Source organism: Schistocerca americana, chromosome 7, assembly GCF_021461395.2.
Source record: "Schistocerca americana isolate TAMUIC-IGC-003095 chromosome 7, iqSchAmer2.1, whole genome shotgun sequence".
Lineage (NCBI taxonomy): Eukaryota > Metazoa > Arthropoda > Insecta > Orthoptera > Acrididae > Schistocerca > Schistocerca americana.
In genome coordinates this window covers 587947841-588092019 of record NC_060125.1, presented here as the reverse complement: position 1 = coordinate 588092019, position 144179 = coordinate 587947841, and the positions used below count along the sequence as shown (strand labels likewise).

Genomic DNA, 144179 nt, shown 5'->3' with positions numbered 1-144179 from the left:
CTTTAGAAGTTAAGTCCCATAGTGCTCAGAGCCATTTGAACCAATTTGAAAATTAAGCAGGAACTAACAATTTGAGAGTTCTTAGCTGTACTATGAACCCTTCAATACGCCGAGTAGCAAGTGCGATATAAGACTGTTATCCCTCCTGAGTCCACATCAGCGCTACGACATTAAGATTGCGCTCGGACGATCCAGGCATCCAGTAGCGTATGACAGAATGAATCTCATAAAGAGAGCAGCACTAGGAATCGGGAAGTTACCGTGTGCTAGGTAAAGTTACACCGTGATTTTGCTGCCTATGAAACGGTAGACGAGGAAGCCAAAGCAGCCGTTTATGACGGAGAGAAAGGCAGCTACAGACCCTTTAAACGTTGTATCAGATCAATAATCAAACAGAAATTGAACCCAGAACGGCAAGAGACCTCCAAATACAAAAGGAAAGATTGTGTCGAAATGTACCGTGTGCTGATTACTAACAACTCTCACGACAAACATCGGTGCTCCAGGAGTCTTAAGGAACATGTCATATTCCTCACATTCAACCACGGCTGTTACACGAAGCATATAAAGCGTATTTATGTGGCTGCACCGCCATCGTGCGACTGGGGCGAAAAAGAGGAAACCAACCCCATCTTTTTTGTAAGCACGAACAAATAAAAGAACGCTACAAACCACCTCCTCACGTTTGGTCATCCTAGGTTACTGCTTGCCGACTTGTGACCGGTACTGTTATACTAGAATACTTGAGAATAAATCGCCCTTTATATGCATTTTTGCTACAAAAACAAGTCAACTTTCAATATGGTTCTGCTGTAATTTTGTGTTTACGTTGATGTACAGTCCTTCAATTCACCGAGCGAGGTGGCGCGCAGTGGTTAGCACACTGGACTCGCATTCGGGAGGACGACGGTTCAATCCCGCGTCCGGCCATCCTGATTTAGGTTTTCCGTGATTTCCTTAAATCTCTCCAGGCAAATGCCAGGATGGTTTCTCTGAAAGGGCACGGCTGACTTCCTTCCCCGTCCTTCCCTGATCCGACGAGACCGATGACCTCGCAGTTTGGTCTCTTCCCACAAACAACCCCCCATTCCCCTTCAATTCATTTTTGTGCTTTATTCGACATTGTGTTGAACCTTATTTGCGTGATGATGGATGTATGATCCTATATTGTAACACTCTAGGGGGACATTGATATTAGTGATTCTGCCCTTTGATGGGGTTCCGTGTTTGACCATGATCGTGTATACTGCTAGCAAGAAATCGGACTGCATTTCGTCTCCTGAAACGTTACGTACTGAAAAGATGCAAAGTTATTCGAATGGAAGTCGAACCAACGGTATGTTGCGTAACCATTCGACTGCCAAGGTAACGAGTTATCGTACTCCCTACCGATGCCAGGTGTGTTAGAAAGCTGATTCGTCTATACTCCGTTCACTTTCGCTTAGCTTATAGAATTCGCCACTACATATGCTCCTCTGCTTTGATGCTCACCATGTCATGTATGTCGATATTTATCGAGTTTTGAGTGTCATTGGAGTGAATTATCGACAGTCGATAACTCTGCTACTGTTCGTTTGTTGACACTGTGCCTTGTAATACTTATTTACATTTCGTTATTTCGTCCGACGTAGTCGTTTTCTATGCAGTGATATTATTCAATAATGTTTTTTGTGATATTTTCCTTTAAGTTAAGTTCTCAGTTTGGTTATTTAATTGGCTTTCGCTTTTTTTTTTTAAATAGTATGCCTCACAGTGACGTTCGTGAGCTGTTTGGAGAATAGTGGCGAGCCGGCCGGTGTGGCCGAGCGGTTCTATGCGCTACAGTCTCGAACCGCGAGACCACTACGGTCGCAGGTTCGAATCCTGCCCCTGGTATGGATGTGTGTGAGGTCCTTAGGTTAGTTAGGTTTAAGCAGTTCTAAGTTCTAGGGGACTTATGACCTCAGAAGTTAAGTCCCATAGTTGGTTCAAATGGCTCTGAGCACTATGGGACTTAACATCTGAGGTCATAAGTCCCCTAGAACTTAGAACTACTTAAACCTAATTAGCCTAAGGACCTCACACACATCCATACGCGGGGCAGGATTCGAACCTGCGACCGTAGTGGTATCGCGGTTCCAGACTGATGCACCTAGAACCGCTCGGTCACACAGGCCGGCTTAAGTCCCATAGTGCTCAGAGACATTTGAACCAAGAATAGTGGTGATACAGAGTATCTAGTGAAAGTGGCAGCAGAGCAGAAAGTGACAGTGTTGCTCTGGCTTGACTAATGACTGAAAGAATGGAAAATACGCAGCACGGTGAAATGATTGAATGTGGTACACTATTTTGCTAAAAGATGGGAGTACCAATATATGAGGTATCACATGTTCAGTTAAGACCTCCCCCCCAATTAAAGAAGGACCAATAGCAAGAACGATAAGGTTATCATTTCTTGTTCTGTTCCGTCGTTAAGTGCGCAGCTTGCACTTTGACCAGTCTTTGATGTGAAACATGAGACTATACCACATTTTTTATAAAACCAATGAATTCCTTTATTATGTTAGGCTGCTTTTTTTTCTGTCCCTAGAACGCTGAGAAGAGAAATTCGGCTGCACAGGAAGTGCTCGGCGACCTCCTTACAATACCGAAACGTTTTCGCTGACACACCTGCCCGTTTGTTGGCAGCAAAACGTGTGGTCTGAGAGGGCCTTCAGCGCTTTCATCCCGCGGCTTCTGGAAAACGAGGTTAGCCGCTCGAGGCGAGCACGCCTCCACAAGCGCTGCTGTTCACGTTGGACGGACTACACGGAGCCGTTGAATGGAGCCAATACGGAGAGAGAAAATAGGTTCGTGTGCCGTGGTCCTTTCACTCGCGTCAGCAACGAGATTGTAACATTAGTAGCAGAAGTTGCTTCCAGAATGAATCTTTCACTCTACAGCGCAGTCTGCTCTGTTTTGAAACTTTCTACTTGATAAAAACTGTGCGCCTGCTGGAGGAGATTTTGTCCATTACATCTCGTTTTTCATTTGAAGACAGACATAGTACACTTTAACACAAAGAAAACGATGCACCACACAGGAATTATTCGGATTGGATGGAGATCGGGACATGTGAGGTACGTGTACAGACAAACAAATGATTACAGTTTCAGAAAAACTGGATGATTTGTTCAGGAGAAAGAGCTTCACAAATTGAGCAAGTCAATAACGCGTTGGCTCATCTCTAGCACAAGCAAGCAGTTATTCGGCTTGGGATTCATTGACACAGTTTTTGGATGTCCTCCTGAAGGATATTATGCCAAGTTCTGTCCAGTTGGCGTCTTAGATTGTCAAAATCCGGGGATGGTTGGAGAGCCCTGCCCATAATGCTACACAATTGGAAAGAGATCAGGCGACCTTGCTCACCAAGGTAGGGTTTGGCAAGTACAAAGACAAGCAGTAGAAAGTCTCGTTGTAACCTCCCAACAGAAAAAAATGTGTATAATTATACTTATAACATTCACATTTAGTGTAATCTCCCAACAGTTTATTATTCCGTAACCTCGCAATAATAATGTGACTAACCTCCCAATAAAAATTGTGACTCATATTTAACCTTTCAATAATTAACTGAGTGTGACTCCAAACTGGTAAATTTGAACGTCAGCAGTGCTGCGTCATGGCTCTGAAAGATCATTCTGAATAAATTGAAAATTCTTACCTTAATTAAGTCGCCGGCTAACGCGTATATATCTGCTGCTATAAGAAATTTTTCTGGCACAGCCCAGTGCAATTCTGGCCGCTAGATTTGTCATGCATAAAAAGAAACAACTGATTTTTCTGTACGATAATCGGGATGACCATGGATTGGAGAATATAGTAAATTCCTTAAATTCAGATGAATGATTGTCAAAAGTTAATTTTATAAGAAAGATTATTATTAAAAGATTTTTTAAAACATTTACATGGGACTTGATATAACAATGGTACAAATTTAGTTGTAACAAATTAGATATGCACGCGGCTGTTTTTACCTTATACTACACTCCTGGAAATGGGAAATAGAACACATTGACACCGGTGTGTCAGACCCACCATACTTGCTCCGGACACTGCGAGAGGGCTCTACAAGCAATGATCACACGCACGGCACAGCGGACACACCAGGAACCGCGGTGTTGGCCGTCGAATGGCGCTAGCTGCGCAGCATTTGTGCACCGCCGCCGTCAGTGTCAGCCAGTTTGCCGTGGCATACGGAGCTCCATCGCAGTCTTTAACACTGGTAGCATGCCGCGACAGCGTGGACGTGAACCGTATGTGCAGCTGACGGACTTTGAGCGAGGGCGTATAGTGGGCATGCGGGAGGCCGGGTGGACGTACCGCCGAATTGCTCAACACGTGGGGCGTGAGGTCTCCACAGCACATCGATGTTGTCGCCAGTGGTCGGTGGAAGGTGCACGTGCCCATCGACCTGGGACCGGACCGCAGCGACGCACGGATGCACGCCAAGACCGTAGGATCCTACGCAGTGCCGTAGGGGACCGCACCGCCACTTCCCAGCAAATTAGGGACACTGTTGCTCCTGGGGTATCGGCGAGGACCATTCGCAACCGTCTCCATGAAGCTGGGCTACAGTCCCGCACACCGTTAGGCCGTCTTCCGCTCACGCCCCAACATCGTGCAGCCCGCCTCCAGTGGTGTCGCGACAGGCGTGAATGGAGGGACGAATGGAGACGTGTCGTCTTCAACGATGAGAGTCGCTTCTGCCTTGGTGCCAATGATGGTCGTATGCGTGTTTGGCGCCGTGCAGGTGAGCGCCACAATCAGGATTGCATACGACCGAGGCACACAGGGCCAACACCCGGCATCATGGTGTGGGGAGCGACCTCCTACACTGGCCGTACACCACTGGTGATCGTCGAGGGGACACTGAATAGTGCACGGTACATCCAAACCGTCATCGAACCCATCGTTCTACCATTCCTAGACCGGCAAGGGAACTTGCTGTTCCAACAGGACAATGCACGTCCGCATGTATCCTGTGCCACCCAACGTGCTCTAGAAGGTGTAAGTCAACTACCCTGGCCAGCAAGATCTCCGAATCTGTCCCCCATTGAGCATGTTTGGGACTGGATGAAGCGTCGTCTCACACGGTCTGCACGTCCAGCACGAACGCTGGTCCAACTGAGGCGCCAGGTGGAAATGGCATGGCAAGCCGTTCCACAGGACTACATCCAGCATCTCTACGATCGTCTCCATGGGAGAATAGCAGCCTGCATTGCTGCGAAAGGTGGATATACACTGTACTAGTGCCGACATTGTGCATGCTCTGTTGCCTGTGTCTATGTGCCTGTGGTTCTGTCAGTGTGATCATGTGATGTATCTGACCCCAGGAATGTGTCAATAAAGTTTCCCCTTCCTGGGACAATGAATTCACGGTGTTCTTATTTCAATTTCCAGGAGTGTACATCGCTCATGCACGACCGGCCCAACCGCCCGACTGCGAGCTACCACCACTACTGCTGCCGACACAACTCCTACTGCAGCCGACCCTGCTCTCTGGTCTGCGATTCTATTATAGCTTACATATCGCAGGCAGCGCGTGAGCAACCCACCGAAATTACATCTGCTCGAGTGCGCTAGCAATAAATTCCGTAGTCATCGTCATGTGCGCGCGGCCGTTATCTTGCTGAAACGTGAGCCAGGGATGGCTCGCCATGAAGGGCCACCAAACGGGGCGTAGAATATCGTCGAGGTACCGCTGTGCTGTAAGGGTGCCACGCATGACAATAGAAGCGGTCCCAGTATGGTACCCGGGATCATCACTCCCTGTTGCTAGCTCGTATAGTGGGCGACAGTCGTGTTGGTATCCCACCAGTGTCTGCGACGCCTCCGGACACGTCTTCGGTCCATATTGACACTGAATGGAGAAGAATTGTCTTGAGTGGTGAGTCCCGCTTCAAAATGAGCCACAATGACCAGCAAAGACGTGTCTCCAGACGCACCAGACAGTGGTTGGATACCAACACGACTGTCGGCCCCCGTACAACTTGACACCCAGGAGTGTCACATCTTTCCACATCAGCACCCCTTCGGTTGTCATCGGCGACACCCTTCCAACACGGTGGTATATCGACGGTAATCTATACCCCGTTTTGCTGCCGTTCAAAACAAGCCATTTAGGCTTGTCCGTGCGCGCACGTCGAGAGTCTCCAATGCTTATCTTCGTGCTTGCCAAACCCAATGTCAGCTAGCGATGGACTCCGGATCTCTTCCCAAATGAACACCTCGGGATTTTGGCGACGTAACGTGCCAGTTCGACAGAATTTGGTACGATATTCCTCAAGAAGACTTCCAGCAACACTATCAATCAGTACCGAGCCGAATAACTGCTTGCATAAGGGTCGTAGGTGGAACAAATCGTTATTGACTTGCTCGATTTGTGAAGTTCTTTCTCATGAATAAATCATAAAATTTTTCTGGAGTTGTGATCGTTTGTTTGCTTGCACAGATACATCACGTTGGCGATTTCTTTGCCAATGGGCGCTCGTTCTTTTTTTATCTTTTTGTCTTAGTGGGTATTTTCAAGGCTTCAGATTCAGATGGAACGAAGGCGCTTTGTGGAGGAAAATTGCTGCTGTGTTTGGTGATATTTCCCCGCTAAACCGAATAGAGCATCGAAATACAGCATCGACCGTATCACAGGCTCAATTTAGAGTTTGTAATTCTGTTGCAAACATACACATTATCTTCAATATATGTTGCGTTATATACGACTAGACTGTTTCAGCTTAGATTTTTACTCTAATTTATCTCGTTTTCTGCACAAGCTGTTTTAAAACACACCACACAAACTTATTTGGGGGAAAATAACGGGACAGTATGTGGGACAAATAACTTGAGGTTACAATCAAATTGTAATTTATTTGACGACATTTACTATATGGCCGTACGGAAAAATACTATAAGTTCATTCTGGATTATAAGTACCTCATTTTGTAATATACGCGTTGTCTGTAAAGTCTGTGGTCAAAGAGAGAGGGAGTGGTCAGAGAGGGATTTGTGAAACACGTGAATGGGGGAGGAGGCTAGAGTCCACTCCATATTGTAAAGGTTGTCCAAAATCTCGGTTTGTAAGTGGAGAAGAGAAGGTCACTTTGTCTGAAGTCACATTTAGTGAAGTATTTATGTTTGAAGAAGTTGTATCGAGGAAGTTATCGTTTACACTTCGAAGCTACTGTGTAATAACACCAGGGTAATCGTCAAACTAAGAGAACGCAAAACCGGACTGCACACTCATAAAAGGTGAGGTTCTTTATGATCGACAGGAACCATTTATGTAAGTGCTTCCAATATTCACTGTGCTCGACAGACACGATTGTATAAGAGTCTATAAGAATCAAGGTGCACGACAGAAATCATTCATGAAAGGGCATGTATTATAAACTCGATGGTTGTTTCTTTAAATTCTATTAAAATTTTAACAAATTTCTCTCGTCAGTGCACTACGTCAGCAGGTATATATCTAACTGAGAGACATATGTTGTATACAGCCACATAGGATGACCGAATAAAATTAACAAGGACATGAGAAAGCACTTGAAAGTGGCCCATCACGGAAAAAACTGCGTGAAAGAAATAACCGTGTTCACATTATGGCCAAGGTGTAGAACGAATTTGGTTTTTAGTGACTATGTGGATGTGACAGCCGATATGAAAGAAGTTATGTTGGATTATCCAGCGAAATATTTCTGGAGTGAACGTGTGGTCGAATTTGTCATAATTACATCAGAGTGACGAAGAACCGAAAATTGTGAATTCACATTGGAATGACAGTTATTACCAAATACTGACTTAATATAACTCCCACTATCTGTCTGTTGTTACGAAAGGCGTGACTTGATTTGCGATCCTAGAGCAGATGCATGTCTTTAAGATTACAGTAGAAGTACTGTTAACATATTCTAAACGGTTTCTCCCAGTTGAATTTTCGTTGCAAGTCAATATAATAGCCACTTCTCATCTATATTGTTGTCACACGCCACGGGACCGCCACACCTTCACCTGCCCATGTTAGGCAAAACCTTTCCGCCTGACTCATGTAGCACCATCACCGTCAGAGGGTGGCACGGGACCACAAGCCCCACCGCCACACCCCACCACCGCCCCACCAACACAGCTAGACCGCGATAGACCGGTGATGCTGTATTGTAACATATCACCCCGGACCCTTTGTTGCGTTTTAGAAGTGTGATTCTGTATGTTCAGATAATTTATGAGCTGCTCCATAGTATGCTCCAGCGCCACATGCAACTGATGTGTATAATAAAGAATCGTAGTTACCCGCTGTGAATAAGTAATTTAACATCACGTAATGATGTACGATTTGTTGTAAATAGAGATGTTGTTGTTGTTGTGGTCTTCAGTCCTGATACTGGTTTGATGCAGCTCTCCATGCTACTCTACCCTGTGCAAGCTTCTTCATCTCCCAGTACCTACTGCAACCTACATCCTTCTGAATCTGCTTAGTGTATTTATCTCTTGGTCTCCCTGTACGATTTTTACCCTCCACGCTGCACTCCAGTACTAAATTGGTGATCCCTTGATGCCTCAGAACATGTCCTACCAACCGATCCCTTCTTCTGGTCAAGTTGTGTCACAAACTTCTCTTCTCCCCAATCCTATTCAATACTTCCTCATTAGTTATGTGATCTACCCATCTAATCTTCAGCATTCTTCTGTATCACCACATTTCGAAAGCTTCTATTCTCTTCTTGACCAAACTATTTATCGTCCATGTTTCACTTCCATACATGGCTACACTCCACACAAATACTTTCAGAAATGACTTCCTGACACTTAAATCAATACTGGATGTTAACAAATTTCTCTTCTTCAGAAACGCTTTCCTTGCCATTGCCAGCCTACATTTTATATCCTCTCTACTTCGACCATCATCAGTTATTTTGCTCCCCAAATAGCAAAACTCCTTTACTACTGTAAGTGCCTCATTTCCTAATCTAATTCCCTCAGCATCACCCGACTTAATTAGACTACATTCCATTATCCTTGTTTTGCTTTTGTTGATGTTCATCTTATATCCTCCTTTCAAGACACTGTCCATTCCATTCAACTGCTCTTCCAAGTCCTTTGCTGTCTCTGACAGAATTACAATGTCATCGGCGAACCTCAAAGTTTTTATTTCTTCTCCATGAATTTTAGTACCTACCCCGAATTTTTCTTTTGTTTCCTTTACTGCTTGCTCAATATACAGATTGAACAACATCGGGGAGAGGCTACAACCCGGTCTTACTCCCTTCCCAACCACTGCTTCCCTTTCATGTCCCTCGACTCTTATAACTGCCATCTGGTTTCTGAGATGGGCAAACTGAAACACGTAACTGTTTCGAATCTAATGAAACAGTACGATGTAATGTTTCGATATACTGTTTCGAAACAGTGAAACAGTTTGAGTTTTATAATCTAATAAATCTACACATTTTATCATCTTGAATGTCTACTGTATAAGTATGTCCACATAAACATAAATCAGGTGCGAGAGCGCTAATCATATCGTAGAAAGTATGAAACTATCACTTAGGCGTCTTGGCAGTTTCGTATTTCCTTCAGCAAATGCGCTGCTTTCGTGTCGTGTGACTTTCATACTTTTCAATTGGCTGAGGGCAGCCATAGCTGAAGACAGAAGAACCACCACGAACGGAACTGGAGGTGGGAGCAAACTGCAGAAACAACGGATATGCTACTGGGATTCCCACATTCCACTAGTATGGCTAATATACCCATCCTACTAATTTCCATGCACACAAAGGGAATCATTGTGGATAATAGACACAGTGACTATAGACTCACAAATAACACCAAATAATTCGAATAAATAACAAAATATAACAGAAAAAATTTTTGTGTTTCAAGGTGTTTTGAACCGTTACTATAAATTTACGATGCTTCCCGTTCACCATTACACTATCAGTGATTTGTCAAACAGATTGCTTGCAATTATACCTACATCAAATTTATGTACATGTCTAATAACTGTCACTCAACGCCTTTTTTTATTTAAAATGTTGTAGTCTTACTTGCGTTTCTTAATATGATTTCTGTACATGAACAGAGAAGCGTATGTTATAAAAAAAGTGTAATTTAACTGAATGATTTTCACATATTTATTATTTTGAATGTGAATAGTATGCGTTGTTTTATTGTTTGGTTAGTGTTTATAAAGCAGATGTTACGCCATTTCGGAATAGGACAGTCAGCTCGAAACGAAGCTTTATTTTCGGATATCTTAAGCTTCATGCTATTGCTTGTCAAAAGATTTCGACACTCTTGAAAGTGTTTCATGAAGTGGTATGTTGTGTTTCAGTACCTGTGCCGAGCCCGAATCTCGTCCGACACAGAGCGGAGTGAAACATCACTGTTTCGATACAATTAGTCCGTTCCAGGCACAGGTGGACTGAAACAGTCTTATTTTGAAACAACGATACAGTTTCTGTGTCTGGCTCGAGATCCGAGACTGGGGCGGAATGAAACACCACTGTTTCGAAACAGTGAACCATAGCCGTTCCGAAACACTGAAACAGTTCCAGGTATCGATACACTGTATCGAAACATAGAAACAGTGGCCAAGTCTAGTTGTAAAGGACAGCATAGACTTCCATTGAGTTTTTTATAATTAATATATTTCAGTTCGTATTGCCGCACGGCCTGATGTAGTTGGCTAAAGAATAATATATGTATCGGTGATGAAACTTAACGCAATGAGAAAGACCCTCTCCGGGGCCGGTGACAGCTAACGAGTCTTTGTTTTATGAAATTCGCGGAGGTTGGTAAAGTGGAAAATCCATAATGCTACAATTCTGAGTATATATGTCGCGCATAAAACCGGTTCTTGATAGGGCAGCTTAGTTTGTACGACGTTTTGTTCTCATCGGTAATAGAGATAACATATCTAGTATAGCGTGGTCAATTAAAATACTCCAGAAGTGTCAGTTAGCTTCGGTCGCCATCGAATTGTGTCAGACGCATTTCTATCAGCTGTTGGGGCATGAACTTGTGAGATTCGACCTGTCTGTATCTCACCCATGCGGTTGCCAGTGGGTCAACAGCGATCTATAAACCTGCATGTTCATTAAGTACTAATGACACCACTTTGAAGTGCACTGTCGAGGGTACTTCATATTGTACAATTGCTGTTCCCTGTGTGTAACCGAGGAAGGTGAAGCAGTGGTTAGCACATAAAATTGCATTCGGGAGGAAGACGGTTCAGACCCTCGTCCGGCCATCCTAATTTAGGTTTTTCCGTCATTTTTCTAAATCGCTTCAGGCAAATGCCAGGATGGCTTCTTTGAAAGGGCACGGCCGATTTCCTTCCCCATCCTTCCATAATGCGAGTTTGTGCTCCGTCTCTAATGACCCCGTCGTCAAAGGGACGTTAAACACTAATTTCCTCCTTCTCCTCCCTACGTGTATGCAGAGCGGCGGGAAAGACTGCATAAAATCCCCTGCAAGTTAATGTAAATTTTTGTTCGTGGTCCCTACGGAAACAGTACGCAGAAGACTGTAGCAGTAGTTAACAATTTTTGAGTAGGCTTTCGCGGGTAGTTGGCGCTACCCTTCAAGCGCCTGCCATTTCAGTTTTTTAGTATTTCCGTAATTAAGACTCTCCCGTCTCTTAAAGGAACCTGTGACAATGCGAGCCTCCTTTCTTTCTACATATTCAGTAGCCCTTGCTAGCCCTATTTGGTAATTATTGAGCAATATTCTTGGATGGGTCACTCGAGTGTTTCGTGAGTAGCCTCCTTCCTAGACTGACTGCAATTTTCCCAGTATGGTAGCAGTGAATCGAAGTCTGCCACCTGTTTTACCTACGACGGAGCGTGCGTGATAATTCGTCCCGTTTGACCGATACAGAATTTCGCGTAGTCGTGGCACGAAATTTTGTTTATGCCTTGACTGAGAAAAGTCCAAATTTTAGTTTTTCTAGATCAAATTTTCGTTTTGACGTTGTTATTTGTTCATAAAGCTAGTTTTATTTTTGTTTTGTTCAAGATTTGATTTATTTCATTCGATATCTCTACCAAGAATATCGTCGCTACATGGGTTTTTGTTTGTTTACTTTTGTATTCTTTTATTTAACGAGCATATAAAAGTAATTAGAGAAAACAAATGGCCCTGAGCACTATGGGGCTTAACATCTGAGGTCATCAGACCCCTAGACTTAGAACTACTTAAACCAAATTAACCTAAGAACCTCACACACATCCCTGCCCGAGGCAGGATTCGAACCTGCGACCATAGCAGCGGCACGGTTCCGGATTGAAGCGCCTAGAACCGCTCGGACACAGCGGCCAGCTAGAGAAAACAAAACTAAACAAAAAGGAACATACGACCGGTAAAATACTTGGAAAAAATGGAATAAAGTAAACCAAACCTTAAACAAAACAACCATAAAACTAACTTTCCGATCAGACAACGAGTTAAAACTGAAAATATGATCTGAAAAAACCAAAATCCTGATTTTTCATAACCCGAGTTATAACACTAGTGAAACACAACTAACATATCTAACTAGCAAATATTACACTGTAAACACATACATAGCATCAATCCAGCTATCAAAAGTGTTACACGAAAATGTTCTACACAAAAAAACTTATATGATTATAACGATCTAGCAATAAACAGAAAGTCGACATTTTACTCACTAATGCAATATGCGCATCTATTCCAACTAGATGTAAATATGTATGCAAACTGACCTTTATGTACTACTTTTACAAACGTAAGTAGACTCACCATATGTAACACCTACAGGTTTACTTGAGAATGGCGCTAGAGTCGAAAAAACATATAGTAAATATGAAGCATTACTAACGAAACTATTTGAAACTTACCTGGAATTATTCATTACAAAATGTCAAATTATGATGTATTCTATGCTGTGGGCCCGGCCGGAAAGAGGATACTCAAGTAATCTGTTTTATGTAGTCTGTAATTTCTTTTTCGTTTCTCCTTGTGTGGATGTTTCTGACACAAATGAAAAATATTTATTGTTCCATACCTCAATCGGTAGAAACGGAATACTTACAGGACCGCCTAATTGCCCGACTATTTCTCCCTGTGCTTGTGCGACTGTTCTCTCGGGAATAGGTGGAGGTTTTAAGTACAAATTTATGTTACATACTGAGGTCTACGGTCACTTGGCGGTGTGAAAAATTTAAGCTTCTAAATCCAGGCAAACAAAATATGCGGTCACTTATGTCACATATTTCGAACCTCGCAAACTCACTCATCAAAATCTATTGCGTGCTTCCTGTTGACCTACAATCACGAAATTCGACAACACGCATGTTTTCACAGTAAAAACACAAGAAAAATTTCGAAAATTGTTAGCCTGTAATTATATCGCATAAAACAATATTTTTTTTGCCATATGTTATCCGCTTGCCTTTCTGTTCGTTAAGAGCCCTTTTCTTCAGGAACAGTTAGAGGTATAAGGAGAAACTGGTGTCAAATACTAAGGTTGTAACCTCCCCACCGTAATTTTTAAAGAAAATAAGACAAAACTTAATACAAATGGGAGCCGAGTGTAACCTCCCTACAAAAATTTGAAAGAAAGAAACATGACAATATTTAATTACGAATGCTAATGGACATTGCGCTAATTGTAACCTCGCCCACAATGAAATGTACTGACAATGGCAACAAAAATGTGAAATACGCAATCTGACTCAAATATAAATTCCTCATGAAAAATTAAAGTCCATTCAGTGATAAGAAAATTTAATTAAACCGAAATATCGGTCTTTGGCCCTGTGTAAAACAATCAGAATTAAAGTCTTACCTCAGAATAAATGGATGTCACATATCTGCTCTTGTTGTTGCGCACCGCTTGGAGGAACTGCATTGCAAATAATAATATTCTCCCTTTTTTTTTTGTGATTTTAGTGGAATTTTTCTTCGAAAGAAGTGGAATGAAATGGGAAGTGCAACGAAATCTTTAGTTCAATAAAAAATTAAATTTTTGAGAAAATGCTTTTGAAATAAAAATTATTATTGGGGAGACTTGTTGGAGAATAATTACAATAAATAAAATTTTTCATTATCTAATGATTATATTAATTAACAGTATACCTTATTCCTCATCTTGACCAGTGTTGCCGACCGCCTACATCACACAACCGCACTGGGCTGCTACTACTGACCGACCGCTCTGCATGACGACTACAGACTGAGTACTGCTCTCAACTAGACAGAGCTACAGACTCGCAACGACTGAACTGACAGACTCGCAACGACTGACTGTATTGCACTGGCCTACAGCTACTAACAGACTGAGCAACGACTACTGACTGACTGAGAACCGCTCGCAACACTCGCGCGGTTAAGCGCATACTCTCTGGTCACAGATGCTACAATGCCTCGCCATCGCTGCTGCGTTACATACGTGTTTCATAACCCTCCACTGGGGGGGCAAAAATTTGGCAGCGATGGTGAGTCATTTGGACTTGCCAATCGCGGCAAAATTTTTCTTTAAGTAACAAAATCCTACAACTTACAGAATATTTAAATGTTGTGCACACGCACTAAGTACAAAATATTATCAGACAAAGACAAAATGTGAATACTAAACATAGTAGCAAATCAGAAAAAAGTATATACAAATTTTTTGACAGATAAAGTGCACAGGCACTGAAAAAATTCTTTAGCATATTCAGAACAAATAAACAGACTGGCAAAAAATATTATGTTGACAAATGTACATGCACAAAAAAATGTCTTTAGCATTTTCACAACAAATAAACATAATGGCAAAAAAAAAAAATCATGTCCAAAGTGCACATGCACTGAAAAATGTCTTTAGTATTTTCACAACAAATAAACATAATGGCAAACATCATGTCGACCAGTGACATAAGGGTACTCACACTGGAGTTTAGCGAATCGAAAAATGTATAACCTATGAACATAAATGATGTTACCAAAAAATTTTTTCTTTATGTGACAAGAATCAGGATAGGGAAGGGAAGGATTGCATCACGGTTGTAGCACTTTAGATTGCACACAGCTGCTCTGAAAGTCCATATCTTTCCACAGAAGTACAACACCAAGTGACACAACTTGAAGTTCTTTTCCCATCAGAATTTATCAGTGTAGCAAAGACACTGAACTGTCGTAGTAATGTTCCATGTTTTCATTTCGGCAGTACATTAGGTACACCAAACAGTGGGACCATAATAACGTCTTCATTGCTCACGGTGGTGGACAGCATGTCGTGTCAACACCACACTCTTACAAGGCACACCAACGTAGAATTAGTGCAAAACCAAAGATAGTGCTCCATGATCACTAGGATAAACAGGACAAATGGACATTGCAGTAATTCAGGGTAGTTAGCTTATGAGGAGAAGGACATTATGTCACATAATATTGACAATTACAGACTTAATTAGTAGTTTGTGGCATTCATAGCCCAGTTATTGAACATTTCTGTACCAAGTATGTAGTATTACAGAAAAATGTTCATTAATTGTTTTACATGGAATCAGTAGCCTTCTTTTCCTGGTTACACAGCATTATTAAATAATCGCATTCTTTTCAGTTACAGAGTGTAATCAAGAATCATTAACCTTCTCCTAATTACAGTTAATTAATCATTTGTCGTTAATTAATCATTTGTCTAATTACAGTTAATTAATAATTTGTCTAATTACAGTTAATTAATCATTTGTCGTTAATTAATCATTTGTCTAATTACAGTTAATTAATTGATCATTTGTCATTTCAATATAGTAAGAATTATTAGCCTTAATTAATTACAAAGCATTATTAAACAGTACCATAGTTAATTAATTATGTGTCATTCCAATCTATTAAGAATCATTAGTCTTTTCCTAATTACAAAGCATTATGAAACAGTCACATTCATTTCCAACAACAAAGTATGGCATCGTTAATTAATCATTTGAAATTCCAATATATTAAGAATTATTAGCCTTCTCCTAATTACAAAGCATTATTAAACAGTCACATTCATTTCAAATTACAAAGTATCAACATTGGAAACAAGAGCTAATCAATGGCATAATTAATAACAATTCGTGGAGTGACATTAATTATTGGCACTCAGTGGCCAGCAAGTATTGAATAAAATCATCATTCAGTATTATTCAGATTATTACGAAGTCATTATTAAAAATCAGTTAATTACAGTCATAGCATTAATAATCATGAGCATTATAAGTAGTATCATTACAACAAAAAGTGGCAGTTATTAGCTAGTGACAAAGCATTATTTTGAATATAGTCTCATTAAGAGGTCATTACTCAAGTGACATGCTATTCAGAGTTGATCAGTATTATTCAGAATTATCATAAACTAGTGACATTATGTGGGACTGGTAATACATTTTTTTGGTAGCAATGCATTGCGTTGGGATCGATAATTAATTGCTGAGGCATAATACTTTTTGCTTTTGACCTATTGCTGCAAATGAGGATAGGTAACGTCATTCGTCATGAGTCAGCTGTAGCAAGATTATGTAACAAGGCAGTACATGTGATCACATTTATAAATGATAAACACAAATGGGTAAAAAATATAAAAATGCAAGTACTAGAACAGGTATAATAAGTAACAGGTTTAGTAAGTGTCATGAAAAACTTCTCCTGGAAAAAATACAAAAACGGATTATTGACCTGAAAGAAGAAACGCACACTATGCTGAAAAGTAGTGAACTTCGAATTAACAGGTAGTGAAATGTGTATAAAATATGTTCCATAGCTGTCCTTTCCAAAACTTTCCGTCATCCTACTATGCAATATAACACCTGCTGTCAAAGCAAACTGCAACAAATACCTAAATAACTACATAGCATAAATACATAACTTCAACATTATCCTCATCTGTAAAGAAAAACTTCATTATCCATATCATCATAACTTCACCATTATCATCACCTGTAAAGAAAAACTTCATTATTCATAACATCATATCCTTCATCATTATTCATCAGTATTCATTATCATCTGCAAAAAATCACTTCATTACTCATTATACAATTATTCCTTATCTCTAGCATATTTCATCACTAAAACTAAGATGTGTAGTTCAGTCTGACAGCCTGCATCAATCACCTTGTATTCTGAAAGAAAAAATTAGTTAAGACTGCTATTCTGTGATGAGTATAGTATAGTCTTGTTAATGCTTGTTAATCCTGATCCCTTTACTCTTCCTCATAAAGTTATTGCATCTCCTTTCGTTTATTCCGTAGGTGAAATTCCCATTTATGTTAAATTTATTTCTTAGAATCATCATTCCTTTCTGAAATTGATGAACAAGGATTAATGTCCTGCATTTAAATCATATACCCTCTAGATAATGACTGGTTAATGGTGACGCAATTAAGCATACAGCATAACATGACAGAAAACGTAATATGTTAAAGACGTTGACAGTGTTCAGATGCAAAAATATACACAGAATAATACAATGCAGCAGCAAAAAAAAATGTGAAACAGTCACGATGTTGAGATGTCATAAGGCAAAAAAAATGTCAAAGTCGACTGGTGTGTGTTATATCTTAACTATTTCATAGTCCATACAAACAAAACTGGAGTACAGTCACATACACCAAAAAAATGGAAAATGTGCACGGTCTGATGTGTAACGACAAGAAAAGCGACCTGCTAACCTTACCTTGCCGGGCACTTGCCAAGAAAAAATACGATAATCATCAGTAATTAGTCACGTGAAATAATTGCATTAGTAAATGGCATCATAGTGTGTTGAATCATACAGTGGTTTCACTCAATAAACGGTTTAATGTTTGATATATGGTGATTGCCTTTCGATTTTCTGGTTCTCAAAGTTTCGACGTGTACAACATTGGGGTGAGGGATGCTGCGAATCCGATATGGACCTGCGTATAGAAGTTCAAATTTACTGCACTTACCTTTTAATTTGCTGGATAAATAGTGTGTACGTACTAGTATCTTCTGTCCAACGTGAAAGACGCGGCGTGTACAAACCTGTTTTTGCTGTCTTCTCCGGCGCTCTGCGGCACGTTTGATGTTCTTCAGCGCAATGTCAATTATTTCGTGGTGTCGTAGGCGACGACTTTTGGGAAATTCTATTAATTCTTTAATTTTGTTCGGTGGTTCAACGTTTTTCAGTATAACAGTCGGAGATAGCATAGTGGATTCATTTGGAATGGAATTAATTACATCTTGGAATGAGAGTATGTGTGTATCCCAATCAATATGTCTTTTGTGGCAGTATATTCGGCACAGTTTACCAATTTCTTTCATTAATCTTTCACAGGGGTTCGAAGAAGCGTGGTACTTGGATATATAAATCGGAGAAATGTTTCTGGCTCGTAACATGCGTGTCCATACGCTACTACGAAATTGTGATCCATTATCAGAAATTACTTTCATTACATGCCCTACATGAGATAGAAAATGTTTTACAAATGCTTTCGAAACAGTTTTAGCAGTAGCTTTGCGTAACGGAGTGAAAGTAACAAATGTTGAAGTGAGTTCAACAGCGACAAAGATGTAGCAAAAACATGGTAGTGAGGTCGGACATGTTCTTTTGTGTTCCGATTCTACTTTGTTACTATCCGTAATAGTTTGCACGTGTCACAATTAATCATTTGCTGAAAAACATTTGTTTGTGTTTTGTGAGTGTCGTAAATTGGTAGTGACAGCAGAAGACAACACAGCTGACGGACAGAAGCATTAGCTCGCGCAGCTGACCAAAGCATGTGAAAGAAAAAAAGAATACTATGTCTCGTAATGACGACGAAATGAAATTTTCAAATGCAACTTGTTGAATGTACATGACGCTGAAATTTGCTTTGCAGAAGTTGGTTGCGATGTCTTGCTGATTGTTGCCGAGAGAACGCGACAGTGCGTCTGCTATAACATTTTGTGTGCCGGGAATGTGAACAATCGTAAAATTAAATTCCTGTAAATACAGTTTCCATCTACTTAATCTATCGTGAGTGAATTTGGCTGAAAGTAAAAATTGTATCGCTCTGTGATCTGTGTAAACTGTGGTATGTCTGCCATAAAGAAAGTGCCTAAATCTCATAAAAGCCCATACAACACATAATGTTTCAAGTTCTGTAACGGAGTAATTTCGTTCAGCAGGTGACAAAATGCGACTTGCAAATGCGATGTTTTTAATTATTGTAGAACCATCTTCTTCAATTTCCTGGAAAATATGTACGCCTAAAGCAGTGTTGGAACTGTCAGTGGCAATGGAAAAATTTCTAGTAAGATCTGGGTGCGATAATAGTGGTGCATTCAACAAAGCATGTTTCAGGTTCATGAATTCAGAGTGTGCTTGCTTATCCCAAGACCAAATAGTGTTTTTACCCGTTAATTGGCATAGTCTAGGCGTGTCTAAAGCAGAATGGTGAATAAATTTACGAAAAAAGTTAATTAAGCCCAAAAAACTGCGTAATTGTTTCTTCGTCGTAGGAACACTAATGTCACGTAGAGCCTGAAGTTTTTCTGGATCAGGTGTAATGCCTTCTGCTGAAATCACGTGTCCGAGAAATTTTATAGAAGTTTTGCCAAAGTGCGATTTACTAAGATTAACTGTAAGTCCTTGTGCATAAAAGGTTTGTAACAGTTGTTCAAGAATCAGATTGTGTTCAGACCAGTTAGTTTTTGCAATAAGAATGCCGTCTACGTACGTCGTGAGTCTGTCTTTAATGCAAACGTGTGTCGGATGGCGTCAAAATTAATAACATTTTCGTGAAGAAGATTCTGCGTGTCAAAATTATTGCTTACGTTACTGGAATATGAAACCTGTACTGTGTCTGGTCAAATTCTGTCTTACGTGCTATTATTTACGGGAGGATGTTGTGGCATATCCACTATATGAACTGTTCTGTTATTTCTTACTGACGTGTTACGCTATAGATGACACCTATTGTCTGTTTCATTCATCATAATATGTTGTTGCTGATGTTGTTGCTGCTCATAAGATCGACTGTTATTAAATGTACGCTGAAAATTGTGCTCGTTATTTTTACGTCTGTCATGATAGTAATTTCTATACGGCGCATTGCGATACGAGTTGAAATAGTGTGTTGTCTGTACGTAGTTATTTCTTTGCTGCCATGCGTTACTATTTGTTGGAGCTGGGACTATACGTGCACGCGGCGAAACATTGAAGTTTGGTTGACCTTGTAGACTGCATTGTTGGTTAGGTATGCTAAGCGGCTGACTTTCATGCTGTTGCGGTGAAAAACGTCTATTGTTACTAAAAAAATGCGTTTGCTGTTAAATTTACACATACTGATGATTACGATTTTATCTGTTATTAAAATTACGCTGATTCTGGAGTGCCTAATGAAAATTGTCACATTCGGTAAAAATTTGTCTTATCGGGTTTTCATTACATATTCTTAATACTAGGTAGAGCAATAGTTAAAGAGCAGTTTTGATAGATATAAAGGATAGTAGAAGAGAAGGCAGCAGTGCAGAAAACTAAAGATGAAACAGCACTACTACAGCTCGGGGCCCTATGCTCGCTACGGCACATATTCATTAAAGCGTAATGAATCCCCTGAGGTCAATTACGCACTGCAAATAATCTTTAGCTTTTGTGTTATAGGCAATGGCGGTACAAATTCAGAAATAAATTGCTGTCTGCATGCTAATTCCAGTTTCTGCATAATACGTAATGCTGATGAAAATACAATAGCAAATTGTCGCCTCAGGTTCAAAGCTAGCTTCTGCATTACAGGTAATAGCGGTGCATGTACAAAGATAAATTGTCGTATACTGTGTAAATCGTTTATCTGTGTTCTGTCATTATTAAATTCTTTACATTTTCTTACAAATACAAATTGCTTATTATCAACCTTCTCGTCACTGAATTTGATAACATGCTCAGGCTTGTGTGTGAATCCGCTCGTCTGTGTCATTTCGTACTTTAAGTTGTGTAGCTTTTCAGATTTTAATTCGCGTGGCTTTTCGGATTTTAAGTCGCGTAGTTGCTGTAAATTGCTCACATTATACACGCTGCGTGAGTCTGACACATGCTCGCAACGTGGCGGTTTCTGTTGCGGTATGTTATTAATTGAAATGTTTTTCATCTCTGTTACTGTAACACTTTCGACATTTTGGTTGTTCTGTCGTTCACTTTTATAATTGACTTCCGTATTCGCAGTGTGTGAAACTTCCACTGACTCTAAATTAACTTCGTCGCAAATCTGTACTGCGTTTTTAGGGCATTGTTCAGTGATTGCATTAATTTCTTGTACCTGTGTTTCGTTTGCTGAACATTGTTCGGTGACTCCAATAATCTCGTCTTTATGTGATTCTGTTGTGCCTACACGTGTGCTACTTAATTCTTGTGCAACAGTGCCAACTTCTTTATTACTGTTTTTAGCACAAGCCTCAGTATCCTCACGTAAATGTACTTTATTGTCCCGACATTGCACGGTAACAGCTGTAATCTGCTCACTAACTTGTTTGTTCTGTTCTTTAAGATCGTCTTGTTTTTCGTTTGTGAGTTCGAAACTTTTATCAATTGTTTCGCTAAGTTGTTTGTAATGGTTGTCGAAACTTTCACTCTGTTGTCCGGTCCGTTCAATAAGTTTGTCAAATCTTTCATTAAGCTGTTTGAAATTTTCCCGCAAAAATGCCATATATTGATCCCAATTAACATTACCTACTCCATGATCTGTGCTGTTTGACTGTATACCTGCAATTGTCGCGTTAAATGAATCCGTCGAATTTTCAGTACACTGACCATTTTCATTCGAAAAATTTGTCTGTACGTTATTTGAATTTTCTAAATCGGGTGTGTTAAGCTCGGCAGCGCTCATTGCAATAGAGCGTCTCGCGTCATCAATTGTCGTCAAATTAACAGACGAGACAATTGAGTTCGTTTGTTCATTATCAGGGTAAAAGTCATCATTAATGGTTGGAATGCATTGATTGTTAGTGAACGCAGGATTGTCATCATCACACTGCGTGTCATAATTACTATCGGTCACGCTGTTTGAGTCGGTAATTTCATTCAAAATACCTCGCGATACACTATTCACAGTCTTTCGCGGCATTTTTACAATAGTCACAATTTTTCAGAAAAATAAATAAGCACAATGCAAAAGCAACACACAAATACAACAAAGCAACAAATTGCCGTTGACCTGTAGAGAGAAAGTCACAAGATTAATAAAAGCGTTGCGCCAAATCCTAATTATATCTAAGCAAATAAGAGCAGATATCTGACTGTCGTTCAAAAGACTCTCAACGAAATTCGATCCTGGACTGGGTGTCGCCAAGTGTAACCTCCCCACCGTAATTTTTAAAGAAAATAAGACAAAACTTAATACAAATGGGAGCCGAGTGTAACCTCCCTACAAAAATTTGAAAGAAAGAAACATGACAATATTTAATTACGAATGCTAATGGACATTGCGCTAATTGTAACCTCGCCCACAATGAAATGTACTGACAATGGCAACAAAAATGTGAAATACGCAATCTGACTCAAATATAAATTCCTCATGAAAAATTAAAGTCCATTCAGTGATAAGAAAATTTAATTAAACCGAAATATCGGTCTTTGGCCCTGTGTAAAACAATCAGAATTAAAGTCTTACCTCAGAATAAATGGATGTCACATATCTGCTCTTGTTGTTGCGCACCGCTTGGAGGAACTGCATTGCAAATAATAATATTCTCCCTTTTTTTTGTGATTTTAGTGGAATTTTTCTTCGAAAGAAGTGGAATGAAATGGGAAGTGCAACGAAATCTTTAGTTCAATAAAAAATTAAATTTTTGAGAAAATGCTTTTGAAATAAAAATTATTATTGGGGAGACTTGTTGGAGAATAATTACAATAAATAAAATTTTTCATTATCTAATGATTATATTAATTAACAGTATACCTTATTCCTCATCTTGACCAGTGTTGCCGACCGCCTACATCACACAACCGCACTGGGCTGCTACTACTGACCGACCGCTCTGCATGACGACTACAGACTGAGTACTGCTCTCAACTAGACAGAGCTACAGACTCGCAACGACTGAACTGACAGACTCGCAACGACTGACTGTACTGCACTGGCCTACAGCTACTAACAGACTGAGCAACGACTACTGACTGACTGAGAACCGCTCGCAACACTCGCGCGGTTAAGCGCATACTCTCTGGTCACAGATGCTACAATGCCTCGCCATCGCTGCTGCGTTACATACGTGTTTCAAGGTCTATGGTCCTTTGTCAGCGTAAAAAATTTGAGCTTCTAAGTCAACGCAGACAGAAGATACGGCCGTCTGTGAAGACCCCGTTTTATCATGACCAGCTACAGGTATTAAGCTGAGATATATGTCAAACACAAGATGTGTTCTACCAGATGGTCCCAAATTTTAGTCAAGTTGTGCGATAAATTTCTATTCTGCGCAATTCGATTCAGTAAACACTAGCGACCCGATGTAATCTTCAGGTCTTATGTTGGCTCACGTATGAAAAGCTACTCTGTTCTTGTCTGAACTGTTTATCGTTCATAGTTCACTTCCTTACAAGGATACAGTCCAAATAAATGCCTGAAGAAAAGACTCCTGTTTCACTTCCTTACAAGGATACAGTCCAGATAAATATCTTCAGAAAAGACTTCCTCACACTTAGTTTATATTTGTCGTTTAATGATTTCTCTTTTTCAGAAACACGTTAATTGCTGTTGCCAGCCCACATTTTATGACCCTCTACTTCTGCATTCATCAGTTATTTCGCTGCCCAAACAGCAAAATTCATCTACTTCTTTTGGTTTCTCTTCATCTAATTCCCTCTGAATCTATTGCTTTTATTCGACTATATTCCATTTTACTTTTATTAATATTTGTCTCACAGCCTCCTAAGAAAATAGCCATTCCATTGAATTGATCCCCCAAAACGTTTGTAGGCTGTAACAGAGTTACAGAGATTTTATTTTCTTTTCTCTGCCGTTTAAGTCCGTTCTTGGGGGCCTTTAATTCCTGCACCCTGTACAGCTTACGTAGCATTAAGGATAATCTACAACCCTGTCGCACCCTTCTCAACTACCAATTCTCTTTCGAGTTGTCCGATTCTTATTACGGCATTCTGCTTTCTGTACAATTAGCAGATATTCCTTCGCTCCCTACCGTCTGTCCCCGCTGCATTGATAACGTTAATCAGTGTGTGTCCGGTGAACTTTGTGTACCTGACCTATTATCATGAGGAGTAGGAAAAGCTGGGATAACTGGCGTTTGCAGATGTACTAGATGAAAGTCAGAAGATTCTGGTAATGAAATCATATACTTAGATATTAACCAACAAATGCGAGGTAGTTCTGTCACAAGTCTTCCTTAAGGTGTCATTCACAAATAATAACCCCTTGACGAGCAATTGGTGTTTTATAAGAGAAGTCATAAGTTACAAATAACTCCATAAATAGTTACACCAACAGTCCCTACAGAGAGCGTGGGAAGTTAATCAGACTGAGACACGATAATGAAAGAGGCCAGCCATTGGTAACGAGTATTATCACAGAAAACAGGGGTCACACCCCATACCTTAACGCGCTAGGACATGTCGATTAGCAGTGCCAAAATCTCGCTATGCAGATGTCGCGAAAGCACAGACACAACCACAGTATTTACAGCACGGTTGATAGCGCAGTTCATGAACAGATCGCGGATGGCTAAACACAATGTTACTCCGAAAGTGCTGGAAGACAACATTCGCAAAAAAAAAGAAAGAAAAAAGACGCACGATGATTATCGCGATGTAGACTCGTTGTGAAACGGCAACAGATTTTTCTTTTTATATCTTTCATTCCATGTGTGACGGAGATGGCGGACTGTAGGAGAACACAGACCTTTTCAGCAGTACTTGTAATTTATTCCGTGGTGGTAAAACTTGTTTAGGAGAATTTGATTGCTATTTAATCTCTATTTGTTTTGTTGCAGATGGATGGATGATGTTCTTAACTTCTTCATTCCGAATAATGGCATTCGCCTTAGGACTGAAGAAAAAGCCTCCCGGTCGAAAAAACCTAAACTGAGATTAGATGTTCTGGCATTTGTTTCTTCTTGTTATCATTGTAATACCGAAAATTTAGTGAATGCGAAATTTCATCTCATTCTCTAGGCATTGTCAGAAATACGATTGCTTAGTCAGTTACTTTGCTGGATCTCACTACTAAACCATCACAAAGTCCTTGTGGGTAGTTTTGGTCTAGGGATGATTTGATTGGTTTCTTGATTATCTAGAGGCATCAGGTGAAGTTGGTCTGATACGGCCTCTAGAATGATGTAGGGACGGAAAGAGAGTACTTTGATTTTGGAAGGTTGACCGTTGTAGGATCATGTTGTAGAAGAAATTTCGTAATTGGGATGGTCCGTGGATAAATATTGATATTGAGTCTATGTGAAACCTATACATATCAATGTTAAGTAGTAATGTAAATGAATACGTCATTGTAAATGTAATGAAACGAATGTAATATGAAATAAGTAAGCAGTAATTAAAACAGTGTTAATAAACAACTGTGTCATATCATGCATATTACGCAACATATACAAAATTATAAAACTACATTGCTCAAACAAACTAGTTTTGTTATACAAATACATTTTTACATGATTGATAATTAGGTTAGTTATGGCTTGTTATTTCTTTCTACAGCCACGTATATAACTTAATCATACGACATCGCTGAAGGATATTGCCCCAAAGCTACGCAAAATTTTGTTTACTAACTAACTTAGTAGTAGCAGTTACCATGTAACCCGACAGACACTAATTCACACAGGACGCTAACAAACAGCACCAACATGCATTAGATTAGATCCACGTGGACTGAAGAAATAGAGTTTTCCCGACGACTGATATTCAAGCGGGTAGCACTAAAATATGTTAAATTAAAAGGAAGGTCAGCGTTGGTCGTAATATTGTTGGTTTATTGATAGCAAAATGGATTTTAAATCACATAGTGATCATCTTCAGTGCTGTTTTGTACAAATTAAACTCTTAGGCACTGGCATCAAGTTATTATCAGAAGCCAAAACTGAGAAAAGATCACAATCACAGTTTTGGTTACCGATAATAACTTGATACCAGCGCTTAAGAGTTTAATTTGTACACAACAGCGCCGTAGTATGTAAGCTTAGGGACTGATGACCTTAGCAGTTAAATCCCATAAGATTTCACACACTTCTTTTTTTTTTTTTTTTGTACACCACAGCACTAAAGATGATCACTATGTGATTTAAAATCGATTTTGCTATCAATAAACCTTCAATATTATGGCCAACACTGACCTTCTGTTTATTTAACATATATGGTCGTTGTGTACACAGCACTTCATGGAGTCGCCAATCACTAAAATGTGTTGCGCGGCACGGGGATGTTGGACTTGAAGTTCGATGACAAGTCCTCTTCGCTGGGTGGTCAATGTGAAGGGACATATATATCTACTCTTTCCTATCGTCTTTTTATTGTCTTCTTAATATACTCACAAGCTACAAATTATAATTTCCTACTTCCTAATCCATGTATTTCTTTAAAAAAAATAAGTGCAATTGCTGTAAGTAAATAAAACATAATTCGAAAGAGCAGACAAAAGAACTTCACGCAGCTGACCCTACACGTGGTGCTGCATGGGAAACAGCGTCCACGATCTCAACTGCGAAGCATAATTTTGCCGCGCAGTGGTGGCCATTGCTGCCGAGTAACAGGTCTTATGAAACGTCCCCTTAAAAAAATTACTGACACACAATATTTTTTAGCGCAACGCAATCTGACTTTCAATAATCCCTACAAAAGAATGGCCCTGACTAACATTAACCTATACCTTTCACAAATCACTTACCTCACAAAAATCTTCGTTACTCGAACTACTGCAATACAGCGAGCGCCACTACTGCCAGCTAAATAAAAGATTCAAACTACGGAAGGCACTAACTACTGATAGGCATAGTTAGCAAATGAATGATTTTAATAGAAAACAAACAATGTATTTACCTTAATAGTCATAATATATATAGCAGTTCATGACATCCAGTCTTACAGTCCGTGTGGAGCACTGCGGCCTGCAGAGGTCCTAGTAGTCGTAATAGACCTTGGAGATTAAAGAAGTCAGTCGAGAAATAGCCTATTACTTTGGAATCTGGCACCTTTTCTTTTGATTAGTTCCAGTATATTTTTAGTGTTGAGGGCTTTGTGTACAGAATTTGTAGGTAGGGAAGTCATTACATAGATTTCTAGCAATATGCGGCATCTTCCGCTCAACAGATGTAAATCTCTTTGATTGGCTTGTTGACATGTTCTATATTTGATATCCATATTCAAGAATGGGACGGACAAAGATATTATACGTAAGAAAAGCCAGTGGATGACCAGATCGACGTGTTCTGTATTTCAAGAGTCGCACTATGTTGAGCCTGCTTTACGCTTCTTTAATTTTTTCGCACTTGTTTTTCTGCCACTTTAGATGTTCGCCTCGGGAGGTTCAAAGATATTTTACATTAGATTTTGAAGTAATTTCCTGTCCCCAGATTCGAGTATTGACAGTCTGACGGAGATTGGTGAGGTCTCTATGTCTAGCTAGAACTGGCTGCCTTTGCCTGAGTGCGGTAGAATCCTCCTTTTGCCAAGCCAGGTTTATTGTCTGCTGAGATAGCTTGTAGCCGGTACATAGATTGTACTGCAGTTGGGTTCATGATATCAGTAAGTGGCACCATCAGCGTATAAAGCTACGTCTTCATTCCACCATTCGGTATGGGGTTGTAAGCAGTGTACACTGATCAGCCGGAACATTATGACCACCAAGACACGCGCATAATGCGTGTAGTATGAGTGAGCGTGCCGTCCGAGTGTAGACTGGGGAAGCCGCGTGATCTATGTAAGTTTGACCGAGGCCAGACTGTGATGGCCCAGAGCACGAGCATTTCGGAAACTGCACGACTTGCTGAGGTCAGTGTCTTCAACACGTGACGAACTCAAGGTGAAACCACGTCCAGACGTCGTGGGGTAGGGCTGACACTTCTCATTACAGATGTTGGGTGTCCTAGGCTGGGCAGACTGGTAAAATGGCACAGGCGGCGAACTATGGCAGAAATAACATCAGACTTTAATGCTGTACAAGTGTGTCTAAACACACAGTACACCAAGCACTCCTAAAAATGAATCTCCACAGCTGACGACCCATGCATGTGATAGTGTTAACACTACGAATTCGGATACTACTACTGAAATCGCGCATGTGACTATTGGCACTGGACGTTGGCGCCGTGGCAAAGCGCTGTATGGTCTGATGAATCGTGATGCCTTCTTCATCATGCCGATGGGAGGGCTCGAATTCGTCGTCTTCCAAGGGAACCGCTCCTGTACGACGGAGACGAGCTGGCGATGGCTCCATTAAACTCTGGGTGACATTCACGTGGGCTCGTGCAAGGACCATGACGGCGAAGGAACATCGTACACTGGCGGAAGACTACGTGACGATCATATTTCGCGACGGCAATGCAATTTTCGTCAAGATAATGCTCTATGTCACAAGGCCAGGAGTGTGACAGAGTGGTTCGATGACCATAGTGGCGAGTTCCAATTGATGTTCTAGTCCCCAACTCTACAGATCTGAACCCAATCGAACACATCTGGTATATGATCGAGCGTGTCGTCAGAGCTCATCGTCCCCGTACCCGAAATTTACTGGAATTAGGTGACTTGTGTGTGCAGATGTACTGACAACTCCCAAAAATGGTTCAAATGACTTTAAACACCATGGGACTTAACATCTGAAGTCGTAAGTCCCCTAGACTTAGAGATACGTAAACCTAACCTAAGGACATCACACACATTCACGCCCGAGGCAGGATTCGAACCTGCGACCGTAGCAGCCGCGTGGTTCCGGACTCAAGCATCTAGAACCGCTCGACCACAACTCCCTCCAGCGATCTCTTGCTTCCATGGGACGACGCGTCGCCGCTGTTACCCGTGGGAAAGGTAGACATCGGCTATTATGCAAGTGGTCATATGTTCTGTCAGATCAGTCAGTGTATATTGCCTATAGCAGTGCGGAGATGACAACTCCTTGACAACCCTCTGATGTAGGTGTGATCTCCAACTCGTACTGACACCTTTACTACCGGTGTGATTAGCTATTAAGTACTATTTCAGGTGGGAAATGCTACTTACACATTTTTTAAAAGTCCAGCGTGCCGTATCTTGTCCAAGGCACGTTCTATATTCAAAAAGAGGTCAGCAGTCGCATGTCATAACTTGCAGGCTTCTGCTGCTTTGCTAGTCAGCCATAGTTGTGGGTCAGCGGTGCTATGATTTCTTCTGAAAACAGCTTGCTCGTGTAGTATAATGTTCTCGTCTTCTGCAAACTGCTGTAATCTGTTGCTAATGGAAGTTTTGAAGGTTTAATCAGTTATTGGGAGTAAGGTTGTGGGACTATAAGAGTAAAGACTGTTTTTCAGTTTTCCAGCTCTCAGAATCATTCTAATATTTGCATGTTTCCATTTTGATGGGACAGGTTTATGAATCAAGACTGCATTAAATGGAGGTTTTAGTATATGAGCAAGTTCCTGTGGTGGAAGTAGTTGTAGATGAAATCGTCCAATACAATCCTTCCTAGGATCTGTGGTTTTGCCACTTAGTATAGCAGAAGCCATCTCATACTAGTTAATTTCTTTAAGCAGCGGATGATCGGCTGGTTTGTGTTTCTCTGTAGTAGTACAGGAAGTTCCCGAGTAATCATTTCCTTGTGGCTATCGTCAAATTTGGGATCCTGTGAGTGATCGTAGATTTTGCAAGTACATTGCCAAACATTTCGACCTTCTCTCTTGATCATCACTGTGTAGAGCCGGTTCATAGGTGACGTCTTGGCCCAACATTCTCTGGAATGTTCTCTTAAAGGGAAGGAGGTTTCCTTGGTCAAGTCATTGTGACTCTGTTCCCATCTGTTTGTTCTGAATTGTTGGGATTCAGATATAACTTGGTTATTGAGACGGTTCGCTCTCTTTTAGGCTGTTCATTAGGTTATTGTTTGATTTGTCTGTGTAATTTTCTATTTTCTTTCACTAAATTGAAGATGTGTGTAGGAAGCCTCTCATTGTGTTTCCAAGTATTCTTAGGAGCACTGTACCGCTTGAACAAGTAGCTGATTATTGTTATAAAGGACCTCTAACGTATCAAAGGCTGTTGTGTTGGGCGTTGTCTTTAAGAACTCTGTTCAGGCTTTTAGAATGGATGAAAGCTTTTCTTTTGGTATTGTCATTTATGACATGAGTAACAGCTGCTATTCTTATGATGAAGGGTAGATGATCGTTGAAAATACTATCACCCTATTTCCACTTACCTGCCGTTTCCAGCGATTTGCGGGGTGCAGATAATATGATCAACGATGGTACTTCCAGTGCGGCTGATGAAAGTAGGCCAGTCGTTTTCCAGATGGACCGGGTGATCATTTAAATTTTCGAAGTGAAGACCGCCTTTTTTGATAGTTTTATCGCTGTAAACAGTGGATATGGCATTTACGTCACCTATGATGATAGCTGGGCTAAGTGAGGAAATGTATTCGAAGAGATCTACTGGAAAATCCTCACTGAGAGGTATGTATATAGCTGCGAGTAAGACAGGTTTCTTCTGTTTACCGATGGTTTTTAGGACAATAGCTTGGTGGGTGTTCAGGTTTTCTAACAGACCGAATCGGATAGCTGCCAGTTGTTTGATGAGAAAAATGGCGACACTTTAATGTAAACATTTTCTTCTTCTTTGGGTAGTCAAGTGTGTGACAAGATGGAGGAGATTTTTGTCCTTTCCGAAGCATCCGATTTCATCAATGCAAATCATCGTAACTTTAGTTCGAACACTACGAGGGTGGTTTTGAAAGTCCTCGGCGTCACCACAAGAGGTCAGCGATAGCGCAACAAATTGTTCACGTCATATTCATTGGACAGCTGCCTGTAAACACTTGCTACGTGAGTGCTCTTTAAAGAGAGCTGTGGCAGTGGCGTGGTTCTGTTGTTGTTCCCGCGTAGTGATTTGCGAAGATGGAAAAAATCGAGATTCAAGCAGTGATTAAGTACTTCATTGAGAACGGTGTGAATGAAAAGGACACTTATGACGATTTCCAGAATACACTGGGGAACTCTGCTCCCTTATATTCAGCTTTTGCCAAGTGGAGAAGCGAATTTAAATTTGGTCGGGAGAGCTTAGATAATGATCCGCGCAGTAGTCGGCCAAGATGTTTCACTACTCCAGAAATCATTGCAAAAGTGCACAAAATGGTCACGGCAGATCACCGATTAAAGGTGCGTGAAATTACTCACGCTTGCCAGATGTCATCTGAAAGGGTATATCACATTTTAACTGAAGAATTAGAAATGAAAAAATTATCTACAGGATGGGTTCCGTGACTCTTGACGCGTGCCCGCACACATGTGCCGTCGCCATGGCAAAATTACACGACCCATGGTATGAATTGTGGCCAAACCCGCCTTATTCACCTGATATGGCTCCGTCAGACTTCCATCTCTTCCCAAAACAATTTTTCTTGGTGGACGAAGATTCACATCAAACGACGAATTGATAGCCAGATTCTATTTTGCAGGCCGGGAGGAAACTCATTTTCGAGATGGGATCAAGGCACTGGAATATCGCTGGACCAGGTGCATTAATCTACAAAGAGACAACATTGAAAAATAAAAAATGTTTCAGTGATGTAAGTACTTTTTTGTATTCCGTTCCGAGAACTTCTCAAACCACCCTCGTATATTTCCAAGGAGTTCCTTTTAGCACAGAGACCTTTTGCGTTGACGAACGAAGCATGTAGCAATAGTTCCTCGGTTGGGCGTGAATATAAAGGAACTATCCATAAAGGAATTGGTAAAGTTTGTAGGTTGTAACAACAGGCTAAACTTAAGCTGATAGATATGGCGGCTTTCTGATACAGAAGTGAATGTTGTTCCAGGCACGCGTTTTTCAATATCTCGCCTTAGGAACTTTCTGCAGGGGAGCAGTCGGTTCATCGATACACATGACTTTTTCCATTCTGTCGGCCGAAAACGGTTGTTTTGGCCCTTCTGAGCAGTTTGGGTTGATAGTGAGGTGAGTACAATCGCAACTGCTGCGTTAAGGTGCTTCACATTAGAGTAAAGTTTGCAACTGAAGGTCAGGTGAGGTGCGTTACATCTCCCACTTTTGGGATGGTTCCAACAGTTGTGCGAGGTGTGCTGAAGGCTACTGCATTTTCCCCATTGCGTAGGTGGCGGGGGTTGTGGGTGAACATAATTTGAGTAATTTATAGAGTTACATCTGAATGTTCAGCTGAAGATCAAACCTTGCATGTAAGTTTGTGTATTTCCATTTACATGAAATAGTATAAGAAAATGATTAGCTTGAATACTGACAATATAGCGTCACAGAACGGTTGGATTTTCCAGTTGTATGTTATTAAGACTGTTTTAAAAGCTCCTTTTCACGAAAGAATAGTTTTGTAAGTTGTTTGGTCAATATCGCTTTAGTCCCTGATTGGACTGGGTGTAAGAAAAGAATGACTACTATTTCGAAAGCTTTTTAAATTGTTATTTAAACAAATTCTTGTTATTCTATAACTTTTTAATTAATCAATGACGATTCTTACTGCTGTATAAATGTGGCTTGCCTTACGTAAAATCAAACTGTAAATTGTACTACTGCAGCGCCATCTGGCGAGCTTACGATGTAGCATTAGTATTTTTACTGGACATAGTAGTTTGTGTTCATCCGCAGTATGCGCTGGCAGTCGGCGCATTAATCTTATGTTTTGCGTATACAGTTATTTTAATTATAACATGCCGACATCCAGTGTGTTCCAAGATCCTTACAAGTACATATGACACGATACATAATGCAGAGGGCGGAGACTAAGTGAATTATAGAGCTGACGGCCGCACGGGTTAGCCGCACAGTCTAGGGCGTCTTCTTGTCCCGGTTAGCGCCACCCCCCCCCCCCCCCCCCCTTCGGAGGTTCGAGTCCTCCTTCGGGTATGGGTGTGTGTGTTGTCGTTAGTGTAATTTAGTTTAAGTTAGATTAAGTAGTGTGTGAGCTCGGGGACCAACAACCTCAGCAATTTGGTCGTGGTCGCATAGTACTTACCACAAATTTCCAAAGATGGTGGTATGTTACTTTTCCATAGTCATGCCGACTATATTTGGTTGCATCTTTTGTAAGATTATTATCCTGTCAATTTGGATCTGTCCTTGCAGATCCGAAGATGGTAACATAGTCTTACCGAAACCGGTCATCTAAATACTTTACTAGAGATGGTTGGTTGGTTGGTTTAAAGATTAAAGGGACCAAACTGCAAAGGTCATCGGTCCCATTTACTAGAGATGTTACCTATTTGGAGTCTTCCCGAAGTTCATTGTACTACAGATCGCCCCCATTCTGGCAATGTTAGGAACATATAATAACTTGTTTTAGTGCCTTATAAAGATTTTGGCAGTTTCATTGAGCTCAAGATTTTTCGTAATGACATTTCTTTGTTGGATATTGAGATCAAATTTTACTGGTTTCTCGCTGAATTCAGTGGATGCGGTGGAATTCCGTCTAGAGTCGCCTCTGGAGCCTACAACTTGAAACCCTTGATAATCATCACTGTCAGATGATTCTGTCTCCAGCGGTTGTTCGTTAGGTTGACAATGAATATCTGAGGGTGGGTTGGAGTGAGATTGTTGATATACGGCCATTGTTGAGATTCATCCTGTGTCATAGTAGCGGGCTTTTTGGCTTTCGCCTGGTTTCTTGTTTGGCGTTTTGGCCGTTGACGCTGTATAATGGTGATCTACGAGCCTTGAATCTTGTTTTCGATTCTTTGTCCTGGCCCCAAACTCTGTGCCTTGGCCTCGGCAGGTGCGGGCTGATTGTCTGCATACAGGGCTTTGGCCTGCAGTATTTCCTTTCTATCAGTACTTAAGTCTGGCTGTCCAGACTACTGACTCTAGTTCGCCCTAGTAAAAAGAGCCCAACACTTTCGCTTGTCTTAGGAATCGCCAACAGCGTAGATGCGTACCGTAACGACAGCAACCGAAGGAGCAGAAGGGAGTCTCTCCGTGCTATTTTTAACCTCGGACGCCTCACAGAAGTGTGTGCCCGCGGTTAGCAAATAGTGTCCGGTAGGCGACATAATAAGAGTTGGAGGCGGGACCTTTTCCTCAGCCTCGACATGACGGGGCGGCACTGTCCCTTGGAGGCCCAAATTGGCTCACTCATTCGGGCATGAATTCTCAGAACGGGGGATCGTAGCGGTATATCTCGGCCACCGCATGGCTTCAGCTTAAATTTGAAATGACGGACAGAGAAAATCGTTCGAGTTCGCCCTATTGAGCGTGTTCTATACTACGTAAATAGGGAATGTCATCTCCCCAACGACTTCGCAGCCCTGCGAGATATGGTTAAAAAACTGTTCGAAAGAAGAGGTGAAGAATTTGATCTCGATGAAATTTACGTACAATCAGTTTTGGCAAATGGGCGCATTGCTTTCGATTGGCCGGAGAGCTTGCCAGACGATCACATGCACACGTACTTTCCATACTGACAACAGTATCTATTGGAAAGCTACACACTCTCAGTAGCAGACTCGTGATGGAGGAGCGTGGCAGCTAGTCAGCAGCGGGAATGGCCAGAGAGCGGCGATAATAATAACGAACAGATCTTTGCGTTAACAGTACTCTAGCAGCTGTCAAACAGTCACTGCCATGTATGGAAATATAATCTCCCGCGGGAATACTACCTCTCGCCAATATGTACATTCAGTATGGACATGACATTGAGCAGCATCTGAATCATATTACTCGTGTAATCATGGTGTTGCGGGGCCGAAAAGTGATAGTGACTGCTGGCATAAATGCAGAATCCCCCGTATGGTTCAGTGGCACAAGAGACGCAAACGGGGTAATGCAGAAGAATCAACTGTGGCCTTGCAACTTGTGGTGGCCAACAAGCCCGGTAGCCCTCCCACCTATATAGTCGGAGGGGGACAAGGCACAAACATCGATGTGACACTTACCACACTTAATGCCGTAAGCATTGTGAAAAACTGAAAAGTAGAAGACAATGCCACCACAAATGATCACAATCTGATCACATTTACGACAGGCGACAGAGAATGCCACTGGAACATCTGGTGGGAGGTGCTCATGAATTACATCAGACTGGGAACACGTAACAGGGAAATGCGACGTTCCTGCGTTAACATAAGGTGACCAATATCAAGATATAAATGTGGATAGTTACGCTGAAGAGCTGGTGAGTGCGATTACCAGAGCAGTGAAAGCACCCGTACCAAGCAGGAGGGGTCCATAGCGGCCTCTCCGTCACCATGGTCTGCCGAACTGGAGCATGTGCGCCAGTCTATCAGAAGAGTAAGGAGGCACTACCAGCGCAGTGTCGTCTGGTGGGAATGGCAACGATGGTTGCAACAGTAGAGGGAATTAAAGGAAACATTCCAGAAGGAACTTCGGGCAGATAGGGTTCGAAGATGGGAAAGGTATGTTACAAATCAACTAACTACTGACCCATGGAGAGTGCCCTACAAGTTGGTGAGAGAGATAATCCGCTCTCCATTGGTGATATCCACAGTCAGGCATGGGGCCAGGCATGGGGACACGATGACGGAATCCTGGCAGGAAACTGCTGAGGTCGTCCTTTGGTCCCTGTTTACTGACGACAGTGTCCATGGGAAAACCGAGGGCCAGGGCCAAATGAGAACTGATGATCTTGTAAGATATACAAATGACAGGGCAGTAAACCCTTTCTCTGAAGAGGTGGCTGCCCTAATAAAACCGTTAAAGAGAGGAAAAGCCCCTGGGCTAGACGACAGTGTTGCGGAGGTAGTGCAGCTCCTACCCCTCAGTTGGTAACACCGCTTCCCCAAGTATATAACGGGTCCAGAATGAGATTTTCACTCTGCAGCGGAATGTGCGCTGATATGAAACTTCCTGGCAGATTAAAACTGTGTGCCCGACCGAGACTCGAACTCGGGACCTTTGCCTTTCGCGGGCAAGTGCTCTACCATCTGAGCTACCGAAGCACGACTCACGCCCGGTCCTCACAGCTTTACTTCTGCCAGTATCTCGTCTCCTATTTTCCAAACTTTACAGAAGCTCTCCTGCGAAACCTTGCAGAACTAGCACTCCTGAAAGAAAGGATATGGCTTAGCCAGAGGCTGGGGGACGTTTCCAGAGTGAGATTTTCACTCTGCAGCGGAGTGTGCGCTGATATGAAACTTCCTGGCAGATTAAAACTGTGTGCCCGACCGAGATTCGAACTCGAGACCTTTGCCTTTCGCGGGCAAGTGCTCTACCATCTGAGCTACCGAAGCACGACTCAAGCCCGGTCCTCACAGCTTTACTTCTGCCGCATTACTACTGGCAGAAGTAAAGCTGTGAGGACCGGGTGTCGGTTTGCGAGAAGGGCTATGCCTTCGTGCGACTGTGGTATACCGCAGGGTACTCCCAACCACGTGGTTTACGAGTGCCCCCTTTACAATGATGTAGCAGCTGCGCTAAGACAGCAACAACCGAACCACGACACCTTTACCCTACTACAACAAGAGAATACATTCCTTGTACTAAACAACCCGGCTAACGAGGCATCACGAAAAGTTATTTTGGAATATCTGAGGGACAACCGTGAGTAACGACGAATAACAAAATGTATCCCAGTACCCCAATCCCATACTACCTGGGCGTCGATAAGTCGACTGCCGTTACAGTTCAAATGCGCCACGTCCAGGACTAGGGGGAGTTAAGTACAAGGACACCAAATTAGCTCGGTGGGCAAGGCCGTGAAAAGTAGGATTATACGAGTATATTCCACTGGCACACCTGCGACGCTGCAGGTAGTGTAGAGACTTTGTTCTTAAGTATACCACTAGAGTAAGTAGAAAAACATAAATAGTAAATTACCTTGCCCCATTGAATTAACACTACTTGTAGCTCATTTGTAAACTAGGTGCAAAACTCACTGTAACAATTAAAGGACCCACAAATTGTATAAGGTGGTGGGTTATAAGGATAATAAAAGATTAAGGATAAAGATTTATTTTTAATCAGGGAATGTGAAAAATACTCCGCCCTCTGCAACCCAAGGTACTCTATATAGACAGGACATGGGCGGTGTCAGCTGGCCCGGGAAAATTAGCTACATACTATGAAACGGATAACTATGTTCGGCGACTTGTTAATTAATCAAGTGACCAGTCTGAGTTTAGTGTCAACTTACTCGAATTTTATCAGGAGTCTGAATCTATGATCTAAATTGAAGAATTAATTTTATTTCTGTCTTTTCCTTTCCGGTAGGGGTGGTCTGCACAGTCACTGTGACTTCTACAGTTGCGATATCTGTGCTTATATAAATCACTCCTTTACAGTTGTCAAAGGCTTTCTACCAATCTAAAACTTCTATAAAATTAGATTTGCCTTTCCTCGGCCTGTTTCTAAGTAGGCTAAATATTGCCATGCATGCCACTACGTTGCTGCTTAAATGAAACTATCTTACCTCAAGTTTAGTTTCCACCAGCTTTCCATTACTTTGTAAATAATTCGCCTCAATGTTTTACCACTATGACTTACCAAACGTATGGTTTGGTAATGCGAGGCATGTTCAGAAAAAAAATGGCTCTGAGCACTATGGGACTTAACATCTATGGTCATCAGTCCCCTACAACTTAGAACTACTTTAACCTAAGATCATCACGAGGCAGAGAAAATCCCTGACCCCGCCGGGAATCGGACCCGGGAACCCGGGCGTGGGAAGCGAGAACGCTACCGCACGACCACGAGATGTGGACCATGTTCTGAAAGTAAGTGCGCTAGATTTTTATAGCCTTTCTTAGAAAAAGTGTATTTGAAAAAATTTACAAGGTACTGTTGATGCGCTTGTTGACTATTTTTCACATAATCGCCACCCAGTTCATTGCATGTAGTGAGCCGTGGCACAAGCCTCTTTATGCCCATTACAAAGAGCTAGCCCGCCAGCTTCTTCCCCAACTTGAGAACGTTTTTGTGCACCTGCTCGTCGGTTGAAAGTTTAATTCTGCTCATGTGTACATTCAGGATGGTGAAAGGTTGATAATCTGAAGGCGCGATGTTAGATAACTCGGGAGTGTTCAAAACATCCCAAGTAAAGGCGTCCAAGAGCGCCTTCGTGGCTAAAGCCAACTTCTTTCTGGACGTGATAACGCACGTGAACGAGGTGGTACTGACGTCGCAGCGGAAAACTCCACGTTTCACTTCGCAGCGGAGTTACGAAATAAACAATGTGGTTCAAAATGATTCAAATGGCTCTGAGCGCTATGGGACTTAACATCAATGGTCATCAGTCCCCTAGAACTTAGAACTACTTAAACCTAACAACCTAAGGACATCACACAACACCCAGTCATCACGAGGCAGAGAAAATCCCTGACCCCGCCGGGAATCGAATCCGGGAACGCGGGCGTGGGAAGCGAGAACGCTATCGCACGACCACGAGCTGCGGACAAACAATGTGCATGTCAGGTTCCTGCCTCTTGGGGACGAACGTGGCCAATGAAAGGCAGCATTCCGTTAGTTTACGAGCAGAAGATAGGAAATGGCATATTGTAAGGCGTCAATCATCATATATGGGTTTTACTTCTCATAGACTGGATGATATGAATACAAGCAGTTTCAAAGTATCAGGAAATTTATTTTTTTTCTTTTTTTTTTTTTCTTTATTGAATTTCAATTCCCCCCAAAGGGGGCGGGCTGGCAGCAGCTTAGGACGCCGCTCTGCAGCCTACAGATTTTCTGACAAAGAGCAGGAGAATAAATAATAATAAAAAAACAGGCGATAAAATCGGGGACTTAGTGAGTAACAAGGTGAAAAGAAAATGGGGAAATTAAAACAAGCAACAGAGGGATGATGAAGCGAATAAAAATACATACGGAGCAGACAGGGAAAACAATAGACAGTTAAAAAAACACGGCGACAGTCTGGATTCTGTTCGCAAAGTATATAAAATTCACACCCAGCGACAGCATGGTTTCTGTTCGCAACACAACACTGAATAGGCACTAGAACACAGCACGAAAAAGTCGGCAAAGGTGACACCACAGTCGAGAGCAGGTGGGGGGAAACTGGACAGGAGATGGGATAACAAAAGGGGGGAAAGGAGAGTAAAAGCGAAGGGGGGGGGGGGAACCGGGAAAGGAGCTGATGGAGGATGAGGACCCATAAGAGGGGTAGGGGGCAGACGCGACAGGGAGGGGGGTAGGTAGAGGAGGGGAATACAAAAGGACTGGGGGGGAGAAGGGAGGTAGGGAGAGCCGTAGTGGGGAGGAAACAGGACGGTAGGGGGGGGGGAAGAGGGAGCCCAGGGAAAGGACAGAGGAAAGGAGGGGGAGGGAGGATCAGAGTTGATAGGAAGGATAAATGGAGGGAGAGAGGGCATCATCCGGGAGGGGGAGCTGACGGAAGCCACCTTGGGAAAGGAGATGGAGGGTGTAGAGATGGAGGGTAGGGGGGACACAACGGTGAAGACGTGGCAGGGGGCAAGGATGGGAGAGGAGAGGAGCAACCAGGGGGTGAGGGGGTTCAAGACGGCGGGAGGTGTAGAGGATGCGGATATGTTCGAGGAAGAGGAGCAGATGGGGGAAAGGAATGAGATCATAGAGGATCCGCGTGGGGGACGGGAGGCGGATACGGAAGGCGAGGCGGAGTGCATGACGCTCAAGGATCTGGAGGGACTGATAGAATTTGGGGGGGGCAGATATCCAGGCAGGACTGGCATAACAGAGGATGGAACGGATTAAGGATTTGTAGGTGTGGAGGATGGTGGAGGGGTGCAACCCCCATGTCCGGCCAGAGAGGAGTTTGAGGAGGCGGAGGCGGTTGTGGGCTTTGGATTGGATGGATCGGAGATGAGGGATCCAGGTAAGGTGACGGTCAATGGTGAGGCCAAGGTATGTGAGGGTGGGGGTGAGACGGACAGGACGTGCGCAGACAGTAAGGGAGAAATCCAGGAGCCGGAAGGAGCGAGTGGTACGACCTATGATGATTGCCTGGGTCTTGGAAGGATTTAGTTTCAGGAGCCATTGGTTACACCATGCAGAAAAAAGGTCAAGGTGATTCTGGAGAAGGCGTTGGGACTGTTGGAGGGTAGGAGCGAGGGCGAGGAATGCGGTGTCATCAGCATATTGCAAGAGGTGCACTGGAGGGGGGGGTTGGGGCATATCGGCCGTGTACAGGAGGTAGAGGAGAGGGGAGAGGACAGAGCCCTGGGGCACACCGGCAGAGGGGTAGAAGGTGCGGGAATTGGCATGATGGATGGTAACGTAGGAGGGGCGGCGGGAGAGGAAGGAGGCCACCAGACGGATGTAGTTGATAGGAAGGGCGTAGGTTTGGAGTTTAAACAGGAGACCGGGATGCCAGACACGGTCGTAGGCCTTTTCAAGGTCAAGTGAGACAAAAATGGCGGAGCGACGGGAGTTAAGCTGGAGGGAGAGGAGATGAGTGAGGCGGAGGAGTTGGTCATCAGCAGAGAAGGAAGGTCGAAAGCCACATTGGGTGTTTGGGAGGAGGTGGTTTTGGTGGAGGTGGAGATGGATGCGCCGGGAAAGGATGGATTCCAAGAGCTTGCTGAACAACGACGTGAGACAGATAGGACGATAGGAAGAGGCATCAGATGGAGGCTTATTGGGTTTGGAGAACATCAGGATACGGGAGGTTTTCCACAGGTCGGGATAGAAGCCAGTGGCAAGGATGACATTGTAGAGGGCGGCAAGGAGGGAAAGGAAGGAGGGAGGGCAGTGTTTGAGGTGGCGGTAGGTAACGCAGTCGTGGCCGGGAGCAGTGTTGCGTTTAGTGCGGAGTGTGAGGCTGATGTCCTGTGTAGTGATGGGAGTGTTAAGTGCAGATGGTGGGGTGTGGCCCAAGTACTGGAAGCTAGGAGCAAGGGGAGGAACAGAGGTATCCGTACGGTCCACGACATCAGGGAAGAGGGAATAATCAAAGTGGGGAAGGAAATTTATGATCTCTCGAAAATCCATCTTTTAGCTACAATTTGTTGTAATAAAATGACAAGAAACTACGTATCGCTAGGTAATGATTTCTTGTAGTTGACGCGTTTAGCGTTAAAATTTATGTGGTACAAAAGCATACCACTCCAATATTACGGCAAAATGTTGATCTATCAAAAGCACACCTTTCAGGTAGAATTTAAGTATTAGATAGTAGATAATTTCATTTTGAGGTACAGTCCTCAACATTGGAGTTGATGGCGCCTTGGGAGGTTTGGACCTACAGATTTTTTTTTTTTAAAAAAGTTTTCCCTATCTTTTCTTTTCTAAGAGATTCAGGGTCCGTCTTATTCATTTAATGGAAGTATTATTTCAAAAACATTTCTATTCTACGAGATTCTGTCTTTCTTATTCACTTAATAAAAGTATTATCTCAAAAATCGACGTTATTTATTATACGTAATGTATTTGCCGCAATTGTTCTTGCAAAGACCAACGTTTCCCCAGTGGCCATAAATTTTATCGTGACTGCCAGTCTGTGTCTGAAAATAAACACAAGTTACACTCATTTGCTATTATGAAACTTTCTGTAAAATATACATACCCGGCTCTGCGCTTATGGAGTGGCTCACGTTTGTATCTTGCCGGTAAACATCTTTTTTAATGATGGTGAGAAACTTTAATACAATATCCTCTTCCATTCGAGTGAAATTACGAAACGAATCTCGATCCTGAAGTGTATTTGATGATGTACGTTACATCCGAGTGTTGGTAGTCAATACAACATCGATATACCATTACGCATACACAAACTGGCGTTAGACGTTATACTTTAACGATATTCAATCTAAAACCGAAAACGGGATGAAAATTCAGCTGAGTTATCGAATAAGTCGTACTAGAATGTATCTCATATCGCCGTACCAGCAACTCGCTGCTCAAGTCACCGGCAAGTCAAGAATCTGCTTCGCGATTTTCTCCGCCCTTTTTCGACAGTCGCTAAAAGAGTTAATGAAGCTGTTTTACACACGTCAATTTTCGTAAAGAGATTGTGGTCTGCGAGCCACATAAAGCCAACAACGGCCACTAGAGAGCGCAGATCACGTTAATCAGTTCGTCGTGTGTGCCGCTGGCGCTGTTTCCCATCAGGTCGCACGTCGCTTCCGAGTGAACATTAGTTGCCTACGTGAACGTAAGCTGACTCGTCCCGTGTGAGGACAGCTTAAGGCTGTTTGAGGACGCGCGTTGCCATGCAACAAGCACACTCAGCTCGTCAGCATTCCCCTCTTTCAGTTCTGAACGCTACTTTGGAGTTTTCTTATGCTTTCACAACATCTTTGTGCACTGATAGTCTTCCCCTGAGGCAGAAATTCGATCAAAATAGAACCAAAAATACTGACACCCTGATTTTTTTGCCCGAAATTGTGGGTAGATGGGGAATTTATGGTTTGTTTGTTTTGTTTTGCTTTAGGACGCAAGAAACAACTCGGATCATATGCGCTCAAGTCAAAACTATAGAACATGAAGGCAGAGGGGAGTTGAAAAACGGCTATACGTCAGGACCAACCTGACATAACAGAAGACAGCTAAAACAGGTACGCGGAAAAATGGGTAAAAAAGACACCATACAGGAACGGAGGTCCAAAAATAAAAATTAAATCACTTTTGCCATATTGTTTTGGCGGATAAAAAGTAAAACGTGGTCGACAGCCCGCGCGTTATTTGCTAAAACGGCCGATAACTCAGACGGAAAACCCAAGCGGGAACGTAAAAGGTTAAAAAATGGGCGTTCCATGAGGAAGTGGCCGACATTTAAAACTTGGGCGCACTGTGTATAAAGTGTGGAAAATTACCGAACTATCAGTTTAATAAGTCACAGCTGCAAAATACTAACGCGAATTATTTACAGACGAATGGAAAAACTGGTAGAAGCCGACCTCGGGGATGATCAGTTTGGATTCCATAGAAATGTTGGAGCACGTGAGGCAATACTGACCTTACGACTTATCTTAGAAGAAAGATTAAGAAAAGGCAAACCTACGTTTCTAGCATTTGTAGACTTAGAGAAAGCTTTTGACAATGTTAACTGGAATACTCTCTTTCAAATTCTGAAGGTGGCAGGGGTAAAATACAGGGAGCGAAAGGGTATTTACAATTTGTACAGAAACCAGATGGCAGTTATAAGAGTCGAGGGGCTTGAAAGGGAAGCTGTGGTTGGGAAGGGAGTGAGACAGGGTTGTAGCCTCTCCCCGATGTTATTCAATCTGTATATTGAGCAACCAAAAGGAAACAAAAGAAAAATTCGGAGTAGGTATTAAAATTCATGGAGAAGAAGTAAAAACTTTGAGGTTCGCCGATGACATTGTAATTCTGGCAGTGACAGCAAAGGACTTGGAAGAGCAGTTGAACGCAATGGACAGTGTCTTGAATGGAGGATATAAGATGAAAATCAACAAAAGCAAAACGAGGATAATGGAATGTAGTCAAATTAAGTCGGGTGATGCTGAGGGAATTAGATAGGAAATGAGACACTTAAAGTAGCAAAGGACTTTTGCTATTTAGGGAGTAAAATAACTGATGATGGTCGAAGTAGAGAGGGTATAAAATGTAGACTGGCAATGGCAAGGAAATCGTTTGTGAAGAAGAGAAATTTGTTAACATCGAGTATAGATTTAAGTGTCAGGAAGTCGTTTCTGAAAGTGTTTGTATGGAGTGTAGCCATGTACGGAAGTGAAACATGGACGATAACTAGTTTGGACAAGAAGAGAATAGAAGCTTTCGAAATGTGGTGCCACAGAAGAATGCTGAAGATACGGTGGGTAGATCACGTAACTAATGAGGAGGTATTGAATAGGATTGGGGAGAAGAGAAGTTTGTGGCACAACTTGACTAGAAGAGGGGATCGGTTGGTAGGACATGTTTTGAGGCATCAAGGGATCACAAATTATCATTGGAGGGCACCGTGGAGGGTAGAAATCGTAGAGGGAGACCAAGAGATGAATACACTAAGCAGATTCAGAAGGATGTAGGTTGCGGCAGGTACTGGGAGATGAAGAAGCTTGCACAGGATAGAGTAGCATGGAGAGCTGCATCAAACCAGTCTCAGGACTGAAGACCACAACAACAACAGCGCCATTTATCAAATGACGGTGGCTAACAAGGCAATGCCCAATACGCAGCCAAGTGAAAACGACCTCCTCCATGCGGGAGGCCCGAGAGGAGGTCGTCCAAGCCGCTGGGAGAGGCTTAATAAGCCGGAGCTTATTCCCATGAAGGGGGGGACCATTGGCGCTGCCAAAGGGAGACCACCTTCTGACAGACGGCAGCCCTCGGAGGGAATATAGGAACTCGAGGGCTGAACTACGAGGACTGCAGTCTTGGCAGCAGCATCAGCAGCCCCGTTTCCCGGCAGACCTACATGACCAGGAACCCACAGAAACATCACAATGGCTACACCAAGAGTGAGCAAGTGACAGTTTTCCTGGACCCGCTGCACTAATGGATGGGCGGTGTACAGTGCACATATACTCTGAAGGACACGAAGAGAGTCTGAGCAGAGGCCACTGAGCCGTGCGTGGCTCGCTGTCCCACCATTTGGTATTCTACACCCTATTTTAATGTATTTCCATCTCAGCACGTTGATTTAAATTTCTGGCGTTACTGAGCTGCTGTTTTGCCTGACCGTCATCAGCGCTGGTATCGCATATCGATATATCCCCTCTGATAGGATCTTTGCTCGGCTGCTCTGACTTCCCGGTTGTCATCTGTCGTGGAGTGAGTCGGAACGTGCGAGGAGGAGAGTTCACGGCGGCAGTTCGGGTCCTGAGTTGGGCCCTGGCAGTCAGTTTTAGCGCGTCTGGAGCGCAGCCCGGCCAACCAGTCGCTGGCTTGCAGCAGCTGTGAGCCCTGCGTGGACATCGCCCGCCTGACCGTTGCCGCCATGCATCACTTCAGCCGGGCCTGAATTTTGGCGGGTTATTGGTTGGTAGGCGTAGTCGGCTGGTCCCGCTGGCGGTCTCTGCGCAGTGTCGGAGTCTGTCTGCAGCTTTCCGTTCGGGACGAGCATCGTCGCTCGCCGACTCAGGACGTGAAGGTTAAGTGGCTTAAGGTTAAGTGGCTTTGAGTATTACGTTGTTGGTTCCGGCGTTGCTGTTGTGGAGGTTTTCCTGTGAGAAACAACGAGTGAAGTGTTCGAGATAGCCGCTGTCAGGTGGAATTGATTGAATTAATTTATCCATAGTTAAGTGCACCAACGGAATTTTCTGCCTTGTGGCCGTTAGTGTTCTGGTTACCTGCCCTGGCCGCTAACGTAATTTTTAGGCAGTGTCTTTTCCTCACCAGTCGTTGTGAAACGTCCCCTTTGAACAATTATACAAGACTGTCCTTAAACTGACACACAATATTTTGTTAGCGCAACGCAATCTGACTTTCAAAATTCCCTACAAAAGAATGGCCCTGACTAACATTAAACTATACCTTTCACAAATCACTTACCTCACAAAAATCTTCGCTGCTCAAGCTACTGCAATACAGCGAGCGCCACTACTGCCAGCTAAATAAAAGATTCAAACTATGGAAGGCACTAACTACTGATAGGGATAGTTAGCAAATGAAAGATATTAATAGAGAACAAACAATGTATTTACCTTGATATCATCATATATAAATATAGCAGTTCATGACAAATTTCAAAACTCCGCCATCTCTCTCTCCACATCAACCACTGCTGGCGGCTCACCTCCAACTGCGCAACGCTACGCGCTGTTCACAGCCAGCTGCCGCTACCCAACACTACAATGGCGAGTATTACAAAAATGCAAAGCAGACACAGACTGCCCACAGCACAGCGAGTGATTTTAATACAGAGGTGGCGTTACCAATAAAAAAACCTAAACAGCCTACTTACAGTTGCTGCCCAACATGGTGTGTAGTTTTGGCATCTCAGTTCACATACGCGTTTGTTTGGGGATAGTGATACTTTTAACCTTTTGGGGCCTTGAATTCTCGTGTACTCTGTCGTGCCAAGCAAGCGGTTTCTCGGTGACTGTCCCTTGGTTGGGATCTGACGTACGAATCGAGTGTAGTTGGGCTCACCGCCTGTCTCGCCTAAGTGAAGGAGGGTAAACCGATCCCCTGGAGGCTCCTTAATTATTCTTTGGCAGTTTTAATGTTGTTGTAATTTATTTTAAAATGTGTTTTGGGGCTTTAGTGTATTTAATATTTTCAATCGGCCAAAGTTAATTGAGGGCCTTCAGCCCTGGAAACGTTTTCTTAGAGCTTCCTTCAAGTCCAAAGATTATTGTCTTCTGCTCTTAAAAGGTTATTGTAATTTACTCTGAAAGATTTTACAAGTTATTCTGGACCTTCCGCCGTTTGTGTTGCAAAAGGAAATTTGTAACCTTAATGTATTGTTTTTCCGATTGTTGCAATAAATATATTTCCTTAATTTTCAGAATTTGACTTTGCGGCCATCAGCCATCTTGTTGCGTTTGTTTACCTCTTACTGTGCACCTTGCGGGCCATCAGCTCTTTTAGCATCTTAAAACATTGTGGCCTTCTGCCTTCAGTAATCATCATAGTCCTGCTCAGCAGTGTGGGATCCGTACCAGACGGGGTTGATAGAAGAGATAGAGAAGATCCAACGGAGAGCAGCGCGCTTCGTTACAGGATCATTTAGTAATCGCGAAAGCGCTACGGAGATGATAGATAAACTCCAGTGGAAGACTCTGCAGGAGAGACGCTCAGTAGCTCGGTACGGGCTTTTGTTACAGTTTCGAGAACATACCTTCACCGAAGAGTCAAGCAGTATATTGCTCCCTCCTATGTATATCTCGCGAAGAGACCATGAGGATAAAATCAGAGAGATCAGAGCCCACACAGAAGCATACCGACAATCCTTCTTTCCACGAACAATACAAGACTGGAATAGAAGGGAGAACCGATAGAGGTACTCAGGGTACCCTCCGCCACACACCGTCAGGTGGCTTGCGGAGAATGGATGTAGATGTAGATAGTAAATTTGGAATTTTGAAGATTTAATCCAGCGGCCTTCAGCCGCTCCGCATTCTGATCTCATATATGTATACGATTTATCTGATTCGTAAATTTACCTGTGTGTCATGTCTTTTCAAAATTGAACTTACTCTAAAGTATCTGTTTGGAAACCTTCAGCCGCGAGCCAAATTTAATTCTTTCAAAAGTGTATATGTGAACTAAATAATAATAAATTACACTTGTGAAATGAATCCGACCTCTATTCCCTTGGCCCTTTCCACAACCCTAATTACCTGTTAGCCCTGCGTGATTTAGCGGGCGTTTCAGACAAAATTGAAAAGGCTGTTTCGCCGGATGTACTCCTTGGCCTGATACAGGACGAAGAGCTCGGCTGTAAAAACTGAGCAGTGTGCCGGAACCCGATTTCGAAAGAAACGGTTGCCAATGACGAAGGCACACCCGACCCCATGGTCAGAGAGCCATCAGTTTATACAAAGGTACTATCGCGAAGTTCCATGCGAAAGTCTTGAAACTGATTTCGATAGGCCGAGGTTGAAAGTAGTGTCCTTAGGAAGCGAATGAGGGCCAAGGTTAACATGGGCCGCTTCATGAAGCCAAGGTGGTGAAAGGTTCAGACCCACTGGGAAAGTTGCAGGTTGCGTGAAGTTAAACCACCGTAGCAAGTGCCGAAAGCGGACTCCAGGAGGTAACAGAGAAGAGTGAGGCGCCCCATACTGGCGATCAGAGGAATCATCAAAGAAGGAGACATAGGATGGCTGACCACGCATCTCAGACAAACGGCATACATACCTACTGAGGAGAAAGACGCGGCGATAGGACAGTTGTAGCTCAGCTGCTTCAGCGTACAGACTTTCAACCGGGCTGGTGTAAAAGGTGCCCGTGGTCAAACGGATACCACGATGGTGGATAGCCTGGAGACGACTGTCGTTTTGTCTCAGGTCTGTAATAGGCCACTCGTCTGCAGTCGCAATAGAGCTCAGAAAACCCTCACCTTCTGATTCAAGTTGATCAAAAAATTCTCAGGGTGCTACTTACCCGATTTTCGTGTGCTGCTATGTCAGCTGTTTTGGGACCCATCTTGCGCACACTTTCCTGTTTCTCAGCGTTTCTGTGAATGTCTCATATAAAAGGGTTCTGGATAGTTGTGAAAACATCGCAGAAATTTTGTCCACTGTCAATCGGTGGTTTTCACGAAAAGTTCCCTCGATTTTTTGCACCAGCTCATCAGTCAATGTGGAATGTGTTCCACTCGTCTGTTCTCCATGGGTATTTGTTCTGCCTCTCTCCACTACTCTCTCTGCACCGCTTAAACATACTCGTTCTGTTCATAGCGCCTTCACCGGAAACCGTTTTGATTCGCAAAAGGATAGAAAAAAAGGTCGGTAGGTTTTATCCCTTCCGCGGGTAGGAAGCGGATCACAACACTTGGCTCGCATTTGGAGGGATTTATTACCGACATCTTTCACGAACCTTGACAGTACAAAGTGAGTTTACGTATTACCGTATTCTTGTGATGCTCATTCTGATCAGGGAACCGCCAACCCTCAGAAAACCAAATACCATAGATCTTTATGGTCACAGCGCACTTGTTTTCAGAGCGTGCCTCGTTTTCGCACCTTCTCGCATCTGACTTGTCTGGGGTTGGCCTTATTACGTTATTATTGAAGTATGAGCGTACTTCAGCCGTCTCAGATTTGTTTCATATCAGATGGATTAGCTTATTTGTGGTATGCTGTCTCAAGGAACTGAATAATTATGAATGGTTGTTGTCTACTCCAGTAGCCTTGTTTCGACTAATGTGCTTTCAGTGCTCGTATATCCTACTTTCTCTTGATCTACTTACTTTGACTTTCCATAGCATTGTCTTCGACTTAGTAACAGTTGTACAGTCTATTAACCTTTTGGCCTGACGATGTCACCGCAGTTCACAGATAGTAAAAGTGAAGAGACACAGCTACCCCACACATGACCCGGAGATAGACCCGTCCCTTTATTTATTACTGGGCGACTGTGGTTTTCCTGCCACCAAGTCTTGGAATTTCTTTGAACTCACGATTCGAACACACTAGCTCTGCGTTTACCTCAGATTATTTGCAGTCAGTTTCCAGGCTCAGCGAGTTCTTCGGAGTGGTGCGAAACGTCACACCTCCGCTAATTGTTTGCTGTCGCTGAACCACTGCTTGGGAGCAAGTGAGAACTAGTTCGCTGTGGAGCGTCCGGAAAAGTTAACTTGTTTAAACGGAGCCATTAGTTTCAAGTGCCAATGCCCACAGGCAATCGTAAAAGAGCAGCCGGCGGTGGTGGCGCGGGGGTGGTGTAATGACCGGAGAAAAGATAAGACATAAATGGGGGGCGTAAAGGGGCCCCGCAGCCGCCGATCCCATTTCTTTCTTCTCTCTTCCTCTCCTCCCGCTCCCCTTCCCGCCTCCGCTTCTTCTGCGGGGGTCGCACCGAAACGGTCCGCAATTCACTCGCGCTCCAATGGTCCCGTAACCCTCTAAATTACCCCCCGCTGCCCTTTACGATGGCTCGAGTGCGCGAATCCCGCAGATAACTCACTTTACTTATTTTACCGCTTCGTCACGCCGTCCGCCGTCGCCCGCAGTCTTCTGCCCTTATCCATACCTCTCCCGACTATCAATTACCATAAATTAAATAGAATGCACCGCTGCGGCTGCTGACTCGGAAACTGTTTTTAATGAAACTTTTCGCTTACCCATTTACGCTGAGGATGTCGCCTAGGCAGGCTGTGAACGACCGACAACTCGGTACAGCGGCGGTCGTGAAGAAACCCGCTGTGAAGGAGTGACAGCCTAAATACACTGCCAGTCATCAAATTGGCAACAACAGAAATGGTAGCAAACAAAATTTAAATTTAGAAGACCTTAGTTTGTCCCTGCATATACAATGTTCAAATAACTTACGGAAATGCAGCCGAGTGTCTTCTTCGACAACAGCCAGCATTTTGACAGTACACCCAGCCATTTTCAAGGCAAAAGTGCAGCAAATAAGCGTTATACGAGCGAATTGAAAACCTCGGTTTTCGGAGAAACTCAGTAAAGATAACACAATCACACACATACACACACACACACACACACACACACACACACACACAAGCGTGCGAATGCGTGCACTCGCACACATACACACTGTAAGCACTAATGTCATCACAAACCAACGATGGCCGGCATTTGAAATTATCGATAACGAAATTAATAATTAACTGCTGAGGTAGCATAAACTCTGTCCCTCTTTTTTTGACAAGTGAGAGATCAGCATTCCATGCAGAATTCAATCAGAAACCACCATTAATAAGATTGCCTTATTTACAGCGATGGTGGTTTTTGTTTGACTTCTGCATGGAATCCTGCCCTCTTATTTATTAGGTTACCTTACAAATAGAGATGGTGATTTTTGTTTAAATTCGAAATGGAATCCTGATCTCCCATTTGTCAAAAAACAGAGGGACGGGGTTTATCCTACCTCACTCGTTGTTTATTAATTTCACTGTCGATAGCCGCGCGGGATTAGTCGAGCGGTCTGTGGCGCTGCAGTCATGGACTGTGTGGCTGATCCCGGCGGAGGTTCGAGTCCTTCCTCGGGCATGGGTGTGTGTGTTTGTCCTTAGGATAATTTAGGTTAAGTAGTGTGTAAGCTTAGGGACTGATGACCTTAGCAGTTAAGTCTCATAAGATTTCACTTACATTTGAACATTTTTTTTTTCACTGTCGATAACTCCTCACGTCGCTTATTTTTGGTTTGAGATGGCGCTAGTGGTTACGGTGTGTGTGTGTGTGTGTGTGTGTGTGTGTGTGTGTGTGTTTGTGTGTGTGTAAGTGTGTTACCATAACGGAGTTTCTCTGAAAACCGAGGCGTTAAGTGGGCTAGCACAGCGTTTACTTGCGCCAGTTTTGCCTTGAAAATCGATGGGTGTGCTCCTGTTGAAATATCGGCAGCTGTAGACGACGTCACCCGGCTGCATTCCAGTAAGTTAATTCAAAATTATACCGGTCTGTTGCAGATTTTCTGAATAAAATTTGTTTATTTGTTGTGAACTTCACTTGGACTGGTTTCCTTTCTTATACCTCGTCTGTCTATGTTCTCGTCCTGAACAATGCAAGTGGTTTCATTACGGAAACGCTATCTGATTAAATGAGCCACTAGAACTATCTGAATGTGTATAACTGTATTTTATTAACTTCTATCAAAACATGAAACTGTATAATAAGAAGGCTGTGCCGAATTTCTGTATTGTGTAGTGCAGTGAGCAGTACTACAGCACGTGATGTCACAGAACACGATTTGCAGTTTCAGCACACAAAACTAACAGAATAAAAGTGCTTCATGAAATTACACATTGTGTTTTGAAAGAATAAATAATCAAAATGGTTCTCTTACATAGACGATCTGACTTAAAAAAATCCAAACACTGAATAACACTCAGACAAACGTGCCAGTGCACTCCAAGAATAAGACTGTCTGCGTAAAGGAATGGACTCTAAACTGAAGTGTCCCTCAGCTATACCTGATACTAACTGTGAAAAGATACACCTTAATTTCAAATGATCTCACTCTCTTGACTGTTATTAAACTGACCCCAACAAGTTTCCATGACTTACCTGTGGCAAGGGAAACTCCGAACTGATAGGAGTGATGAACATAAGAATACAGCACAGCAGCAAGCCGGCCAAACGGAAACAGGGCCTTGGGTAGTGCAGTGCAAGGACGTGCTTTTATTCTACGTAGACCATGCTTTGACTTTAGCCACTGTATTCCGCAGAGTGCAATGCGGCGACAGAAAAATGAAATTCTTTCGTGAGGAAACTGGTCGAATTTGAACTTGCTAAGTGACTGAAAGGAATCTGACTTTTAAATCACTCTGTTGTGAAAACAGAAACTCATTTTTTGATAATTACAATGATATTCACAAAGAGTACTTTTCGTATCAAATATTACTCTGCCATAAAATTTGTTTTTGAATTGTTAAACGAGTGGTAAATCTAGAAGCGCTGAGTGCAAATCATCTCAATAGGTAGCTTGCTTAATTACGTCTCAGTGATGAAATAACTGACCCATACGAATAAAGACAAATTCTACTAAAACTCCCTCTTTTCCAATTACGCTCAAGAATGCAGTGCAGCAACAACAGTACGTGGAAATCTTCCTTCTCAAATTAATCTTTTCGAAATCATATTTCCAATATTCTTCTCTAAGTTTATCTCTGTGCTCTGCAAGGTATTTCCAGACCACTCAGTAGCATGGCCAACACGTGTCTCACTCACTTGCTTCTCTTAGAATGTCACAGCAACGACAATGCTACTGGCAACCAAAGATCACATTGCTTGTACTTATAGTCTCTCTGACGTAACGTACTGACTATTGAAAATGGAGGAATACGGGGACACAGACGAAGTTCGATTGTTTGGCCGGGTGTGTGCTGCATACACTGTTGATGATGCGATGTTGATAATAATGGGGGAAGTGCCCAGTGGAGAAGATCAAAAATTCACGCAGTATGTGGTCAATCAATGGATGGAAAATCCTAGGTGCCAATTGAAATGTGGAATGCTTTTCAGCAGCGGCATAGGACCACGGTCGAAGGCTGACATAGCAAACTAAAATCTTCAATAAATCACATATACTTTCTAATAAATAAGCTGAAGGAGGTAGCAGGTTATATTATATTTCCATAAGCCTGCCTTTACAAAAAATGTGGGAAGAGATACATAGATCTTGGCAGAAGATTAAAAGACATTGCAGGAATATATAACGAATCTGGGAATTTGAGATGACATTTAAAATTCCTGGCTTTCTTACGAAAAATTGAGTGAGGAATTAAAATTTATAAAATAAGACAGAATGTTAATCATTTGCTGCAGCAACTTTCTAGAAAAGGAAAAAAGGTAAGACTAATAAAAAATAAAAAAAATATTTAAACATTCATAAGCATAAATAAAATATGAAGAGATGTTCTTACATAAAAACGGTCTGCAGAGCCTTCCCCATCGCTTCCTTTGACTGTCGGAAAACCCACAGCTGAAATATTTGTGGTTGAAAATACTGCATTGACGTAGTGGGTCAGCAAGTGATGATCGAAAAGATCGCTGTGTCAAAAATGTACAGATACCAGTCACTGAATGCTTCCCCTATTTTGACTGGACCAGAGATGGGATTGCTCCTACACATCCGTTAGGGGGCCTGAAGATTGGGTAATGTAGTGCTGAAACTGGTTGCTCAATAAAACAACTGGAAATTTACACACATGAAGATGTTTTGATTCGACATTTTAAACTTTAATTTTGTCTTTAAGAGTACCAGCAACAACATTCCTAATCAAATTAGCCGGCCGGGGTGGCCGAGCGGTTCTAGGCGCTTCAGTCTGGAACCGCGCGACCGCTACGGTCGCAGGTTCGCATCCTGCCTCGGGAATGGATGTGTGTGATGTCCTTAGGTTAGTTAGGTTTAACTAGTTCTAAGTTCTAGGGGACTGATGACCTCAGAAGTTAAGTCCCATAGTGCTCAGAGCCATTTGAACCTAACCAAATGAATTAGGCCACGAGAAATGGGAATGATATGTTGTTCTGAGAGATTATGATTAAACTGGTGGTGCTCCGAGTGCTGCAGAGCGGGATGTATACATCGCTGGACCCTGAAACATGGAAGGTATGTTCATTAATCGGTGCGCTTGCGGAGTCTACTGAAACATAATAGTTTCACTTTCTGCTACTAGGTGAAAATATGACGCTGTAAGCAGTCCCAATGTGGCGTGGGTGCAGGAAAAGGGGAGGAGTGATCAAACACATGACAAGGGTGTTTGTCGGACGTTTATTACGGAAAATTGACAAAGTTACAACAGATGTTCAATGTGATGTCCCATCTCAGCAACACGCTACGTACGTAACACGTCATGGTCGACAGTTGCTCGCAGCATATCGGGTGTACTCAGAGCGATGTGTCTTGTTTCAGACCAGGGAGAATCCGGATGTACCCTCGATAGACACGATCCTTTAGATATCCCCAGAACCAGAAGTCATATGGACTTAGGTCAGAGGGTCTGGAAGGCCACACTTCTTGAAATCGCCTAGAGATGATGCGGTTGTCGAAATCTTTTGGAACAAAACCTTTCGTACGTCAAGCGACATGATCTGTTTCCCCATCTAGCATAAAAACAGCGTGGTGGAGACAGTTACGTTCTCACAAAGCTGTAATCACTTATTGCACAAGAAGGTCCTTATAACGTGCAGATGTTGCCGTACACCTAACAGGCCTGCGAGTTGTCATCTGTTAGAAGGAAAACGGACCGAGAATGAAGGAGCTTGTGAAACTACACCACGCGGTCAGATAAGATGAGAGCAGTGTACGGTTCTGCACAACATGTGGTGTAGCAGAACCCCACATAACACAGTTCAGTGCGTTCACGGCACCAAGCAGAGTAAAATGAGACTCGTCCATCCAAAGAATATTCACCAATCACATGTCATCTATTTGCATGAGTACCTAAAACTAAGGGCAACGTCACGGTGTATCCTTGAGCTTTGTTTGGTGCACGTTCTGAATCTTGTAGGGATACCAGCTGAAAATCAGCCACAAAATCTTTGGATCTCTTGTCCAGGGGAGAGAGAATTCGACACAGTTTGAGCACTGGTTAAAGAATTTGAAGCATATGCTGCATATTCGACTACTGCTACAGCAGCCTCACGAACTTCTGTCATGGTTATGGGCCGCCACCCCCTCTTTGCTACACCACCTAATTCACCCGTTTCTTTAGATTTCTTAATCACATTATTTAGCCCATTTATTGACATGGGTCCGATACTCGGCTGTTTCTTTCTGCGATATTCCCGCATTGCAGCGCTGCTGTTGCTATCATTCCAATAAAATACCTTTACCAACAGTGCACGGTCTTTCTCCACAATAGCTTTTGCATTTCCTACGGAAAACTTTAGCAGTTTATGTCATCTCACAAAAGAAATCAACACGCGTCACCAAGCAACAAACAGCATTACTGACGTCAAAACAGGAAACATTCCACTTTCTGACAGCTTACAGCGCCATATTTTGACATAGTGGCAGGAACTGGAACTATTTTTTTTTCAGTATACTTCACGAGCACATCGATTGATGAAGATAGCTATGATGTTTCAGGGTCCTGTAATGTATACAGTCCGCACTACAGAGCTCGGAACACCGTCACTTTAATTATAACCATCCGGTATACAAATAGACTGTAATCACTTACATTGAAGTTACCAATATCTTCACATTATTAATCATATTATCGTCAGTGTACACAATACACCGGATGTCCCATTTATCTGGACCCCCCTAAAATAAATGTTTGTCCAGATGAAAATTACAAAATGTTTCACCAAATGTTCTTTAGCCGTCAGGGGGACATCAATCAGCATGATTGCCTTCGTTGTAGCTTTGTTTTTTACAAACATATGAACAGTGGTATGACTTTTTTAAATGACACCCTGTATTTTTTATTCGATAATTCATTTCCTCTCCTAGACACCTATTCAAAAATGTATCACAGTGTACCATTCACTGAAACACGTTATTAATTACATAATACAACATTGACTTTGAGCCCAGGATGACAAACTCGTACACTTGCTGGAGTTGTCAGAAAACAAATCAAAACCAAGTTAAAACATAACACAATACTGTCTTTGACTCTCCTGTACCATTGCCCTGGAGTGGAACATTCAAAGGTGCTCAAAGTGGTGACCCTGGACACCGATACACTGGAGCGCTCGTTGAATGAAAGAATTATTTACTGCTTTCAGTGTTGCCTGCTGAAGAGAATTACAAGCAAGCAAGATACGTTCCTGCATGCCCTCTGGAGTTGTTGGAATATCGTGATAGACAACGTCTTTAACGAGTCCCCAAAGAAAAAAGTCTAGCGGATATAAATCAAGAGACCTAGCAGGGCAAGTAACTGTTCCTCCTCGACCAATCCATCTGGCAGGATACTTTCGGTTCAGAACACGACGTGCGCGCAAGGCTTTATGTGCCGGATGTCCATCGTGTTGATACCACGTAAGCATTCTGGTTCTTAGCGGCACTTCATCCAGAAGCGGAGAAAGAATTCATCTGAGAAAGTTGGTATACGCTGTGCAATTGATGAAATAATGGCCAATAATTGCAGTACCAAGCATCCCACACCAGACGTTAACTCTCCACTGACGCTGATGTTCCACCTGTCTAAGCCATCGTGGGTTGTCGCTGGACCAATAATGCATGTTCGTTGTATTTACCTGTCCTTTGTTTGAGAAGGAACATTCATCGGTAAATAGAATATAGGAGAATATTGTAGGAGAAGTTCGGGTTGGCGTGAATTTGCTGCTGTGACCACTGACAGAACTGTACACGATTCTGGAAATCATTCCCATGCAATTCTTGATGTAGGTGTACACGGTAAGGATGGAGCCGATGACGTGTAAGAATATGATGTACACTGGTTTTAGGAATGCCAATCTCGTGTTCAAGCTGTCGTGTGCTCACATGTGGATTCATAGCAACGGAAGCGAGAACAGTAACTTCGGCAGCTTCGTCTGTTTGAGTGTTAAGACTATTGTGTTGCCGTGGGTTGAAACTTCCCCTTTCCTGAAGCGTCGCAACAAGACGAGGAAACATACATCGGGAAGGTGGGATCTTGTCAGGATATCGCTCTCTGTACTGTTCCGCTGCCTGCGTGGCATTTCGGCTAACTTCAACAACAACAACAATAAAAGAAACGTTATTTCGATGCAGTTTGTAGGGAGGACAGCCTTTTCTGTATGCCTACTCTACACAATAGTATTTAAAAGGACTTATCTACTGTACTAAATATACCCGTACATAAGAAAACAGTAATGCAATTACTGTTCTGCTAACTTACATTCCCCATAGATGAGTATCATTTCTACCTTCTCTTCTTTGGTGTACATTCTACTCACACAACTCCTCAACTGACGATAGTTGACAGAATGACGGCTGTACATCGTACTTATGTTTACATTTCTCCTTTGTCAACGTCAGCATGTGGATGTGTTCCATTAGCCCGAGAAACTGCACTAAGCGCTGGGCGTGTCAACGTCACTGTTGTGTTATGTAATTAATAATTAATTGTTATGTAATTAATAAAGGGAGCGAAAGGCTATTTACAATTTGTACAGAAAACAGATGGCAGTTATAAGAGTCGAGGGACATGAAAGGGAAGCAGTGGTTGGGAAGGGAGTAAGACAGGGTTGTAGCCTCTCCCCGATGTTATTCAATCTGTATATTGAGCAAGCAGTAAAGGAAACAAAAGAAAAATTCGGAGTAGGTATTAAAATCCATGGAGAAGAAATAAAAACTTTGAGGTTTGCCGATGACACTGTAATTCTGTCAGAGACAGCAAAGGACTTGGAAGAGCAGTTGAATGGAATGGATGGTGTCTTGAAGGGAGGATATAAGATGAACATCAACAAAAGCAAAACGAGGATAATGGAATGTAGTCGAATTAAGTCGGGTGATGTTGAGGGTATTAGATTAGGAAATGAGACACTTAAAGTAGTAAAGGAGTTTTGCTATTTGGGAAGCAAAATAACTGATGATGGTCGAAATAGAGAGGATATAAAATGTAGACTGGCAATGGCAAGGAAAGCGTTTCTGAAGAAGAGAAATTTGTTAACATCGAGTATAGATTTAAGTGTCAGGAAGTCATTTCTGAAAGTATTTGTATGGAGTGTAGCCATGTATGGAAGTGAAACATGGACGGTAAATAGTTTGGACAAGAAGAGAATAGAAGCTTTCGAAATGTGGTGCTACAGAAGAATGCTGAAGATTAGATGGGTAGATCACATAACTAATGACGAGGTACTGAATAGGATTGGGGAGAAGAGGAGTTTGTGGCACAACTTGACCAGAAGAAGGGATCGGTTGGTAGGACATGTTCTGAGGCATCAAGGGATCACCAGTTTAGTATTGGAGGGCAGCATGGAGGGTAAAAATCGTAGGGGGAGACCAAGAGATGAATACACTAAGCAGATTCAGAAGGATGTAGGTTGCAGTAAGTACTTGGAGATGAAGAAGCTTGCACAGGATAGAGTAGCATGGAGAGCTGCATCAAACCAGTCTCAGGACTGAAGACCACAACAACAACAACAACGGTGTTTTGCAGTGAATGGTACATTGTGGTACATTTTTGAATAGGTCTTTAGGAAAGGAAATGAAGTACCGTATAAAAAATACAGGATGCCATTTAAAAATGTCATACCGCTGTTCATATCTTCGTAAAAAAAAAAGCTACAGCGAAGGCAAGCATGCTGATTGATGTCCGCCTAATAGCTAAAGAACATCTGCTTGAAACATTTTATAATTTGCATCTGGACAAACAGTTATTTAGGGTGGGTCGCCTTGGACCTCACAAGATGACCCTACTCTAGAAAAGTTAATCTACATTTGAACACAGCCGGCCGCGGTGGTCTAGTGGTTCTAGGCGCGCAGTCCGGAACCGCGGGACTGCTACGGTCGCAGGTTCGAATCCTGCCTCGGGGATGGATGTGTGTGATGTCCTTAGGTTAGTTAGGTTTAAGTAGTTCTAAGTTCTAGGGGACTGATGACCACAGAAGTTAAGTCCCATAGTGCTCAGAGCCATTTGAACCATTTTTTACGTTTGAACAGTTATCGTTGGCCTTCATGAATAGATCCATTTGTAAAAACTTTGCCGACTATGGAAAGGTGTGTCATATTTGACATGAAAGAACTCAGTTTGCCAGCTATGCTGCGAGAGACTCGCGTCTGCAATTTTTAAGTGCGTTAAAGTATTGTGCAATGTTATTACTCATGTCTATAAATGTTAACAAGATATGTTATGTTTGGCATCGATGAAGTAAGTTGGGAGTTACTTGTCAGTTATGTTGTGGGAAAGCAGTGTCTGTAACTCTTACTTATGTTAAAGTATGGCACAATATTAACGACCATGTTAATAAACTTTTACAGGTATAATACAAAAGGGGAACCAGAAGTAACCATATACCACGAAGATCGCTGGAACTGACGGCCTTATCCTAATATGCTTCGGCTAATTTCAGAAAATGCATTACGTAATATCTCTGTGGAACTGCTACTTATAACCTGGAGGTATTAACTACCAATTTTCGACTTCAGCGGCATCATCTAGAACAAAGTTAATCGTACTACGCCCCTAGTTCTCATGGACATAAAGGACTCCGTATTGCTGAGCTTCCGTTAGGCGACATAGCACATGCAAATTCCGCGTACATCAATGAAAGCGACAATGCCACAATAATGTTGGCCCTAGTCAGTCAGTTGTGCAGAGTGCGGATACTTTTCTTGCTGTAAACAAACCCGTTTCCTGCTGGGTTAAGCGAACGGTATGTCTGTTCACTCGGACTGTAGTAGCGTGGAGCCGCTGATATCCTGCGTGGTATTCAGTACGACTTTCCAGAACTCATCGGCTCCATATTCGCGTGGCAGTCGTGGGATCCCAACCGAAGCGACCAGCAATATGAGAGAACGATGAATCACGGCCTCGAAGCAAATTCCGACAAAGGCTGGTAGACATTTTTTCTTGTTATACGAGAGGCGTCTCTGCAAGAACTCACAATGAATTATGATTTGACACTGAAAAACATGCTGCGTAATCTTCCTTGCATACACCATAGGGATTGTGTTACCGCTATCGGCTGTTTAAAGTCCATCTACTTACGGTGGACCAGTGTCGGCCGAAATTATCGAATGACAGCAAAACTTGCTAGATATGCTAATGGGTTTATCCGGAACCGATTTACGCTGGAAAACAAATTAGTTCCAACTGTGACCACGAGGTGCAAATCTGGTTCAAAATGGCTCTGAGCACTATGAGACTTAACATCTATGGTCATCAGTCGCCTAGAACTTAGAACTACTTAAACCTAACTAACCTAAGGACATCACACAACACCCAACCATCACGAGGCAGAGAAAATCCCTGACCCCGCCGGGAATCGAACCCGGGAACCCGGGCGTGGGAAGCGAGAACGCTACCGCACGACCGCGAGCTGCGGGCTGCAAATCTGGGATTGTACACTGTTTGTATGAAGGTACGACGTCCACGCTGACTTTCTACAAGCCGTAGCGTGAGTGAACAGTGTGACTGTAGTGAAGAGAGACCGTGAAATATCGGTGAAACCTATTAATGCGAACGGCAGCAATTGCACTGCTGCCTTGAGAGAGTATCGTCGACTTAAATGCCTGAGAGGAGTCACGAGACCTGTCCGCCCTATGGCTAACACAACGGAAAGTTTTGAGGTCCATTTTCCACTCATAACCCCATAAGATTCAGATAGTGCAGACAGTGCAGCAATTGAAAGCTCATGTTCCCAGCAAAGTTCAGAATTTGCTCTTCGGTTTCTGACGCGGATGGAAGCTGATGTTATGTGAGCGGGCTATATTGTGTGGGGTCATGAGATATACTTTACACTACAGGGTGCGACCGATACACAAAACCATCGAATTTGGGGTACTGATAAAACAAGTATTGTGCATGAAAGGCCATTTTACTCCCCGTTATCTGATTGTGTGGTACGGCTTCACAAGCACCTTTGTTCTCTGTCCGTTATATTTTGAAGAGAATACACCAGGTCTACAGTGACGCCCGAGCATTATCGAGATCTCCTAGTGCAGCATATGACTCCTGCTTAGGAGAGCGCAGCTGAGTGGAAACCATACAAGACTGGGCAACTCCTCATGTCGCTCGCCCAGTGAAAGATCTGCTTAATGCAGTCTTACGCGAACGTGTTATCTCCAGAAGTTTTCCAGAGGTACTGCCGACAGGATCGCCTCGTCAGTCTCGGCGTAACTTTTGGCTCCGGCGCTAACTAAAGGAACGCGTTCACCAGGGACAAGTTCGGCCTATATCTGATTTGAAGGCCATATACACGAACACGTTTCTAAGATTCCACAGTAACTGCTGCGAGCAACTATTGATCACGTCGCTTTACGGATCCAGCATGTCTCCGGTGCTCATATTGGACAAACTGGAGTGGCGATTAGTAATAAAATCAACTTTCTCACTTGTTTGACCTTTTCTGTCTACTTGCCGTTCCTAATCCCGGTGCCCAAAATTACAAATAATATGTTTTCCAGTGTAAATAGGTAGCGCATTAACGCATAAGCATTCTGTCAAGTTTCGCCGCCGTACGATAATTACAGAACACACTGGACCTATGTGAGAAGATGAACTTCAGTTATAACCACTCGGTACTTTATGTAGTTGGACTGCAGCCCTAATCATTTATATATCCAATCACTTAGTACACAGCATGACAATGTGACGTTTGTTGCACGCCCTCTCGATGGTGTAGCTTTTTAATAGCCAGCAGTGTACTTTGTGTTACGGAAGCCCCAATAAACCTTCAAGACTTGCACAGTTTTAATAGGAAACTTTCTTCACTATACACTGTTACGCACAGAAAGTCGCAAAGTACAGCGACCTGTTTAATGAACGTAAAGGCAAACCCGCCTTCTCAGTGCAGTTGTGTCTCCAGTCGTGAACAAGACAATGCTGGTGGTGCTCATTGTGCAGTCTGTGAACGTAGTACTAAGGGTTCGTTTCAAGTGTAAACCGCAAGTGCATAGCGACTTAATGGCGAAAAAGATTGTCATATCAGGCAATTATCTTCGGATAGGCGTACGCGACTGCGGTTTCATTCGAACATCTAATCGCTATCGTCCTTCTCTTAGCTTCATTTTCATGGGCTAATGAACGGGCGGCAACAGAGTACAGCATTGGAATTCTGAAGCTCGTGACCAGACACGAGAAGTGTTTTAAGTCGAGAAGGTGATTATGTAAATATGTGAAGGAAACTTCATGTATGTACCGGAATTGTTTTTTCCAATAAACATTGTGGGTCTCAGTTTGCATCACTAAATGGTTTTTATTTTCTAGATGACCCTGTCAGTGGCGCAGTCAATTGTGGACGAACTAGAAACTAAAAAATTTCTCACAAGACTTCCCGAGCTGTTGAGCTGTGTCTTCAACTGTTATTTAGAAAGGAAACTCAAAGAAGGTCGCCAACATTCAATAGTTTTACTTGTGAGTAAGACAGTAATTAAACTAATAACGTAAATTCTCAAAACATCCAACAGCATGGCTTCTTTTCTCCCATTGCAAACTCCACCTGCAGTCCTTACCTTAGTAGGCTCCACAAATCCGAATCCCGCACGAGGAAATTCTTTTTTGTTCTTAATCTGCTGCAAGTCTGTTCTACATCTCAGCTCTAGATTAACTATCGAAATGATGAAAGCTCTCTAAAATTTGACTGGGCCGTAGTTTCATACCAAAAAATCAAAGACAATAAGTACACGTATCTAACGCATAATAAAGGGTATTTCGTACAAATGTGATTATGCAATCACTGTCTTAAAAGTAAAATATCGGCACGGTAGTCAAAGATAAGACTTGTTCAACAAAGTATTACACCGTTCCTTATCTCACAGCGAGTTAGTATAAATGAAGTAAAGCTGTATAACGTCGCGTTACCACTCGTAGCAAGTAACGTAATTTTCTAATTTAATTAATCAAACCCGTCAGTAAAATAATTTAAAACATATATTAGTGATGATGTCCACTTTATAACTTTCACTATCACATCGTATCTCATCCTAGCGTATCAACCAAATTTCTGATTGGATGAGTCAAAATATGACCAATGAGCCTTCATTTACTTTTAGCAAACTTTCAAATTGTAGCGCGGGCGTAATGTCAATAAATATAAAATACGAACAACGTTTTACATTTTAGAAGGACTGGAATGAAAATATCACTTGATGATATGTTTTTGTTGTGTTCTTCATCCAAAGACTGGTTTGATGTAGCTTTCCACGCTATTTTGTACAGTGCAAGCCTTTTCATCTCAATATAACTACTGCCCTGCACAAGCATTTCAGCCTGCTTACTGCGTTCACTCCTTGGTCTCCCCTTTTAAATTTTACCGTCACACTTCCCTCTGGCGCAAAACTAACGATACCACGATGCCCAAGGATGTGTTAGATCAACTGATCCTTTCCTTTAGTCACTTTATGCTGTAAATTTGTTTTTCCACCACTTTGATTAAGTTCTTCATCACCAGCTGCTCCAATTAGCCATATGATCTTTGGCATTCCTCTGCAGCACCGCATTTCGAAAGCTTCTTTTCTTTTGCGAATGCTTGCCGTCCAATTTCAGTTCCGTGCAAGGCTACTGTTACGACGTTAAGTCAAGCGCCGGCACCGCAGACGGGAACGAGAGAGCTGTGAAGGAGACGTCAGCCAACTGCACTCTGACCGGCCCCTCTCCAGGAGGACAACGCGACAGCGGCGGCCTCTATGCGAAGAGGACGTAAGAGCCGCTCTGGAATGGTCGCGCCCGTTTCTACAGAAGCTTCATGACTAGTGACGTGGATGGAAGAGTCAACCGTATTACTTTACTTGTATTAGAATTGTTAAACTGAAGAAGCTTGTTTATTTCGGATGTCGCCGTTTGCTCGCAACACGTCTATGTAATTCTCAAAGTGAAGTATGATAAAACTCATTAATACGATTTCCTTGAATTGTTGCTCTCAGAGAAAGCAGGTTTCCTAGCTCCCTATATTCGGCGACGAGGCAGGATTCAACAACTACACTCCAAACAAATATCACAAGAAAAGACAACCTGACACTTCGGTCCATAATTGATATTAACAAATTTCTCTTCTTCAGAGAAGCTTTTATAGCTATTCCTATTCTACATTTTATAAACGCTCTACTTAGGTGACCACCAGTTATTTTACCACCCAAATAGAAAAACTCATCTACTATTTTTAGTCTCGTTTCCGAATTTAATTCCCTCAGCATCGCTTGATTTAATTCGAATACGCTACATTAACCTTGTTTTTCTTTATTTGGTGCTCATCTTAATCCTCCTTTCAAGATACTGTCCGTTCCGTTCAACTGCTTTTCGGTGTCTTTTAAAGTCTCTGACGCAATATTCTTGTCATCGGCAAACCTCAGAGATTTTACTTTCCCGCCCTCAACTTTAATTCCCTTTCCAAATTTCACCTTTATTTATTGTTGAATAACGTCGTTGGTAGGTTACAACGTACTGGTATTTCACTTCCTTCTCAACCATTTCTTCGCTTTCTGGTCCTTCGACTTTTACAAAAGCAGTTTGATTTCAGTTCAGGCTGAAACTATAAATGTAGGTTTGCTTTTCTAGAACTTATCTTGTATGATACGTCTTTGGGCCAACACTGCTTCACGTTTTGCTGTACTTCTCCGGAACCCAAGGTGATATTCCCTGAGGTTGGCTTCTGCCACATTTTCCACCCTTCTATAAATAATCATGTCGATATTTTGTAACCCTTACTTCTTAAACTTATTGTTTGTAATTCTTACTCGTCTTGAAGTCTCCCATTCCATCTTCATGCACCACCTTTTCTTCCCTTCCTTTAACACTGCCTTCAGTTGCAAGTGCCATATAACAAGAAGCTCACGGGCAGTTGCTAGTCGTACGGGGTGTGGGAGCTATTTCTCTTTAGTATCTCCGTTCAGTTGTATTTCCGTTCGGCGTGCTGGAAAGCGGACAATACTGCCTTTTGAAGAGTAATTAATGTCACTACCTATCGAACTCAATAAGGTCCGAGAGCGTGATGGAGATTCTGGATATTTTTATACAGAATATGCCGAAGTACTAGCTCTACTTTTAAGTGCGAAACACCGCTTGTCCATTGAAGAGAGAAAAATTTGCAGTGATCAGCCTAGGGCATAGCTTGTATCCATCAACAAAAAGAAAGTACAGTTAATCCACACAGCTTTCGCCATACATTGCTCCCGTGTACGCCGAAGGAAAACAGTCCCAACCCCGAGAAGGACTTGTGCGAGATAAACGAAACTTGGTATGGGTATTTCTTAATCAGATAGTTGACGTCTATTCAAATTTCGCGCCAGTGGCGTACGAGGGGCGCAATTAGCGCCACTCTGAGGATGCCCATGAGGTTTGCTTGGTTACACGCTGTAACGGTATTGAGTGTTAGTTACATTTCATATTGGACGTGGTGAGTTGATGTTAATCTGGAATCCCTTTTTAGATGACGGATATGTCACTATCAACTGCCCACTGAGTTTTGGTGGGGTTGTGTAACGGAGCTACGGAAAGCTGATTCTTCCTTCCAGGATATTGCAGAAAGTCTTGGGAGGAATGCAGCCACTGTACACGATTGCTGTCGCGATGTCACAGGAGGGTACGGTCGGAAGACGACCGGCCACCAGATTACCAAGTGGCACTACAGAAAGGGAAGACCGTCGTGTTCTGCGTCTGGCTGTGGCGCGTCGTACTGTATCTGCAGCAGCAGTTAGAACAACTTCTGGCAACACAGTGACACAATGAACTGTTGAAAACCGGTTAGTTCAAGGAGGGCGACGACCCAGACGACGTGTAGCGAGCATTCCACTGACCCCAAACCACCACCATTTGGGACTGCAGTCGTGTGGTAAGAGCTCATTGGAGGACGGTTGGAGGTCTATTGTGTTTTCTGATAAAAGCTGATCGTGCCTCGGTGCCGGTTGTGTGTCTGCTAGAAAGAGGCCAGGTGAGCGGCTGCAACCAACTCGCCTGAGGTGTAAACACACTGGACCTACAACTTGGGTTATAGTGTGGGAACCAATTTCGTATGACAGCATGAGCGCTATAGAGCTCATCCTTCACCCTTGACTGCAAGTTTTTCCATCAGTCTGGTGATTCGGCCTGTTGTACTGGTGGTGGTGGTGGTTGGTGTTTAACGTCCCGTCGACAACGAGGTCATTAGAGACGGAGCGCAATCTCGGGTTAGGGAAGGATTGGGAAGGAAATCGGCCGTGCCCTTTCAAAGGAACCATCCCGGCATTTTCCTGAAACGATTTAGGGAAATCACGGAAAACCTAAATCAGGATGGCTGGAGACGGGATTGAACCGTCGTCCTCCCGAATGCGAGTCCAGTGTGCTAACCACTGCGTCACCTCGCTCGGTTGTTGTACTGCCATTGACGAACAGCATTCCAAAAGTTGTTTTCTAACACGATAACGCTTGCCCACATACCGTTGTTGTAATTCAGCATGCTCTCCAGAGTGTCGATGTGTTGCCTTGGCCTTCTCCATAATAATTAATTGAGCACGTATGGGACATCATCGGGCAACAATACCAGCGTCATCCACAACCAGCTTTAACAGTCCCTGTAATGACAGACCAAGTGTACCAGGCGTGGAACTCCACGCCACAAACTGACATCCGGCACCTGTACAACACAACGCATGCACGTTTGTTTGCTTGCATTCAACTTTCTGGCAGTTACACCGATTATTAAGTGCCAGCATTTTACATGGCTTATATCGCGTTTTCATTAAATTGTGACCTTGCAATGTTAAACACTTAATACGTTTCGTAGGCAAATGTATTCACGAATTTTCTTTTCTCCGCATTAATTAACTTTGTGCTGGGGCGTTTTTTTCCATCAGTGTATTTTTAGTCGAATCCTGTGAGTAGTGTCGGGGCAATGGCCTTGCCGCAGTGGATACACCGGTTCCCGTCAGATCACCGAAGTTAAGCGCTGTCAGGCGTGGCCGGCACTTTGATGGGTGACCATCCGGGCCGCCATGCACTGTTACCATTTTTCGGGGTGCACTCAGCCTCGTGATGCCAATTGAGGAGCTACTCGACCGAATAGTAGCAGCTCAGGTCAAAGAAGACCATCATAACGATCGGGAGGGCGGTGTGTTGACCACACGCCCCTCTTATCCGCATCCTCAGCTGAGGATGACACGGCGGTCGGATGGTCCCGATGTGGCCTGAAGACGGAGTGCTGCTTCTGCATGAGTAGTGTCAACTCAAACGTAATGAACTAACGGAAATCAGTGTTGGTTCCGTAAACATCAATATTCTGACGATCTTTACACACGATATTTAGAGCGTCATAATTCAACAGTTACAGATGTAATTTTATTTTTATTCTGATCTATTTTACTTGAAATAGTGTTCCGGATTTCTCATACTTTTTTTGTGTCTGATATTCCTCATAATTCTTGAAAAAAGTTTCCACCATTTGACTGTAGATTTGTATTCATTTATTTCACAAAGTCGTGATTTCGGCTTTATAGCCATTTTCAAGTGCTATTTGAAATATCTAAAAATGTTAGACGTGCGTAAATGATACTTCACCGTTGAAATAACGTTTATCTGGTCTCATAAACCAGTTGTGATTTTAAAGGCTCTGATTACACACATGTATGGCTGAAACTGTGCTTCTTAAAAAAGCATAAACGAACTGTAATTCACATTTAACAGCCAATACATTGCTGTGACCTGTATCCATCAGTCTTATTACGTGTCTTTGACATGTACTCAGACCCTTTAATACGACTACTGGTCTAGGACACCAGATGGATGTCATTCAGGCAGGTCGGCCATTTTTTCTGAGATTTCAATTTGCACTTGAGAATGGCTACAAAGCCCATGACTGTCTGAAATAAATGAACACAATTCTACAATCAAATGGTGAAATTTTCTTTCAAGAAGTTCTACATGACTGTGGTACACCAGGAAGGGCAAAATCATATTTCTCATACTTTCCTTTTCCTTCAATGAAAACATTTTGTTTTGTAATTAAGTACTTCACTGTAGACGATGAGCTTATAGTACTGTCCTTATAAATGCTACTAATATGATCTTTAACATTACTGAGAACTATGTATAGTTCTATAACCCGTTGTAGAGCGCCAGTAGCACTTTTGACTTTTTTTAAGTTAGTGTCAACGTGCAAGCAAGTCTGGTGCCGATTACTGAGCAATAGAGTAAAGCTGTGATGAAAAAGGCAGTGTAGTAACAGCCGCAGCTATCCTGTAATCCGAATTTAGTAGAACGCTGCGATGGGCACCGTGAATAGCTCACTGGTACGAGAAAATGGTTCAGCCATATGGACAGCAGCATGTATGCGAGCGGAGGAGCGCTCATAGGAGAATAGCTGATTTCGGTACTGCAACGTCTTGATGGCATACTGATTCCAGGATAGGGATTAAATTTTCATTGTGCGCTCAACCACTCATACGAGTAGTGCTCAAGTTTGAAATGAGGATAAGGCAAGCTGACTGGGCATGCTTGCCAGGAAGTCTTGTCCGAGATGTAGAGGAGTCTCCACTGTTACTGGATTCACAATTGGCAGAAAACAATAGTTCATATTTACACCAATGGCATTGGCCACCTAGGTTCTGAGGCCATTCTCGGTTCCTGTAGGTGGTGGGCTGAATTGATAAAGACAGCTAGCCTCGCTCAAAGGGCGGAAGTGAAGGATCAACGTTAGTAGCTTCGCACCCAGAAACAATCACGCTCCTTTGGTTTGGAGCCGAGTGCAAGGCCTCGCCCGATGGTCGGATGATTTCGCATCGATGTCGGATTCGAATTTCTCGACATCCGCTATTGGGTGGAGGACTGAAGGCTTCACATTAGGTTAGGGATGCACTACACAAAAGAAACGGCTACTACGGTGCACTTGCGTTCGTTTTCATGTTAGTGTGGGCGTTGGATGTTCACCTGTACCGAAACACGTTCTGTTGTGTACTGCTTCGTACACAACGTTAAGGAGAGGTGACCTACAGGGTGGTGCGGCAGCTGTCGTCGAAGGGAAGCCAGACAGGACCAGATATGATTAGTCAACATCTAAATGCAGTAAACAGCAGGTTTACTTAAATTGTAGCTTTCTGCAAGCCTTGCAAAGAACCTTTATAAAAGAACAAACAGCAATATAGTCCAGCTGTTGCAATATGCATACACTTGAGCATCGTGCAGTGTGAGGCTCCTGCTACTAATGCACAAGCGAATTGTCAAATTGTGATCACGACTGCAGACTGTCGAAAACTGCGACTGAGAATGAGCCATGTAACTGCCGGTGGCCATTTTATATCGCGGCGGCGGAGGGCGCTCGTAGTCTGAGCCACTGAAGGTGTGGCTCAGCAGGGATGCATCACTGGATCCGCTGGGTCACCGTGCGACCGCTGTCGGCGTCTGTCAGAAAAGTGCATTCCCGCTGCCAGTTGTGAGACGCCAGTGCGTGTGGCATCGATCTATGATACCACACATTCAGCTGTTTCGACACAACTCTACCGCCAACAAAGAACACTAGAGACTCCATCTCCACTGTCGGTAAACACAAGCATTTATACCGGCAGTCTCACGGCGAGCTCCGCTCAATTCAGCAGCATCGCTCCAGACGGCGCTTCCATTTCGCAACTATTTTCCTACACCCGTCACGTGCCACGTGGAAACCCATTGTGTAATCTTCCACCAGGTGTGCATTTAGCCAGCCGCCTGTCGCAAAGCAAGCAGAGATCTCGGCGAGCTCCAGTTCTGGACAACAGCCGCCCACAGGAGCAGCCAAGCAGTCAGCACAGCCGATCACAGCCTCGAAAGACTCTGTCCTTCCCGAGTCGCCTCGCCGTCAGCCCGAGCAGTCGCCACCTGCCACCGACCACCACCACTTGGTTCCAGCTCGGTACGCTTCGTGATCCGCTACACCGTCAGCGTGCGGCCGCCGCTCACTCGCTCACCACGGTCGCGCTGGACGCCGCCCGCCCTACTTTCTTCCATCCGCTCGGTAGCCGCAAGGTGAAGCCATGGCTCAGCACTGACCACTGACTTATGGGGCTCGGTATTCATGGCCGCTGTGAGAAATTTCTTATTCAGTGATCTAACTTAGACACTTTCTGAACCTCCCATTGGTGGATACAATGTTAGCCTCATTTCTCGTTGCCAGGCAGTCACACTTTATTTCTTGTCGTCAAACAATGACTCTCATGTTTTCGTTTTTCATGTTTCATGTTCATTCACATAATACAGCACTGTTCATCACTGCTGGTGGCATATCAAATAGTGTATTATCCTCCTCATAATCATGGGCAAAACTGTCGAAAGATCAGCCACAGTAGTTTCAGAGGAAAGCTTTTGTTTTTGCAAATCAAAAAGAGAAAATTATATCCAGGTCTCAGACTAAGTATCACTCACTTAAGTTTATAACAGAGTCATAGGGCGGTCGACCATACGCCTCTGACCGCTACGGTCGCAGGTTCGAATCCTGCCTCGGGCATGGATGTCATGACCTTAGGTTAGTTGGCTCTAAGTAGTTCTAATTCTAGGGGACTGATGACCTCAGATGTTAGGTCCCATAGCGCTCAGACCCATTTGAACCTTACGCTTCTGATTGGGGTGCGAAGGTTCGATACCTGACGTCAAATCGCAGCTCGGATATTGGAGAAGTTCTGGCACGGGTAGTCTTGAAAGGGCACGCACGGTGGCGCTGGAGAGAAGGCAGAGAGAGAGAGAGACAGAGAGAGAGAGAGAGAGAGAGAGAGAGAGAGAGAATGAGATAGACCGCAGAGAGAGCTCTTCCTCGCGTAGGTAAAAGGTGGAGCCATGAAGCAACTACGACCTATGGAGAGCCGGTGTGTGTGAAGTGTACGCGTCCGTTGGGTCCTGTCAAACTGAGTGGAAGTACTTGGTGTCGCGGTGTCTGCAAGCGACGCGTGTTAGCTTAGCTCAATCGTGCGAACTGATCGCAGTTTTAGGAAAGCAGTTGCCAGTCGCTCTTTACCTCCAATTGAAGGCACCGTTCAAGAGATAGCTCATGAAACAAGTTATTAGTCCTACTGGGTGCAAAGCGCTCAGCTTTTGATGGGTCTCATAGTGTGGCTAATGTATACGAGAACGGTATTCCGTCACTAGCGAGGAAGGACACTCATCCTGCTCTAAAAGCTTGTACCAAAGTAAATTTTTTAGCAATTTTAAGTCAGTGCTTCAAATCGCGATAAGTAAGTGCTGTGCTATATTTGTTTTAATATAATAACATATTTGTCAGTTGGTTTGGCAATTAACTTGTCTAGCTCCTTGTCTAGTTAAGTAATATTTTTGGGTAAATTAGAAGCCTTATTTTAAACCAGCTAACTACACCAAGCTCTAGTGCTATTAAGGGCCAACATATTTTATATACGATGCTTATTTGTTCTTGGTGCTTAACAGCTGTTGTGTTGCATGTGCTATTATTACTATGTGGGGAAATTGTGCTGATGTTAGTTTGTGCGTTATATAGAAAATAGACATCTATGCAGGACAGAAAGAAGAAGAAGGAAAAGAAGAGAAACAAAAGGTTCCTCAGTAACTAGAAACTGTACCAGTGAAACTGTCCATCATAAGTATGGATCACAGGACAAAAGTGGTATTTTATTAGCATAGTTGTGTTTTGATATCAATTTACTTCTTGTTATTTTATTTTTGTATCTTTCTGAGGGTAACCTGATTGCTGGTGTTATTAAGGATAATATTACTGTTATGTTCTGATGTTTAAAATAACATCTAATGAAAAATGCTCATTATGATCGACAGACAATGACTTATCGTAAAGTGCCTATAAATATTACTCAGAAATATGATTTTTCGGATTGCAAACGTAGGTTAAAATATCTAGTATTCTGGAAAGATTTCCTTAATAATAGTACACGTACGGTTAAAATATACTTGCATAATAGCATCAGGTTGTTAATTAAATACACTCCTGGAAATGGAAAAAAGAACACATTGACACCGGTGTGTCAGACCCACCATACTTGCTCCGGACACTGCGAGAGGGCTGTACAAGCAATGATCACACGCACGGCACAGCGGACACACCAGGAACCATGGTGTTGGCCGTCGAATGGCGCTAGCTGCGCAGCATTTGTGCACCGCCGCCGTCAGTGTCAGCCAGTTTGCCGTGGCATACGGAGCTCCATCGCAGTCTTTAACACTGGTAGCATGCCGCGACAGCGTGGACGTGAACCGTATGTGCAGTTGACGGACTTTGAGCGAGGGCGTATAGTGGGCATGCGGGAGGCCGGGTGGACGTACCGCCGAATTGCTCAACACGTGGGGCGTGAGGTCTCCACAGTACATCGATGTTGTCGCCAGTGGTCGGCGGAAGGTACACGTGCCCGTCGACCTGGGACCGGACCGCAGCGACGCACGGATGCACGCCAAGACCGTAGGATCCTACGCAGTGCCGTAGGGGACCGCACCGCCACTTCCCAGCAAATTAGGGACACTGTTGCTCCTGGGGTATCGGCGAGGACCATTCGCAACCGTCTCCATGAAGCTGGGCTACGGTCCCGCACACCGTTAGGCCGTCTTCCGCTCACGCCCCAACATCGTGCAGCCCGCCTCCAGTGGTGTCGCGACAGGCGTGAACGGAGGGACGAATGGAGACGTGTCGTCTTCAGCGATGAGAGTCGCTTCTGCCTTGGTGCCAATGATGGTCGTATGCGTGTTTGGCGCCGTGCAGGTGAGCGCCACAATCAGGACTGCATACGACCGAGGCACACAGGGCCAACACCCGGCATCATGGTGTGGGGAGCGATCTCCTACACTGGCCGTACACCACTGGTGATCGTCGAGGGGACACTGAATAGTGCACGGTACATCCAAACCGTCATCGAACCCATCGTTCTACCATTCCTAGACCGGCAAGGGAACTTGCTGTTCCAACAGGACAATGCACGTCCGCATGTATCCCGTGCCACCCAACGTGCTCTAGAAGGTGTAAGTCAACTACCCTGGCCAGCAAGATCTCCGGATCTGTCCCCCATTGAGCATGTTTGGGACTGGATGAAGCGTCGTCTCACGCGGTCTGCACGTCCAGCACGAACGCTGGTCCAACTGAGGCGCCAGATGGAAATGGCATGGCAAGCCGTTCCACAGGACTACCTACATCCAGCATCTCTACGATCGTCTCCATGGGAGAATAGCAGCCTGCATTGCTGCGAAAGGTGGATATACACTGTACTAGTGCCGACATTGTGCATGCTCTGTTGCCTGTGTCTATGTGCCTGTGGTTCTGTCAGTGTGATCATGTGATGTATCTGACCCCAGGAATGTGTCAATAAAGTTTCCCCTTCCTGGGACAATGAATTCTTGGTGTTCTTATTTCAATTTCCAGAAGTGTATATTAAAAGCACGTATTTAGACTGTTCTGTCTCAAGTAACCATTTTGTCTTACAGGCCTGTCTTCCGGAAAATGCCTCAGTTATCTTCTTCCCAAAAGGGATTAAGCCGTAGTGACCTGTTCCGACTATAAATGATCTGTTCCCTTCTTTCCTTTGGTCTTTCCACATTTCTTCTTCCCACTGTCTTTTTTCTGCTTGCTGCTTTTGATACACTTCTTTCATTCAAAACGTTCTTGGTGGTATTTCTATTTCGTTTTGGGTAGTTGCATTTTTTCGCTTAGGTTATACACCTGCAAATCTTTTGTTATTTCTCCTGCTCTTAACCGATTTTTTTTGGACCATCCTTTTACAGACCTTTGAAGTTTAGATTCTGCTGTTTCTATGCCGCTTTTGTGTCTCTTACTATCCATGAATCACTTCCTTAAAGTACACAGGGACAGCCATTACACTGTAGAACATATCATTTGGGACTTATTTAATGTTCATGACTCTCTTGTCGTCAAGGTCATATTAAATCCAAAGTAGCTAGAGTCTTATTCATCATTACTTCCTGAGAAAGCCACCGCTTTTTTGGAGACATTTCGATTACACTGAGTTGAACACAGCTGTATCTTATGTAATGCTCTTTGGAATCCATCTTATCTGTGAGCAGCAGGTCGTCAGCAAATAGCAGCATATTAATAAATTCGCATTTTCATATATTAATACCTTGTGTTGGAAGTGTACTTGCTCCACATAACAGTGGCGTCGTCAAAGTATATATCAGTGTCAGAGAAAGACTACACCTTTCTCTTACTCTTTGACTTATAATAAATACCTGCTGCTGTCTTCCTTTTTGGAGAACTATATGTGTGTTCAAATACAGGCTCGTTATTGCTGATGTAATATGTGTAGGGGATGTCTTTGTAAAATTTGCAATAGTATTTTTCTATTTACCTTGTCAAATGCTTTTTCAAAGGCGACGAAAGTAATATATGTCTCAAGGTTACACTGTATCTGCTTCTCCAATTTTATTTATTATGTTTCTATTTCCTGAGCAAGATCTTTCTTTCCTAAACCCATTTTCAACCACAGATAACTTGGTCTCTGCTGTGTGTTGAAAACGAGCAATATATCTTTGTATATATTTTGTATCCTGTTTTCGAGATACTTACTCCTCCGAAATTGTTGTGCTGCATCTATCTCCATTGTTGAAGATGATACTACATTTTCCATCCTTCACAGCTCCGGTATTCTTTTTCCAAGCCGGCCCATATTTAGCAGTTGCCGATATCGATATTTCAGTAGCATTCCTCGCGATTTTACTAGTTTCGTAGCAATTCTTTCTGAATCCTGCACCTTTCGGTTTTTTGTTTCCTTATTGCTCCTTCCAGCTTTTCTATAGTTTTGGAATCAGATTCTTTGTTTCCATCATCATCTCTTCCTATATAACCTTATTATGCATGCATCAAAGATTTCTTTTAGTGTTCGACCCAGTCCGAAATTTCTATTCCAACGATTTTCATAGTAACTCTCTCTGACTTACTCAATTTCAACAATTCATAAGAGAAGTCCATACGTCTATGCGCATCATATTCTATTTGGACAAACTATTTCAACTTTTCCTATGAGAATTCCTTATTACTACTTTTCCCGTTTTTCGATGATCTCTCTGTTGACATTATTTTTCTGTTGGGTCTTGTGAGCCAATTTCTATTAAATACAAGTAACTTTTTGTTGTTCTCTTAATGTTTCTGTTATTTTTGTACTCCATATCGTTATGCCTTTCTTATTTTTCTTGATTCTAAGTTTATCTTCTAATTCTGTAGCTGATCTTATAAAGTACTGTTTGATGTTGTTCCATTCGACATCTATGGCTTCTGCAGTTGGTATTTCCTAAATATATCTAATCAGTCGTCTTCAGTAAAGACCTCTCAGAAAAATGGTTCAAATGGCTCTGAGCACTAGGGGACTTAACATTTGAGGTCATCAATCCCTAAGACCTTAGAACTACTTAAACCTAACTAAGGATATCACACACACATCCATGCCCGAGGCAGGATTCGAACCTGCGACTGAAGGGGTGCGCGGTTCAAGACTAAAGCGCCTAGAACAGCTCGGTCACATCGGCCGGCAGACCTCTTACACTATAAACCTGTAGTAGCCGTATCTAAAACTTCTCATTGCCTGTAATTATGCGCATCCGTTTGAGAAGATTTCTTGAAAACAGAAATAAGCTGTGCTTCTTTTTCTCGTTTGGTATACTTCGTTGTTACCGCGAGCTACGTCGAACCACTGCTGGAAAGAGAGCAACTTCTTTTGAGTAATCTTTGTGGAACCACCTCTGGTCCGGTACTGAGCGATTTTAGTTCATTTTAGGCTCCGTGATCACTTACCTCAATATCTTTTACTTAGAGGTCCGGGCGGTGATCAGGACAAACCGTATTACGATCTTCCGCGGCGAAATAAATTCAGAATACTGAGTTCAGTAATTTAGTCTTGTCTCTGTCTTCTTCCGTTTCGGTCTCATTGTAGTCACTGAGTGACTAAACAGATCTTTTCACACCATTTAATGACTTTAAGTGACACAAAAGCCTCTTGGGATTTTTAGTGAGTGCGATTGTCAATAACTTACTGTCTAATTCACTGAACGCTTCTAGCATATCTCTTCTGACGCTCTTATTGGCTTCGTTCAGCTTTTAATTGTAAGCCAGAATTTGAGTTTGGCTAAATCCGTGATAATGCTATACCATTCCTAACAAACTTGGGCAGCACATGTCTAAGGCACATTTTACCATACTTCTGAATTTCATCCAGTTTTGCGTCTCATCTTCGTCTTCAGAACTGATATCTTTCAGATTGTTTTCTATCACTCTCGCTAAACAAAAATAATTTCATTCCGTTATTAATTTTTTCTTGCAACGCCTGTAGTCGTTGATTCTATCACAGCTTTACAATCACTGATTCTTTCCTCGGCATTAGCTCGGGTCTGTTAGTAACTAGGAGGTCTAAGAAATTACCGTCACGATTGGTTCTCTATCTGCTCGAAGCAGTTTTCAGATGAGATATTTGAAACAGTCTCCCACGAATACCTGTCTGCAGTGCCAATTTTCGTAACATGATAAGTGGCAAATTCAAGTCTCTCAGAAAACGAATTTTGTCTGAAGCGCTCCGGCACTGCAGCTCCTGAGACAGGTGATACATGAAACTATCCGTTTACTGTTTGTGAACCACTTCTGATTCTCAAATTTCCCAAGATTATGTCACATTCAGTTCCTGTCATAACCTCACTATATATTATCGAGTTAGGTCACTAAATACGTCGCCACCTTTGGTCTCTAGCCTGTCTCCGCAATGTACAGCCCATTCTGAATTCGTAAGTTCATTGTTATTCGTTTCTGGTTTCAGTTAAATTTCTGCCCCGTATACTATGTCGACATAATGGTCTTGCACTTCAGTAAAGTATTACAATTTAAATTATTCTACATAATTTTAATCAGACAAATACCAATTAATTTTGAATCGAACTTGTAGTTCCAAGCTTGTGGAGTAGCAGACGTGCTGGGACAACAAATTTTGAAAGAAAAGCCATCCATTAGAGAGTGGGCCAAATCCTGTCACAACAAGTAAACATCAAGTCTCTCGTTTCCTAAAGAACTCCGTTTACATAGCTGATTAAATGTGAATTGGGCACTGGGATGGTACCACTCGCACATACCACCTCTATGGCTGTTAGTTTGGCGTACTGTGTAACCACGAGCTACTTACATCATCCGTGTACTTAACTAAATTCCTGACTTCTTTTTCTGGCTTGACAGGATTAAAAGGCATCGTTGACAGTCGCATGTTTTTCAGTACTCCATCACTGTATTTCTGTTTCAAAGGTGGGAATGATATTAGTGAGCTTAGTAATGAACCATTCGCTTTGTTGTTCGGAACAAAATACTTCTGAATTTTAAACATAAGCACTCAGTACATTAAACTGAACGAGAAGAGCTTGGCGCACACGCGTAAAGAAAACGCTGCCCAGGTCTCTAGGATTGAGATAATGAAACAAAAGAATGGTAGAATGGTCTACGTAACCTGCTGATTAATTTTAAACAATTTCCCGAAAAACGTCACATACATACCTTTCTTCTGAAAAGTGCCTCAATTAAAAGCCTATATTGATGATGTTAATCTGTTGTAAATTTATGGAAAATGTTCTTTGCTCAAGCATTACGATGTTTTAGGAAAGCGAAAACCTCGTCCATAAAGACTATCATGGACTCTATGAACAGATATCTTTCGAAGTACATAACACTGGGTTCGTCCATGTAATCTAAAATCGCCCTAGACAAATGCGTCCAATTTGATTCCGTGTTCCTTGACTCGGAAGGTACTGAAATACTCTCTCGCACTGTCATCTATCTAAAGAAATATAAGATTACCAAGCATCTGACGAGATCTGTGACTGGTTCAAGACTTCCGTCCTTACAGGTAGAACTCAACACGTCGCTCTTAACGGAACAAAATCGACAGATACAAAAGGTAATTTCTGGAGCAGCCCCATAGAGCGTTATAGGGTAATACTGTCTACAATATAAATGTATAAATCATCTGCAGGATAGCGCCGGAAACGCCACGAAGCTATCTGCAGGCGATGTTGGTGTCTACGGTAAGGCTGCAACTCCAGAAGATTGTAGCGAATGCAGGAAGACGTGCGGGGGTCGATGATTAAGGCTGATTCCGAACGAGAATAAACGTGACGTAGGACGTTCGGACAGTCGGAGACACCCATTATTATTCAGTTACGCTATTGGTTTGAGACCACTGGAAACAATAACAACTGTACAATATGTGGATGTAACAATCCTGAACAAGCTAAGGCGTAAGTAGGAAGAGCAGATGCCAGGCTGAGATTCATTGAAACATTAACGAAATACATCAATGAAAAAGTGACTTGCAAAACACTTGTTCGACAGATTCTTGTGTACTGTTCATCGGCCTGGGACCGTTACCAAGTAGTGGCGGCGTGTTTCGTCACGGGATCATTTGGGAAGAGCGAGAGCATTACGGAGATACTAAAAAACTATAGCGGTAGTTGGTACAAGAGAGACGTTGTGTGATATGCAACGTGTTTACGTTGAAATTATGGGAGGATACGTTCGAAGAACGGTCGGACAACATTTCAGACCAAATCAATTCGGTTCGAAGGCTGTGCCATACAGATACGGTTTCCCAGTGTGGCAAATTGGGGCAATCATCCCACCGACACACCAGATTGAAGATACCCGCCTCGTAACACACCATATCCTGTGGCGTGAAGAAGTTCGTGACTGCCCACTGCACATCCTCGTCTAACAGCAATCGTCGATCCTTCACGGCCTCCTTTTAGGGGACTGAATCCTTGGTAATCGCATGAGGAGAGATCGGTACAGCGGTTGCTCGTGTGTCTCCCACTTCAGCTGGCATAAAGGATGATGCTGGCCTTCCAGATAGACCAGCGTCTTGTGTCGAAGTGCAGCGAACACGGAACTTGGGGCACCGTTCTACAATGGTGAACTTGGAGCACCATTCCACAACGGTGACCTTGGAGAACCATTCCACAACACTGAACTTGGAGCACCATTCCACAATGGTGAAATTCGAGCACCATTCTACAATGGTGAAATTGGAGCACCATTCTACAATGGTGAACTTGGAGCACCATTCTACAATGGTGAACTTGGAGCACCATTCTACAATGGTGAACTTGGTGCACCATTACACAACGGTGAACTTGGAACACCATTCCACAACGGTGAACTTGGAGCACCATTCTACAATGGTGAACTTGGAGCACCATTCTACAATGGTGAACTTGGTGCACCATTCCACAATGGTGAACTTGGGGCACAGTGGTTTTCGATGGACATGCTGCCACAAACACACACTCTTCATTCTCCGATGGATATAGGCCAATGTTTTACCTTCGGCAGTAAAGAAAATATTAACAGAACATCGGTCCTGTTTGGACCCATTTGGTAACAGCATCGCCATGGTTCACGTTTCTGCATTTACTCCATGCACATCATAAAGACACGAATGCCAGACTAGTTCCCTACCTACATGTTGGTGCTTATATACTGGCACCGATGTTACACTATGGTGCATATATGTTGTAGCAACGCTCTCCATCTCCCCTTATAATACTTTCAATTATGTTTCGCCCAATGAACACGACGAGAAAATCAGAGGAATTAGAGGTTATACGGTAGCTCAGCGAAAGTCGTTGTTCCCACAAATCAGTCGTAGATAGAACAGGGAATGGATGGGATGATAATCGTACCAGAGGTCCTCTCCACCACACACTATAATGTGGCTTGCAGGGTATGTAAAATATCAGATGAAAAATCTAAAATGTGTTCCTGTAAAATTATTTTAACTAGTGGAAGAAATAGTTTACCTTTCTTAGAAAGTGGTTCAAATCAGTAGCTGCTTTTCAAACATACAAAATTAATTTTTTATAAGGAACAGTTCTATAAACTAGACATATTTTCAAAATATTATTTTATGTTCCTTTGAACCGAACAGATTATATAGTCGCGAAATAAAAAGGCGGCACTGTACTGCCGCTAATGACCATTATTTGTTAAGATTATTCATTGCTGTTATGATGGTTTCAAACTTCTGCGTATGTGTGAGTAGGACACAACTGCAGCTACAGTGCTGACACAACTGCGTGGTAAAGGTATTGTTTTCTCTGCTACCAGTTTTGTTGCCACAAGCTGTCTGTTTAAAGTAAAGTCTATTCTACAGCCTTACAGTTATGCACGTCGTTGTAACTTGCGTCTATAGATAACTGAAGGAAATAATATTTCATTAGCAGTGAAAGATTTGAATGCTATCCTAAACGTCTATACATTACGAGGACTATTCGGAAAGTAAGGAACGATTGGTCGCGAAATGGAAACTACAGTGAAAATCAAAACTGTTTTATTTGCATCAGTTAGCTACAACTTCCAGCTACTTATCTCCATAGTCGCCGATCCGACTTAAACGTTTGTCGTACTGTAGTACCAACTTTCCAATAACCTCGTTATAGAAGGCAGCCGCCAGTGCTTTCCGTCAATTCTCTACGCTGGCCTACAGCTCGTTGTCTGTGCCAAAATGTTGTCTTCATAGCCAGTGGTTCATGTGAGCAGAGATGAAACTCGGAGGGAGACTATTAGGGGATATAGTGTGGATAATCAAACATTTCGAATTGAAAACGGTGCAGGAGCATCTTCATTGCCCATGCAGAATGCGGCTGAGAATATTATTGTCTTAAAGAACAAAACGCACGACAGTTATATAATGTCGTCTGCATAGCTTCAGGCGAAATTTCTCACGAGGCTCTCGTACTTCGCGGAAGACACTATTGTTCTAGGTATCTTTATGTGCTCCCTGTGTGCTCAGAACTAAAAGGAATGACGTAACGCGATCGACTGCCATACTAGAGACATAAGACACTGCCCAACACACATGTGCAAAACTTCATCGGATTTTCACTGTGGTTTCCATTTCGTGACCGATCGTTCCTCACTTTCCGAACAACCCTCGTATTTTAGTAGGAAATTACATTCACATACAGCTCTGTTCAGCTATGTTGCCTGCTAGTTGGCTGCTTATAGCCACAATTAGGCTGACAGTCACTCTTTTCAAAAATTATGCTGGTAAGCCCTAACATTAATGATAACATGTGTGACTGTTCTGCAGAAACTCTTTATTGCGACAGATAAGTTGTGATGATGTCCCCTGTAAGGCTGCCTCACTGCGTCTTAATTAGACGATCACTTTCTAGTCATGCAGACGTAGTACCGGTGTCACAGTTCACTAGCAGTTTTCAGTATTGAAAAATCGGTTACACTTTCAAAGGTCACTAACTTATTTTTTTAGATTCCTTGAAACTGATGTGAGTTCTATTTTTATTCATTATGTCTTACTTCATATTTGCGCAGTGGATATTTTTCAAACAGAAGCCTTCAGCAGTCGGTACGTTACGCCACACAGGTTCTGAGTACAAGCAGTGTCGTCTTTGGTTGCCAGTAGCATTGTTGTAGCTTGCTGTGAAAGTAAGTGAGAAAGTCGGGTGTTGGTCACGCTACTATGCGATCTGGAAATGTAGCTTAGTGCAGAGCTACAAAGGCACAGGATGCTGAATTTTGAAAATATGATTTGGTAAAGATTGATTTCGGAAGTGAAAAACTTTCAGATAATGTCGCTGAAGTGCTCGCACGTAATGTATGACGAGTTTGCGAAAGACAAATTTTCTGTGATTTTTCTCTTTATTTGTTCGGGTCACTTAACATGATTGCTGATACAAGATCAAGTAATATTATGTGTTCAATTGACAGGCACTCAGGGTTGCTCTACCACTCTATTTACTAATTTCATGTCAGAGTAACATTCTCTTAATAAGAAGTAAATTTCGTAAAGATGATTGTTATTGTTCTTTAGTTAGTCATTTCTTTAGTTGCATGTTAAGGAATGAGCTTCGTAATACACTTTTCGAATGTTACTCTCTTCACCATCATTCGATAAATGCAATATCTTCCACGTCTGCTCATGCAAATTTTGTTTGGTAGTTGTGTGTTGCCTTACTAGAATTCGCGAAACACAGTGGCTAAAATCAAATCTTAATGAGCTCAGCACAGCTGCACATCCTTACATTGCCACTTACGCACGGTTTTCTTGTCCTTAGCTGGTATGCTACTCCGCTGCATTGTAAGTTTTATCACGTTAGAGTAATACGGAGTTTTCGTTGTCACATGTACGCCATGTAGATTTGTTAGGGCCAGTCTAACGTTACAGTCATGGCACAATAAGAACATTAGCATTCAAACTTTGAGTTTTAAAATTATTACCAGGACGTTTTCTGTAAAGTTCAGTTCAATTTTCGTTTACTTTGTTTGACTGACTTATTTTTACAGTGAGGGTCACATTGGCGCATGTATCATCTACTTTTTGGAATTCTATTTAGTCAGTTTCGGCACTTAAATTTACGGGGCAGTATTAGAGAAGCATTTTGGGCTTTTAATATTTCAAAATTCGGTTTGTAATTTTTGGTAGAATTCTTACTCTTTCACTACTGCGTTCTGGAACTGCAAGTACAGTGACTTCTCACATTGTAGCACTATTCACTGGACTTCAGGATACAGAATTTCACAGGTTAGTTTAATCACTTTACAGTTCCATGTCTTCTGATTGCATTGGTAAAAGATACTTACGATACAGTGATAAGGTTTCAGATTGATTTGCTGATTCTTTCTAAAAGATAATGTTTAAGTAATCACACCACATGACTTGTACAGAATCACAGTACGGACTCACACGAAGATAAGAGTAGGAAACCAGTACAGTGCAGTTTAGTTCACAACTAAAGCAAGTTACAACTTGAGTCAAAAATAGGCACACCGTCGCACAAAGAGGAAATCAGGGCGATTTGCCTTCCGGGCCATCAGAGCTTTTGGTTCAGTGCCACACCGACGCCTTCTACAAGAAATATTATTCTTTGGGACTTGTAATCTTGTTTGTGAAATTATCTAAAATTTCGTCATAGGTGGGAAATTCCACGTTATGCTGGACAAACTCATTTACAGCAACTGAAGTAAAATATGGTGAGCACCAGGGGAAAGTAATTGCTATTCGTGTTATACATTAATGCTTTAGTGGATAGTATTGGTTGTAATAATAGGTAAATACACTCCTGGAAATGGAAAAAAGAACACATTGACACCGGTGTGTCAGACCCACCATACTTGCTCCGGACACTGCGAGAGGGCTGTACAAGCAATGATCACACGCACGGCACAGCGGACACACCAGGAACCGCGGTGTTGGCCGTCGAATGGCGCTAGCTGCGCAGCATTTGTGCACCGCCGCCGTCAGTGTCTGCCAGTTTGCCGTGGCATACGGAGCTACATCGCAGTCTTTAACACTGGTAGCATGCCGCGACAGCGTGGACGTGAACCGTATGTGCAGTTGACGGACTTTGAGCGAGGGCGTATAGTGGGTATGCGGGAGGCCGGGTGGACGTACCGCCGAATTGCTCAACACGTGGGGCGTGAGGTCTCCACAGTACATCGATGTTGTCGCCAGTGGTCTGCGGAAGGTGCACGTGCCCGTCGACCTGGGACCGGACCGCAGCGACGCACGGATGCACGCCAAGACCGTAGGATCCTACGCAGTGCCGTAGGGGACCGCACCGCCACTTCCCAGCAAATTAGGGACACTGTTGCTCCTGGGGTATCGGCGAGGACCATTCGCAACCGTCTCCATGAAGCTGGGCTACGGTCCCGCACACCGTTAGGCCGTCTTCCGCTCACGCCCCAACATCGTGCAGCCCGCCTCCAGTGGTGTCGCGACAGGCGTGAATAGAGGGACGAATGGAGACGTGTCGTCTTCAGCGATGAGAGTCGCTTCTGCCTTGGTGCCAATGATGGTCGTATGCGTGTTTGGCGCCGTGCAGGTGAGCGCCACAATCAGGACTGCATACGACCGAGGCACACAGGGCCAACACCCGGCATCATGGTGTGGGGAGCGATCTCCTACACTGGTCGTACACCACTGGTGATCGTCGAGGGGACACTGAATAGTGCACGGTACATCCAAACCGTCATCGAACCCATCGTTCTACCATTCCTAGACCGGCAAGGGAACTTGCTGTTCCAACAGGACAATGCACGTCCGCATGTATCCCGTGCCACCCAACGTGCTCTAGAAGGTGTAAGTCAACTACCCTGGCCAGCAAGATCTCCGGATCTGTCCCCCATTGAGCATGTTTGGGACTGGATGAAGCGTCGTCTCACGCGGTCTGCACGTCCAGCACGAACGCTGGTCCAACTGAGGCGCCAGGTGGAAATGGCATGGCAAGCCGTTCCACAGGACTACATCCAGCATCTCTACGATCGTCTCCATGGGAGAATAGCAGCCTGCATTGCTGCGAAAGGTGGATATACACTGTACTAGTGCCGACATTGTGCATGCTCTGTTGCCTGTGTCTATGTGCCTGTGGTTCTGTCAGTGTGATCATGTGATGTATCTGACCCCAGGAATGTGTCAATAAAGTTTCCCCTTCCTGGGACAATGAATTCACGGTGTTCTTATTTCAATTTCCAGGAGTGTATAACGGCCACAAGACTATGCTGCAGGTGAAGTAGGTAGAAGACTACGATTCATTGCTACATTACTGGGAAGTTAGTGCACATATACCAATGTGCCGCAGATCAATGGCAGAGGGTGGTTCAGGTAAAGTATAATGGGACAGATAAGACAAAAGGACGCTGAAGATCTTGGAAGGAGAGAGAGAGAGAGAGAGAGAGAGAGAGAGAGAGAGAGAGAGAGAGAGAGAGAGAGAAAGAGAGAGAAGAACAGGAAAGATGAAAAGATTCTGGGAGAAGTAGAAGAAACAGCAATCCGTTGAGGGGTTACCTGTGGTCCAACAGAAGCCGTGACGAAAAAGGAAGAGGATGTTATTGGGCAACTTCTATTTGTTTACAATAGGGAGTGAATGCAAAACACCTGTAACCGTTCTTAGATACTGATCAAGTGTCTGGGTGCTACATAATTTCGAAATAACAAGAGACATCGAGCGGTTGCAAAGAAAGGCGTTGCGAACAGTCACAGAATTTTTTGATTGCGGTGTTAGTGGAACAGAAACGTTAAAACATCTTAAATGGGGACACTAGAAGAAAGGCGCCGTACGTCTCATGACAACCATCACAGAAAGTTTAAAGAACCGTCTTTTGTGGCAGCAAATTACGAATATTTACATAATCACCTACGTATGTGATCATGGCAATCGCACAGTTTACGTCTGGCAATTAATAGTTCACATAGGTGCGTACAAGTAGTCTTTCTAGGCTCAATTCTTCGATGGAACTGGAAGAGGCATTAATATATGGTCCAAATACTACGACAAAAAGAACACGCTGCTGCATAATTCATTGTTATTTATTGAGTGTAGTTATACTGTAAGTAGGCTGTTTAGGTTTTTTTATTGGTAACGCCACCTCTGTATGAAAATCACTGGCTGTGCTGTGTGCAGTCTGTGGCTGCTTTGCATTGTTGTAATACTCGCCATTGTAGTGTTAGGCAGCTGGCTGTGAACAGCGCGTAGCTTTGCGCAGTTGGAGGTGAGCCGCCAGCAGTGGTGGATGTGGGGAGAGAGATGGCGGAGTTTTGAAATTTGTCATGAACTGCTATATTTATATATGATGATATCAAGGTAAATACATTGTTTGTTCTCTATTAATATCTTTCATTTGCTAACTATCCCTATCAGTAGTTAGTGCCTTCCATAGTTTAAATCTTTTATTTAGCTGGCAGTAGTGGCGCTCGCTGTATTGCAGTAGTTTGAGCAGCGAAGATTTTTGTGAGGTAAGTGATTTGTGAAAGGTATAGTTTAATGTTAGTCAGGGCCATTCTTTTGTAGGGAATTTTGAAAGTCAGATTGCGTTGCGCTAACAAAATATTGTGTGTCAGGTTAAGCACAGTCTCGTGCAGAATTGTTCAAAGGGTACGTTTCATATGTCGACCCTTAGCCTAGGATACCTCACTGGAATCTTCTGATTTTTTCTTGTAGTTTGTGTATTTAGTGTAGCTTTTGTTTATTGCTAGCGCGTAATTGTAGAGAGAATCTCCTTTGTAGTTGCAGACTTTCATTGTTGTACAGTAAAACAGTTGTGGCATGCATGTAGATTTGCACCAAGTATTTCGCAGCTACGCTTGCAATTAACTAGATATTATTTTCAGTACTATGTTAATGTGTTCTCCTATTTTTGCACTTCAAATTGTGCTTTTCTGTGTTATCGTGTGAAATATTGTGACAATTATGGCGTGTGAAAAACGTAACACTAGGCTCCAAACTAAACTGAGAAATAATAGTGACGACGAGCGTAGCTTATCAGCGCCGCAGAGTAATGAATTAACTAATGTTCAAAGTAGTAATTTGGTAATTGTGCATAGGGAAATGGAGCGGGCGTCAAACAATGGCGTGGACAGTGAAACAATTAGTGAAGAGGGAAGCATTACCGATCGATCGGTCGGCAACAGCTCGCCTCAGGAAGCCGAAATGACACGACACGATCTCGCAAATACTGTAGATTCAGGTTTTGGATCCTCACCGTTTTCTCAAATAAGTCAAGACACATTTTCTGCTTGTCAAAATGTGAATGTTTCCGGTGTAAATTCACTGCCGAAAAGCACTGAGGAACATGTTTCAGACACCAATGCATTGTTATTACAATTAATACAACAAATGGGACAAACACAGCAAAAGCTTCAAAAGTTAGACACAGTGGAACAAAATCTCAAAAAGTTAGACACAATGGAACAACACCAGAGACAAACACAGCAACAGTTAGACACAGTGGAACAAAATCTCAAAAAGTTAGACACACTGGAACAAAATCAGAGACAAACACAGCAACAGCTTCAAAAGTTAGACTCATTGGAACAAACTCTTGAGCAAACGCGTGAAGATTTAACTACTGAGTTACATAACATTGAATCGAAATGTCAAAAAGTCTGTAATGACGTAAAAACTCAAATTTGTGAGCATTTTCAACCTATTTTTTCGCGGCATGAAAAGGCATTACAGAATCACGAAGCGGCCATAAAAGAACTGCAAATTATTGTTCATGAAAATCATGAGACCTTGCAAGCTAAATTTGACTCAGTTGCATCTACCGATTCGGTTACGCAACTTGCAAAAACTCAGGAAAACTTAAAGAACACAGTAGATTCGATTTCAACACAAATGGACAATCTGAAACTTGGTTCAGAAAAACACATTGAGGAAATGTGTTCACTATCGGAGAAAGTAGCCGAACTTTCGGATCAGTTCACTAACTTATCTACGAAGGCAGATGATAATCTGAACGACACAAAACCGGTAGTCTTTAATGACACAGAAGAGTGCGAACAAATTAGGAAATTCAAACAAAATCAGAATCAAATTAATACGCAACACCAAAGAGAAATCCGGGAAGTACAAGATCAGTTGACGCAGGTAATACAAGAATTACGTATTTCAGAGGCCACTCGCGCTCCAATACGTGAAGAGGGACTTAGAAATACGGAACAACCACAAAATAATAACACAGGACACTTCGGAAGTTATGAAAGAAATTGGCAAGGTGCACCGAATTTGGAATGGAACCGCCGAAACGGCGTAACAATGACCGATATGCGACTCGCCGACATGTTGATTTTGACTATAAGCTGTTCATTACTACACGTAAATTCAAAACATTTAAGAATTCTGGCAACGACATTCATCCACAAGCATGGCTCCATCAATTCTCTCATTGTTTTCCTCCCAACTGGTCATTGGAACACAGATTAGAATTTATGTGTGGCTACTTAGAGAATGAACCAGCTGTAAGAATGCGATCGGTAATTCACGATTGCCACAGTGAAGGAGAATTTTACCATGCCTTCCTCTCAGCATATTGGTCTCAAGCCACACAAGACCGAATAAAACATGGTATCATAATGATGAAACATTTCGAACAATCTGAATTCTCCAGTCTTGTGAAATACTTTGAAGACATGTTGCACAAGAATCAGTACCTGTCAAACCCATACAGCCCCTCAGAACTCATTCGCATTTGCTTAATCAAATTACCTGAACATTTACGGCATATTATTTTAGCAGGACGTTGCAAAGACGACATTGAAGCTTTTCAGGGACTGTTACAAGAATTGGAAATTGACACTGACAATCGCGGAATGCGGAAACAGGAACACAACAATTACAGGTCACATCCGTCACAATTCCTCGATAAACTGGACACGAAAAGGCTATTCTTACAACACAAATCGTGACCAAAACAGACACCACCCATATGGCAACCGCTGGCAGAGTAATAATAGTTACAGAGAAAGATCGCATTTCCATAGTAATGACTATCACAGAGACAATCAGAGAAACAGGCAATATGGGAACCAAAACAATTATTATCAAGGGAGACAGAATAACTTCAGACGCAACAGTTCAGCGCGCAGTTACGATTCAGGGAGAAATTCTCCACCACTTAACCGACAAGAAAGAAACTACAGGAACTACCGACATGACGACAGACCATGTAATCGTAACGACAGACCTGAATTGCATCAGAACTGGCGGGATTCAAACAGAGCAGGGCCCTCTCGAGGAGGTGAATTTGTAGAAGTTGGGTCTCCTAATCCCAATAACGACGCGCGCCAACAAAGAGACAGACAATGACTCGCACAGCAGGCAGCCGCGTGCGCCGGCTGGCTCACAGAAAAATAACATAAGACGCTAACCTTGAGAAAAATTCCAGTATTCTTTATCGACGTATACCGCATGATAATTGCGTTCCGGTTGAAACTCTGCGTACTAGGAAGAGTAAAGGTTTACACCACATTTCACATGTAAAACCGTTTATTGAAAGATAATCTGCTTTTTAACTTTGTCTTTGCCATAAAACTTTTCACTTCACATTTCTAGTATGCTTTGTCAGATTTAGAATCTGTTAACATGTAACAATGTTTGAAGTTAAATATCCAGTCAAGAACCATGAGAACTTATTTAAACAGAAATTACGAATGCATTGTTATAATGAACAGACGACACAGTGTTGTATTTGTACATTCTTGCTTGTTAGTTGCACGATTACGTAACGACTATCAGGCTTACATACTTAGAACATTTACTAGTACTGCTAATGAGATTTTAATGCAACATTTTGGTTTACTTGAAAATATATTCTGGTTTTAAAGTACTTTCAGTGAGATACCAGATGGCACAGTGGTTAGTTTATGTGACAGCTACACGATTTTATCACGACACTACTAATGAGTGACAATTTACAATGTTGCTTTTGCAGTGTTTCTGTTTTATATCTGCACAGTTTTTCTGAATTCTTCTGGAAAGTAAAACATGTTTTAGTAGTAACTTTTGTGGTATAGCAACAATGAGACAGCCTTTTTCATGGCACAACAATACGTTACTGTACAGTACTTTCTTCATCACAACAATAAGCGTAATAACTACGATATCTATACGCAAAGCATTTCACTTTTGTTTATCATGAGGTAAGTACATTGACTTCTGCAGAACTTAGCTTTCGGAGGACGATAACTACGACACTTCCACAGAATTATCTTACAGCAAGACGCACATTTAGCGCTACAGGACACGCATTTGAGAGATTAATTTTGTACTTAAGCCATTTATTTTTAAAGATTTTTGAATTACAAAGAAGGTTTTCCGTGATACATTTCATTCCATTGCAATAATCTATAACACCTGAGGGTATAATTACATTAATCCTCAGGGGGGTACACACTTACTTTGTGTACCATGTGTGTGGCAACCACAAAGAACCCTAGCTAATATGGTATTTGCTTATACAACTTTACACATCGGTACCATATTTCTCCAACACACAAATTACACAGCTATCTGCTCATGTAACTGAGAGATAAACTTTCTTTATTACATCAGTGACATATGTTTACGCAATTACAGAGTTGGATTACTTCACACTTACGAAATTGTATTTTGTCTGTACTGTGTGATCTGTTCATAGTTTTTCGGACCCATTGTGATACTATGAGAGCTCTGAATGATGTATTTGGTATGAGATCATGATTTTTAAAGTACGTTTGAGGCAGATGACACTTTTGACATGAGCAGAGAATTTTTTTAGGTTTTGAAATTATTGGAGGAAGCTACGACGATTTTGAGATTTGACTGAGGTGTTATGATGTTATTATTACGACGACGATGTGTATTATGCTGCTGCAGTATGTTTATGATTAATAGGCTGATGCTATATGAGTTATTTGATTATGATACTTATCTGTTATGATGCAATATTGAAGAAGTGTCGACGAATAAGGTAAGGAGTAGTGAATAGTGGTTAGGGACGCTGACTTGTGAAAAAGGATGTTGGAAACCAAGAATCGTACTTGAAGAGTTATGAAATGTGTGTAAATGCGTGAATGTATTACAATGCCGACGAAAATTTTTTGGACACTGTTACATCAATAGGATTTTGTTTCTACAGATTTGTAACCCAAATTCTTGACCTCTGAAATTTTTTATGTGAGACTGTCACTGTAGCAGAAACTGGTGTCGTAAATATTTCCATAAGAAAGTTAAGTGACCACCTGCACGTAATGCGTTGTGGGCATGCAGCTGTGTCAAACACCTGGAGAACAAGCCATTAGGGTGTGCCTTTCCGGAAGCACAGGTAAAAAAAAAAAAAAAGAAAAAAGGCAGGCCTTAAGCCTCGCCATTGACATTCCTTTAGAGAAAATATTGCAAATGCGACACCCTCATTACTTCCATTAACCTTGCTATTGACATTCCTTTGTAGAAAGCATCACAAATATTACACGCTCATTACCTGAAAACATATGATTACTCGTACTTTGTGCTAATTACTGCAATGCTTATGAATTGATGGGAAATATTCGTACATCTGCACACCTGATTATGACAAGTGTCTTTCTATGAGAGTTGAGAGCTACTGACTTACGAAATGCCACATGACTATTGAATGATGTTTTTATGCTTTGGTTTGCGTAATTGCTTATTTCATTTGACATCGGTTTTCCAGCTGTGTTGCAGCATTGGTTTCATAAAATAAAATTAAATGCATTTGCTAATGTGAACACTTTCTGTCAACAGATCTATTAAATAATAATTTTGTGATCCACATTCTTCAAAAAAGGAGCACTTGGAAAGGAAAGAACAATAAGAAGGGACTAGTAACAGTAACTGCATACATAATATTCTTTTCAAGTACATGGTAATATTTCTTTTACAATAAGTTGTTGTGGTGCACCACATTAATTACATAGATATTAAGATGTGAATATACATTTCCCTTATCTGCATTGTTGTTTTTACTGTAATATTTTTTCTGCTTGAGCTATGTCATGTTTAGGTATAAGTTACTGCTGTTTGCCAGGCGTAGTGTTACTGAATTTGACTTTGTGTTACTCTGCTAAGCCAATTTTACTACTCATTTATTTTTATCGTTGCTGCACATTGGCTCATATTAGTTGTAATGTTGCATTGCTTGGTAATTTAGATTTACTGTAGCTTGCTTTGCAATTTTCCATTTTTTTTGGTCATTGTTGTTTGTGTTACTTATTTTGTGCTGCTGCACTGCCTCGTTCCTTAGTTTAGCATCTGAGCTCAGTAGATTTAAGTTAGCTTAAGAGGGGGTAGACTGTATAAGAAACTGACTATGGAGAATAGGTAAAGAATGCATTGCGAAGTTATATGAAAACGATTTGGGCCCAAATGAGTATTGTACAATGAGCCATATTTATTTTGAAAGAAATATGAATAGAATACAGAAAGCAGGTATAGATAGGACTTTTTGGGAATAATGACGAATGAAGGGAGATCTCTGAGAAATAATGCAAAATACTGCAGTACAACAAACCCTGTCCTTTCTTTTTGTGTTATCCCACTATATGTTTGTGTACCCTTGTGTATTTTTCTTCCTGTCTCTGTGTAGTTTCCTAGAATTTTTTCTTCTTTTAATATTAAGCTACATTCACTATGATGAGGAATACTGTTATCCTCGAATATAATTGGCATTAATAATATGTTATTTACTTTGTAAATATGTTAGACATTATTAATTCTGTTCTGTTTAATGCTCATGTGTGAAGTTGATGTTTCGAAAGTTATTCTGATCTTTTATGTACTCATGTCATAATTCCTGTAACACTGATGTATATGTCTATTTCTATTCTTTTGTAACGCCTGTTTTACTACAAATGTTATCTGTATTGTTATGTTCTTTAATGATGTATTTTATACCTTTGTAATTGTATTCTCATGTTATAAAATTGTAATTGACACCAGTTCATCTTATTATTAACTTGTAAGTTACATTTCACTGCACACGTTTCTGTTGGTCATAGTATATGGACAATATGTGAGAAGTAGGGACTGTTAGTGTTTGCACGTGTGTTAATAATTCAGCAAGGGACTGGATAACAGCATTGTTGGTTCTAAGGACAGTTCCGAAAACTTTGTGAGTGCACAAGTGGTGGTTTATGGACTTTCTGTATTATCCGCAAGACTCTTCAGTCGTGATTGTGCACCTGCACAGTCACAACAGATGGCTGCTGGCCATCTCTACAAGGACTACAGTGGGTCTGCATCTTTGACGACTCACCAGTACCATTATCTCTACAAGGACTACAGTGGGTCTACGTCTTTGATGCTCCATCAATACCATTATTTCTACAAGGACTGCAGTGGGTCTGCACCTCTGGTGGCCCACCAATACCACAATCTCTACCAGGACTCCAGTGGGTCTGCTCTGTGATGACCTACCTACCAATATTGTTCAAAACTTCGAATAACTCTGCTGTGGGTTTGCTCTGTTGTGGCCCATTACCTGTATGCATGTCAAGAGTCAGCACTGTCATTCCGTTGGAAGGACAACACTACTTCTTCAAGATTGCATGGAAATCCACTACTTCTATGTGCATTTTCTTTTACTGCTCAGACTTTGAGAAAAACTCTGCATTTTTACTGTGATGAACAATGTGGACTGTCTTTATGGACTGTGAGAAATTTTTAGCTTTTGACCAACATTGTATCAATAAGTGTGTGCATTTGATTTCTTTGTTACTGTAATTATGAAAAATTTTTTTCAAATCTGTATTGGCCACTGCCCAATCCAATTTGTAAAAATTTTTGTGGGGAGCATGGGGGCTATGTAAGTAGGCTGTTTAGGTTTTTTTATTGGTAACGCCACCTCTGTATGAAAATCACTGGCTGTGCTGTGTGCAGCCTGTGGCTGCTTTGCATTGTTGTAATACTCGCCATTGTAGTGTTAGGCAGCTGGCTGTGAACAGCGCGTAGCGTTGCGCAGTTGGAGGTGAGCCGCCAGCAGTGGTGGATGTGGGGAGAGAGATGGCGGAGTTTTGAAATTTGTCATGAACTGCTATATTTATATATGATGATATCAAGGTAAATACATTGTTTGTTCTCTATTAATATCTTTCATTTGCTAACTATCCCTATCAGTAGTTAGTGCCTTCCATAGTTTGAATCTTTTATTTAGCTGGCAGTAGTGGCGCTCGCTGTATTGCAGTAGCTTGAGCAGCGAAGATTTTTGTGAGGTAAGTGATTTGTGAAAGGTATAGTTTAATGTTAGTCAGGGCCATTCTTTTGTAGGGAATTTTGAAAGTCAGATTGCGTTGCGCTAACAAAATATTGTGTGTCAGGTTAAGCACAGTCTCGTGCAGAATTGTTCAAAGGGTACGTTTCAATACATGTACTCTAGTGTTTGTGAAAATTGGAACGCCCAGAAGCAACGGTGTGGATGAATCCATATTTCGGCGTTGGAACAGTGGAACCACAATAAGTGATTAGTATTGCAGAGAGATGCCGTGCACGTAGGCCCAACAGCGACCTCTCTTGTATGCCCACAAAGGTCATTGTTACGCCACCCTCAGGCGGTGCAGAGCAGTCAAACGAAGTGGAAACGTGCAAGCAAGTGCCGGCCTGCCTCATCGACGACAAAGGGCACAAAATCAGCATGCCAGTGCGTTCGAAAGTGGCAGAATGACGGTCTCTGGCAAGCGAGTTTGTCGTACCGTGACACTGCGGCTAGTACAGAGCACTCTGGTGTGACAGTGATGTGTGTGTCCTGCCCAGCGACAACCGGATAGGGGACCACATAGTGTGACCTCAGCACGAGGTGACCGCCGTCTAGTCCGCGTAACCGTTCCCCATAGAACTACCTCGTTCACAGCGTTGATCTGATGTTTTAACACTGTGAATGGCGTGATGTCTGTGTCGACGGCTAGACACCTTCGGCTGGAGACTGGATTGACGTCATGCATGGCATTGCATCGGTTTCCACTGACCAGAAAACAACAACGTCTCAGGCAGCTATGAGCACGTTAATGCCGTCAACGGCGTGCTGAATGGCCAAATTTAGTGTTTTCGGACGAGTCTCGCTTCAACTGGTCCTTCAGTGATAGCAGCGTTTGTGTTAAAGACTACCATGGTGACAGCTATCGGGCAGACTGCATTTTTGAGCGTCGTAGCTGACGAAAGCCAGATGTGATGGTTAGATGTGTCATTGACTATAACATACGACCTCGTATCCTAATTATTGAGGGTCATCTGAGCAACAAGCTCTACATCAGAGCCTTCTTTGAGACCGAGGCAATGCCGCTCCTGCCCTCTCCTCCATGGCCCGTATTTCAAGAGAACAATGCTCAGGCACATGTGGAGAGGAATATGCAAGCTTTCTTTGAAGAACGATACGTACCGCTACCTCTTTGGTCTGCACATTCGCCTGACAGATCACCCGTGGGATACTTCTGGGGTGTGGTTAGCTGACAACGTGTTCTGTTCTGATTCTCCTGCAAGTACTTTCAATGCTTTGTGGACACTCTACCAACTACGTGGCAGTTTCCCTCAGCAGCATATCGAGACCGTCTTTTATTTCACGCCACAACATCTAGAAAGTGTGAGTCTAGCATGTGTTTTCTTCACACTGTACCACTCTACTGAATTCTCACGGTCAAAGAGCATTTACAATTATTTAAGTCAAATCATTTGTATATTGTCATTTCCTTAATTTGTGCGGCTGTTTTTTGGTGTGTCGTGTGACTAGGGCCTCCCGTCGGGTAGACCGCTCGCCTGGTGCAAGTCTTTTGATTTGACGCCACTTCCGCGTCTTGCGCGTCGATGGGGATGAAATGATGACGACTAGGACGATACAACACCTAGTACCTGAGCGGAGAAAATCTCCGACCCAGCCGGGAATCGAACCCGGGGCCTTAGGATTGACATTCTGTCGCGCTGACCACTCAGCTTCTTGGTGATGCTTTGCCGGTTAAACGATAGTAATGCCATTAGAATTTAGTGGTGATGTAGATGGTGCAGTTTCGAAGAAGTACATAGAGATAAGACCGTGGATACACCATAAATTTTTTTTTTTTTTCACTTGCCGCCCTGATTTTACGACCCACCACCTAAGTGCTTAAGGTGGGTCTATTTTGACCACTTGGCCGCTACGACCGGTGCGCGGACACTGATGTAGTTGATGAAACTCACACCAATTCCCGCATCCGGTCGCACCGTTGCCCGTGTCCCGCCACGTGGAGGCGGGTCTGTGCTTTTTTTTTTCTTTCTTATTTCTTTCTTTACTTTGGCAGCTTTCCCAAAACCGATTTAACAAAATTTTTACAAAAATTAATTTTGAATTGGAAGAAGGAAATACAAGGAATAGTTTAGTCTGAAGAGGAGAAAAGACGATAGGAAAGGAAGAGATGATAGTCCCACCACCGTAGGGGGCTGAGGATGAGCGCCTTGGGATTTATCTTCAAGCCTCTGATCCTCAGTCCCCTAACCTTAGCCTAGGAAGTTCTATTCTATTCTATTTATGGCGTTTGATATCTCTATTTATGTTCTATCTGGTTACTTGTACACAGGTTTAGAGTGCCGTGGTAGCTGATGGCAATTGCGACGGTGCGCCGACACTGTTTATGTCTAATTTTATACATTAGTCTATTGTCTGTTTTAGGTCTACTTATGTAAGTCTATTGCATGTCAGTTGTTTTATATTGAGACTTAGTTTAGTTCTTCCACACTATGGTGTCTGTCGGGGTGCTGCATATAGGTTTATTGTCTGTGTGGTCTTCTGTTCCTGTACTCTTTGTGGCATTCGTCAGAAATTTTGTCTGTTAGTGCGTTCAGTATGTCCCAAAGTTCAGGTGTTCTGATCGCATCGTATATGTGTTCCTCTGTCTGTAGGTGTTGTATCCCAGGTGTGTTCCTGTGCTGTCTGTATTTCCCGCAGAATAGGATTGTGTGTTCGGGGGTTCCCATACCTCCACATGTACACGTTGATGTGTCTCTAAGACTCACGCGATTTAAGTGCGTGGGATAAGGTCCGTGGCCAGTCAAGAAATGCACCATGCCGCGGCTAGGATCGGCATGTTTCATTCTAAATCTTTCCGTTATGTTCGGAAAAAATGTATAGACTCTCCGTCCCTTATCACTTGTGCCCCATTCCTGTTGCCATGTGTCGATTTTCCATTTTTTGAGGTCCCGCTTATTGTTCAGCGGGGAACCAGTCAATATGTTGACCTGGTCTAGTCTACCCATCTTTAACCAGTACAGAGCGGCCCGATATTTGATTGTGATATCTATCAGGAAGATTCCTAGCACGACACACAGTGCTTCAACTGATGTAGTGCCGAAGGCTCCCGATAGTCGCAGAAGGACGCTTCTCTGCCTCGCCTAACCGCTGTTCTGTTTGTGGCGAGGTTGAGTCTGTGCGCCCATGTACTGGCCGCAAAGCTTAGCACTGATTCGAAGAGTGCGCAGTGGTAAGTTCGTGTGACTGACAGAGGAAGTCTGTATTGTCCTGAATTAATCCTTACCAGTTTATGTAGTAATTTTTCTGCCTTGTTTCTTGTTATTCTGATATGTTCATGGAAGTTCAGCTTCTCATCTATGTATACGCCCAAGTAGCGGGTTACCGCCATTCTCTTTATGTTGTTGTTCTGTATTTTAATAGATGGATTGCGTCTGAGTTGCCCTTTGAGCAGTGTGTATGTTGTTTTGTTGCCCGCTATCTTGAGCTTGTTTGTGTTGCACCATTGTGTTATTGTTTGCAGTGTGCCACTCGCCTTCTCCTCTAGCTGGGCTCTTGTATTTGCTGAGATAACCACCAGTAGGTCATCTGCATAGGCGACAGCACCGTCTGTCCTCATATCCTCCTCCAGCAGTTGCAGGAGAGGTTCAAAAATTATGTCCCAGAAGATGGGTCCACAGATCGATCCCTGCGGACATCCCTTGGTAATTTTCCTTATTACCTTCCGGTTGCCCACGCGCCATTCCACTATTCTGTCTCTGCAGTAGTCTAAAAGACTGTTGTATAGGGCTGCGGGTACTTCCATCTGGCGTAACCTGAGAAACAGTGCTGGCCACCACAGGTTGTCAAATGCTCCTGCGATGTCTATCATGATTGCCAAAGAGTATGTTTTATCTGTGTTTTGTGTAATTTCTAAAGCTCTGTTTATTGCATCATCGATGCTTTTCCCTTTCCGAAATCCAAACTGGTGGGGATTCATTCCAAGTAGGGTTCTGTGAGCCTGCAAGCGGTCACACAGTAGCCTCTCTTGGATTTTTGCCATGGTGTTTATGAGGCATATTGGTCTGTAGGATTTCGGATCTGATTGGTCTCTGTCTGATGATTTTCGTATGATGACTGCATTTGAGGTTTTCCAGACTGTCGGTACACGGCCTAGCCTTAAGGCGTCGTTTAGTAGTTCTGTTAAGTATGGGGTGATCTGTGGTGCTAGCCTCTTAAGCACTTCTGCATGGATCCTGTCGGATCCAGGTGCTTTTTTATTCTTTAGCTCTCTTATCGCTACCGCAACTTCCTCGTGCGCAAAGGGACAGGTGACGGCGTCGGTGTTATACTGTTCATGAAGTTCTTGTCTGAGTGTGATCTGTTCCTGTGTGTCTGAGTCTGTGGCATCTTCCGGGAGGAGTTTGTTCAGCAGATATTGTGCTGTGTTTCCCCATCCCACTGTCATTGTGCCGTCATCCTGCCGTAGCGTGCTTAATGCCAATGGGGTCTTTATTTTTTCTGTCAGGATCTTGTATTGCCGATAGTCCGTTTATCTGCGTAGTTTAGTTTTCCACGGTCTATAGTATGGACAGGGACTGCGATTGTTGTGTGTGGATGCGAGCCGAGTTGGTGACACTTCGCTCTCAGCTTCACGCTGTGATGGCTTCCGTTACAAAGCTTGAGGCTGCAGTGGATGGGCACCACTTGTGGGCCGGCCGTGGGGATCCAACGGACGTCCAGCACGTCAGAGTCCTCCCATCGAGGAGCTACTACTCGCACTGAGGCTGTCCTTGACCTGTGGTCGAGTGGGAGGTCGCCCCAGGGCGAAGCAGCCGGCGAATGACTTCCAAGGCGGCCACACGTAAGGCCTCCCCAGTTTGTCTGACAGACAGAATCCAGGTGCTGTCTGTGGCTGGTGGCTGCCATTGTCGCTGAGCCGGATGCTGTCGCCTGTCCTGTTTCGGAGGAATCCACTCAGCCAGCAAGATTCGGGAAATTGCAGAGGGTGGGATTATAGGTAGTTGGGAGCTTCAACGTTAGGCGCGTTATGGGGTCCCTTAGAGACTTGGCTGACAAGGAGGGTAAGAAAACCAATGTGCACTCCGTCTGAATGCCTGGTGGAGTCATTCCAGATGTGGAAAGGGTCTTCCCGGATACTATGAAGAGCACAGAGTGCAGCCAACTCCAGGTCGTTGCTCACGTCCGTACAAATGATATGTGTAGCTTTGGATCAGATTCTGTCTGGTTTCGAGCGGCTAACAGAAGTGGTAAAGGCTGCAAAAAATGGTTCAAATGGCTCTGAGCACTATGAGACTTAACATCTATGGTCATCAGTCCCCTAGAACTTAGAACTACTTAAACCTAACTAACCTAAGGACATCACACACAACACCCAGTCATCACGAGGCAGAGAAAATCCCTGACCGCGCCGGGAATCGATTCCGGGAACCCGGGCGTGGGAAGCGAGAACGCTACCGCACGACCACGAGGTGCGGACGTAAAGGCTGCTTGCAAGATGAAAGCAGAGATGACGATTTGCAGCATAGTCCATAGGACCGATTGCGGAACTCTCGTACGGAGCCGACTGGAGGGTCTGAATCAGAGGCACAGACGGTTCTGCGACTGTGTAGGCTGCTGATCCCTTGACTTTCGAGTACCGCTCCACTATACACAGGAGGCGGCTACACGGGTAGCAGGGCTGTGTGGCATGGACTGGGCGATTTTTTAGGCTAGAGGGTCTCGGGAAAACACAAGAAGGGCTTCAATCACAAAGGGTGCAGGCTGAGCACAGAAAGAACATAGATACAGGAACCACTGGTATAACAGTTGCAAATTGTCGTAGTTGGGAAAGTACCAGAGCTCCAAGCGTTAATAGAAGGCACTGATGCTCAAATCGTTATAGGCACCGAAAGTTGGCTAAAGCCGGATATAAGTTCAGCCGAAATTTTTGCGAAGAACCTAACGGTGTTCCGAAAAGATTGGCTAACACGGTTGGCGGTGGCGTGTTTTTTGCTGCCAGAAGTCGTTTAACTTGTCACGAAATTGAAGTAGATACTTCCTGTGGGTTATTATGGGCAAATGTCATTGTTGGCAAACGGAATAAATTAGTAATTGGATCCTTTTACCGACCTCCCAATTCAGATGATAGGGTTGCTGAAAGGTTCAAAGAAAATTTGAGTTTGATATCAAACACGTACCCGAATCATACAATAATAGTTGGTGGTGACTTTAATTTACCCTCGATATGTTGGCGAAAATACATGTTTAATTCCGGAGGAACGCATAAAATATCAACCGAAATTGTGCTAAACGCATTCTCTGAAAATTATTTCGGGCAGTTAATTCACGAGCCCACGCGAATAGTAAACGGTTGTGGAAACACACTTGACATCTTAGCAAGAGATAATCCTGAGTTAATAACGAGCATCAAAACCGATTTAGGGATTAGTGAACACGTAAGTCCCCAAATCCTCGAAAAATAAGCGAAAAATATACCTATTCAAAAAAGCAGATAAAAATTCACTTGACGCCTTCCTGAGAGACAATCTCCACTCATACGAAATTAATAATATAGGTATAGACCAGATGTGGCTTGGATTCAAAGAAATATTATCGGCAGCAATTGAGAGATTTATACCAAATAAACTAACAAACGACGGAGCTGATCCTCCCTGGTACACAAAACGGGTTAGAACATTGTTGCAGAAATAACGAAACAATCATGCGAAATTCAAACAGACACAAAATCCCCAAGATTGACGATCCTTTAAAGAAGCTCGAAATTTAGCGCGGAGTTCAATGCGAGACGCCTATAACAGTTTCCACAACGAAACTATGTCTCGAAACCTGGCAGGTAATCCAAAGAGATTCTGGTCGTATGTGAAGTATGTTAGTGGCAAGAAACAATCAATGCCTGCTGTGTGCGAGAACAATGGAGATACTATCGAAGACAGTGCTGCCAAAGAAGATTTACTAGCCACATTCTTCCGAAATGCCTTCACAAAAGAAGACGAAGTAAATATTCCAGAACTCGAATCGAGAAGAACTACCAACATGAGTAACGTAGAAGTAAATATCCTCGGAGTAGTGAAGCAACTCAAATCACTTAATAAACGCAAGTCTTCTGGTCCAGAATGTACACTAATTAGGTTTCTTTCGGAGTATGCTTATGCATTAGCTCCATACTTAGCAATCATATACAACCGTTCGCTCGACGGAAGATCCGTACCTAAAGACTGGAAAGTTGCACAGGTCACACTAATATTCAAGACAGGTAGTAGGAGTAATCCACTAAATTACAGGCCCATATCGTTAACGTCGATATGCAGCAGGATTTTAGAACATATATTGTGTTCGATCATTATGAATTACCTCGAAGGAAACGATCTATTGATACACAGTCAACATAGATTTAAAAAACATCGTTCCTGTGAATCACAACTATCTCTTTTTTCACATGAAGTGTTGAGTGCTATTGAAAAGGGATTTCAGATCGATTCCGTATTCCTGGATTTCCAGAAGGCTTTTGACACTGTACCACACAAGCGGCTCGTAGTGAAATTGCGTGCTTTTGGAATATCGTCTCAGTTTTGTGACTGGATTTGTGATTTCCTTTCAGAGAGGTCATGGTTCGTAGTAATTGCCGGAAAGTTATCGAGTAAAACAGAAGTGGCTTATGGCGTTCCCCAAGGTAGTGTTATAGGCCCTTTGCCGTTCCTTATCTATATAAACGGTTTGAGAGACAATCTGAGCAGCCGGTTGTTTGCGGATGACGCTGTCGTTTATCGAGTACTAAAGTCATCAGAAGATCAAAACAAACTGTATAACGATTTAGGAAAAAATATCTCAATGGTGCGAAAAGTGGCAGTTGACCCTAATTAACGAAAAGTGTGAGGTCATCCACATGCGTACTAAAAGGAACTCGTTAAACTTCGGTTACACGATAAATCAGTCTAATCTAAAAGCCGTAAATTCAAGTAAATACCTAGGTATTACAATTACCAACAACTTAAATTGGAAAGAACACGTAGAAAATGTTGTGGGGAAGGTAGCCAAAGGCTGCGTTTTATTGGCAGGACACTTAGAAAATGTAACAGACCTACTAAGGAGACTGCCTACACTACGCTTGTCCGTCCTCTTTTAGAATACTGCTGCGCGTTGTGGGATCCTTACCCGATAGGACTGACGGAGTACATCGGAAAACTTCAAAGAAAGGCAGCTTGCTTTGCATTATCGCGAAATATGGGAGAGAGTGCCACAGAAATGATACAGGATTTCGGCTGGAAATCATTAAAAGAAAGGCGTTTTTCGTTGCGGCGGAATCTTCTCACGAAATTCCAGTCACCAACTTTCTCCTCCGAATGTGAAAATATTTTGACACCGACCCATATAGGGCGGAACGATCACCGCGATAAAATAAGGGAAATCAGAGCTCGTACGGAAAGATATAGGTGTTCATTCTTTCCGCGCTGTACGAGATTGGAATAATAGAGAATTGTGAAGGTTGTTCGATGAACCGAGTGCCAGACACTTAAATGTGATTTGCAGAGTACCCATTTAGATGTAGTTGTAGAATTAGTCAGTATTTCGTCACTCACATAACACGTGGGTTCAAATAACGATGATGGTGCAAAGCTACGTACTGATATCGATTATTTCAACAGCATCCCTTTCGCAGAAGAAGCATGATTTACTGATATTTTAAAAATTTCTTCCAGTAGCCGTCACGGTTTCGATGCCACTCATTTCTGTGTGGTGATTAGTTTGAGACCATGGGGTCTTTTTTCACACCATGGCCACAGATGTAAGCGTAATCACACAGTCTTACCAATGTACATGTAATAAAATATTGACTATGCATCACTAGTAATTATTACTTACACACAAAATTCGACCTTTGCGGGTCTGTGCAACGCTGTTTGTCTGGTGCGTTATACTGGAAAGAAACAGCGCTGTTTAGTCAATACAAGGAAATTACTGTTCTCGCAGCTGTGGTGGGTATTAGAAGAAAATAAAGGAAAAAATTAATACCCACATTGCTTGTCCTATCCTCTACCAGTAGGTTGGAACTTATGAAATTATTTATTGACGTATTCCGTGGTACCTTGGATTGTAAATTAAAGTGGTTATCTTATTGTTTCAATAGTAAATTGTCTTAATACGAGGGCAGTTCAATAAGTAATGCAACACATTTTCTTTGTGAAACAGGGGTTGTTTTATTCAGCATTGAAATACACCAGGTTATTCTCCAATCTTTTAGCTACACAACACTATTTTTCAACGTAATCTCCATTCAGTGCTACGGCCTTACGCCACCTTGAAATGAGGGCCTGTATGCCTGCACGGTAACATTCTACTGGTCGATGTCGGAGCCAACGTCGTACTGCATCAATAACTTCTTCATCATCCGCGTAGTGCCTCCCACGGATTGCGTCCTTCATTGGGCCAAACATATGGAAATCCGACGGTGCGAGGTTGGGGCTGTAGGGTGCATGAGGAAGAACAGTCCACTGAAGTTTAGTGAGCTCCTCTCGGGTGCGAAGACTTGTGTGAGGTCTTGCGTTGTCATGAAGAAGGAGAAGTTCGTTCAGATTTTTCTACCTACGAACACGCTGAAGTCGTTTCTTCAATTTCTGAAGAGTAGCACAATACACTTCAGAGTTGATCGTTTGACCATGGGGAAGGACATCGAACAGAATAACCCCTTCAGCGTCCCAGAAGACTGTAACCATGACTTTACCGGCTGAGGGTATGGCTTTAAACTTTTTCTTGGTAGGGGAGTGGTGTGGCGCCACTCCATTGATTGCCGTTTTGTTTCAGGTTCGAAGTGATGAACCCATGTTTCATCGCCTGTAACAATCTTTGACAAGAAATTGTCACCCTCAGCCACATGACGAGCAAGCAATTCCGCACAGATGGTTCTCCTTTGCTCTTTATGGTGTTCGGTTAGACAACGAGGGACCCAGCGGGAACAAACCTTTGAATATCCCAACTGGTGAACAATTGTGACAGCACTACCAACAGAGATGTCAAGTTGAGCACTGAGTTGTTTGATGGTGACCCGTCGATCATCTCGAACGAGTGTGTTCGCACGCTCCGCCATTGCAGGAGTCACAGCTGTGCACGGCCGGCCCGCACGCGGGAGATCAGACAGTCTTGCTTGACCTTGCGGCGATGATGACACACGCTTTGCCCAATGACTCACCGTGCTTTTGTCCACTGCCAGATCACCGTAGAAATTCTGCAAGCGCCTATGAATATCTGAGATGCCCTGGTTTTCCACCAAAAGAAACTCGATCACTGCCCGTTGTTTGCAACGCACATCCGTTACAGACGCTATTTAAACAGCTCCGTACAGCGCTGCCACCTGTCGGAAGTCAATGAAACTATACGAGACGAAGCGGGAATGTTTGAAAATATTCCACAAGAAATTTCCGGTTTTTTCAACCAAAATTGGCCGAGAAAAAAAATGTATTGCATTACTTATTGAACTGCCCTCGTATAATTCTTCAAGTGCTTATATACTATCGCTTGGTTTAAACGTCGATCCAGAAGAAGACGGAGTAGTGATGCTCCCAAGGCATACTACTGTATCAGTCTGACAGCTACAACTACACATAAAATACTTTTCAAATCATTCCATAAGGTAACAGATCATGATTTTTTTTTCATGCGACTGTCAACAGCATCGATATACTTGGAGAAATGCATGGGAACACTGCTATGTTTTATAATATATTTATTCACAGTCTGTTTCGATAATTGATTCACTGTGAAGATGATCACTGATCGAAACCGGTTGTCAATAAATGTATTACAAGACAGCACAGTGTGTACCCTGCACTTCTAGGATTCTATTTGGCTGACGTAATTTTCGTCTGTAATGATTTGTTTACGTACAAAAACCAAATCCTCTCCTGTACTGTGTCGTATGGACACTATCTGATATTCTCTCAGTCTTCGTCACTTTGTGCAAACGTGCGTATTCCATCGAGTACGCTCCACTACTGCGAACAGTTTGTTAATATTTAAATCAGTGCACCAGCAGCGTTAATGCTAGCTTTCACACTTCCATTAAACCGTCATCAAAGCAGAATTGCGGAGTTTTGGTTGCGCGATTTTTCCACCCAGCGCCGGCAACGGAAATCTATTCACACATGGACGCATTACGGACACGCTATATTAATATTTTCGGCAATTTGTCTTGGTCACGGACACGCGGCCGATATTTTGCCGCGCTGTGTGCAGATTGCTGCGGCGAAATGATCTGTGATAAATGGTCTTAATTATAGCGCGCTTGTCAATGGGCACAAATATAGAGGCCTCTGGCACCAGAGGGGGAGACTTTTCGAAGCGGAGCCCTGCACCGCACGCTGATGGCTTGTACAAACTGTCGTTTTGTTAATGAAGAACGGCCGGGAAAAAATGGTTTGCACAGAATAATTTGTGCCACGAACGACCATTTATGTAGTTACGCGTTTAATTATGGCTGCAGTTAATAGCCTGTGAATTAAAAAAAAAATTGAAGTGCGCCCATCGTGTGGGAGTTTGGCTTCCGGTAACGCGGGTCAGAAGCCTTTAAAATATTCTCGTTCATTTTGCAAATGTTAAACCGATTATTAACCTTTACACATGATGTAAACTGAATGAAACACTGAAGGAAACCAACTGGATGCTCCGAAGCTTAGTTGATGTAGGTTTTAGACGCGATGTATGTTTTGTTAAACAAGAATGTGATAACACAATCTGTTACCTTGTCGTCAACAGTGTCTTGAAAGGAGGATATAAGATGAACATCAACAAAAGCAAAACGAGGATAGTGGAATGTAGTCTAATTAAGTCGGGTGATGCTGAGGGAATTAGATTAGGAAATGAGACACTTAAAGTAGCAAAGGAGTTTTGCTATTTGGGGAGCAAAATAACTGATGGTGGTCGAAGTAGAGAGGATATAAAATGCAGACTGGCAAAGGCAAGGAGAGCGTTGGTGAAGAAGAGAAATTTGTTAACATCGAGTATAGATTTAAGTGTCAGGAAGTCATTTCTGAAAGTATTTGTATGGAGTGTAGCCATGTATGGAAGTGAAACACGGACGATAAATAGTTTGGACAAGAAGAGAATAGAAGCTTTCGAAATGTGGTGTTACAGAAGAATGCTGAACATTAGATGGGTAGATCACATAACTAATGAGGAGGTATTGAATAGAATTGTGTAAAAGAGGAGTTTAGGGCACAAATTGACAAGAAGAAGGGACCGGTTAGTAGGACATGTTCTGAAGCATCAAGGGATCACAAATTTAGCATTGGAGGTCAGCGTGGAGGGTAAAAATCGTAGAGGGAGACCAAGAGATGAATACACAAAGCAGATTCAGAAGGATGTAGGTTGCAGTAAGTACTGGGAGATGAAGATGCTTGCACAGGATAGAGTAGCATGGAGAGCTGCATCAAACCAGTCCCTGGACTGAAGACCACAACAACAACAACAACCTTGTCGTCTCGCAAAGCATGGAAAAAAATTCGGAAAAATTAATGTGATGGTTGATTTTATAACCCTGTGTGTCCTTCCTTAAAAATTACTCACTGTTCAGTCACACATTAGTGTGTTGTTCTATATGTTCGACCTGTTGAAGCGAATAATTTGAAGACGCAAATCTGGTCCTAACGCTTTACTCACTTTCTTCATAATGAACTCTGTCTGCCATTATCTTACATAACCGACACAATGATATATACACAATGTGATAAAAAATATCCAGATATCTGTTAGTGAGCATTAAGAGATGGTGTGCCCATCTTTAGCCTTTATGACGGCTTTTCACTCTTCTGTGGACGCTTTCAGTAGTGTGTCTGAATTTCTGCTGAGGAATGGCAGTCGGTTCGTTGTCAACAGCCGGAACCAGAGATGACAGTCATGTTGGACGCTGGTGTCTGGAGAAAAGTCGACGTTCTAACTACAGTCAATGTGTTGCCGACTGAGAATTTAAAGTTCAATGTTTAACTTATAGTCTTACAACTACGTGATCCATGCGAAACTTTCGGCCTTTTATAGTTTTGCTTGCAATTTCTAACTGTAGGCCGTAATATTTAAATTTGCCTATCGCTGAGCAGAAGTTAGTGAGAAATACGAATATGAAATACTAAGAAGCAAATAAATGCGAAATGTATAAGACAGTGTTCGCTTCCTACCTGGCGTATCATTAAGGCCACAGTAAACTGCAAATGTATTTTGAGATTTTAATTGCATATCCTGCTACAAGTAAGTACGATAGGCCATTGTAGCAATAGGTAAGTCACAATTCAAGGCGACAATGACATATATGTTAGTCATTTCAGAAAGCATATACATTAGAGAGATAATGGATTACTGTGGTGGCCACGATTATTAACTATGAAGATGTTGTGTACAAATTATCAAGTTAATAGGTATTTTACAGCTAATGAAATGGTATTTGTAATAAGATATTATGGAAATGGAGTCTCGTATTCGTTTGCACATCTGGCAGCAAGAGAACAACCGCTGCAAGAGCTGCAGCGACGAATCGTAATCAAACTTACGCTGAAAGGGATTGGCGACGAGGCAAAATCAGTTTTGGGAAAGGGACTCACCTCCGCACCCACACTGAATGCTATACCTGTTGCAGATTTCATCAGTGATGCAGGACAAGTAACTTCCACCTTCCATTAGCGACGATGCGGAATAGATACGTTGGGAAACTTGCTGCGCAGTCACTAGAGGCGTTTCACCGATAACGAATATGACGAAGGCAGAAAGAGCTGCCTTTCGAGAACTGCGGAATAATTCTGAAATAGCAATTCTAGCTGCCGGCAAAGGAAGTGCTACAGTTCTACTACCGCTGTTAGAGTACAGCCACAAAATGTATGACCTCCTCGAGCATCCGGCATACAGCTAATTGAACGGAGACCCGACTAACAGTGTGAAGGAGAAGACTACAGAGCTTCGAAGGAAACCTTCAAGAAGCTTCAACCGCGAGCTGCTGCACCATCATGGCTCAATGGCTTACCAAAGTTTCACAAGTGGAATGTTCCTGTACGTCTTATTGTAAGCCTCATAAGAACACCTGTGTACTAGCTGGCCAAACATATAACGGCAGTATGAAGCCTCTACGTTGATAAATGTCCGCACCACATCAGGAACTCTGTACATTTCACTCAGCAGGTGCAAGAACTACGCCCCGTGACCAGGACCTGATAGTGAGCTTTGATGTGTATCCCTCTTCACTAGAGTGCCTCTTGCTGATACACTCAAACTGATCATCAAAGTTCTCTCTCTTCAGTGGCGACTGTTATGAACAAACGGATGGTGTCACCATGGGGTGCCCTATACCGCCAGTTGTGGCGAACTTGTTTACGGAGAGAGCTCTGGAAACAGCTGCAATGAAGCCCACTTGCTTTTTCCGATGTGATAATGACGAGGTTTTGGTGTGGCGACATGGAGTGAAAGACTTCAGGAGTTCCTCCAACGTCTGAACTCTCTACATCCTAGTATAACTTCACCATTCTGGACGTCTTAGTTAAGCGCAGCACTATAGGAAACAATGTGTACAGGAAACCACGCTGTTATGAAGGCTATGTCTACGCTGTCAGTTCCCACCATCCTTCACAAGGCGAGATTGTTCTACATACACTGGCACACAGAGGCTGCGCTATATCAGAAGAAGAAAGTCTACCAAGGGAGATTACCCACGTAAATCAAGTTCATCAAGAACAACGGATACGACGACGAGCAATTCCGACGTGCTTTCAGTTAGAAAGCACAAGCAGTCAGAAAACGAGGAGGTGGAGAAGACAATGGTGTCCACCAGGGAAATATTGAACAAAATCGGCAGAATCACAGCTCGATGTAACATTAAATGCGCTTTCCGTCCACCTGCGAAAACGCATACCCCATTACGTACGGTGAAAAATGACCTGGGCTCCGTAAACCAGTTGTTTACGGTATTTCATGTAAATGCGATAAGGCATATATTTGGGAGACTGTACGGAAAATCGAAGAAAGATGCAAGGAATACGGAAGACACATCGAACTTAAGCTATCAACAAAATCTGCGGTTGCAGAACACTGCTTGGCTAGGGGACTCCATGAAGTATGAGGAAACGGGAGTTCTAAGACAGACCTCGTTATTTTGGGAGAGTGTTATGAGAAGGATGCTATTGAAATACGAGTAGCTGATGGGCTGATCAACATGGATACTAGATTCACTCTCAGCAAAGCAGCAAAGCTTGGGAACCACCACTCAGTCATCTGAAATCACAGCGTCGACCGAGAGCGACTTTAGCGCCCGATGTAGAGATGGGGGATCCGCTCCTGAACTGATTCATAGAGTTCAATCTTTCAAAGGAGTGAACAATCAGTGAATCAGAAAGAAAGAACGGTAGCTCCAAACGTTTCCCACAGCAGAGAGAGAGAGAGAGAGAGAGAGAGGGAGAGGGAGCACATCAGTGGGGCCTCTGCTGGTCAGAGCACACTGCACGCCACACAACACAGCCGGCGCCGGCCTCTGCCCTGCTTCTGCCTTGGCTGCCTGCATCGTGCAGTGCCCCATTGGATTTTGTGTTTCACATATGCCGTGCCGTCTCTGTGCTTCCTCTGCCGCGTGCAGTGTCTGGCGCACCTTAACTTAGCATCGCACTCCGTCGGCGATCGTTTCAGTCGCACGTCCTGCCCTCTGTGCAGTTGATGCGAGCAACAGGACAGAGAGCCTTCTAGCGGAGAACATAAGAACAACTTGCAACAACCTGCTCGCAAGAGAGCGGACGATTTGTCTCTGAGCGGGTGACTGGAGGCCGTTCACCGCTCCCCCCACCCTTGGAACTCGCCCGCGCAACGCTCATCCCACCGTTCTCGACTCAAGCCAGAGCGTTCAGCAAAGCAACTCAGGTGTCACTCTGGTCCCTGCGGTCTTAGCTCATGCAGTAATACAGCTCGCGGCTCGACCTGCTTGACTCAGCGCCTCTGCATCGGAGTTCGTCTCTACTGGATATTGTTCTTCGTAGTAATACCACTATGTATATTACATTATTATGTTATGTATACATCATTTGTCTTTATTTTATTTTTGTTTGTTTAAACTGATCAGATTAGGTTCCTGACGACTCCTCTTACTACAGGATTTTTATCATGTACACTCGAATTTACGCTTTAATTACGAGCGAACCGATAAACGTATCGCAAAATGTGATACACCAATATTTTCCTTGTTTTATTCTGCGTACAGGCTACACTTTAGTCTTACAGTCTTACAGTCAAATTTATATATTTTTTTCCTTATTCTGGTACGGATTTTGCGATTTTAGGCGTCTTCGGAAGGAAATGTTCACTTTAAAAATATATGGCTTGCAATGTATTTGTACGACATTAATGAAATTTGAAAACATTATAGCCAAATATATTGTTAATGTAAATCTCAAGTTACAACATTTTCCGATCACCCAAAAAACCACGATAGTGCAAAATAAATCAATAATCAAAAACTTTGTCATATCGTGGAAATTTCAATAAAAAATACAAAATTCTTATTCATTATCTGCGTTACTTCAAAATAGGATCAAATAAGACCAAAATACAGGTATAGTACTGGAATAAACCAAGTTTAAAGGGCAATGTGCCTTCCATTTATTTTCTATTGTGAATGAGTGGTGAGTCATGAAAAAGAGCTAGTTCATTTCAGGGAGTGAACAGTTCTGATCCGATCTCTGAAAAGAACAGTTTTGCCCACCTCTAGCCTGATGCACTCCGCAGAAGTACTGAGGGACGAGAGTTTGAGCACCTGCTTCCAGCAGCGTACCTCCCCCCCACCCTCGCCACCCACTCAACCCGTCGTGGCTTGCGGCTGGCAGTGGATAAAGGAGTGAGGGGCAATAAGAGTACAAAGGAGGCAGTATTTAGCAAAGACACTCATTCAGCATGTATCACTTGAAGATGCTGAAGATGAAGGCAAGGTATGCTGTCGAAGTATCGTGTTACGAAAACGTCTGCACCCGGCTGGGCGCCCGACAACAGTACGAACAGTTTTGATCAAGGTTTGCAAGAACATTCTATATGGAAAATAAAGAGACACCTGTTCCGCTTTTTGCTAGACACTCACTAGCTGTTGAAAAATTCAAGGTCAAATTCGATGATGGCAAATCGTATTTTCAATGCTATACTTCGAAAAACCATCTAAAAGCAAACCTTTGTTATCAGTCTAATATGCACAGCTAATAATGTTCGAGTTATTAACATTTTGTGTTTTGGTGGAGAAGCATGGGTACCCGGCTCTCTGCCTGTCTAAGAAAGTGACGACAGTGAATGACTGATCAAGATATTAGGTCCATGTTCAGTTCTTAGTTGTGGCTTTTTTCCATTCGATGTTTTCGCGGTGTATCTAATAACATTATGATGAAGGGAATAACTTCATTTTTTTGAAATAAAATATGGGGACGTGTGATTAATAATGAAATAAGCATGTACAGGGTGAACCACATAACACATAACATCCCTTTTATTTAGTGAACGGTTACACACACAGAAACGTGGTTTTCGGCAAATATTAGAGAGTCGAGGGGCACGTATTTTTTGTTTGGTTAATGTTTTTAGCTGTGGTATCAAGGGAGATATTAAAACAAGTACTTTTTTTAATGGATCTGTATACATTTTATAAATTTATTCGACAGCTCTTGAAAATACGATTACAGTGACATAGCGTTTGTCAATGTTGATATTGAAACAACCAGTCGTAAAAAAAAATTCGAGAAATGTGGTAGAATCAGAGCACGGTGGCCGGAAACGGCATTTGCGGTGCAAAAACTGCGAAGCAGGTGTCTCGGAGAAGGCTAAGTAGTTGTTTACCGTAAGACAGGCCTGAGCTACGAGAAAAAAGCCGTGTTTCTCCATGTACCAACTTACGACCTAGATGCAGGTTCGCTTACGAATGATATACACGGAAATATGACATAGGCAAGAATCTAGCATATCACAAAGGGGTTGGAAAAACTATTTCACATTTGTGTATCCCTGTAACAGGGTAATCAACTGTTCGTACTTCAAAATTAAAGAAGTCTTATACGTTGCAAGAAGCAACTACCGTATTAAATACCTGAATGTTAGAAAGGAGATTTGACCATCTTTTTCTATACGTGGCTGCGTACTTATTAGAGGCAAAATACACGGTGCTGGACAACTGTCTCTACGTACGCTGCTCTCACTTGTAACGTATGGGATAACTTCAGTGAACTAAACATGTTATTAAAATATTTTATGACCACCTGTACATCGCAAAATAAATATTCTTCCTAGTGAAACGTCGTTTTAGGCTGAATGTAAGCGCGTAATGACAGTTTTACCAGCTACATGCAAAACACGGTGTAGACTTATTTGACATATCATTGCAATTTCGTACTCACGTAAGTGACTAAAGAGGTTACTAAATATGAATTGATGACTGCTCAAATCACATAACATAATTCTGACTTGCAAAAAAATAACTTATCCTATATTAAAGCATGTGTTCGAACTGTTAACCATGGACTGAAAGGCACATTTGCAATCGCTGTTCGAAAGAACGATGAACAGATCTCGTTACGGATGATATTGTAGAGCAGGCACTGTCGATTCGACGACACATATCGTCTGGCGTACGTATGGCTTCGTCATAAACTGCAACCTCGAGTGCTCCACAAAGAATGAAATCAAGAGGAGTCACATCGGGAGACCTCGCAGGCCGTTTGACAAGAGAATTTCGTCCTATTCAATGTCAGGAAAAGTTCTCATTCAGTATTTGCATTGCAACACGGGACGATTGAGATGGACAACCATTGTTTTGCAGCCACATACGCTATCGAATGATCACTGGTACCTCTTCTAGAAGAACCGGCAGAATTTTCGTCAGAAAGTGCGCGTATGAATGTCTGTTTAGAACGCCTGAGTTGAAGTAAGGTCCCACAATGTAATTTACTATAATGCCGCACCATACATTTACTCCCCATGGCCGTTGATGTTGTACCTGACGAAGCCATTGTGGATTTTCGGCTTCCCATTAATGCATCTTACGCAAATTTACATTAACGTGGTTAGTAAACGTTTCTTCACAGGTAAAAAGCAGACGTTGGAAAACCAAAGGGTCGTCTCTCAGTTACTCAAGGACAAACCGATAAAATTCTTTAGGTCGTCGAATGCTGATGTAGTGATAGATGATAGGAATGGAAACTCAGTTGATGCAGGAACAGAATGACGCTCATCTGACTGATTACACATTCCTTGGCAATGTTTCTCTACCAATGTGCGGATTCATTAGCGTCGTAGCCAACAAAATTTCTTCGTTTCTCTTCTCCTTTTCTGACGTCCAAAATGGGTGTCCGCAGTAGCATCTTAACAATTCATGCAATTGCCGGGTGCGTCGGACATTGGCGATCCTGATAGATAGCTTTATACCTCTATCTATTTGTACGGGATTTCTTTTAGATTTATTACACAGAAGTAATACACCGAACTTCTCCTCATTGGTGAACATTTCTGCACGCAACGAATGTTGAAGCAGAAATAAGCGCCCTGCAGCGCACACAATTAAACAGGCTAATGTGTTGACATTCTGACACAGCATAGTACGAGATGCAGTGTGGCGGTGTTTGCACCGATAATGCCGACTCCGGCCACTGTGATCTCAAATTGTAGGTAATTTCACGAATTCTTTTGCGACAGGTGTTACGGCGTGAAGGCAGCGCCGGCACCGCCAGTCGGGAACGACAGAGAATAGAAGGCTGTAAGAAGAGGTCAGCCAATCGCACGCTGACCGACCTCCCTTCCAGGACGACAACGCGCCAGCAGCGGCCCCTAGGTGAAGACGACGTAAGCGCCGGGTCCGACTGGTGGCAGCCCACTTCGATAGAAGCTTCAACGTTAGCTGCTTCGTTAGCCGGCGCATCGTAGCGTCGAATCATTAGCAGTCTTGAAAGTTTACCCCTCGTTTATCAAGCTGATAAATTTTCAAGTGAGAAGTATCTCCCTTTAATACAAGCGGACGCAGTGCTCCATGGTTCCCATTTCTACCGCTATGTGTCTAATTCTTTCAATTAGGCCCGATAAATTGAGATGTGGGTAATCAAACCCGCTAGGAAAGATAGATTTCTAATTTAAAAATGAAGCAACGGATAACGCAACAACGGTGAATTGCCATGGAACAATACGTGCACATTAGGGACTGTAAGACTTTTTTTTTTTTTTTTGATACTATGAATTCAGTTAGTCGCATGAAGTGCATAATGCATACAATGGATATACCTGGATTGAAAATTCATAGAATACTGTCATTATCTCAGTGGTATGGATGAAGGATACTAAATAACGCTAAGAGAGAATTTCAATTATCATTCTGATTTATTTCGATAATATTTAATTAAACTATTACTCTCTGTGGCAAAACATACATGAAGTCTATTATATTTAAGAAAACTACCACTCTCAGTAACAAAGCCGTCATGAAGCACTCACTATCTCTTGCATCTCGTCATACCGGAAACATAGACAACACTTCGTTGTCAATTACATCCACTAATGATTAAAATGGGTAAAAATGAACCTTACTGAATGGTGGCCTCTTAACACCATTTAGTTATTGTCACACCTATTTAACGCGCAGAGAAAGGAAGGATACCACCTTTCACTCTCTCAAACATTAATTGTGTTACTTCACATGCAGTACCATGCGGATAAGTTTATGTTGAAACCGCGTATTATGCAACCGCAATGCAACGTGAGCAAACCAGCCCGGGCTTCATGACTCCACATTATTCATGCTGTGATTAACAAAAGGCAAATCTAGTGACTACTATTATCAATGCTGGCAACACGTGGCCAAGTTCGACAACAAAGAAACGAGTAAAATAAATCGTTGAATCATGGAAAATTTATATTGCTTGCATCTGGAACTAAACTATACAACAAATGAAACATTAATGAACCTATCTGCTATTGACCTAAGAACAAGAACCGTTGGTTCATGCCCTCAATCACCTTGCACCCAAGTCCGATAGTTCAAACACATTAATCTGAAAAATTTCTACAAATACAATATCGCTGAACGTTTCCCGGTATTAATTCACACCTGAACATGTTTCATAATCAATGTTAGCCCAAAAGACCTACATTATGAATAACTTTTCTCACCATCCATGATGAGCGCCACACCCCTGCGTCCGTCTCGTTCAATCGGCGGCCCCACAGTGTCGTGACATGGCGCGTTCCAGGACCAACCGCCAACCGTTCAAAAAAACTGGTGGTGGGGGTAGGACCTCAGTGAGAACCAACCTCACAAACTCTGCCCTGCTCATCCCTAGTATCTTTGGAATCACGAACTCTCTGCCGAATCTGCTCACGTTGTTATGTTGGTGCTAAACTACCCTACTGCTACCATCTTTGACTAACGCAGATTATTATATATTCCATGCATAATTACGTTTATCCATCCACATACATCACGGGATCAAAGGATGAGAGAGGAGGTGTGATACCAACAGAAGAAAAAATATACACGGAAGCATTCTTGAACCCAGAGGTTAATTAACTAGGCGAAACATTGAAAGGACGCTCTCCGCGTAAAATGAATTATTAAACAGGTAGAAATTAATCAGTTAGTTAAATGAAGCGTAAACCTGTGACGTTTCAATCTCTACGTAGCACAGTCAGAAATCAGCAGTCACTGCAGTGCAGTTGACGATTATAATATTAGTGATACTAAAAATAATATAATATGCTATTGTAAAACTTAATAATCACTTTTTCTGGAGGCAAAATTCCTGAAACGATAAAATGGTGCATAGAAAATATTTTTTGTTGACAATGAATGATGATTCCCATCAGATCGGCGAGAACGTTGATCGAAGTCGTAGTTTAGAGGCCAGTGACCGATCTCAAAATTACGCAGTTACTGTAGTTACCTTGCCCGGATACTGGTAGGCAAGATCGGTAAAAGAGATCTCAGGGACGCTGAAATAAATGTTTGATAAAGTAAAAGCCGATTGATCACTAGTAGAGTTCGGTTGTGGCCACCAAACAATTCGTCAGCAACTCTCCTTCGCTCCAGCCTTGAAAAGTTATAAAATGCAAAATAATAAATTGAGAGGTGACACCAATGGAAGAGGAAAGTACGTTCTTGCTGGCTATTGTAATTAAATTACTTTTGAATGCATTACGGGAACAGCAGTGATCAATGTCTTGTAAATAATTACTATTAAAAACAGTCTTGATCACGATTTATTTAACAAGGTGACCGGTTTCGACCACTACTGTGGTCATCTTCAGACCATTGAGTAGGAACCCCTTTCTGTTGGAGAATCACAACAGAAAGGGGTTCCTACTCAATGGTCTGAAGATGACCACAGTAGTGGTCGAAACCGGTCACCTTGCTAAATAAATCGTGATCAAGACTGTTTTTAATAGTAATTATTGTAATTAAATTGGCGTAATTATTTAACCAAAAGTCATAGATACGAGAGCGACAGCTACATTTTGTGAAACAGCCATCTAAAACAAGTGAGAGAGACGGCGAGAGCTCACAGATCCTGCTTTTACATAATCTCCAAAAACAAATTACGGCGACTACTTGAGAGAGTGTAAGGTTTTAATATATAAACATTTCTCTGGAACATTCTTTGTCGGAACAGCAAAAAAATACATTCATCGCATTAAAGGATGACCTTTCCTCCGTAATTTAAAGATTTATTTACACAGAGAAAATTAAATGCTATATCACCGTAATTGTCTTCTAAAGAGCTATAGAATGCAGTTATGCAAAGTATACGGTTACATAAAAAATCGAGCTTTCTTCATTATCTCCGTCGATTCCAACCCCAAAAACATTAACCAAACAATAGATACGTGGCCCTCGACTCTAACATTTGCCGAAAATGGCGTTTCGGTTTGTGTACCCGCGCGCGAATTAAAGCGGTGTTATGTCTTACGTAACTCACCTCATATAATATACTGACAATTAGTTTCATCGTGATGTATGATGCGCTGCTATAAGACTTTCGTAGATGAAGCTCAACCGACCTGCTGCGTGAAAGTGATTCCACCGAAATTTACCTCTCTTCGTCAACCACGCGACGTTTACTTCTTCCGACAGAGAAAGAATTTCATCTCATGACTTCAAAATCGTGCGACGTCACAACAGAGCAGAGACAGACAAGACAGGGCGCATGCTATCGGAATTCAAACGTTGGTCCGTAATCAGTTGGTGTCTGACATATCTGTTTTTACATTATGAGTCAGATATGTTTTCCACGAACAGTGTACCGGGAAATATGTCAATGTGGCGAGGTTTCCTTCGTGTGTTGTGCAAAGAGCGACATATATTAATGCTTTGCCTGTTTGTATGGTACGTTTCATCCCTTTGATTGCGGGAATGGTCACGAATAAACGATCTGTTGGGACTGCGAAATGACATACTTTATGTTCTTTTGTACTATGTGTCATAATTAAAATAACTGTCACCGCGTTGTATATATATACTTACTATATTATTAGTCACATCTCCCGACGTTTTATTTATAAAAAAAGAGAAACAGGAGCAAAGCATTGCGATTATCACAATATTATCAGATACACAGAAAAACTGCATGAATCGAAGATGGACCAGCAGTTTTGTAGTCTGAAGCCTTGTTTTTTATTTTTTTGACTTTTTTTCTCGCCTTGACAGCTCGTCCATCCATCTCGCTCTGCTAGACACGTGGAATGACCGGAACGTTAATAACTCGAACAATATTAACTTTGCGCCCCGTATATATTAATATAAAATATTTGTTTTTTGAAGATCTTCCGACGCTTAAATTTGAAAATAAGATTTTCCGTCATCAACAATGACCTTGATGTTTTCAAAAACTGGGATATGTCTAGCAAAAAGCCAAAATATGTATCTGTTTAGTTTCAACACAGAATTTCGTTTTAAACATTGATTAAAAGTAGGATATCCACACGCCAAATTCTCCCCCTGTTAGATTAGTGTGCCAACAACGAGAATGACGTCTGATTGAAACACAACAGCACATGAATAAAAACAATAATTACTCCTCTTCTATATTTTAATACATTTTATTTCATTTGAAGGGTTGAGAGAATCAATAATTTTCATTTTATTTCAATTGAAGGGTTGAGAGAAAAAATAAAAAAGAAGTTGAAAGATAATCTTTGTCAAATTAGTAAATACATTGATGGTAAAAAATTCGCAACACCAAAAAATTATTAATTTAGAGTGCATGGGGGCTTCATTAAAGAGAAAAGACTAATATTAATGAGTAAATGCAATAATTTTACTAGCTGTGTGACCGGTTACGAAGTCTCGCAACCGGTTGGCTCTGACTATTATTAGCACGCAATCTGACTGCATAAAACAAAAATAAAGAATGACAACGAATTTCCATTAACACAATTGATTAATTAAGTCCTCTGCTACTATAAAAGCTACGAAACAACAAAGCACAACTGTAACTTTTCTGTGTGTGTTAGTGTGCGTCAACGAGCATGTATCTGGCTCTGCTCTTTCTCAATACGACAAAATACAATGAACTAATTGAAAAACCAGAAATACTATAATTGCAAATAGAAACCAGAATTACAAGTCTAGTAAATGAACACGAGCCAGATGCCTTTTTGACTGTACCTATGAGCAAGAGGGAGTGTTATTAAAGAAAACTGTATAGCTTTTTACCTCATTATATATTGACGAAAATATTCCGTTACACCAGCATCATAATTCAAAGGCTCATCTCCTTTCTATAATATATTCTGACTATTGCATCTTATTCCATCTATACATTACACCAACCGAACAGTACAACATTTCACTCAGACGGTCTACTCACTCGCCCAACAGAAAAACGACTGCTCTCGACATCCTCTGAACTACTACTGCCCCAGTGGAGGCGGCAGAATAATAATCTTTGGCGCAATCTCTGGCGCTGTGGCTCAGTGTAGCCACCTTTCAAGAGTAATGAAATTTACGGAATACATTTGTCTAGGTATCATTTGTAAGTGACAAACACTGCGAGAGCACCGGATAATGTAAGTGTGAGAGAAGCTACTGCACATGTGCAATGCTGATACAGTAGTAACCGGTGTAATCCCCAGACGAATAAACTTGCATGTATTGTGTTATACAGACGCCGGATGTCAGTTTGTGGCATGGAGTTCCATGCCTGTTGCACTTGGCCCTACTGGGACAAGGAAGGCTATTTGTGGATGACCGTGGAGTTGTCGTCCTATGACGTCCCATATGTGGTCCATTGGAGATAGTTTTGGTAATCGAGCAGGCCAAGGCAAAGCGGTGACACTCTGTAGAGCATCTGAGTTACAACAGCGGTATGTGAGCGAGCGTTATCCTGTTGGATAACAATCTCTGGAATCCTGTTCATGGATGACAGCACAACAGATCAAACCAGCAGACTGACGTACAGATTTGCAGTTTGGGTGCGTGGGGTAACCACTGCATTGCTCCTGCTGTCATGCGAAATCGCAACCCTAACGGTAGCTCCAGGTGCAGGTCCAGTGTGTCTAGCATGCAGACGGGTTGGTTGCTGGCGTTCAGCTTGCCTCCTCCTAAAGAACGCATCCATTACTGGCACCGAGACGGAACCACCTTTCATCTGAAAAGACAACAGACCGCCACCCTTCCCTTCAATTACTTCTGAAGTTGGCGGTGATTTGGGGTCAGAGGAAAGCACGCTTCAATGCATCTCCCCAGCAACCGTCCTTGAAGTAATCGATTTGTAAAAGTTCGTTGTGTCACTCTGGTGCCAACGTCTTCCCATACTGCGCATGCAGTACAATGCCATACGTCGAACACGATGGCCTGATGGCCTTACCTCTAAGTAGTACCGCGTGGCTGTCCACAGCCCGGTCTTCTTGCGACCTTACATTCTCGTGACCACTGCCGCCAGGAATCGTGTACAGTGAGTACATTCCTGCAAGTCTTTCTGCAATATCGCAGAAGGAACATCCAGTTTCTCGCTTCCCTATTACACGACCTCCTTCAAACTCAGCGAGGTTTACATAATGGCGACATTGTCGCCTTAGAGGCATTCTTGACTAACATCAGTCCACCACCTCCAGTCTCTAAGGCAACCACGAATCACGACCGTTACAGCGAGTGTTTTAAACAAACCCGATTAGCTTCCTTATAATGGCGGTACTGGCGCCATTCTCATGCGACTGGCGTGAAAATTGAATTGGATCATTTTTCAGATGTAGAAACACGCCTACCAATTTTCGTTTATGTAGCACAGCTCCTTGTTGGTGACGCAAATATTTTTTCCGTCGGTGTAAATAAATCAGTCATTATTCTAACAAGTGGAGGCCACGACGTTTGGAACGTAACGTGTAATCCGATGAACTTTTATTAAATTTACAATGTTATTTGGGAGTCTCCTAATTTTTATTATCACAAATAATGTAATATTCATAACTATCGACTAGTAAACGACCACACCCATTAAGTGATACCGAAAATGTATGCTTGGCCTTGATTTGAGAAATCCCTTACACCTGGAAGGAGCCCGAAACGACTTGTTATCTCCAAATTTTGACCGGCACAGACGGCTTTCGAAAGATGTACAATTAATCGTCGGTTTTGACGAGTACAAGTTGCAGGATGGTATGTTTCGTAAAAACATGGAGAACATAAAGTTAAACGGCACCAGCTGCATTGAATAAATGCTATGTTTCCGCATACGCAAGGTCTTTTGACGTTTTCCGTGGAAAAACAAACCTCAAACCTCGATAACAACTTGAAAAACCTCTCTTTCAGGCGATAATTTGGAAGCAGACAATGCATTACGCAGTATTTCCTTAAAAATCGGCGCCGGTTATGAAGTATCGGGTATATTTTAATAGCGTCTTCCGAGAAGCAATTTCTCATACTCTTTCGATTAAATACGATCAGTTTTGAAGACACCGACGAGCATACATTTTCAGTATCATTTTATGCGTTTGTTCGTTTGCTAGTCGATAGTTAAGAATATTATATTATTTGTGATAACAACAATTAGTAGACTGCCAAATAACATCGTAAATTTAATAAAAGTTCATCCGATTACACGTATTTTCCCCATTATATCAATTGTAATATAAATAGTAAAGAAAATAACTGTTGAAAATAAAAAAAAAACTGACGAACAGAACTCGATCCAGCGATCCAGGGGCTAGAAAGCTAACCACTTTTTTTTTAAGAAAAAAAAAAGAGATGTCTTCTCATATTGCTCGTTGAATTTGTTAAGGGAGGACGTCCGATAACACCCGTTTAGTTTGTTCGTTGATCCGTTCGCTCAGTTTTTTATTCGAAATGAAAGCTGACGCTCTGACTGAACACACCGAGCTACCGTGCCGGCACCACTCGGCTGCAACCGCTTCATGGTAAAAATGTCCACGCACAGATATATATATTTGACGACCGAGATTATCTTGCGATTTTCTCAGTAACGCTTGAGAAGTACGCGCTACTGCCTACACATTTTGTTGTCCTCGTGGAGTAGTACGAGTGTACGAAGTTTGCAGTAAATCCGCCTTCCAAACGTCGTGGCCTCCCCTTGTGAGTAGTGAAGATCAGACGGAAGTCAGAAACTCTTAAGAAATAAGTACTGAGGAATAAAAACGGTCCGGCCGGTGTCGCCGTGCGGTTCTAGGCGCTTCAGTCTGGAACCGCGTGACCGCTACGGTCGCAGGTTCGAATCCTGCCAGGGGCATGGATGTTTGTGATGTCCTTAGGTTAGTTAGGTTTAAGTAGTTCTAAGTTCTAGGGGACTGATGACCTTAGAAGTTAAGTCGCATAGTGCTCAGAGCCATTTGAACCATTTGAATTTGAATAAAAACGGTTTCCCATTAATATCGAATTTCAACGTCTTCGAGATTTCGGGAATCAGCCTCTTCGTTTCACCTGGAGCCCTGTGTGAGTGTTATAAGCAGAGGTGGAGCAGCGGGCTGCGGACGATTGCAGAAGGAGCGGCTGTCAGTGCAGATGGCGCCGTAACAAGTGACGCGGGCAGGTTCGTGTTCCCCGGGCTGACCAATTAGCCTCGCCCGGACGTGACGCGCTACAGTTACGGCCGTCTAAGCGGCTCGGACGCGCTCTGGGCTCGTGTTTCGCCGCCCGACGTGCCCGCGTCTCGCAGAGTCAGCTAACCGAATTACGCTTCAGCGGATGTGTGGCTCCTACTGCCCCACAGGTCACGTCTGCCAGGTGTGGGGTGTTCCCAGCAGCGAACTGGCCCAAGCGGACGCCCCAACCAGCTTTGTAGGTTGTATCAGTGTATCCTGTGTCGAGTTTCGTTGCTGCTACCACCTTTCAGAAGTGCCTCCTACTTTTTGACGAACATAACTAAGAAAGTCCAATTGTGGATCACCATTTGTAACACAACACCTCTTTACATTAGGCCAGTATTACACGATCATACACTACTGGCCATTAAAATTGCTACACCAAGAAGAAATGCAGATGATACACTGGTTTTCATTGGACAAATTTATTGTACTAGAACTGACATGTGATCACAATTTGGGTGCATAGATCCTGAGAAATCAGTACCCAGAGCAACCACCTCTGGCCGTAATAACGGCCTTGATATGCCTGGGCATTGAGTCAAACAGAGCTTGGATGGCGTGTACAGGTACGGCTGCCCATGCAGCTTCAACACGATACCACAGTTCATCAAGAGTAGTGACTGGCGTATTGTGACGAGCCAGTTGCTCGGCCACCATTGACCAGACGTTTTCAATTGGTCAGAGATCTGGAGAATGTGCTGGCCAGGGCAGCAGTCGTACATTTTCTGTATCCAGAAAGGCCCTTACAGGACCTGCAACATGCGGTCGTGCATTATCCTGCTGAAATGTAGGGTTTCGCAGGGATCGAATGAAGGGTAGAGCCACGGGTCGTAACACAACTGATATGTAACGTCCACTGTTCAAAGTGCCGTCAATGCGAACAAGAGGTGACCGAGACGTGTAACCAATGGCACCCCATAACACCACGCCGGGTGATGCGCCAGTATGGCGATGACGAATACACGCTTCCAATGTGCATTCACCGCGATGTCGCCAAACACGGATGCGACCATCATGATGCTGCAAACAGAACCTGGATTCATCCGAAAAATGACGTTTTGCCATTCGTGCACCCAGGTTCGTCGTTGAGAACACCATCGCAGGCGCTCCTGTCTGTGATGCAGCATCAAGGGTAACCGCAGCCATGGTCTCCGAGCTGATAGTCCATACTGCTGCAAACGTCGTCGAACTGTTCGTGCAGATGGTTGTTGTCTAGCAAAGTCCCCATCTGCCGACTCAGGGATCGCGACGTGACTGCACGAGCCGTTACATCCATGCAGATAAGATGCCTGTCATCTCGACTGCTAGTGTACGAGGCCGTTGGGATCCAGCACGGCGTTCCGTATTACCCTCCTGAATCCACCGATTCCGTATTCTGCTAACAGTCATTGGATCTCGATCAACACGAGCAGCAATGCCACGATACGATACACCGCAATCGCGATGGGCTACAATCCGACCTTTATGAAATTCGGAAACGTGATGGTACGCATTTCTCTTCCTTACACGGGGCATCACTACAACGTTTCACCAGGCAACGTCGATCAACTGCTGTTTGTGTATGGGAAGAGGCATCACAACAACGTTTCGCCAGGCAACGCCGATCAACTGCTGTTTGTGTATGAGAAATCGGTTGAAAACTTTCCTCATGTCAGCATGTTGTAAGTGTCACCACAGGCGCCAACCTTGTGTGGATGCTCTGAAAAGCTAATCATTTGCATATCACACCATCTTCTTCCTGTGTTTAAATTTCGCGTCTCTAGCACGTCATCTTCGTGGTGTAGCAATTTTAATGGCCAATAGTGTATATCTGTTTCGAAGTTGATAAGTCATATACTTTTGTTAAGGAAATTTGATAGCGTAATAGGTAACATTGTCAAATCTCGCCATTCGTCAAAGAAATATGATATGGTCAGAAAAGTCGTTCGTCTTCTGTTCATTGTAACGTGAAATGTAACCACTTGGAGCGCTTGCATCGTTATAGCTATTTGACTTGTGTACTGCGTTTGTAAAGATAACTGCAGAGTTTAATTGGTGTCTTGCTTCGAGTCTTTTTAATAACCTTGCTTTGACTCGGATGCAGGGTGAGCAAGAGGCACAACGCACGTTATTAATCGTGTGCTGGTGGAGCGACTTCAGATCCACAATCACATCTATGCCATCCACCTCTACATCTGCAAACATCCAGGCAGCTTTCCAGCTAGCCGCTGTAGAGGAGAAGGAACACTCTAAAATAAAATAAAAAAAATTCTTAGCTCATCATTCTACTTGGTCTATTATTGAACTCTAAATGGCACAAGTTACAAAGTGCTTCACCTATTTCGTACTTTTTATTATGTTTGTAGTTGTTGGAACACTAATTCTATTGATTAAATTGTTCAAAAATAAAAATGGTCCATATTGCCCACATTGTGTGTACCAAACATTTATTTACCTTCAAATAATCCTCCTTCGTTGCTTTATAAATCGCTTGTTTCTTGAATTATTTTGGTTAATGTACTCTGTGGTATTGGAGTGCTGTATTCTCTTTTGTAATATGAGGAGCCAGTTTACTGAGCAAATACTGAAACTCACTGTCATCTATTCGTAAGTAATTTATATAATACTTGACGTCGTCCACTTGCAGCTCTCGTAAAATATTTTGCTGAATGCTTTTATTATCTCGAGTAAAACCCACAGCTTCACCGAAGTATGTTTCCTTTATTATTTTCCCGCCACTTACGAATGCACACACAATGCAGTTGTGGTACAAGCAACAGTAGCGCATAGTCAGAAGTTGTTGTTCGCCATCTTGAACTTTGACGAAAAATATGATGGAGGTAAAAAAAAAAAAAAAAAGAAGGGAGGTGGCAGTACTGGCTTAACGCAGTACCTTGTTTTGAAGCCAGAGTGAGCGACATTTTAATAGCTCAAAACATTAGCAGACTTCTGTTTACACGTGCTTTTCATTCATTATTTCTGTCGAGAGCGCGCAATAACTGGTTTAAATACTAAAAATTATAGAGATTACATGAGTAACGTAGTGTCGGAAAGGCAATTTCGAACATTTTTCTGTTCTTGAATGCGTATTTGCTCTAGTAATACGACACAGTGAGAGTGACGTCATAAGGATGTATCACTGCGGTGAACTATGGGGTATGAATGCGGTTGAACCTAATGCTTTGGGCTAGTTAAGGTGCCGGACATCGGATTCAAGTTTGTGACATAATGCCACCTCCTTTCTCTTTTTACGTCAATTGTAATATCTCTTTTTAGCGCCAAATCAAAGATCTATGTCAAAGAAATTTGATAAAAATTTGATCATACTTCTTTGTCAAAGAAATACGATAGTGTAATACCGGCCTTACTGATTGTTTCCTTTCAATTTTGCTGTTACGACGTGTTTTTTATGTTGTAAATAACTGTACTAATGTTTTTGTTATGAAATGTTATGCTATTTTTCTATCGTAGAATTGAATGAATATGAAATGTAAGCTATTTGTCGGTAGACACGCTGGCCTAATCAGTGTTATATGTTGTTGTCAAAGAGGATAGTGAAGCTGCTGTTGTAGTATCGCTGGGCGTGCGGAAGTGCCGGCACTTCAGTTTAGTACGTTGCTGAGATGTGCACAGTTGAGTCGTGTAGCATACAGAGAATGGAGGAGGTAGTAGCGACGCGGCGTGTATGTTGAGACATGATCGTAAGATAGCGTTGCTAAAATACGCAATGATTCTGCGGAAGTTTGGTGCGGCCAGGCACAATACAACCGCTGCAAGAGGATATCAAATAACATGATCATCACTATGGATTCAACTTTATTTATTGTGGAGTTGCAAGAACAGTCCGTGCCACACACTGTCAACCAACAATGTCTTAAGCGCACCGACAACGTCTGAGCACTAAGAGAAGTCTAACCTATTATATGATTATACTCGGATACACTCGATTTTATCTTGTGGCTGAATTATAACAAGATATTTCCAAGTGTAGATCATCAGTTCTACATAAGACAATTACTAACGCGAGAAAATCCTAATCAATGAGAAGCAGTTGCAACGTTTTCTATAAACGAATAAAGTCAAATAAAATAACTAAGCATTGAGAAACTTTTTGCTGTGCTGACTGACGAAACACGTATCAAACCTTGGAATATTCGCAAGAAAGTAATTAACGAAAGTGTTTACGAGAAGTAATTTGAACAGTACTTTAAAAGCAGTGCTTACCAAAGTAAAATTCAGTAACAAATACTTTCTTGTGTATTTTTTCAATGATAAATGTTTCCATATTACGGAAGTGCAGTTAGGCAGAAGTGTTTGTTAAGTCTTGACCAAATAATGGTGTACAGAGTGATTTTCAGTAACTGTTGATGAATAATAATGAAAGTTGAATTTATTTGACATCAACAAGACAGTACAATCATTTCTCCAGTTTTGACACGATTTGCAATTGAAACTTAGTTTTCAAAATGAAGTGAGTGTGAATTACATGAAAGTGATCACTGAACATGTCGCTAACCATTACTACGTTTTTTAGTTGAAATTACAGAATTTGGTAATGAAATACAAATGGCTTTTGCACAAAACAAACGACAGTAAGATCTATAGGGAATGACGTCAAGAATTTTGCATATTACGTATCCATTCACAGCTAATGAAATTTTGTTGTTGTCTATTCAATGCTAAATTGTTTCCATGTCTTAGAATTTAACTGAAATGAATTTGACCACTATGACGTATCCATTTGAAGCTGTGCGAACGTAACATTCAACAGTTTCGTGCTATTTTCGCCTCATAACAAACCAAGTATTTTTACGTAAATTTATCAACAATATAAACCAGTATCTATAAAAGCGGTTCTTCTCCAGGTGAAACCCGCTGCAAAGTGGTCTCCGGTTCGGTGCCTCCAGCAGACTGGATGGCCAGTATTTATAGGCTCCAAAATCATGCAGATGCTACTCTGTCAGTAGCCAACCAGGACACGCATTGCACCTTAGGAAAATTTATACCCATCCTAGAAAATGTCTTGCGCAGACGAGGACGATACGTTGGGTTTCAGCAAGAAATTCATCCTACCACGGCATAATAGGTCAGAGCGTTTTAATAAGTCTGCCACTTTCGGCCGTGAAAGTGTACATTTCACAAGAACAGACGTGTCCTTCAAAGCGAAGGCTGTAAAACTTCATGGGGATGAGGGCCAGTGTGCAAGATAGGAATAGGCATAGAGCAGAACATGTGAAGGTAAGTGACAGGTTACTATAATACAAAGGTATAAGAATTACATAGCTTCGAAATTGGTAATGAAAGTAGACTCCTTCGACATTATTTTACAATAAATATTTGGACTAGCGGAAGTAGGTAAAGAAGGTACCAAATAATTTATTGTGCATTTCAGTGACATTTCTGGTTTATTTACTGCAGCTATGTATAAACAATGTGTCTGATTTTAAAAAACGAGAGAGAGCAGAGAGGTTTGCTATACTCCTTTCTTTCTTTGGTTATTCGTCATTATTATTCGTAGTGATGGGAATCAGCTGACAGTTGCCGTGTCATTGCTCCTCAGCGTTGCTTAAAATTAATTTGACGATGAACGTTATTTACACTAATAATAAATAATGATGATGAAATAAATGATGATCTCTGTCTGTAGTGTGGAGACGATAATGGTGGGGGGAGCTTCTCGTAATATTAAGAAGAGAGACTGGGTATGATTACAGCATTAGAAAGGATGTTACATTAATGGCGTATTCCTTTAGGGCAAGAATCGGTGAGTAGGAGCTAGCTGTAGGGCGTCGGTTAGGACTGGAAATAGGCGGGGAAAAAATGGGTGGAGTCTTCATTCAAGGCGAAGATGTTGAATTACTGTTGATCGTAAGGGTAGATTTCAATGACGAATTGTAATATGGTTGGTCGGCGCCTGAGTGGAAAAAACGATTTAAATTACGCTCGGAAAGTTAATAGTGTGTTATGAGGCGGAGGGAGGATGAGGCATTTTCACATTGCTAGATGCTGATAGAAACAATAGGAGTCCTCGATAGTATCAGAACCGCTTCTGCTAGGGCACTTACTTCGTACTAGAGATTCTGAAGAACACTATTTCTAAGGACTTATGTAACAGAAACATTCATATGTTTGCAACGCGACACATATTTTGATGTCAATCGTATCCCTAGGACAATACACGTAATATGGGCACCGTCAGTGTCTAAGAAGCTACCTACATTATATCGAGTCCACATGAAACAGCCACTGCTGCCGTCGCTTCAGATTTGATAAGGTTGCTTCAATATTAGTGTAGTTCCAATGCCGCGTATCGAAGTTTGTCTAAAGGCAAACAGAATATACGAACCCATACAAAGAGACCCTTTCAAAATTAGATAATCTCAAAACCAGATGCAAGGTATTGGTGCAACACGAGTGTAACTGTAACAGGAATCTGGAGGAAAGGCAGAATGCAATCAAACAAGAGTGCAAATAAATTTTATAGTACTGTGGGAGTAGCTGATTTTGAATAGAACTTAATATTGTTCTGAAGAAAGAAAAAGCACGTGGATTTTATTTTACGGAAAGTTCTTCTAACCTCACAAACATTCTCGAGAGTGCTGTACGGAAGAAACAAAGGCGAAAACTGAACAAGGATTTGGGGAAGACTAGTTTTTTAGGAGAGTCAGGGGCGCCCAAGCAACAATTACAGAATTGTGGCTGCAAATAGAGAACGAATTTTAGTAAAGCAAGAAAACTCATATCGTAACAATGAATTTGGAAAAAAGCTTTTGATATGGTGGTGTGAAAATAGCATATTTTCTATTCTTAAGCAATGTCGTATCTACCCCAGGAATAATCGGGTAAACCACACACTTAATGCGAAGCAGACGGAGAGGCCAAAATCAGAAAAGTGTATAAAGCATATCAGCTCATTGCCTCTCCTGATATTTTGGAGGCAATAAGGTAGGAAGAGGAAGAAAAGGAAATAAATTTTTATTTCGTCTGAGAGTTGTTTCTCATGATACAGGTCACTGATGATATAGCAGTATTTGTTGAAAGTCATCAGGACTGTGGTCGGGGGTTTAATGTCAATGAACGTGTACTATGTGACGGCAAAAATATGAACATAAGGGAACAAAAACTTAAGTCGAAAGCATATAGAGAAAACAGTCATGCTGGTGTCTAAATACTAAATTTTTCAAGAGATTCTAGAAGAAATGGCTTATTGTTTTTAGCTCCGTAATAGATGCAGTGAGAGAATCGTGTCAGCGAAAAGTCAATGAAAATTTATGTTTCGCCGAAAGCTCTCTGTGAGTGCAGAGTGCGAAACGTGGAAAGTGCGGAGAAGGGATGAAAATCTTAGAAAACTTTGAAAAGTGACATTACAGGACTTACGAATATCAGATGGACTGATCGAGTAATGATTAAAGAAATGCTACAACGAAGCCACCAGAAAAATTTACTAATATGGAATATAATGAATGGGAGAGGGGATGAGTGGATAGGTGGATACATATTAAGACATAAGTCGTTGCTGAAAAACGTAGCTAAAAATCTGGTGGAACGATGGAATTGAAAAGATAAGCTTCGATACGAAAATATTGCAGATAGTAGATCGTTGAGGATGGAGCATGGTTTCTGAAGAAATTAAATAGCTGATAAGCGACAGGTATGGAAGGTTTTTAAAGAATACAGTTTCATTTTTCTTTTAACGTTCTTAAAAGGTCGGTCGATCTTCAGAGCCGTTAGTAAACTGGTATGTAACTACGTAATTCATTAAATAAGCTAATAAGCATTAAGTCGTAAAAACTTGTGTTGATGAATGTGGTTTACTATTCCATACGTATAAAAAATATTCAACTTGTTTGCTGTTCCCACACCTAAAAGCTCAATTTGTTAATAGACTACAGTCGATATTGCACTCAACAGGTATTGATAATGCCGCGATTAAGTGATTTCATACACCATGCTACAGTACTATTATAGTCATATGGAGCATGACATCCTGTCTTAATCACCGTCAGAACATAAAAAAATTGTGTATTGTTCTTAAATCATTTTTGATAAATCCCAGTGAGTTAATAGCACTGAGTTTGTGTTCTTTCGTCAGTGATACGTCTGTAATGACATCAGCATCGGCGCCTTGTGAAACGAAAGACTTTCTTTATAACCAGCATACTTTAAAAACAATTGCCATGTGGTATTGGACGTTAATATTAGACGTAGAAACCTGACATAATTTTCCGCAGTTCCGGAAGACATTTCCAGATAAGGCAATTGGGATAATGAAGAAGGAATAAGAGGACATACGTATACCGCCTTCAATATGCTGACGACGCTGTGTTGATCGCCTCTAGTAGTGAAAAATAATTTATGAGAATAAGTTTGAAAGTAGGTTTAAGAGCAACAGTAGTACGAAAATATGTGTAACTAACTCTTAGGGAAGAAAATAGCACGAATTAACAACAGTGTCATAGAACCCATGTATGTAACCTTATACTAGCTAACTTCGAAAAGTAAGTTACACATTTTTATGGCAGGACAAGTGACTTGCATTGAATGCTGCACTACACTTCAAGGTGACAAGTACACATGACATGCTCTACCAACCGTTCAATTCCTCGACGATAGAAATCGACTCCTCGGGCACAGAGCCATTCGAGAAATGCTGTGTGAACGTCTTCATGGCTGTAAAATTTGCGATTGCTGTGAATCAGTTCGTCGAGTGCTTGCCCCTTGTTGTCTGTAGTCGATATCCACGGAGTTCTTTCCCAGGTAGCATCACAACGACTCTGTGGTCTCGGTCGAGCTGTTGGCATAATTTCACTACAACATGACACGACGCCACATTTGGCCGATGTACCGCCAGAGTCTTGCAGTGAATCTGTCTGAAATTTAGGCGTTTTGTCCACAAGAATAGTACTGTCCAGCTTGATTCCGTTTTGACGTACGTTTCCAATGGACGTGCTACTTCATTCGCATGTTGTGATACACCTGTTGGCCATGCCACGGCGGGGCTGTGCCTGCTGGGTGCTGTGACTTTGCGAGTGCGTGGGCGGTCTGCTCATCCACCTGGGTCTGGTGTTGTGGAGCGGGGCGTTGAGTTTGTTGCATCGCTGGGCGCTGGGGGGCGTTGCATCGCTGGTCGCTGGGGAGCGTCATGTTGGAAATCGTGTCAGCTTTCAGCCATTCTGCATATCCTCCACTTCTAGCTGCTAACACCCAATAACATTCAATCTCTTTCCGAACGAATAGCCACAAGTTGCAAACTAGACTGCGAGAATCTATCTCCCACATGCTGCGCTGTTGCCATATGTTTTCAACAGTGCAGTTTCCTTCACAGAGCAATCGAATTATTCGCTCAGATGTCGATGTTACTTTCTTGTAGCAGTATCGCCGTGAATGTATATCTGTAAACGCTTTAGCGTGATTTCCAAATGAAAATGTCATGTGGCGGCAATAAACGTGAAGTTCCTCACAAGCCACTTTAATTAAATTTAGTGCCTATGGAGTATCCCGTCATAGTTGCGCGACTCGGTTCGTGATTTCGTGTCAGAAAGATCACTGTATGTAGTAATCGACAGAAAATCATCGAGTAAAACAGAAGTAATATCTGACGTCAGCAAGAAAGTGTTATAGGCGCTCCTCTGTTCCTGATCTAATAAACGATTTAGGAGACAATCAAAGCAGCCTGCTTACTTTGCAGATGATACTGTGATTTACAGTCTTATGAAGTCATAAGAGATGAAAACAAATTAGAGAACGACTTAGACAAGATATCTGTATGGTGAGAAAAGTGGCAATTGATTACAAATAATAAAATTTCTGATGTCATCCACACGAGTACTAAAAGCAATCCGCAAAATTTAGTATACAGGATAAAACACAGGATTCTAAAGGCAGTAAAAGAAACTAAATACTTAGGGATTACAATTTTGTACAACGTCAACTGCAACTGTCACATGGATAATGTTGTGAGGAAAGCAAACCAAAGACTTCGATTTATTGGTGGAACATTTAGAAACCGCAACAGGTCTACCAGACTACTTACACCATGTGCTTCCGCCCTCTTCTGGACTATTGCTGCCAGGTGTGGGATCCACAGCAGATATGATTGATCTAAAAAGTTCAAGGATTGGCAGCTCATTTTCTATTTTCACGAAGAAGGGGAGAGAGAGTGTCACGAATATGATAGCAAATTAGGGTGGTAATCATCAAAACAAAGGCGTTTTCCGTTGTGGTAGGATTTTCTCATGAAATTTTAATCGCCAACTTTTTCCTTAAAGTGTGAAAGTACTTCGTTAGCACCCACCTGCATAGAGAAATTGGAGCTCACACGTAAAGATTAAAGCGTTCGAGTTTCCTGCGCTCAGTTCGAGAGGGGGACGGTAGAGAAATAGCTTGAAGGAGTTCTATGAACGCTCTGCCAGACACATAATTGTGAATTGCAGAATAAATATGTGGACGTAGATGTAGATGCTTCACAAGCAGTCGAGGTGGCTTATGCCCCGCATTTACAGCTTCTTCAAATGTGAATCTGAAAGTGATACTTCTATTTTTGACGTTTCGAAGAATCAAGAACGAGCCGCAAAAGCACGTGTCTGGAGGAGAGCTGTGTAAAGAATAGTAAACAAAAGTGTCGAAGCTGTAGGAACCTCAGGAAACTTTGTTTTCATTTCGCCTGAAAATCATCTAAATTGCAAGAAACCTGTAACACAAATAGATGGCTTTGACAACGATGGGCGCTTCGTGTTTGAAATGTATATAAGAAGGGAATACACAACATCACTCAAGACAACAGTAACTATAACGGCAATATCACACTCGTAACCACGCTCTGTTACCATCTGAGACCAGGTTGGTAGGTACTCAGAAAGCGCACAGGATAAGGTTATGATTATGGATGGGTTGTACAATCCAACACACAACTTTATTCTTCTAAGAACCACACATTTACACATTGCTTTGAAAGATCACAACTAAGCAATACGGCTGAAGGCCTAGTTAAAGAAAACTTGAGATGCTTTCTGGGCTGAAGGCCCAAAACCACACCAATAACAAGAACGGCTGAAGGCCTGGCTTAGAAATCAAAAGCAATAAAAAACAGAAGGTAAATTTAAAAAAAAAAGATATGCAATGCAACTATTAGTGGCTGAAGGCCTACATTACACGTCTGGAGGACAACTATAATTAAAACAACTTAATAAACAATTTTTTCTAACCAAGAAATTTCTTGTTAAACTTAAGACAGAACGGCCGAAAGCCTAATTAAAGAAATATTACCTTGTTGAGCGGCTGAAGGCCACAAACAAGTTTGAAACAATCGCCTGAACAACAAGTCAAACAAGTTAAAATAAACCCATTCCTTCTTTTCAAAAATTTCCTTTAAAGAATACACACGGTTGAAGGCCTTATTAAACGGGGTTCACGTAAATCCTCGGCTGATGGCCACACATAACGCATGGAACAACTAACGGCTTAGGGCCTGGATTACAAACAATTTCAGAGAGAACAAATTTTAAGGAAAAAATTATTTTTTTCATAAAATCAATCTTCGAAATTTAAATTTCACATGGCTGAAGGCCTTTATGTAAAATTAAAAATAACTGCACAATACTTCAGACGAAAATGAAAATCACAATCTAAAACGTTCCAAAGGTCGACCTGAGAAGGTAGCGCAAACGTAAGGTGAGGTGAGACAGGCAACCAAGGGATGAAGTTAAATAATCGCATGGCAACCCAAACTAGAGACGGTCCAAGGACCTACCAACAATTTAACCAATTCCCTTCCGTCACGATGATGGAAAGTATAGACCAAGGACAAGGATACGAATAGCACTACATCTACAGGAATTGGCATCTAAAAACAGCCAAGGAAACAATAAACACTCTAAACAAAATATGAACCAAACAACTTACAAGGCTGTGGAACTACACGCCGTGCCGGACAGCATCAACACGACGAGGAAAGGCACACTAATGACCAGGGCAGATAACTGGGGCGTTAACGGCCACAGGGCAGAAAATACCGCTGGTGCACTTCACTAGCAAGTAACACTCAATTTAATAATTAATCACAATATAGGAAGACAGCTGCAAGATTTCGCCGACTCCAACACATCATACGTTGGTGCTAGCCTGAACAGCCCAGGGAGTAACAACCCGCAAATGAACGAAGAGATGCCACAATAGTTGAGGTTTCATAACAGGTTGACTGATCACTTACCTTAAGCGTCCAGGTTCGGTGGGCAACAAACACCGTCGCTCTCGCAGCTAGCGGCTCGCGATCTGACAGCTCTTGCAGGCCGTCAGCGGTCCCGGCCTGGCCCAACCGACTGACTTAATCCAGCACGCAGACAGCATTAAAGTAACTGCTCAGTCAAAACCACACAAGCTACACACGGTTCCGTGAAACACTTCCACACACAACTCGAACAGCACTAAAACCAGTCACCGTGGAACAACTAGGAGGAATCACAAGTCGACACACACAGAGGACACAGAAGCAGTCGTCGACCAAATACACGTCGCCCGATGAGACAACCGACCAAACGACCAATCAAGGTCGTCTCCACTAAAGTCATTTGTGCCGGCAACGGTCGGGGGAGTCGTGGCTGTCCGGACCTCATTACTGCTTCGTCCCCACTGAATTCCCGACACACGACGGCCCGGAAATACTAGCGATCGCTCCAAAGATAGTACGACAGTGCTCTTATCGATAAGCGCTGCTGCTGCCACTCATGGACAGGCAAGCCAGCAACTTAGTGACGCCAGTAAATCGAATAAGAAACGAGACGGGAGTACCGTCAAGACAAGATGGCAAGCAATAACGGCACGAACGCGAGGCGCGCACAGCTCAACCACAAGAACGTGTTACAATTATACCTAAGCAAATTGGCTTCAAATGTAGTACTTCGTCAATGCAAAGAGTTTTAAAATGCATTGGTTTCAAATATTTTGAGAACAGAGTTTTCAACTGAAAGAAGCAGCACTAACCATGTCCGTTATAAAGATGCAGGGTGTTTCAAAAATGACCGGTATATTTGAAACGGCAATAAAAACTAAACGAGCAGCGATAGAAATACACCGTTTGTTGCAATATGCTTGGGACAACAGTACATTTTCAGGCAGACAAACTTTCTAAATTACAGTAGTTGCAATTTTCAACAACAGATGGCGCTGCGGTCTGGGAAACTCTATAGTACGATATTTTCCCCATATCCACCATGCGTAGCAATAATATGGCGTAGTCTCTGAGTGAAATTACCCGAAACCTTTGACAACGTGTCTGGCGGAATGGCTTCACATGCAGATGAGATGTACTGCTTCAGCTGTTCAATTGTTTCTGGATTCTGGCGGTACACCTGGTCTTTCAAGTGTCCCCACAGAAAGAAGTCACAGGGGTTCATGTCTGGCGAATAGGGAGGCCAATCCACGCCGCCTTCTGTATGTTTCGGATAGCCCAAAGCAATCACACGATCATCGAAATATTCATTCAGGAAATTAAAGACGTCGGCCGTGCGATGTGGCCGGGCACCATCTTGCATGAACCACGAGGTGTTCGCAGTGTCGTCTAAGGCAGTTTGTACCGCCACAAATTCACGAAGAATGTCCAGATAGCGTGATGCAGTAATCGTTTCGGATCTGAAAAATGGACCAATGATTCCTTTGGAAGAAATGGCGGCCCAGACCAGTACTTTTTGAGGATGCAGGGACGATGGGACTGCAACATGGGGCTTTTCGGTTCCCCATGTGCGCCAGTTCTGTTTATTGACGAAGCCGTCCAGGTAAAAATAAGCTTTGTCAGTAAACCAAATGCTGCCCACATGCATATCGCCGTCATCAATCCTGTGCACTATATCGTTAGCGAAAGTCTCTCGTGCAGCAATGGTAGCGGCGCTGAGGGGTTGCCGCATTTGAATTTTGTATGGATAGAGGTGTAAACTCTGGCGCATGAGACGATACGTGGACGTTGGCGTCATTTGGACCGCAGCTGCAACATGGCGAACGGAAACCCGAGGCCGCTGTTGGATTACCTGCTGCACTAGCTGCGCGTTGCCCTCTGTGGTTGCCGTACGTGGTCGCCCTACCTTTCCAGCACGTTCATCCGTCACGTTCCCAGTCCGTTGAAATTTTTCAAACAGATCCTTTATTGTATTGCTTTTCGGTCCTTTGGTTACATTAAACCTCCGTTGAAAACTTGTGTTCTAGGCGGTGGAATTCCAACACCAGAAAAATCCTCTGTTCTAAGGAATAAACCATGTTGTCTACAGCACACTTGCACGTTGTGAACAGCACACGCTTACAGCAGAAAGACGACGTACAGAATGGCGCACCCACAGACTGCGTTGTCTTCTATATCTTCCACATCACTTGCAGCGCCATCTGTTGTTGAAAATTGTAACTACTGTAATTTCGAAAGTTTGTCCGCCTGAAAATGTACTGTTGCCCCAAGCATATTGCAACAAACTGTGTATTTCTATCGCTGCTCGTTTAGTTTTTATTGCCGTTTCAAATATACCGGTCATTTTTGAAACACCCTGTACATGGTACAAGAGGAACACGTAGTTCTACGGTGAATTACCTTGATGAAACATGGGTGAATCAGAATCATTTCGTCAATATCTGCTGGAAAATGAGTGATGGTAGTGGCATTTTTAAAGTTCCCAAAGGAAAAGGTTCTCCGATACCTATTCTGCATGCTGGCTCTTCTTCTGAATTGGTTCCTGAGAGTAAACTTGTATTTAGGTGTAAGAAAAACGGTAGTGACTATCATTCGGAAATAAGCTCTGTCATTTTCAAGAAGTGATTCACTGAAGAATTCTTGCAAATACGTAAATTCGAAGTCGGTCATTGTAATTACCGTGCTGGTTAGCATTCAGCTGTTACAGAGAAACGACCAAGTACGAGAACCACAGCTCAGTAAATTATACAGGGTGATTCAAAAAGAATACCACAAGTTTAAAAATGTGTATTTAATGAAAGAAACATAATATAACCTTCTGTTATACATCATTACAAAGAGTATTTAAAAAGGTTTTTTTTCACTAAAAAACAAGTTCAGAGATGTTCAATATGGCCCCCTCCAGACACTCGAGCAATATCAACCCGATACTCCAACTCGTTCCACACTCTCTGTAGCATATCAGTTGTAACAGTTTGGATAGCTGCTGTTATTTCTCGTTACAAATCATCAATGGTGGCTGGGAGAGGTGGCCGAAACACCATATCCTTAACATATCCCTATAAGAAAAAATCGCAGGGGGTAAGATCAGGGCTTCTTGGAGGCCAGTGATGAAGTGCTCTGTCACGGGCTGCCTGGCGGCCGATCCATCGCCTCGGGTAGTTGACGTTCAAGTAGTTACGGACAGATAAGTGCCAATGTGGACTCTCCATACATTTGATTGTGGAATTTGCAGCTCTCTGCTAGCTCTGCGGGTCGATTTTCCTGGGCTGCGAACAAATGCTTGCTGGATGCGTGCTACATTTTCATCACTCGTTCTCGGCCGTTCAGAACTTTTCCCTTTGCACAAACACCCATTCTCTGTAAACTGTTTATACCAACGTTTAATACACCACCTATCAGGAGGTTTAACACCATACTTCGTTCGAAATGCACGCTGAACAACTGTCGTCGATTCACTGCTGCCGTACTCAATAACACAAAAAGCTTTCTGTTGAGCGGTCGCCATCTTAGCATCAACTGACGCTGACGCCTAGTCAACAGCGCCTCAAGCGAACAAATGTACAACTAAATGAAACTTTATAGCTCCCTTAATTCGCCGACAGATAGTGCTTAGCTCTGCCTTTTGTCGTTGCAGAGTTTTAAATTCCTAAAGTTGTGGTATTCTTTTTGAATCACCCTGTATAAGTCACGAGACAGAATGTACAAATTTGACTTCCTTGAGGTTTGAGCGGCTAGTAGATGGACAAAGCAAGATCTATTGAGAATTTCATGAGATTGGAATAGACTGAGACGCCTAACGAAAGATAAGTAGATGTGAGTAAAAAATTCAAAAACATGAAATGCATACATGGCCGAATAGTATTAAGGATGGTAAAGGAGGTTAATCACGTGACCGCTGCCTCTCGTGATGGTGAGTCAGAACAGTGCAGGCGTCATTGAATAACGTATCGCAGACTATTCAGAAAGCACAGCGTTCAGTTTTACATTTCCCTGTCACGGTTTATATTTCCTTTGATTTGTTCCAAAACCATTCTAAAGTGATTTGAACTTTACGGCAACTTAACCAACTTTGATTCCATAAGGAACCAATGTGCACAACGCACAGTCGCAACACCACTGGTATTTTTATTATTGTTACATATCCAGATTTCAGCTATAAATAGCCATTTTAGTGCATCTGATTGAGATGCCGCCGACAAACGCGCAGCAGTAGATTGCAGCATATCACTTTCCTAGTGCGTAAGCCGAGGAAACTCAAGTTGCTGTGTTTCTACCCTTCCTTAGTCACAGCAGATAGCAGTCTCCATTTTCGTCCAGCTGAGATAGCTCTCCAATCCTAGTACTCTTCGTACCGATCTTATATCTTCCTGCTTTCACCTTCTTGTATCTAGTTCAAAATTAAATCATAAAAAATAGCAAAAAGAAAAAAAAAACTTACCATCTACATGGGCATCAACTGCAGCTCAGCGCAGCACGATCGACGAGAAGTAGGCACAAGGGTCCTGTATAGGCGAGCTGAAGGAAGATTAACTGAAGTAACTTCTGCGAAACGTCCATAACTGATTAAAAATTCTTGCGGCAGAAAATCGGATTTGTGCGGGCGGAAGCGTGTGTCTGGTGATTACAGCCCGCCGGCGCATTCACAACTTGGCGGCGAGCGCTGGCTGCCCGTCCGCCTTTTGAATGGGTCGTTAGCCGCGCCGCCGTGAAATTAGTTAAAACACGCGGTAGCTGCATGAGGGGGCGGTGGGGGCGGCGGGGGTGGCGCCATCCGGGGGCGGCGTCGGTGGCGGACGACCCGCCGGAAACTCATTAGGCCGGCTGAATGGCCGCGCCAGGTGAACAACTGCCAGACTTCATAAACAATCGACGGCGGCCGCTGAATTAAAAGCAATTTCTCTGTGTCGCCGCGCAGCCCCCGCACTGCAGGAGCAGTGGGGGAGGGCGGGGAAGATATTCGCGCGGGATGGAACCAGCCGGCCATGCAGCACGCCTTTTCTCTCGCTGCTGCACTCGGTTTGTTCTCGCGATAATGGCTGCGCCGTCCGTGCGCCCCATCACGCACCACCACGGGGGATTCCCCTGAAAAGCGGCCACTTTGTCGCTGTTGCGAACGTCCAGTTTCCAGCAGGAAAACGAATCACGTTTATCACAGTAAAGTTCTTACTGAAAATGTGGGCATTCTCCTCGAGCAGCTTTCCACAACTACACTGTGAAAAGACAATTGCAAATTAGAGAGCCAGGAGGTGGCAGTGGTAGGTACTACAGTTACCACCATCAAAAAACTGAATTACTTAATTTTCTGAGGTCATTGTTGCTCTAACTAAAACAATGTAATTTACGCAAATTTATTGTAGTGAGGCTTAACACAAAATATATGAGAATTGAAACCACTTGCTCCTAGAAAAATTCATCAAATGTGCATTATGTACCCAATTGAAAATAAGCTCCTCGTGTGCGTCTCCAACATTCTTGACGTGCACGCCGCCGCGCAAGATGATTCAGTAATAGAGTATTTCTGACGATTTAAAATGGCAACTAGAACACTAGAAAAAACTCCCATGAAACATGAAAACAAATTAGACGTATACGATAAAAAATATGAAAACTGATGATATTAAATAAAGAAACTGTGCGCATGATTATAACCACAAATGACTACCTTTAGATTAAGCATTGTAGAAGAAGCGCTTGTAGTAAATAATGCAGGCAACAAGAAGGGTCAGTATACAGTATAACGTAGTGGCACTTACACAAGTGCAGACATACACATATACACACACGCACCTCTGAAAACCAGTGGCAGTTGAGAGTGACTTATTGTCTGCGAAGCTAAATTTTTAAACTTTCAGGCTGGGGAGCTGAACTATAACCATTATCATGGACGACACAACAATAGGTGGACAGCACTACAGCGACACAATGTTACTCACCTGATTAAATTTTCTTCAGTGCTCCGCTGGTGGTGCAGTATACAGGGTGGTCCATTGATCATGACCGGGCCCTCACTCTCACGAAATAAGTATCAAACGAAAAAACTACAAAGAACGAAACTCGTCTACCTTGAAGGAGGAAACCAGATGGCGCTGCCATAGGTCAAATGGATATCAACTGCGAATTTTTAAATAGGAACCCCCATTTTTATTACATATTCGTGTAGTACGTAAAGAAATATGTATGTTTTAGTTGGACCACTTTTTTTGCTTTGTGATAGATGGCGCTGTAATAGTCACAAGCGTATAAGTCCGTGGTATCACCTAACATTCCGCCAGTGCGGACGGCATTTGCTTCATGATACATCACCCGTGTTAAAATGGACCGTTTACCAATTGCGGGAAAGGTCGATATCGTGATGATGTATGGCTATTGTCATGAAAATGCCCAACGGGCGTGTGCTATGTATGCTGCTCGGTATCCTGGACGACATCATCCAAGTGTCTGGACCGTTCGCCGGATAGTTACGTTATTTGAGAAAACACGCCCCATGTGAAACGTCAACCACGACCTGCAACAAATGATGATGCCCAAGTAGGTGTTTTAGCTGCTGTTGCGGCTAATCCGCACATCAGTTGGAGAAAAATTGCGCGAGAATCGGGAATCCAAAAACGTCGTTGTTGAGAATGCTACATCAACATCGATTCCACCCGTACCACATTTCTTTGCACCAGGAATTCCATGGCGACGACTTTGAACGTCGTGTACAGTTCTGCCACTGGGCACAAGAGAAATTACGGGACGATGACAGATTTTTTGCACGTCCTCTATCTAGTAACGTAAACCGGCATAATATGCACTATTGGGCAACGGAAAATCCACGATGGCTGCGACAAGTGGAACATCAGTGAACTTGGCGGATTACTGTATGGTGCGGCATTACGGGAGGATGGATAATTGGCCCCCATTTTATCGATGGCAATCTAAATGGTGCAATGTGTGCTGATTTCCTACGTAATGTTCTACCGATGTTTCTACAAGATATTTCGCTGCAAGACAGAATGGCGGTGTACTTCCAACATGATGGATGTCCGGCACATAGCTCGCGTGCGGTTGAAGCGGTATTGAATAGCATATTTCATGACTGGTGGATTGGTCGTCGAAGAACCATACCATGGCCAACACGTTCACCGGATCTGACGTCCCCGGATTTCTTTCTGTGGGGAAAGTTGAAGGATATTTGATATTTTGCTATCGTGATCCACCGACAACGCCTGACAACATACGTCAGCTCATTGTCAACGCATGTGCGAACATTACGGAAGGCGAACTACTCGCTGTAGAGTGGAATGTCGTTATACGTATTGCCAAATGCATTGAGGTTGACGGACATCCTTTTGAGCATTTATTGCATTAATGTGGTATTTACAGGCAATCACGCTGTAACAGCATGCGTTCTCAGAAATGACAAGTTGACAAAGGTACATGTATCACATTGGAACAAATGAAATAAAATGTTCAAACGTACCAACGTTCTGTATTTTAAATTAAAGAACCTACCTGTTAGCAACTGTTCGTCTAAAATTGTCACTATGGCAGCGCCATCTATCACAAAGCGAAAAAGGTGGTCCAACTAAAACATTCATATTTCTTTACGTGCTACACGAATGTTGTTGTTGTGGTCTTCAGTCCTGAGACTGGTTTGATGCAGCTCTCCATGCTACTCTATCCTGTGCAAGCTTCTTCATCTCCCAGTACCTACTGCAACCTACATCCTTCTGAATCTGCTTAGTGTATTGATCTCTTGGTCTCCCTCTACGATTTTTACCCTCCACGCTGCCCTCCAATGATAAATTTGTGATCCCTTGACGCCTCAAAACATGTCCTACCAACCGATCCCTTCTTCTAGTCAAGTTGTGCCACAATCTTCTCTTCTCCCCAATCCTATTCAATACCTCCTCATTAGTTACGTGATCTACCCACCTTATCTTCAGCATTCTTCTGTAGCACCACATTTCGAAAGCTTCTATTCTCTTCCTGTCCAAACTGGTTATCGTCCATGTTTCACTTTCATACATGGCTACACTCCATACAAATACTTTCAGAAACGACTTCCTGACACTTAAATCTATGCCCGATGTTAACAAATTTCTCTTCTACACGAATATGCAATTAAAAATGGGAGTTCCTATTTTAAAAAAACGTAGTTGATATTCGTTTGACCTATGGCAGTGCCATCAAGCGGGCCAACCATAGCGCTATCTGGTTTCCCCCTTCAAGCTAGGCAAGTTTCGCTCTTTATAGTTTTTTCGTTTGACGCTTATTTCGTGAGATATTTGGCCCGGTCACGATCAATGTACCACCCTGTATACTTGACCCTTGTTATCAAATAAATCGTTATATGGGTGTGGTATCACGCATCAATACCACTCTACTGCAACGGAGTAGCACGTTTCTGTCTGACGCCGACAGTGGTCGCACAGGATGTGGTGGACCTGTTGGTGTGCACCCGCAGAGCCACGCCTCCAGCACCTCTGTACCACGTGCGTCCACTGTCATCATAATATAGGATGGCCGGGGGCAGCGGCGCCCACTCGCGATCTCAGCCACTTTTCTACGATACCGTTGTTTGTGCTTGGCTCCGAGTGAGTATGATTTTGTAAAGGGCAGCTGGAAGGAGTGTTGAGGAATTTATTAGTAATTTATTTTGCGGAAAGGAATCGTATTTTATTTTCATTAAACTTTATCTAGTTTCGGAATTATGAAATTTCTAGTGTAAATTACTAGTGGTAATCTGATTGGCTGACATTAGAAATACCGCGAGTATAGTAGTGTTCGAGATTATAATAGCAATTCAGCATTTCCCGCGTGTTTGGGTATGGCAATGCCTCAGATCTATTAGTCGTTATAGTCGCTTGGGAGCCGTCTTATGGAAAACACAAGATCGCGCTGATCAGATTTGTGCCAAATGGAAGAAATTCGCGCACTTGATCGGTTCTCGTGTCGTTCAAGAAGAGCGACAACAGTATTATTTTGTAGAAGTTGAATCCTATAATCATAACGGGTAGACTAAGTAATTATTGTTTCTAGTCGTGGTATGCAGTTACAATATCTATTACAGTACTGCAAATCAAAAAGACGACAGAGAAGCCGTTATCTTAGAAGAAGCACAGGAATCAGTGTTTATTTGGAAAATAATGAGACACACAGGATTCTCGCCACCAGCAACATAGCTTCATTGGAAGTCATTATATATAGTTTGAAGTTTTCAGTTACAGCTTGAATTGTGTGTCTGAAATAATGCCTGTAATGCCACACACTATTACCACTCAAAAATGTTTAAGTTTATGTTGTCAGTGGTTTATTTAATGAGATAATCGCGCGTGAACGTTTCGTGTCATATATAAAGTTCTGGTGGCGTGTTTTCCGCAGATTACGAGACATTATGGCGAGCACTTCCGTACAAGATGACTACTGGGCGGCTGACTGTGTTCACTCGCAAGTAGTTGTGGGTCAGTGAGTGTTTAGGACGTTTAAAATATGGGGTCGGACGAAATGTCCTTTGACTGCTTTTGGGTATGAACTTGTTACAGAGGCAGTCAGTAACATTGCGTAATTAGGTTCGTGATGTTAAATATGGAGTTGATAGCTATTTTATTTGTTTTGGAGACAATAAACCAACTAAAAGGAAATATTAGACTTTTTTTTCAAACGAGTCATGCAAGAATCCAGAACACTCGATACTTTAACTAACTTTCAGTTACTGCCCATGGAATGGAGTTATGTGGCCTTTGCGTGGTAGGTATTTAGACGCTTTTTTGTCAGCTAAACCAGTATCTCGTACCATCGCAGAGTGAAGGAACAGACAATGTGACACCTATCCAAGTATATGGAGTGATTGTTTAAAGGGTAGTGGGAGTGCTACCTGCCCCACAGCAAGCCTACCCTTCCTTACCACTGTGTACGAAGTCGTACTTAACAAGAGAAACAAAACGCTGATTTTTTCTTTCTGGGAAAATGATTCGTTTAGTGCGTTCTGGTTAATGATGAAGCAAATTTATAAAACTACTCACAGATATCTTGTGTGAAATGTTGTTACATAGTTTCAGCGATGTATGAAAACGTTTTCTGCTGGTCAATAGACGATAGAAAAATTCTGTCTTTTAAAGGGTGTTGTAGAAGTGCAATTTATTGTCTAGTTCTCGAATGGATCATCTGTATACGTTAGAAGCACATAGCGGCAATATAGGCATATGTCCCGAGCATATATAATAACATTAAACTCTGTTATAGGATGTTTTTGGCACTTGCCGCTTCTTTATCCTCAGGCAATGGTTTGTGACTGCAAGTAGCACCGTATTGCACTGAGACCGACCTCCACGATAAATTGTGGGTCCAACTGGCTGGGCAAACTGGTTAAAAGGTTGGAGAAGGTGTAAGTAGGCTGTTTAGGTTTTTTCAATGGTAACGCCACGTAGCGCTCTGTATGAAAATCACTGGCTGTGCTGTGTGCGGTCTGTGGCTGGGTGGCATTGTTGGAATTTGCTATTGTAGTGTTGGGCAGTTGGCTGTTAACAGCGCGTAGCGTTGCGCAGTTGGAGGTGAGCCGCGAGCAGTGATGGATGTGAGTAGAGAGATGGCGGAATCTTGAGAGTGGACGATCTGGAAATTTGTAAGACTGGATGTCATGAACTGATATATATAATATGACTTTTGAACAATATTAAGGTAAATACATTGTTTGTTCTTTATCAAAATCTTTCATTTTCTAACAATCCCTATCAGTAGTTAGTGCCTTCAGTAGTTAGAATCTTTTATTTAGCTGGCAATATTGGCGCTCGCTGTATTGCAGTAGTTCGAGTAACGAAGATTTTTGTGAGGTAAGTGATTTATGAAACGTATAGGTTAATGTTAATCA

The 144179-nt window shown here is 42.6% G+C and overlaps 1 protein-coding gene across 1 annotated transcript; it reads left to right on the top strand.

The window, feature by feature from the left end:
• Nucleotides 1–30515: 30515 nt before the first annotated feature.
• LOC124623108 (cuticle collagen 10-like) lies at nucleotides 30516–138036 on the top strand. Its single transcript, XM_047148897.1, has 3 exons — nucleotides 30516–30600; nucleotides 78543–78870; nucleotides 137910–138036. The coding sequence occupies exons 1-3, from the start codon at nucleotides 30516–30518 to the stop codon at nucleotides 138034–138036; spliced, it is 540 nt and encodes a 179-aa protein (XP_047004853.1).
• Nucleotides 138037–144179: the final 6143 nt, after the last annotated feature.

What these genes read in the sequence shown, in the direction of transcription:
- LOC124623108 (XM_047148897.1), top strand. Translation starts at nt 30,516, where the DNA reads ATGGCATTTACGTCACCTATGATGATAGCTGGGCTAAGTGAGGAAATG. An exon ending in TGGAAAATCCTCACTGAGAG is followed by an intron (nt 30,601 to 78,542) that starts GTATGTATATAG and finishes GTGAACTTGGAG; the next exon opens with CACCATTCCACAACGGTGAC. An exon ending in AATGGTGAACTTGGGGCACA is followed by an intron (nt 78,871 to 137,909) that starts GTGGTTTTCGAT and finishes TTCTTGCGGCAG; the next exon opens with AAAATCGGATTTGTGCGGGC.